The sequence below is a fragment of the Limanda limanda genome, chromosome 16 (assembly GCF_963576545.1).
Source record: "Limanda limanda chromosome 16, fLimLim1.1, whole genome shotgun sequence".
Classification (NCBI taxonomy): Eukaryota; Metazoa; Chordata; class Actinopteri; order Pleuronectiformes; family Pleuronectidae; genus Limanda; species Limanda limanda.
The window spans coordinates 11,265,970-11,376,326 of NC_083651.1; the positions used below are offsets into that span (position 1 = coordinate 11,265,970).

Consider the following 110,357-nt stretch of genomic DNA (forward strand, 5'->3'; position numbering starts at 1 on the left):
AAACACCAATTTCCACATGCTACCATAATGAAATCCAATGTTACTGTCCTTGAAATTAATGAAATGCAAATGTGCCAAAGATCTCTGTGTACTATGAAAATATTTCCCCTATTTTACTTTACTTAATTTAACATAAATATGTTTTTTGTATTTTTGTATTATATTTTCTATGTGTATGTTCTAAATAATGTAATAATACTAAGTGTTAATTCTGCATTATAGACATTGTTGAAGTCTTGATTAGTCAGTACATTTTCTACCGTAAAAAGCAAGAGGAAAAACATTTAACTAATGTCTGTTTATAAGCAGGCGGTGCTGAATCGGGGTTTCTGGGAAAGCTGTAATCACATCTGATGTGCTGCATGCACCAGAGGACTTGCATCTACCAAATGCCATAAATCCACCCATCCCCAAAATAGTAGCTTTGCCATTTATAACCTTCCATCGCTGAGGCAGTTGCCACTAAACCCCTGCAAGCTACCAAACCCTCACACTGCTGGTGGGTCACTGAAGTGGTCATGTTGTTTCCTGTAGAGGACTGTCAGGCCACCACATAGACAAACACTTGAAAAGATCATCCTTATATTAGTCACAGCAAAAGATATATTAAAATTAAAAAGCATCAGTAAAAGTTATATATTGTCAAACATGCACTATAAAAATACAGAAATCTAAAATTAGGAGCAATATAAATATAGAAATTCTTATTTTATAATCAATGTAATACGTATATATATATATATATATATATATATATATATATATATATATATATATATATATATGTTTGTATAGTTATAGAGATGGCAATTTTTCAAAATTGGATTTTTTTAATGTTGAATAGCCTGTCTACAATGCATTGTAGTGAAAAAATAAATGAAGGATTTTATGTGTGCACACCTCCACTAAACAAAGGTAAACAATCCTGTATGATTGTCTTTTTATCATAAGAGAAATGTAAAAAGTTGTCTGATAACCTAAAATAATTAAGTCAGAAAATATTATTGAAATCATGGATCTGCCCCTGAACCTAAATGTAATGGGTTCTTCTCAGGCCCAGATTCAATCCCTCTACAAGTTTGTTGGAAGCTGGTTAAGTTGTGAACAAATGAACAAAAGACAGAAATGGGTGATACGATACCTGCTGGAGGAAAATATGCTGTTGTACACAATCTGGATAGTTAAAGCATCACTCACTTGGCTGCAGTAGTCAGATGGTAAACAGTGATATTCATTTACTGATTCCTTTGTTAGTGTTTCATTGCTTTAACTTAATCTGCTCTGAGATGGGAAAATAATTTAGACAAAAATGACAGGACGTTTTGTTAATATAGAAAATTTTAAACATTATATGAAACTAAATAGCATTCATCATATTGTCAAGCAGAACAATTACAATTTCTTACGGATTAAAATAAACCATATCAATATTTTACATTCTGTTATTAATGAATGATAATATATTTAGTCATTGATTTGTAGTATTAGCAGCGTACGAATACACCACATTAAATTCCTGATATCTGGATGAGTTGATGGAAGGATGACACGTACATAATGGCATTAGAATATATAAACTTAAAGGCAAAGCTGAGAGTTGCAACAAATCTAATGCACATTTTGCAAAACAGAAGGCAGACAAACCCCAGTGCCAATACAACTCAGGTTCCACTGCTTTCAAGCACTGAGGTGTTACAGCCATCATACAGTCTCCATTGCAGCGGCCATCTCCTTGAACTGCTTGTGAAAGTTCTGCGATGGAGAAATCATATTTACATAAATAAACCTTATTATTTAATAAATCACACCAACCACATTATAATCACATCAATAAATACAGACCTGGAACTGTGGAACGGTCATTTCAAAAGACTTCAGACAGATTTGTCCCGAGGGCTCAGCGATCTTCAGCAGCAGACACACATATGGAGAGTTGAGAGATCGGCAGGTGTCGGAGCTCACCGCCATCCCAAGCTTCCACTGGATGTCCACTAGCTAGACAGATGCAGCGTAACACACAAAAATTGAAAACAACTCTGTGTTCAGGTCATCAGAAAATATTAGAAATGAGCAGCTGCTTTACTGTATTAAATCTGAATGTACCTGGCCGATGCTGAGCATGGCCTGGACCTCCTGCTGAGTGTGGACTGATGCACCATGTTCACTCCACAACCTGTGCAACACCTGCAGGGAAGCTTTGGACCACTTGTTGCTACTTTCCTCCAGCCTCGACACAAGGTCATCTCCTGACAGGTTGTTTCTCCCAGCTGACCTGGTGACATAAATGTTACTGTAACACCTTATAGTACAACTGTGTGCTTATGTTAGTGTGACTTTCACAGAAGAAATAAATGTGTACAATATGATAGACGACGTGTCCACCAGTTGTAAAATCAGAGGAAAGATACCTGAATGTTTGCAACAGGAAACGGATCATGTGCTGCTGGGCTTCATGGTCAAGTCTAACTCCAGCTCTCTAAAATGTCTGCTCAGAAGAAAAAAGTGAAATAAAAGAGGAACCTTGAAAAGCATGGGTGACTATGAGTTAAAAAATTTAAATCCAAGAAAATATACTCACATCAGACATTTGAGCTGAATCTAATCCTGTAGCTCGCCCTTGAAGATAAGTCAGAATGTGCTGACACTGTGGAGATTCGAAGATTAGTTATCAGAGGAACTGTAGAACCTCTGTGCCAACAATACCACATCCTTTGCGACTTGTGCAGAGCACGGTTGCTAATAGCGCTACAAAGAACAGTATTACATCGTATTTAACATCCTGTTGGTGCCTTATGCACAGCGCGTAGTTTGCGTTATGGGAGCGGCGTTATGGGATCCTCCCAGTGGAAGGTTTAATCCACGGTAACTTCATCCAGTAGCAAGTCTCAAAACTAGACAAGAAGAATGAATCACATGCTCATTGTAATCAAACCAACACGAGAGGCTAATAATACCAAGACATGTGACCTGTGTGGTGCTTCTCTCGTCTCTATTAATCACTTGGAAATTAATCAATATATGAATGTATTTATTAAATTGAAACTTGCTTTTAGCCTGCATTGGTAAACTATATATAAATATATACACAAACAATTTGAGGGAGCATATACTCACTGCTTCTTCTAACAGATCTGGAGAAAGCCGGCAGATGTTGTCCACACTTTTGTTGACGCCTGAAATACAGACGTGAAGCAACTCATTTATTCTGAGGTTTCCCATGATACAGTTGTGCTGCTATTAACACTGGTCTCAAGAGGATCAGTAATCACAAGCTGCTTTTACCGAGCCTGAACAGGGCGTCGTGGGAGGCTGACTATTGTAATTAATACATTACTTACTTGCCTTGAGAAGGCACTTACAATAAGATGTAGGATTTATACTATACATATATATTCATATATTATAAGTATGTATCTGTTTCCCATTTTAACTGAAGATAGCTCAGTAGAAATGTCTTTAAAAATGTTTTATATTTTAACTGTATTTAAATAAACAAAGTATATCAACTAATCGGGACAATAATGAGGTGAAATGTCAGAGTATAATAAGCAGGGCCAACAGATAAAGTATAAAATATAAAGAATCTACAGGCAGTTAGAGACATCAGGTCATTTACAGTTGACCTTAACTCCTGTGACATAAACACATGTATACATTAATAATACATGGAACATAGTGGAACATATGGGGGCTAAGGTAATATTGAGGCTGAGACTGAGGTGCCTGGTACTGGTCCAAGACAAATCCTGGATCCAGTTCTCATCTCATCAGAAGCCTGACTGGAGTTAGGGATGATGCAGCTTGGTTAACATTGAGGCGATGGGTTTGTTGTTCATAAGGCTAGATGCCCCGGCCAATGGAGTCGAACGTCACCACATGGCGGCCATCTTGCTGAGGGCGGCTCGCTCACCCATAACATTGTGTTGTAGTGGTGCGTACTTTTTAAATAACCATAACTTGCTCAATTTTCAACCGATTTTTAAACTGTTTGGTTTGTTATAAACGTCAGAGATCTAGCTATGACACTGCATACTTATGAATAATTATGTTATTTTTCTAAACAATTTAATAATTTATGCATTGTCATAACTACATTAGAAATACAATACTACAATAGAAATCTGCTGAGGCCTACCAAGGCCTCTTATGTATAATGCATCCACACAGACCATTTCAGCTTGAGGCTGTGTCCTACACTAGGTGTGCTACCTTGTAGACCAGTAGGGGAACATGATTTCTTTATGAGAGCCTACCGGGCAGAAAGGACATTCAGACAGAAAACAAGGCAAGGTGAGGTTTATTGAAGTATTCATGACAGTTCCTGTGTGAAGCCCTCATGTTGATAGTCTGAAAACAGTGATTTAAGCACTATTTAGTAGTCAGGACTCAGAGCACCTGTTCAAAAATAAAGACCCTTCACTGACCACAGCCAAGTGCATTACATTAGATATCGACAAAACGGCCTCCAATCTCTGATGATGGAGAATAAAGGCCAACATTCAGTTATGGCACTACAGAATAAGCTGAAGAACAAATAAAATCCATGTAATAATGAGTATAGAATTACAATCATTTTTTTAGTGTCAAGTTTTTACTACCAATATTTGGTATTTTCTTTCAAGCTTTTGTCTTAAACCTAAAGAAGGCTGAACAGGTGTAGTGACAAAAAAGGTTTTCGCATTTAACGTACAACACATCACGGCATTTTTGGGTGAAATCATCAATTTCTCAGTAATCCTTTCATTTTCGCAAAAGAACAACCACATCTTTGGTTCAATGGTTAATTTCTGTTAGGAACAAATACTCGTAGTAAGCAGAAGGAAGGTCGGAAAGCTGTCAGCAGGCGTGGGTCCCACGTAATCTTCAACTGATTTCAAGACGAGTCGTTTGATATGTTTCGCTCCCTGTAGCGTTGAGAGGATCCCTGCTGTTCGGAGGCCACCGTTTCTCCATTATTTATGAGAAGTTTGGAGCCAACTTTTTATATCATCACCTCAATAACAACATGAGCATTTCCCGCTGACGGGGGAACGTCAGGCCGCATTTATCAGCCCATCAAACTTTTGAGTCAATTAGCTCGCCCATCTTAGCAGAGAGTCGGCAAGTGCTGTGGGTATATATGCAAAAAAAACATGCGAGAACTGCTGAACACAAACATGTTGCATTGCACGGCAGAAGGAGTTGCAGGATAAAAGTTTTAGACATGAATGTGTCACCACAACTTGTCACCAAGGACAGGACGTCTGACAGACATTTTAAAAAAGTAAAAAAAAAAAAATCTTGACAGACATCACCTTGGATTTAATGTTCGGGGGTTTTATGAAAGCATGGGCCTGTATTGCTTTCAATCAAGACCTGGCAATGGTGAATCAGACACAGAGGTGGGATAAAACAAAAGTGAGACGAGAGCCAGGGACACTCTTTGAATTAATATAAACTGTCTGCTCCGACACTCAGCCAGTTCACTGCTCGTGTTGTGTGTATATGTGTGTGTGCGCGCAGAGTATCTGAAATGTATCAGAGCAAACTGTAATTGCTTCTATGTTCTTATTTGGTTTGCAGTTTTGTTTCTCAACTAAAACCCTTGAGTTTTACTGCAAGTTTTGTACATGTGACAGAAATCAATGCAACTGCTGATATGTGGTGTGTTCAAATCTCGAGTCAGGCAACTGCAGCTGCTCGTCGTCTCACATTCTGTAGGAGACCTGAGAGATGAGCAGAGAGATACTGCGGCCGAAGTTTTTAAAAAAAAAGAGAAAAATATGGAAGATGTGTGCCCAGGTGCTTCTGTGGAGAAACGCAGAATAGAATTGATTTTACAATGGTCTTTGGAGAGAAAATTACATTCACAAACATTTCAAGTGAATACAAAGGTTATAACACAGCCATGTGATTAGCCTGAGGCAGAGTTTCCATCTCACACACTGGTAATGGCTATACGTTGAACCTGAGGTCCAAATTGTTGACAGCAGGCACCTTCTGTTCCCTGCTCTGTGTTGCTACTGGTAGTAAATACATGAAGGCAGTAGTGAAAAGGGATTTGCAGAGGCAGACACACTGCTCACTTATGTCAATCACTTAGAAAATGTCCCTGTGATTACCAAGAGATGTGGGCAGGGAGGGATGTTGTGCATCTCACCTCCAAACTGGCAGTGAAAAATATGAGAGAGAGCAGCAGCCCTGATGGAACAATCTGTTCGCTAATGTGACTGAAGCCATCCTCCCACCACTCTTATTATCTGCTGACAAACATCACCTATACATTTTCCCATACAGGCTGCACGTCTCAAGTCAAGCCGTCGCACATTTACAAAACGCCACCGCCGCTGTTGTTCAGCAGCAGCAGCACTACAAGAGCTGTGGAGCCCAGCAGCCCTCCACTTAAAGCAGTCTCCATTTGTTCACTTCAGTCTTTCTTTTCTGAGCGTCTGCCCAGAGCAGCCAGCCAGCCCCCTGGTTGCCATCAGGGCTTCTTGGCTGCAGTTTTGGCTTTCCCGTTGGGTCCTGTTTTGATCTGGGTCATCTCCACATCTGTCAGGGTGTCGGGGGGAACGCACGAGCGCATGCGTTCTATGGTCTTCTGGTGGGCTGCCTTCTCCTGCTCCAGAGAGCGAATCATGTGCTTCATTTTGCTCTCCCGAGAAAGGAAGGTCTCCATGCTGGTCTCAAGGGTCTGGATCTTCTGCCGTGCAGCCTGGAGGACACACACCACATACCTCAGTAAATACAGAGGATGATACCAAGATTTCTAGCTCAGCAGCAACTAGCGACCAACACAAGTGTGACTTTGTTATTTGATCCTATTTCAAAATCTCGGTTATAGGGTAAATTATTGGCTTGTGTTGATAAAGAAACAAGTTCTAAACTCCAGGATTCTGTTTTTCTTTGTCACATCAGAAATCAACTCTGTCACCTTCATTAATATGCAGAAGGCTCACAGATTTAAATGTTACTGATCAAAGTGACATAAGAATATTTGGACATGTAAAGCAGTAAATTCCTTTGTCTTTCTCTCACTTTAAATGTGTTTTTAACTTGTGTTTTAGCTCCATCTATGGGCAGTCTGAGACACTACCAGTGTTGGAGATCTGTGTGTAAATTCACCAGTCCATCAGGACATTTACACAGAACATCTCTCAATGATGAAGCTTTGAAATAATAGATGTTAGTTATAATTTTGTTTAAAGAACATGCTGCTGTTTTCCCCAAATCACTGATGTGGCGGCAGATAAAAAGATACATTTTTCTCTTCTTTACCTGAAGTTTTTCTAAAAGGTCCATGTTCTGTTTCTTCAGCTGAGTGTTTGTCTTTTCAAGTTTCTCGAGCCGGTCAGAGTCATCGGGCAGCGGCCCGGCCTCGCTCATCTCATCCTGAAGGACGTGGTACTCCACCTCGTACGTATGAAGCTGCTTGGAGATGTCCATCTCCATTACCTGGTAAACAGAAGGGCACACGGGGAGACACAGATGACATCAGTTATATACCGCGTTCCACATTATGATGCAAATTACACTTTGCTCAGATTTTCCTAAATAGCAATGCACATCCAGTCAGTATAATTTTCAAGTCATCAACTGTTAGAGTATAATTCAAATTTTATTGAACAAACCTCCCAATGATAACAGTATTTTTTTCAAAAATAAAAAACTCAAAATGCAGTGTTCCAAATTATTATGCAGAGTTTCAAGATATTTTATAGGTTGTAAAGAACTACAAATTGTCATTTGTTGAATTTGCAGCATTAAGAGGTCATATTTACTAAAACCAAAAAAGTTTTAATCAGAAACATCTTAACAGGTCAAGTTACATGTTAACATAGGACCCCTTCTTTGATATCACCTTCACAATTCTTGCATCCATTGAACTTGTGAGTTCTTTGATAGTTTCTGCTTTAATGTCTTTGCAGGATACCATAATAGCCTCCTAGAGCACCTGCTTGGATGTGAACTGCCTTCCACCCACATAGATGTTTTGATTGATGATGCTCAAAAGGTTCTCAATAGGGTTAAGGTCAGGGGAAGATGGGGTCCACACCATGAGTTTCTCTCCTTTAATGCCCATAGCAGCCAATGCCCCAGAGGTATTATTTGCAGCATGAGATGGTGCATTATCTCAGCCTTGTTGGGACATGGTGGCCATTCACCAACCATCCTCTACTCCATCCATCAGGACCATCAAGGGTTGCACGGCACTCATCCGTAAACAAAACAGTTTGGAAGTTAGTCTTCATGCAGTCCTGAGCCCACTGCAACCTTTTTTGCTTGTGAGCTTGGTTTAGGGGTGGCCGAATAACAGGTTTAAGGACACTTGCAAACCTCTTGAGCATCCTACATCTTGAAGTTCGTGAGACTCCAGAGGCACCAGCGGCTTCAAACACCTGTTTGCTGCTATTCAATGGCATTTTAGTGGCTGCTCTCTTAACCCTACGCATTTGTTTGGCAGAATTCTTCCTTATTTTGCCTTTGTCTGAATGAACCCGCTTGTGCTGTGAATCAGTGACAAATTTCTTCACCGTCCTATGATCACGCGCAATTCTTTTGGAAATATCCAATGTTGTGATACCTTGACCAAGGTATTGCACTATTTGCTGCTTTTCAGCAGCAGAGGGATCCTTTTTCTTCCCCATTTTGCCTGAGACATGTAGCTTGCTTAATAATGTGGAAAATCCTTCTTAAGTAGTTTTCCTTTGATTGGGCTCACCTGGCAAATTAATTATCACAGGTGTCTGAGATTGATTTCAATCATCCAAATAGCCCTGAGACACAGTACCATCCATGAGTTTAATTAAAAAACTAAAAAATTAATGTTTATGACCCTTAAATCCAATTTGCATAATAATGTGGAACGCGGTGTATAAAGTTATAAGGTCAAAGGACATTTGGCTGTATAGAGAGAAAACTCATCTTGATAAAAACCCTGGAAAAGACCAAAACCTGGGCAAGGGATATGGATGCACTGGATGACATGGTGCTTCATTACCATGAACACACAAACTGTAGTTTATTTTGAGTCAATCACACATCGCACTGTTCTTCTGCTGCTGCAATATTTACTTATGCACTGTGTAAAGAGGTTGTCCTTAAAACTCAAGTGCTTGGGTGTCTTAGGTAATAAGCTTCTTTTCTTTTTTTTTAATACATATTTGTGAACAATTTTCAAATATTGAATTCTTCTCTACAAACAAATGTGTTTGGGGACGCTGAACTGACCAAACACTTTCATTTGATTTGTTGACAGAACAAAAACTGTACAATACAGTCAGCTTTTTATTAATTAATATGTTGGATAATATTTGTAGAATTTACTCACAAAGAAATTGGAAAAACTCAAAAATGAAAAAGCTTCTCCATTGTGTTTAAATGGGTTGAATTTGGTTAAATTTTGTTATGCCAGTGGCTGAACAAATACTACAATAACACTTTTGCTTTATCTGAGCCCGACTCTAACCCGACAGGCATGCTGTATTTTTCAATGAACATGTTAAAATGTGATGTCAGATTATAAGTAGACATAACCCAACCTAGCCCGACCTAAGCCCAAATAGAATTTTAGATTTCTTTCCCCCACAACTAACTGATCCTGACGGGCTCGGGTCGGGTATCCACACACAAGCAGAGCAATCTCTCTCCTATATACTGTGAAAGCAAATTACATTTAAATGCTGTTTATTAAGTTTTATTTGCATCAAATCTGAAAGTAAAAAGTCTTATATGTCGTTTAGATCTGCTCTCCTACTCAGTGGCTCAACAACACCATGTCTTTCCTAAAGCTGGAAAAGATCAGATATTCAGTGAAAGGTAGCTCTAACAAAATTTATAATAAGTGGCTTCCCTTTCTTACATTCTTCCACTCTCTCCAGTCCCTGCCCCCTGATTGATTTACTTATTCTTTTTTTTTTTTAATTTTAATTGATTTATACTGTGCAGCTTTAATACTTAATTATTACTTAATAGAATTCTCAGTTATTTATTTATCATTATTATTCTTATTTTCATTGAATTGTGTATTGTATTGTTCGCAGGACCACGTTCATGTGGTCCTTTAATTAAGAAAAACACCCAAGGAGGTTGACTGTATCATTGATTCTTGTTCTACTGTGCCTTACCTCCTAATAAAAATATTAAAAAAAAAAAAGATCTGCTCTCCTCTCCTCATTAGGCCACTGTGCAGTATGTGATATGACAGAGCCAATGAAGAGTATTGATTAAATAGGTTTATAGCTTTGTCTTGAAATTTATTCAGTTTAACTACACTATAAGAATATTATGAGTTGCATTTTCCACCGTCACAAGAAACGAGCAGCTTTTAACCGGTGGCCAATCATCCACTGAGGATTACCTTTACACGGCTCACTGGGCTTTGTTGTTTGTAAACCTGAGAGTGTTTTTCCTATTTACTTTGCACTTTGTACCTTTGCAATGGTCTGCTCCATCTGCGTCGGAGTGAGGTTGGGAAGTGTCGTTTTCAGATAGTCCACGATGCTCTCGAAGCCGTCGCACTCCACTATCTCCCCCTCATGGCTGCTCAGCAGACAGAGGGCCACTTTAAAGATCGCCTCAGTCCCCTGGGCAAACACAAAATCTGAAGAAAGACACACAAAAACACAAAAAAAAATTAAAAACTGAATATTTCACACATTTCACCTTAAAGTTGTAATCGTTACGAGGCTGTTTAAATATAAACCTCTTGTATTGTGCTGACAAGCATTTGTGTGTGCGTGAGTAAACACAGGAGCCATTGTTCTAAAAATATACCAAAGATGCGGGACACAAAGCCAAGGGGGAACTGTGAGGCGAAGAGGGTGAGGAACCACGGCGCGGCGTAGAGACTCGGGCAGATCTCGTGCTCCTCGAAGTGATTGTACAGCTCGCGGTGGTAGTCATGCAGCAGTCTGGAGAGCTGGTACATCTGAACCTGGGGGAACATGGACAGCGTTCACAGATATAAACCCTTAAAGAACTAAATAACACACATACAGGTCAAAACATGCTGGGCTACAACACACTGGTAAATCAGGATCTGCCGGGGAGAAAGAGTATAAAGGGCGATCTGAGTATTATACTTGCTGTCAGATGAACCTTTGCCCAGGCAGAGAGCTCGTGTTGTTTTAAAGTCTTGCTGAGACACGTCCCAAGGCCCCAAAGAATTTGATGAGTTATACGGACACTCTGACAACTGACAGTGATCAGGGAGCAGGGAAACGCTCAGCGAACACAAACCAGAAGTTAGGTAGAGGCAAAACAAGCCTGTTATCACTCTTACAGTTTCCTGACGGTTAAAAATATTTCGAGTAATACCTTCACGTCCTCAGCACAACTGCGACTGTGCTGAGAGAAGCAGGATCTGGCAGCGCGGCTAAATGCTTACCTGACGCAGATTAAACATTACCACGCCTGCCGAGGATTTCAGTCCAGTGAGGTGATGTTTAACAGAGGCTGACAGAGCAGGCAGGTGTGGTTTCAGAAAGAGGTGGAGACACTCGACTACTGTTTGCTGTGGACTACTAACAACCCACAGAGGTGAAGGGGGGGCTTTTTACAGCAGGCAGATTAGAGATAAAAACTCAATGTGCAGTAAGAGTCCGGTAAATAGGTTATAAACCTACATATACAACTGGAATGGCACTCCGTGGAGCCAGAGACCGATAGTAAATTCAAACAAGGCATATAAATAAGACAGTAAAGACACATTACATTATCTCAGCTACACATTGGTGGTAGTTACAGTTGTGTAGCCCCTTGAAAACCAGCATAAAACCCTATGAAACCACATTTAAATCTGCTAATTACATATTTTTATATGGATCTGCAACAACTTTGACACTAACAGATATCAAAATATATTTAAAAAAAAGTCTGGTCTCCACCACCTTGTTAGATAGTTTTGATGGAACACTGCTGACAAACTGACCAACAAACCAACGGACAAACTAAAAACATAACCTCCTTCAAAGAGGAACCATTCGAATCAGTCCCAGCACCTCCACCATACGACTCTGCAGCAGAGGCAACAGTGTAATCTTATTGGGCGACCTTTCGTTGAGCAAACATGTGTAATGTTGACAGACTCTTAGCAAAGACCCAAAATTTAATTTGAGCCTTTTATTGGCTAAAGAAGGACGTTCAGTGGTCTGTTGCTTTGAGGATTGTTGCAGTTGCCAAGTAAAAACAATAAAAAAAAGAATTCCCTTTAAATCACCATGTTCAGACTCTTTACATGATTATATAAATTGAATAATAATATATTACTCTGAACTCAAATGCTTCCTTAATTCTGCGCATATTTTTCAAAGAGAAGAATTACAAAACTGTTATTGTTTAATCTTGTTACGCTTTGGTCATAACTTTGCATCGCTGCATATCACAGCATCCTTCATATAATCCTAGTGGCTTCAATGTTGAGAGAATTTCTTTTTGCACGTGAACAAGATGACAGCTGTTAATACAATAGTCTATTTTTAAAAGTCTGTTGAAAACAATACATAAATCGTAAACCCTGAATTGTCTTGTAGGGAGTTTCGTTTCCAATGAGTAATTCATAAAAATCTAACAAAACATTAAAGAAGCCCATCCATCCACCGACCTGCAAAGAGACCATGTCGGGTCTGTACTGTCGCCGGATGCTGAGGTCGTACATCAGGAACTTCAACATGTCGAAGGCCTGCTCTTCACTCATGTGCAGCAGCAGGACTCCAGCCACAAAGCTGATTCCCTGGCAGTAGCCAACCTGTGCGGCACAGAGAAAACAGTTTTCATGACACACCCCACACTGTGGCCTTGCGGTGATTTACTGTGGGGAAGGAGATTAGAGTGTGTACCTCTGTGTCCAGCAGAGAGTAGGCTTTCAGGAGGTTGTAGAGGGAGAGCTGCCCTGCACCCAGCTGGGCGGAGAAGTACTGGTGGGTGGGGAAGGTCCTGCCTGAGGAGGGGGACACACAAGATATCCAGTAAATGATCGGTTTCTGTGAGATTTCAACGTGACAAGAAGAGGCACTGGGGAGGATTTTATAACGCGTTGTCAGTCAAGTTCACCCTCAACTGCAAAGGGGCGGAAACTTTCCGGTAAATTTCCGGAAACTTTCCATGGGAAGTAAAGCTCGGGAATTTTGGGAATTTTGAAAAGAAAAAAAAGAAAAAATACGCAAATTAAACGCTGAGCAATAAAAACATCATTCAAAACTCTATTTTAAAGATATATGGAATGCAGCACACGCTGCAAGTTGCATTTCAACCCTCCACTGTGCATTCTTCCATCACATGATAATTCATGATTAATAGCCCTGCTGTAGTAAGTGTGCAGGACTAGTCAGGTAAGTTTCGATGATATCACTGGGGAAAATATATAAGCATGCTGATTGAGGATTGTTCATCTGTTCATCTAGCCTATTTCCATACATTAATCCATCAATTGTAAAATATTTTTTCAGACGATTCCAATTGTTTGGCTAACTATTTATATCTCTGGCATTGCATTAGTGCTTTTTTACAAACTTTCTTCTCATCTTATTCTACAGAACATTGCCACGTGCACTATCTCATGTGTGGAGACATTTCACCCCGTCCAATGTAGATGGAAAGGCTGTGTACATTTGCAAATACTGTGCAAAGACCTATGTTAAGAATGACACAACGATGCAGAAGCATATAGTCAAGTGCCCAAAGTTTCCTCAGGGCTCAAATCAGCCTATGACCAAACAATATTTTTGTCTGTATATGACAAGGTTACAATTAGTATAAATTACCTACAACATTTCCAGTTTATTCCCGTTTATTCCCCTTATTCCCGTTAATTCCCTTTAAGTCCAATGGAAAGTTTCCAACTTTGAATATTCCTGGAATTTTGCAACCCTACCCTCAACTACAAGAAAGAATAATCCTATGACACTGACAACAGATAATCAGACTTTTTATTTATAGAGCTGAGGCTGAAGCTGTCCTAAAATTTCAAAATTTGTGTATAATCCTGTGCCCACCTAGATCCACCAGAATGGCGTGCTGCTGTGCGGTGAGCTGCTTCAGGAGATCCTGGTAAGGTGTGTCCGGGGCGTGGTGACGCTGGGGGAGTCTGTGACGGAGCCGGTGCTGGTGGGACAGGAGCAGCCAGACCTCCCCATGCCTGCTCTTTGGAATACCTGCACACAAATATGAAGATTACGTATGGTCAGTGGCGGATCAAGGATTTTTCGCAATAAGGAGCCAAAAAGCTTAGGATCAACAAATAGTAATATTTATTGGGACCGGGGAAACTCAGGGGCCAATCAGATGTCAGCTGGGGCCGGGAACCACCACATCATATGGTCATTCAAATCCCCACATGTGTGCACTGGATCAATAATCCTGCCTTCACTTCCCACTCCTCTGACTCTCCTGCACAGAACACACGTGCACACACATCGCTCACCTTGGCAGACGGCACGGTAAACCTCCTCTTGGTCTTGCAGGACCGTCGTTCGGCCGGGGGCTGTCAGTTTTCTCTCCCAATATGCCTGTGCATCTTTGGAGCACTGGCCCACTTCCTGGTAGTCCAGCTTCATCTTGCGGATGTGCAGCTCATCTCTGCTCGCTGCATCGCAACAGTCGCCCCGAAAAAGAGAAAAGGAGATGAAACAGATGAGAGGAACGTATTCAACGTCATTTCGTCAAATAAGATCCTCTTGTTGTCCCAGAAAATCAAGACCAGCAAAGAAGGCCGAACTAGAAAAAGCACACAACCCTTCTGTTTGTTTTTTCGCCTTTGTAGCTGATTAAATGACGAATAACAACACCTTATGTCACCAGTTTTCATGGGAAGACTACACAAGCCAAAATACCCACATTAACATCAGTATCTTTTATAAGTTGAAACCATGATGGAGAAGCTACATCAGTGGAGAGAGATACAACAAATTACCATAAAGCACGGTCGTCCCTGAACATGCCAACGAAATAAGCAGAATCGAATGAATTTAAAAACCGACACCAAGAGTCATGCAAAGCATCTGACCACCATCCCAAGGGCTCCTTCTTATTATCCCTTACCTTCTATTGAAAAGCAATATTCACTGTTAGGTTCTCAGACCAGCATTGGTGTCATAGTAGCAAACAAAAGGAAAGAGATGCGTTGGTAAAGAATCATAACGGCGACCAGCAGCTGCATCCTTAAAAACTCTTACTTTTCTCGGGGTCACTCCTACTTTTCTCGGGGTGAAAGAATGCTAGATGGAGTAACACTGCATTTGGATGATCAGGGGGTGGAGCCAGGATTTTTTATTTCACTCTCTTTAACAATGCGAAATAGGAAGTTTTTCAACATTTTTCTTAATTTCACAGGGTATAATCTTATAAATATCTTAATGGAAAAAACCTGCCACATTAATGGGACTGATATTAATATTTATGTTTAGTTTTTAAGAGGAATGCTGGGCCTTGACGGGAGTACGGTAGGTGCTCTGTCTTCTATCAGTTACAAAGTAGAGTTGTTTATTTCATAAGGCTACTTTAAAAATAAATCCTTTTCTAATATAAAAAGGTAGATAGTCAATCTTTAAATGTCCTCTTCTTCCTACTCCTGCTCTTGTTTTTAACTTGATGTTGAGTTGGGTTGGAATAGGAGTAGACCATTAATATCTTAGGCCAGTAGAGGGGAGTGTTTTTACAGAACCTGATATGTATCATGTTATTTATTGAAGTCTGAAATATTGTCACTGTTATGGTGGTTTTCCCATGAAGGATAATTAGTTTCATGCTCTTAAACTACTGACTGCATGGATGTTTGTGTAGCTGCATGTGTTCAAATGTGTGTCACTGTGCAACACCACAACACGTCGCTCTAAATATAACCGTGCTCTAGAATCCAAAACCAACATGGCAGCTTATGACTTCTGACCATAAACTGGAATTAAAAACTTAAAGAGTCGCCAGCGCTGTAGCTTCTGTCCCCGTCCACACTCATAAAGCCTCAGTTAGCAACAACAAGACTTTAAGTGTGAGAACGTGTCGTGATGAGTGAGTGTGAACTTTTTATGACTGTAATAAATATCTTCACAGGCAGATAAATCTCAACGGTAAGACACTGTGTGAGCAGCTGCAGCCTCCTGACACAGTATGAATTCCAGCAGTGGCCGCACACAAACAAATGCACTGAACATCAAATAATCGAATCACAACTGCAGACATCTTGTTCTTCCTGTTTGTTTTTCATGTGACCTCATGTTATTATGGTTATTATGTGCACAAGAGTGACTGATGCTTACCCTCCAGTCTCTGGTTCTCTTTCTCCATGCGCAGCAGAAGGATCTGCTGGTGGATGGCGGTCTTCCACAGCCCCTGGTAGTCGGCGGCCGTCTTCTTAGGCCGCTCCCCGGACAGCGGGTCGCCCGGAAACAAGAGCGGGCGCCCGAAGGCGTCCAGTCCGGAGACCGAGCTGCGGGGAGAGAGAGGCAGCAGCTCTCTGGCATCACAGTGATCTATAACACAACAAGTATAAAACATCAACAGAGAGTACACATGGAAAACACAGCTTCAACTCCACGATCATTAATAATGAAGCCTAATATAAAAGACCTTGTCTGTACTCTGGAATAAGTTCACAAAGAATAATCACCCAACCCTGCAACAGCACAAAAACTAGTTGGACCATTTAGCAGCTATAGAGCCAGATATTTTTCTCTGAAGTTCAGGGCTAAAGAAGATCACAACTTTGAATGTGACGTATTCTGCAATGTCTGAGGTCTTTTAATGAATATTTGTAGGAATCTGTTATGGGATATTTATAGGAATTTGCCTTTTATAAGTGAAATCCTCTCTTCTTCCTGCACTCCCAAATAAATAAATGAGTAAATAAATAAATAGTAAGGTGCACAAGGCTGTAAAAAACACTGCACGCTCAGAAACTCAAAAGCAACGAGCAAATGCACTCTCATTAAAAACAGGAACATTTATATTTGCAGAACAATGAGCTGTGTGACCTATGATCTTTGCAAAAACAGCACATCAAGAACACACCTCATTACTTTATCTTTTCACCGCTGCATCATGATATCAATATTTTGCCACATGCCATTCTGTTGGCATTATTATTTGCTTATTTTGTTATTAAAAAAACACTTTTTGGGTCCTATGTGGACTGGTCTGTACTATGATAGGGAAAAACTGTATTAGTTGTGTAAAGCTCTTTGGATACAGACAAATAAAATATGAGGACAGGAGCTTTACAAAAATAAAAATAGGTTGTTCAGATTCAGTTGATGTCACCAGATATTTTGCAGCATCATAACTTTAATTCTAATTTGTCTGAACCCAGTGCACAACGGCTCTGTTTAAGAGAGGAACATGTTCTATCAAAATTAAATCAGAAAACACAAGACTTATTGAATAATTGGTAAGCCAAGATGTTTTTAGATTAGATGATCTTAAATTTCTCTATAATTCCCTGGGTACGCCGAGAAAGCCTAATAAACTGGTCATGGGAACAGGGAGGAGGATCAGTTTCCTCCTTCATCAGGGTTTTCCTAAAAGGTTGAAGTGTAAAAATACTTCTTTTCTTTCTACCCTTCCTGATTTTCACATGTACTGTATGCATTTAAATATAAAGTCAGATATTTCAAAAAAACTAATTTCCCACAAAAACCAAGCGCTCCTTCTCCCTTGTACTCATCTTCTATGCACTTGTGGTTTATTCAGAGCGTATTCATTGTGCATCATCTTGTGTCTCGTCTGAGCTGTTGGATTGTGTTACCAGACCTGAGTGTTGCATGGATGCAGATGGCTTGTTCATAGGCGACGCGACCCTCAGGAAGATCTTCTGCCTCCAGGAGACCCTGCGTGGGGTCGGGGGGAGACCTGCGCTCACCGAGTCGCTGCTGCACCCGGACAAGGTCCTCTTCCTGCCCTCCCCATTGCTACGAGAGACCACAGCAGCGTCAGCAGGTGTCGGCTTACATCAACTCTCCTTCAGCACTTTCTTACAAATGCACACACACACGCACGCACACCTTTCAACACATGATCACACACACATCTAATCTCTGACACAGGAAACCTTACACAAGCTTCTCATCCAAGCAGATGAGAAGCGGTCGAGACGAAATCTTAAACATACTGATGAACAAAAAACATGTATTATTGACTGATTCCCAGTTTCCATGTTAATGAAGCAGCAGTTCACAGTTAGTGTGTAACACGACAACAGACATCAGCCACAGCTGAGGCACATGCAGGCGTTTTCCGTCGTCTGCATGAGAAGTTGTTTATGTTAGTAGAGAAGAAAACGTGGTGAAGAAGCTCGTGGGGTTACTGTTGCTGTGTGCAGAGCCTTTTAAAATGGGTTAAAAATAAATAGGATTAAGGAAAACACTTGGTCAGAGCTCAGGCGAATCTTAAAGGGCCAGTCCTGATGGTGCAACAGCCACAGTTAAGTGTTTGCTTACATGTGAGTCTCTGTGAAGTCAACCTGCTTTTTGCGTTAGCATACTACAAGTGTGCTGCTTTCAGTGAATGAGTCAGAAGGTTACATAAAATACTCCCCCACTATTATGCATATTAGCGTTATTTACATTTGTGGTATATTAAGAGTCTTGTACAATTTTTTGCAGCATGCAACTACCGACCATCTGTCCTGAATCAACAAAAGAGTTCAGTGACAATAAAAAAACATTACATTCTTTTTGCAATGACAAGACCTCTACTGCCACATGTGACACTTTAGATCAGAATTCAGTTGTCTGAAAAGTGAACCATATCAATGTTGTTCTGTTCCCTAGTCTCTTCCTCTCCTATTGTTTGTTTCCTTTATTTATACCAGTGCTCTTTGCAAGGACTCGTGAACATCAGTGAAATGAAATAACACATATTTGTTATATTATGCATTTGTATGAATAAACATGTTGAAGTGTTTGCCCTGAACATTTACATATATCATTTTGGTTGACTCAACACTCTGCATCACAAAAACAGAGCTTTAAACATTTTAAATAAAATCAAGAAATGTCTTTTAATTTTTTATATTTTCAATAATTTTCTTCTATTAAAGAAACAAGGTTTTTGTGTCCCTCACTGCAGTTAACTTGATAGTTACAGTAGATACGAAGCCAAGTCAGAACACAAGAGCCTGTCCGATCATGTGGAAAAACAGGAAGTGACCTCTCGTTGAGACAAATGTCACTGACACAACAATCTTTTTGCACAATTTTCCGTTCTGCACATTCACCACAGGCTCTCGAGCAGGTTTAATCCCTCACTTGAATTCTTGCATGACCACGTATTGTTTTTTCCTGTCAGTTAAGTCAGGAAGAAAGTCACCGGGCAAAATTTAAAGTGCAACAGAAAACAAACCTCGTTGCAAACATGCTGATATATTCAGAATGAAACACCCAGCAGGTCGAGGCTTTGCAACTTCTCCTCTTTAATACCTGCTTTTATTCATCTTCCCAGGAAACATGCACCGAAAAATAATTTCTGCTGCTTTATCGATCAAACAGCTCAGGCAACGCTGTGGTGCGGAAATAACATTTTACAATTGGTCGACTCCGCTGAACCTCATCTACAATGGAAATGTTGACCTTTACTTCCTGCCGTCCACACACCCAGACCCTGTGGAGGCAGAGTAAGGAGAGAAGATCTGAACCAGGCACACCACAGTATGTTTCCTGAACATACTACTGCAGCCCCTCACAGATGAATTGGTTTTGCCGTTTATGTTTGTCGATTTGTGCCTGTATTCATTTTCTTATTTTACAGAATACACAGATTTACATTTATTTACGTTTACGTTTATTTTCTTAATTCAAGTGCCACTCTTTTCATTTATAGTTGTTTATAATAAAGTTTATGGTTAAACTGTGAAATATCAAGCCTCAATTACATTTCTTTGTCATAAGGGTAAAATAAAGACATCGTAATATTCATTCCCATTTTTTTTTTATAAACTACATATATCAGCCAAAATATTGGTAATTGTTTAGTCCCTAATATTGGTACCAGACCTAAAAAAAAGCCATGTCAGTCGGGTTATAGATACTATATTAGTTGATTGATTATTGCAGCTGAACATTGATTGCACACTTTCAATATAAAAACATGACTGAAATGACTAAACGTGATGCTCTGTGTAGCAGCTCCACAGCACAGTGAATGCCACTGGTCAGGAAAAGTGATGGCAAAAGTGTGAAATGTCGATATTAGAGGCTGTAAATCCAGATTAAAAACAGTTTTGCCGTGCAAACAAAGATTCACATTCACATGCATTTGCAAAAGGGGCGGGGGGTTTATCAGCATCCCCTTCTACTTCTGAGTGAAGACGCAAGAGGGCAGGTCCGGCTGGAGAGGCGATGGAGAAAAACAAGCTGGAATAACGCGAGTAAAGTTGCTGGTGATAAGACAGGAAGAGAAGATACAGGGACAACAAAAAAAAAGCTGAGTGTTAAAATATTTGACAGCCAACATTCCACCAACGAATAGTCCGTCCCTCCCACCCATCTCATTCCCTCTCATTTCTCTGGCCGGTACACTTGAGTCTAAGTAGGGGGGGCTCGTCTGAGCGCCCCCTCTCACCTCTTAAGGCTCCCACTGTCTGCCAGGGAGCTTAGGGAGCCCAGCGAGCTCAGGGAGCCCAGCGAGCCCTGGTAAAAGCTTTTCAGGAAAGTGGGAGCGGAGAAGGAGGAGGGGAGGCCGAAGGACTCGCTCTCCGAAACGCTGCGAGTTCTCGAGACGGCCGGGGGACTGGGCGAGCCGAACATGAAAATGCGCACAAATGAAAAAACAAACATTACACAAAAGAAAAGAGCCTTCTGGGCACAGAGGAACCCGTGAGGGATCAAAACAGAGGCAGGAAACGTGTGATGCTATTGTTTTGAGGAGAGCGGAGCAGGAGGTAAAGAGATTGAGGACTGATCAAAGTGCTGCAGACGGATTACAACGTCTGTGTGTGCAGCAGAGGTCAAATAAATATTTAGTCGGAACTGACTGAAATAAAAGCCAACAGGTCCTGGTTTCTTCTGCAAAGTTAGCACTAGCCAATTCTTCAAACAAAACACAACAGCCCCTTCCTTGTGGAAAACTTTGAGCACAATTCACTCAGCAAAACATCAACTGCAGCAGCTTTTCTAAAGAGAAGCACATTCGGCATCCCTGACTCTCACACATGGAGAAATGCAGCGACGGATGCAAACTGTGTGATGCAAAGTGTCCGTTACCTGCTCTGCAGCAGCTCCGGGGCGACAGAGTTCTGCCTGCGGAGCGACGACTGTCTGCTCTGACAGGCCGGCGGCCCCTCGAAGGAGATGCGCTTCTTCACAGGTGGATGGCTGAAGGTGTGGGCGCGCCGGCGGAACTGCAGGCCGCCTTCCGGGTCCTCATCGGGGAAGGCGGGGGGGGAACCTGGAGGGGAGTGACCAGGAGACTCCTCATCCTGCTGAGGGAGAGAGAAAGATGTCAGCAAGACCTGTAAAAGCAATTTATTAATAACGTGTAATGTGATTAGATTATCTGACTGTGAGGTTGAGAAACACATCATCCAAATTCAGCTGAAGTACTCAGTTTAGCTCTGCAGGTCATAGCATTGATACGAGTTAAATTCAAAGACTTCAGATTGAATACATCCTGTGTGTCTAAATACAAACCACACAAAGCTAAACAACACACTCATGTTACAGGTCTGCACTCACCAAACCACTGAAACCCCACAGCCCGACTCATTCCAGGTTCAACTTTCCTCTCAACACTGTCGCCTCACGCCTGGCAGTAAACACCTCCCACATCTATTGTATTCTAATGGTGGACGTCCTGTGACTCAAGGTATCACATGCCATTGGTGGGGAGGCTCTCTGCAACTCAAACCCTCCAATCCCCTCCCATCATGCTTTTAGAGACGGCCCACTCCACTCCACATGACAAGAGGCACTCAGCGAATTATTGTATTTATATATATAAAGAGACAGAGAAATAAAAAAGTCGAATCATCACATTGCAGAAGGTCTGCTCATCTGTTGCACCGTCAGCTGAACGTCTTTGTTTTTGTGATTGCACGTTTGAGGAAGCTCTGATAAACAAAGTGGCTCAGACGCTCGTGCAGCGCGTTGCGTCCGATGACAGAGCGAAGAAGAGGAAGCCAGGACACACACACAGCTCAGCAGACGCACAACTGCACATCCTGACTTGAATTTCCTGCCTGGTGGACCATGGGCTTCCTGACACAAGTCCCCAGATGACAACTCACTCACTTAATTACAAGGCAGACAACCTTCTTCGGATTGTCAGGAATATAACACAGCAGGAGCACAGGTGAGCCTTGAAGGAGTCCGATTCTCTTTAAGAGCAGTTACACATACTGTGTAATGGAATAAGTGTTGATTCTGCATAGAAACAGCAAAAGGGGGACGTCTTCGAGCTAGACAGGCTGCGTATGAAATTAACACTATTTGCTCTTCCTGAGTGGGATTGTGTTTGTCAGGGTCTCAATGACTGAGTGATTGGACTTAAGTAAATCTGTAAAAGCCAGTGCTGTATCTGGTAAGAAGTGTAGCAGCTTCATTAAATCACACATCACTTCTAGCTGCCACTTGATGGCTCGAATTGTGAATTATTTCCCTCACTTGGCGGAAATCTGACATAACATGACAGATGCAAAGTAAAAGTCACGTGACAAGCTGGGAGTCTGTCTGTTTCATGTCTGAGTGAGTTTCTCGTCATCCTTAAAGGGAAACTCCACTGATTTTACACATCGAAGTCTGTTTACAGTCATTTTTTTCTCCTCTGGATGTAATCTCATTATGTGCGTATTTCTGAATGTCTTATCTCTCTTATATGTCGCGCTTTTTATCACTATTTTTACTAATTAAAGCAAAAAAATGTCTTTAAATCTGCAGCACTCAGTCCCGAAAAACATCGGGCCTGACATTTTTCATCAACATCCATGAATTGTTCTCTGTAAAATCGAGGAAAATGTTGACAACGCCCTTAAGAGATCTCGCAATGCTAAAGAAAGTGAAAAATAAATCCTGGATCCACCCTCTGGTCCAGATCAGGACCAAAATTAAATGGCTTCATTCCAGACCCAGACCTCAGCCTTCTAACATGTTTTCCATAATAAAAAAAGCAGAGCTCTGCAGCCTGCAGCTCATCTCTGCTTGAGGCTACATTAGCCGCTACTACAATCTGCTATCTGCTGCATTGATTTTGATCTTTTTCATTTAAAACCACGAGTCTCTCAACCCCATCATGACTGACGGGGAGTCGGTGGGACGACATCACACCTCCACTGCACATTCTGCACAGCAGTGACACGGAGGAACCAACAACCCCAAATGGTTCACTGACACTTCTGTAAACACACAAACCGCTTCATCAGGAAAACAGATCAGAATCATGCATCCGTGTGAGAACAGCTCTGTTGGCAGCCTCCCTCTGCTGACAATGCTATAAGTGAAAGAGTTGGATGTAACAGCTGGAGGATGACATGCTTTCAAAAGCCACTGAGTCAAAAGGTGAGAATTCCCAGAGTCCCCTGAACGAAGCTCCCAGAATTCTCTGGTTCCTCTTACTCTGTCGAAGCTGCCGATGCTTCCCATGCTCCCCAAGCGGCCTCGCATTCGGCTGGCACCCTGGTGACAAGAGGAGGTTACACAATATGAAACAAAGCAGATAATTCAAAACATGTATTATTAATAAAACGTTTGTAAACAACCACTTTCTTTCTGTCCATGACAATACGATTTGTTGGGATCAGCAATACAATAATAAAATCCTCAATGGCAAGAAATACAAAGGTCACATATATCCTGACATGATAACATTAAGTCTGTGAGACAATAACAGATGGCAGGAGAGGTCTCAGACTGCCTGGGTTCCTCTACTAGGTATTTATTCTGCTGTCCCACTGGCAGATATGGGTCACTCCAAATCCCCTGGATGACAGTGACACATTAACCGCGACTGATACAAAGACAGAGCAGGAGGACGCGTGAAGGTGCACGGCACTAGAAACTAGAAACGGAAACTAGAGTCTGTCTGGGCTGAAGAAATAAGAGACGAGGGGGGGGGAACTGAAGACGACAGCAGGGAATTAGATTAAGACAAAATGTGGGGTCGTAAAAGAAAATGGGTTTAAGAGAAATAAGACATACCCGGGCAAAGATATTCTCTAGGGAGCTGGTGAGGGAGGTGCGTGCTTTGTTCTTAAGAATGTCGAGTTTGAAGCGACTGCCTGAGGCTGCACCGTCGCCTGCCGCTGCGCTGTTCGCTGCATTCTGTCAGACGACAACAAAGCACAAGAGAGAAGAAACATCAGCGCACAAACAATTATTAATATGCGTGTACAATTAGTCAGTTCGCCCTGCAGCAGCAGACCACATGGCTAAGGCTGCTGGAAAGAGCCTGAGACTGTTGGTTGCTGCTGTTGGAGTTTTGCCAAGAGAGAGATAATATTTAACGTACAACGCCCCTCAGGCCAGATCACGATGAAGTAATAATCCACCAGACTGTATTTTAAATGTCAAGTTTGAAACATGAGACAGTGAGTCAATTCAGAACCTGCTCAGCTCTTTCCAGGAACATTATGAATCCAGTTTTTGGAAACTGTTTACGACGGCAACTAAAGCTGGAAAATTGAGCCAACAGGACAAGGAAATATGTTTTTTTCATTTTAAATACTCCAAGGAGGAAGAGAGACACATTAAAGTCTTTGTTAAATTATACGCTACAAAAACTCCATTCCTGTCGCATCTGAATTGACTTTTCAAATATTTCATGATTACTATAGGTCTTTTAAAACGCTTTTATTCTTTGGGAAGTTAAAGTAAAACTCCACGACTGAGAATCTGTCGAAGGCTCATCTCTGCTATTGCACCAGAGAAATCTAATTATAACCTTCGCTGAGGGAGTTATTGAAGTTGTTTGTTGGTTGGTTTTAATTTATTTGTTTGTTTCTAAGCAAGATTACACAGAAATTACAAGATGAATTTCCACAAAACTTGGTGTAACCATGTGATTAAGGTCGCGCAGAACCCATTCTATTTTGGTGCAGATACGGATCGGGGGCAGATTCAGGTTTTTGACATTTTCACTGTTTTCCCAGGCAATAATTCATGGATCTTGATGAAAATCAGGCACATTTAGGGGACTGATATCTATAGGTGTGTGTGATTTGGTGCAATTTGAATGAATTCAAGGGGAACGATGGGCCTTGGTGGAGGTGTGTCCTCTGCCGAGTTTCATGTTAGTACTTAAACAATTGTTTTAATCATCTACAGGAAACGTGTTTACCTGAGCAGCTTCTCCGATGTGGAGGTGGGTCTTTTGTTTGGTTCCACAGATCTGTCTCAGGTGGAGAATCACCAGCTCATTCTCCTCTTGGTCTGACACGGGCTTCAGTTTCTGTACACATGGACAAACAAACACTCAAAACTCAAGATCTAAAAATAGTTGTTTTTGGCAATCTATCGCCAAAAAACCTTTCACTAGTGCACTCTCTCTAAACTTTACCTGAACTCGCTCAAAGACCTCAACCTGCTCTTTGTCTGTCAGCTCGGACATAAATTTTTGGATGGCTAGCTTTGCTCTGGGTGGGTAGAGACCTGGAAACAGAAATAAAAAAATACTCTTTTATTTCGCTTGAACTCAGAGAATTTGACAAAGTTCTAAAATATGAATGAGTCAGGTCGGAGAGAGGTGTTGGAAGTGTGACTGGGTTCATGTGGCTTAACCTTCAATCCGCTCGCAGAGCTTGTGCAAGTCGTGCATGGGGCAGGCTTCACAGAGCTTGATCGGGGTTTTGTCGCTCTGCAGGGCCGCTGCAGTAGTGAAGGCCTGCTTCAGGGTCAGCATCACCTCGTCCACCTGACACACACACAATCAAACAGAGGACAAGACAAACACACACGCAGAACGGCAACACCGATATTTGAGTTGAGATTTAAGTAAAATATATGGCTATGACCTCATTCAGACGTCAGCCCTTAGTTCTCCAATCACAAGTAGTCAGAGGCAAGTTCAGGCCTGCTCTGACATCCTCCCACCTGCTACAGTTTGACAATGAATCAAACATAAGTTCCCTATTCTCAGCCTCCATACGTTGATTTACCGCCACGTTATCAACACTTTCCACTGTTGACCATCTCTCTCTCACTCACGCCAATAAACAGATACACACACACACAAATGGGAATTTACCTGTCTTTCAGTTTGAGAGCAGGACTAATTGAATTCACTTTTAGATTTTGGTAATGTTTTACTCCAAACTCTGTGCACGTGTAAAACGTCATATCTCAGATTTCTCCTCTGCACGACAAGATTCCCCAGCCAATAAAACGCCAGGTGTAGGGCTGACAGGTGAAATTGTTCGGCTCTTGTTGGAGCACTAAACTTAAAACTGTCGACATGTGAGCGGATCTCTTGGGAGAGATTGCTTAACCAGGTGTGATCGAGGGCCTGAGAGCAAACGCTGAAGTCATCATCATTTATGTCATCTGTGCGACTTACCAGGGACTCACTGGCACACTGGAAAACGTAGCACACATACTGACGGGACCCAGACTCCGACTGGTCCCTGCCAACCAATCCAAAATGGTCTGTCTGTTTGATACCCTGGGTCAAAGTCAAGAGAAACGGGAAAATGTATTTCAGCAAAGGACGGGCATACTTTTATACATTATACTGAAAAGAAGTGCACTGAAAACATAATGGCTTTTAACATTTTCCATTTTCCACTTTTGATTCAATTAATATAATGACTTCTCTGCTCACACTAGACTCTACATTATCATTATTCAGGGAGTGCATTTAAAATTGGGCCGGCATCAGACTCCATCACTGATAAAAGCATTATTTGCAAAAGTTAAACACACAATTAAAAGAGCTCTAATGCAGATTGGTGCATCCAGAAAAGAAATGCAAACATTTAGTCTGAGCTCATTGTCTGAGTAGAACTGCGGCAGAGACACAAGAGAAAAGCTGTGAATATAAAAATAAACCAACCTGACAGCAGGATGAGATATCTTTGAAGTTCTTCTCCAGCACCACTGTCTTGCTGTCTGGACTTATGAGGTTTACTTCAAAACGCCCCACCTGTGGTCACACACGTTCACGCAAGAGCTTAAAACACCTTCATACTGTCGTCAGATCATGGCTGTAACTTAGGGCAAAGCATATATCAAGTCAAGTATCTCATGACAAGGGCTGCGACTATTCTGAGACCCGTTCAATGACAGACGTAAACTCACACACTCCCAAAAATCAAAATCAAGGTCAACAAGTATGCAGCAACGATTTTTCCCATAATTGACTGCTATGTGGAGTATCATATTGAGTGTTGTGCTCCAGTTTTTAAAATTAGCTCCATGAGGAAATGGGCACGGCGTGCAAGCCTGCATGCTTTTTCATGAAGTGGCATCCTTATGGTTTCAGCAGTCGCACATTCAGCTCAGGAGTTACCGCCTCTTTAACTGCAGCAGTAACACGGGGCTGAGCGAGTCCGTACATAATGACTGCCAGCCACGTGCACATAAAAATGATTTGCAGCCAACGTGGAGCTCGCGGGCTGAACTGAGCACACGTGGGGAAGGGTTCAGAGCACCAATCTGAGCGCTGAGCTGAAAAGGCTTTTTGGTTTTCCTGGAGTGACAAACAGGATCAAGTTTCGAGACAATTTATGATTCAGGGAAAAACAAACACATCAATCTCGTAGATGGAGGAAAATATTTATAGTTCTGCCTATACTCCTGACATACAGTACAATCTTGGAGTAAATCCAAAGAGCATTACATTGTAAGTTATCCTCATTCCATTCAGTTCACTGCAAATCACTGGAATCAAATATAATAGATCCCCTTGTTGAGTCCGGGCACTTGAGAGCAAACTCAGCCACATGTTTTAATGAGAGAACATTGCTGTAATGATAAATCTCCTCCGAGTCGACGGACTGGAAATCTACAAACAGCAGGACTTAAAGAGAAGATCATCTTAATGAACCGCCACTTTTCTGTACTAAACCTTCTGTACCTGGAAGAGCATGGTGCGGTTCTTGTCCGCGTCAGACGGCTGAACGTGGTTTGGTTCGCTGGCGTGTCGGCGGCGGGTGGGGCCCAGGATGACGCCTTCCCCTGGCTTCCGCTGCAGACCCCCGGCCAAGCTGCTGCAGCGCGTTCGGAACTCCTGAGGCTCCTCGAACCCGGAGTCCTCCAGGATGCACTCGGGGAACGCTCCTCGCAGGCTGCTCTGACTGGCGCTGCCCGAGAGGCCTTTACCTGTGCATCAGACACAGACACATACTCTTTTTGTATATATACTCATATTTGTAACCTGTAAGACATTTGTAAGGGAAATATAACAGTTGACCATAATATAATCATGTTTATTTCCCCTTTGATTGATCATGATTGAATCTATTACAATGTAACCTTGATCATGCTGTTCCCTGAACTACTGAATGAATCTTGGCCTGATTGCTGTTAACTAGACATTGTTGTATTCATGTGATCAGAAGATCTCAACCTTTGACTTTAACACAACCCCAACCAGAGTGGGAGGGGTTAGCCAAATGTATAAAGACAAAGAACTGTTTCCTATCTTGGTGCATATTACAAACTAAACTTTGTTGTGTGCACTATGCTCGAGCATTAAAGGTGAGAATTCTGTAAGAGAAATTTGTGTCTTGTTTCCTCGTTGGTAGAGTGGGATTGTAGAACTTGCCACGACACATTGCTCATACTTGTACACTATAATCCATTTTGATGATACTTCTATTTGAACACTTCATTACCAACCAACGAGAATGAAGCCTCGTTGGTTGGCTCATAAACATAATTTCAAAGGGTAAATCTCCTTCAGTTTTGTTATTGTGCTCATTTGCATCAATTCCATGCAAAAACTTCTCCTAATTCACGATTTGAGTTCTTTACCTCCGGTCACATCCTCCTCTCCAGGAACTTCGGGGTCGTCCGTATTCTCGTTCAGAGCAGAGGAGAGCGGGTCTACATCGCCCCCAATGAGGAACTCCACGGGGGCGCTCTCCGTGGACCCCCGCTGGCCGTTGAGCAGCCGCAGGCGCTTGCGCTCGACCTCGTGCTGACGAAACTTATCGATGCAGTCGTCAATGAGGGTGGACGGAGGCTTTTTGTGCCCAATTGTCACCTGGAATTTATTTCAAAATCTATTAAAACAACCTTGTTAAATGCAAATGCATCATGTACTTGAACTTGTACTTGACGTACCTTGCCACAATAAAGCACTTCAAACTTCTGGGAGTTGTAAAAAGCCTCCTCTGCTTCCTGTTTGGGCTTGGCACCGTCCTTCAGGGCAGATTTGGACACCTGGCGAATGCTGCTGATCACCTCAGGGACCTGGAGGAAAGGCAGAGAGCAACGACAGGATGTGATGAATAGGAAAGACGTTGAAAAGGAAAACTTGTAACAAAAGAGAATGGGAAGGGAAATGGAACCAAATGCCAGGGGGAGGATTTCTCTGCAGCAGAATAACAAGAATCCCAGACACTCAACATAACTGATGTAGGCACATTAACAGCAAGAGCAATAATATGTTTCCCAAGAAAAGCTCAAATAAAAAACACCGTTGCAGCAACTGCACTAGAATGACATCTCTTTAATTCAATCAAGCTGCACCAAATTGCACAAATAAAATTACAATCGTAGATATCAGTTCCCTAAATGTGCCTGGTTTTATTTCATCAAGGTGCATGAATTACTCCTGTTGAAAAATGTGCTATCTTGCAAAGTTAAAGATATGCAACTGCCCTCTGATCTAGATCTACACCAACATTTATTGGGCTCTTCCCAAACCGCATCCTTCCACCAAGTTGGAAGGATGCTTACAAACAATAGACAAACCAACAAAAAAAACAAAGGACAGGGATAAAAACATAACCTCATGGTTAGGAATTAAAGCATAACCAAATAGTGCCATAATATCCATACAGACCACGATGTAGACTCAATCCACAAACATAAGTCACCACAGTACAAGAGAAAAATGTTCATATGACATAAATAAGTCACAGGGCCTGAATGTATTTTGCAGCTCATCATGAGATTTGAACTATCACAAGCTCGTCAAACAACAAACCAAACGCTGGAGTCAGAGGTCGACTGGCAGCCAAGGGAACCAGGGAACACCCACACCCTGCAGGACAAAAAAGGACAACAAAGACTTGAAGGTCACCGAGCCATGTGCGCTACTGGCCCTTGGTTCAACACCCGCAGGAAACAGTCAAAAGTCAGAGCACACTTCCTACTAACTCGCATCCAAACAAAACACAAACAAGTCAAGACAGAAAGTAAGTGAACTCTTAGGCAATTCTCAGAACTCAGTCCATCCTTCAGTCATGAGACACTTTTACAGTTGAGAGTAGAGAGGAAAAGTTCAGAGGACAGGGAACACTGAATCACTGCGGCGCTAAAGATATTTGGCAAGGCAGCTCTAGAAAGAAAAAAACTGCCTGGAACCAGGAGGCACAGCCAAGGTCGGCTAAACACAGTGCTTAAGACAACAATGAGCGCTGAAAACAAACAGTGCGCACATCTATTGTGTCAGATAAGTGCTGCACACTGGCCGCTGTGCAAATATGTATATTCATAATATGCACTAGGGAGGGATGTTATGTAACAGTAATTCAGAGGTGCGACCAGAACAGCAAAGAAGCGAGAGGCCAGGCACACAGTAAGGGATGGATTGTGGGAAAAACAATATCCCATGTAACAAAGTGTGTCTCCCTGCTGTTCACAGAGGTTCATGTGTGAGACACAGAGATTAAATGGTTGTCAGTCATACAGCTTCTGCTGTGGCTGCCGGGGCTATTTTAAAAGTCCCAGTTTTCCAAGTCCCGGCCTTCCCAAGGGTTTGAGGCGAGCACAGACAGAGGCCTGTATTGAGATGAGGAAGAGGGCGGGTGGAGGGGGCGGGCGGTAGTTAGCGATACACACTCAAGCCTCCTTTTCTTTCAAAACAAAACTCTGACCTGTGACATTGATTCTCTAACTGTAAGCTGATTTATTTTCTTATAAATCTCTTCTAGAGATATGATAAACTTATCACTGTTGGCATATAAACACAAACACCAATGAGTCAGTAAACGTAGACCATTCCCATGTGTTCTAGTTTTGTCCTCAACTTGAAAATCCTGGGCCACAATGTACCCTTGTCTTTTGCAGTGCAGCACTTGTAATATGGCAGAGATAACGTGTCGAGAGAGAAGACAGATATTTGTTGAAGTTCTTGTTGGCGGTCGGTAAAAAGGTCATTACGAAGAGATGGTACAAGGCCAGGGGCGGATCCAGCGGCAGGGCCAGGGGGGCACTGGCCCAAGCCCCTGATGTGTGTCTTTGCTCAGAGCTATAGAGCTAACAGCACACAAGGGATGACCTACATGTGCACCTCACTGTCAGCGTGCATGGAGGTTGTACATTTGTTTGTACCCTTTATGGCCCGTGATTTATGAGAATCCTAGATCTGTCACTGCACGAGGAAGAACCGCCAACACAGGATGGCAGGCTGAAAATTGTGAGTGAAATATATGGAAGTGTTAACTCATAGATTAAGAGCACAAGACGAACAATGTTGAGAAAGAGAACCACTTATAGGTTTTGTGGAAACAGGGCAATCCAGATCTTTCCATGTTTCTTTGTTTGTTGGTGTTTTTTGCGGGGTGGGGTTGATAGTTCTGTTTCAGAAAAGCAATTAAAAATAGTGTCATAAAACAACAATTACAACAAAATAACCTGAACTATGTCACCAGAAGGCACAGTGTGAACAGAACGTTCTTGTTTTGGAAAAACTCGTCGCTACTGCTACGAGGTCGTGGTAACTCCAAGGCCTTGCTGGCTCGGAAATCACAGCTGCACATTCTGGTCTGTCTGGCCCCGTGTCCCGAGCTGCTATCACTGAGGGGGGAACTGAGCGCCGTGTCAGGAACCGCTGGATTATACATGGGTAAGATGACGCCACGGCACCATTTGATCTGATTAATTATTTGTGCATCTCCCCAGTACAGAGCCGGTGAAGGTGTTCACTCCCTGGCAGGAGACAGGCACAGACAGGCAGGAAATCTATTCAAACAAATCCTCCCACCCAGACGTTTCTTCACGGTGCCTAATTTGCCTACTCTCCTTGCCAGGCTTTATGAAATGATATCAATGACACGAGGTCCAGAGCTCGTCTATATCAACACCAGCAGGCGGACACAGCTTTAAGAGCTTAGGGGGAAAGCAAACAGGAGGATTGTCCATGGCTCACGTCCTGTCAAACCTCCCTTTACCACAGGGCCCTAATAGGCTCGGGTGAGACGGTAGTTCTGCTGCTCTTATCGGCCACGTTGAGCCAAACAACAGGGAAACAGCGAGGTCCCACAGAAACTGCAATCAGGCCCAATTAGACCTCGCTTAGACACACAGGTTATCACTGTGTCAATACAAGATAAGGGTGAAAACAGACAGAGACAGAAGAAAGGGAGAAAACTCCGAATGTCGGGTCAGAAGCAATGAAGGATTGAACCCTTCTTAAGTTAAAAGTAATCGATGTACGTTCTAACGCAGCAAATTAAAGATACAAATTAAATTAAAATATGTTTTATGACATTGTATATGTTGTACTTGCTGCCTTGTGAAAGACTTTGTAATGTGGATTTTAAAAAGTGCTCTATAAATAAAGAGTATTACTCTTATCAAGGAGGTTATGTTTTCCTCAGCGTTTGTTTGTTGCAGGAAAACTTGGTGGAAGGATGCCACACGGATCAGGATAGACCCAATTAAAATGTGTGTAAATAAGTGAAGGTCAGAGGGTAGATTTTTCAAGATTTTACTTGATTTCTCAGAGAATAATTCATGACCTTGATTTTAAAAATATCAAGCATATTCATGAGTGTGTGAAATCTGGTGCAGATCCACACAACCTATTATGTTAATATCTAAATTTACAGCTGATCTTCATTTGAGAAAACTTCTTGTACAAAAAGTTTGTATCAATTAAAGTGAACAAGTGTTATGTATTCACATGAATGAATAGTGCTGCTTCCGACCACGTAAGTGCCTGCAGCTCTTTGAGGATTGTCTCTGAAGAAACGTCCTGCCGTCACATGTTTGTATGTGAACCTCACACCGAGCCTGTGCTTTTCCATGCGCCTGAGGACAAACTGGATGCCTCGGTTTGACGGACTTGTTGTGTCCCAGCTGAAAGCAAAGCAAGTCAAAAGCTCAGGTGTCGCATTAACACAGGATCAGAGCTCTCAGGTCATATAATCGAATGGGAAAAGAAAATTCACAGTGGGTCAATACAGCAGTGACACAAAGTGGCTTTTTATGCATGAATTAACATGTGATTTTTCATCGTGTGTAGGAAGAGCATTCAATTTGATCTGTTAATTGACCAAATGGTGTTAAACCAATGGGCTACAACTAAACTGCCAATAATGAGAAAACCAGGAAGTAAAACCAGGAAGTTTTTTCATGCAGAGTTATTATGTCCTTGTTTCCATGTGACTTGGACCAATGAACTGTTCCTGATGCCAGTTCTCTGTCAGAAATCGATCGCGACAACCAGGTAAACCTCTGTGGTCTCTCACGTCTTGTTTTGCAGAAACACATTCACGTTAACAGACAGTGACGCGGCCACATCACCTGCTCCGGCTAATGCATGTGAGCACAGGTGTGGCAAAGAACAGGCTGATCCAGAGAACAGAAGAAAAGGCATGCTTGGCTTTGTGTCCCATGATGACACAGAGATCTCGAGCAATGTTAGCAGATAGATAAAGAGGACTTTTACTTTGCCCCACCTTAGCTTTATGGCAAATAGTTGTTCCCCTAAAATTCAGCTTTTTGAAAGTCAAGTGCTCTCTGCTCATGAACGTGTCTCCCTGTCACAACGTGTCGCTGGAGGACGAGCAGCGCTGGTGAGTCAGCCGAGGGTCACCCCAGGGAGAGATTCCTCTGAGTTCCAGTTCCAAGTCTGGGCAGAGGTGGCAGCTCACACCATGCAGGACAACACTGTGTGTTATCGGCCTGATAATGGAACAAGTGAGCTGAGATGAGACGTTGTTGAATCTGTGCCTGCTGCCAGGAGGAGTCTCACAGGGGATGTGATTGAGTATCTCCGAGTCTGAGCTGCATTATAGGGGGTAATGAAACAATAAATCAAGGTGGATGGATAAATACCTCCACTAAGAATGTAACGTTTTCTTTGTGTGTTTATTTCTCGGTCTTTCTGCAGAACCTACTGACCCGATTTGTGGGTTTTTGTGTGGAGCAGATCTAAATAAACTGATGCAGGAATAGTTTTGTCACTTTCTTTAAAAGGGTGAGATGGTACCTCTCACCAGAGGTATGCACTCTCTTCGGCATTTGACACTATTCTGGCACAATATTCTGTATGTCCTGTTGCCATGGATACACTAATGAAGAGTCCAGAGATGGCCGAGCGGGCCTTTAATGGCTAAATGGCCGCACCTTATGCATAACCAATGACAGCTGGGTCAGAAATACAATATATACTGGGATTAAAGTCATATTCAAAGCTGAAGGAAACACACATTCAGTGTTTAAAGGCTTTGCTTTGTTACCGATTCTTTCTGTACCGTGTGTGTCATTTGTTTTAACCTTTCACATAGTGCCACACGTCTTCCCACAGGGTTTGTACAATGTCATGTCAACAGCCTAAAATAGATCCGAAAACAAGCCTGTCCTCCAGAAGTAAAGTTAGAATTTTATCATGTTTCCGTTGGCAGGAAGATCATTTCAGAAGCACACAGAGAACCTGTGTATTGATAACTGGCAAATAATCACATCATCAACACTGGTTGTGTGTCAGCAGTGGGCTGATAGAATAACCCATGCATTCTACATGGTCCACCAAGCACATGTGCCTTAGCTCTGCTGGCTGCCAAACCAGTTTGTGTTGCATAATAACGCAGGATGAGGAATGTTCAAGATGCCTTTCTGACTGCTGTATACAGGAGGATCCGTGGCAGGCGCCTCGAAAGAGCCTCTTCCTCGATCTCATTGCCTCTTCTGCTCTTGGTTGTGAATGTAGCGGCCGCGCTGTCTTGCAACCCCGCACATACCACAGGAAACATGATACAACGCAGGCATGTTTGAGTTTGATGCAAAAACGTGGCACACAACACATGGTGCTTGTGTGTGAAGAATAAAAGTGAGGCTTTCCTGGTTCAAACAAGTAGAACGTGAACACGTGTAAAACGGTGTAGGTTGAGTTACAGCAAGTTAAGGAGCATGTTGGCACAAACCCAGACCAAAGGATTTAATATGTTTCCATGAGACAACATGTATTAAGCATTTATACTAGTTAACTAAAACTCTCAGACACAAACATCAGTTTCATGCATTTGGAGAACATGACTGCACGTCTGATTTTTCCACACTGACTCCTGCGTCCCTGATTTTTGACTCTTTACCACATATTTCAGTTCATTACCAAAGACCTGCACGCTGATTGGCATGTAAATGTGCTGACACAATATTTTGCAATTTGACTTGTCGTCATCACACACCAAAGGCGGAGACGTCTGATCCCCTGCACAAGAGGGGGGGGATACTGAGATGGATTAACTTTGCCAAAATAAAAAATGCAGGGTGCTCATCCTCACTGACCGGTGACCTAAATACTTAATACCAAAGCAAACATGTTTGGTCTATTGACTTATCTATTGTGTTTTGAGATTAGAATGGCACATTTGTGACCTCAGGGACATATTTTTTCATTCAGGCTTTGTTTATTGTTGACACTGGAAAGAGGCAGGGCTCTCTGTGTGTGCATGGGTGGGCCTCCGTGTGACATCATGGGGATTTATAAGAGTTTCAAATTAAAAAGAACTCAGGAATGTGAGAAAACGTTACAGAAAGACACTGTAAACAAATAGTTCCCCCACTAATTCTGCACTATTTCCTCTGTGTGTTGTCCTGGTCTGCTCCTGGCTCAGCTGCTGCTCTGGAAGGGTCCCAGGGTTATTTCTGGGCACCGGAGCAGCCCGACCTACCTGGTTGGGGTCGCCGGCCTTGAAGACGTGACAGGACATGTCGGCCTCCGGGTTGTCCGGCTGGCCCCGCAGCAGGTAGGCGAAGTAGGTGAGGTCGTTGCTGTTGTGGATGAATCGAGAAATGAGCTGCGCCTTGTGCTCGAAGATGAACACCGACGAGTTGTTGCTGCTGCAGGGGACGCAGCGCACCAGGGGCGGGTGCAGGACCAGCTGGACCTCCCGGGGCTGCACCACCGGGCCGCAGTCCCCCCGCTCGCCCCTCCGCCGGATCTCGGCCACCAGCCACGGCAGCATGGGCAGGGTGGTGCGCCGGTCCAGCGAGGACCAGCCGACGTAAGTCAGCGTGAACCTCCCGTCCGCCTTGGGAGGACTGCTCTCCTTCTCATCCGGACCCTGCATGCTGCTGGTGGTCGTGGACGGGCTTCGTGATACTAAAAAACACTAGGGTTTGAAAAAGAGGACACGGATGGACCATTCCCTGAGAGATCACAGCCAGGCGCAGTTGGGTTTTTAGTTTGCAACAGTTTCCATGTCCGTGTCCACAGGGAAAGTTCACACAACACGAAGCACAACATGTGCTCGTCCCGATCAGCTGCAGATCTCCATGTTCTCCAAATCCAGATCCAGCCGAACCCTATGCGATGGGCACTTTCCCTGGCGAGGTTTGCAGTCTGCGCCCCGGCTCCGCTCCTCCACTATTTGCATGGGCAGGGAGTCAAACCCTGGACAACCCTGTACTGTACCTTCCCAGGCTCGCTTTGCTAAAACGTGGCTGTGGATGTGGCTCCTGTGTCAACACAAGCAGCCCGGAGGAAATCTGATTTCTTTACGCACAGCGACGCAATTTTTACGCAGCGCCTCCAAACCCAGTTGCGCGCAGAGCTCGGCTGGCACCAACACGCTTTTCCTTTCCTCTGGGAGTTCTTTTTAAAACACAAACACTGATGCTTGACGTTCGCCAGCCTCTCGAGTGTGATCCTTTCTTCCACAGCAGCGCCTCGGAGGAGGAGGAGGAGGAGGAGGAGGAGGAGGAGGAGGAGGAGGAGGAGGAGGAGGAGGAGGAGGAGGAGGAGCGGCTGTCTGCGCGCTGACGACCCGCCCAACCCGCCCATGTGCTGGAGGAGTGGGCAGGGCAGAGCCGCCGTGTGGAACGTGACAGGACGGAGGCCCCGCCTGTTCTCACCCCCAATAACACAGCAGAATAACTGGAAAGTCTGTTCCCATGGCCGTGTGGAAAGTGTCTGCAGCCCCCAGCAGGCCACATGGACCTCCAGGTCAACACCACCCCCACTTACCATCCACCAGGTAAAAGTAGGGCAGCAGGGTCCTGATGGAGGCAGGATGATCACAAGTTACACTTCCACCATCAAGAAAGTTCAAAATTACCTCAAAGTTTCAAATCATAATCCTTAGATTTATATTAAACACCAATTTCCACATGCTACCATAATGAAATCCACCGTTACTGTACTTGAAATGAAGGAAATGTAAATAGATAGATAGATAGATAGATAGAGTACTTTATTCATCCCCGAAGGAAAATTAAGTTGTCATAGCAGCCGGTATATTTGAATACAATAAAATACAATAGAATAGAATAGAATAAAATAAAAAATATTGATGTAGAAAGAATAAAAACAGAAACACAAGATAAATAGGTAGATAAGGTGCAGTGGCAAGATGATGGTAATAGTACTGATGATATGATGGTAATGTTATTGATACACAGTATATAAAAATAGTACAGTATATAATATAACATAATATATATATATATGATAGTAATTATACCAATATAATAGCAGTATATAGTAATAATGGCAGCAGCAACAGTATATATAATAATAATAGTAAATATAATAATAATAATAATAATAATAATAATAATAATAATACAAATGTGGCAAGATCTCTGTGTTCTATGAAAAATAATCTTATTCCCTTATTTTTATAATTTTTAATGTTTACCCTAAATTGTACTTTAATTAACTTAACTTAATGGGGGTTTTTAAAATCAATTTTTATGTATGCTCTAAATCATATAACAATACTGTTAATTCTGCTTTATAGACCTTTCTTAAGTGTTAATTACAGTCAGTAAATGTTCTACTGTAAAAAGCAAGAGGAAAAACATTTAACTAATGTCTGTTTATAAGCAGGCAGTGCTGAATCGGGGTTTCTGGGAAAGCTGTAATCACATCTGATGTGCTGCATGCACCAGAGGACTTGCATCTACCAAATGCCATAAATCCACCCATCCCCAAAATAGTAGCTTTGCCATTTATAACCTTCCATTGCTGAGGCAGTTGCCACTAAACCCCTGCAAGCTACCAAACCCTCACACTGCTGGTGGGTCACTGAAGTGGTCGTGTTGTTTCCTGTAGAGGACTGTCAGGCCACCACATAGACAAACATTTGAAAATATAGTCCTTATATTAGTCACTGCATCAAAACAGATTATATCAATAAAATCTGAAAAGTAATTTAATATTAAACATGAACTATGAACATATTGAGTTCTAAAATTAGGAGTTATATAAACATACAGAAATATAGAAATACTTATAATATAAACAATGAAATAGCAATATATATGTTTATATAGTTATTGAGATGGATTTGGATTTTGAATGTTGAATTGCCATGTCTACAATGCATTGTAGTGATAAAATAAATAAATGAATCTGTGTGCACACCTCCACTGAACAAGGGTAAATAATCCTAGATGATTGACTTTTTTTCATAAGAGATATTTTAGGAAGTGGTCTGATAACCTAAAATAGTTATTTGTCATAAAATAAAATTAAAGAAAGTTAAAAAAAAAAATCTTGGATCTGCCCCTGAACCTAAATTGAATGGGTTCTTCTCAGGCCCAGACCCAATCCCTCCACAAGTTTGGTTGAAGCTGGTTGTGTTGTTTTTGTGTAACCCTGTTGACAAGTGGACTAATGAACAAAAGACAGACATGGGTGATAAGATACTTGCTGGAGGAAAATACGCCGTTGTACACAATCTGGATAATTAATGCATCCCTCACTTTGCTGCAGACCCTCTGGACTCTCCACCAGAACACCAACAGATACTCAGACTTCACACTAGCATCTGTGAACTATTTCTACCATCTCTCTGTGGATCCTGCAGTGGTCAGATGGTCAATCAGTGATATTCATTTACTGATTCCTTTGTTAGTGTTTAAATGCTTTTACTTAATCTGCTCTGAGATTTGAAGTTGTGATCAAACAACCAAGCAATGAACATTTACATTTAATAAGTATTTAATACTTAAGGTGAAGATGGAACAAAAACAAAAAAAGGCAAACTCAGAATCACAATAAACATTATCAAGAAAAACAGAAAGAGCAAAATAATTTAGACAAAAAAATGACAGGACGGTTTGTTAATATGGACAATTTTAAACATTATATGAAGCTAAATAGCATTCATCATATTGTAAAGCAGAACAATCACAATCTCTTGCCCCTGATCTGAGACAACAAAACATTAGCAACTGTGCAAATGTATAATAAGTACAAAGCCAGAAGAAAACGGATTAAAATAAACCATATCAATATTCTACATTCTGTAATTAATGAACAATAATATTATTAGTCATGGATTTGTAGCATTAGCAGCGTACGTATACACCACATTAAATTCCTGATATCTGGATGAGTTGATGGAAGGATGACACGTATACTGCAATAATGGCATTCAAATATATAAACTTAAAAGGCAAAGCTGAGAGTTGAGAGTTGCAACAAATCAAATGCACATTTTGCAAAACAGCAAGCAGACAAACCCCATTGCCAATACAACTCTGGTTCCACTGCTTACAAGCACTGAGGTGTAACAGCCATCATACAGTCTCCATTGCAGCGGCCATCTCCTTGAACTGCTTGTGAAAGTGCTGCAAAGGACAAATCATATTTACATAAATAAACCTTATTATTTAATAAATCACACCAACAACATTATAATCACATCAATAAAGACAGACCTGGAACTGTGGAACGGTCATTTCAAAAGACTTCAGACAGATTTGTCCCGAGGGCTCGGCGATCTTCAGCAACAGACACACATATGGAGAGTTGAGAGATCGGCAGGTGTCGGAGCTCACCGCCATCCCAAGCTTCCACTGGATGTCCACTAGCTAGACAGATGCAGCATAACACACAAAAATTGAAAGAAACTCTGTGTTCAGGTCATCAGAAAATATTTGAAAATGACCGGCTGCTTTTCTTTTATTAAATCTGAATGTACCTGGCCGATGCTGAGCATTGCCTGGACCTCCTGCTGAGTGTGGACCGATGCACCATGTTCACTCCACAACCTGTGCAACACCTGCAGAGAAGCTTTGGACCACTTGTTGCTACTTTCCTCCAGCCTCGACACAAGGTCATCTCCTGACAGGTTGTTTTTCCCAGCTGACCTGGTGACACAAATGTTACAGTAACATCTTATAGTACAACTGTGTACTTATGTTAGTGTGACTTTCACAGAATAAATAAATGTGTACAATATGATAGAAGACGTGTCTACTTGTTGTAAAATCAGAGGAAAGATACCTGAATGTTAGCAACAGGAAACGGATCATGTGCTGCAGGGCTTCATGGTCAAGTCTAACTCCAGCTCTCTGAAATGTCTGCTCAGAAGAAAAAAGTGAAATGAAAGAGGAACCTTGGAAAGCATGGGTGACTATGAGTTAAAAAAACAAAAATTCAAGAAAAAATATACTCACATCAGACATTTGAGCTGAATCTACTCCTGTAGCTCGCCCTTGAAGATAAGTCAGAATGTGCTGACACTGTGGAGATTCGAAGATTAGTTATCAGAGGAACTGTAGAACCTCTGTGCCAACAATACCACATCCTTTGCGACTTGTGCAGATTGCTAATTGCGCTACAAAGAACAGTATTACATGGTATTTAACATCCTGTTGTGATAGCCCACTGGGAGGTTTAATCCACGGTAACTTCATCCAGTAGCAAGTCTCAAAACTAGACAAGAAGAATGAATCATGTGCTCATGGTAATCAAACCAATACTAGAGGCTAATAAAACAAAGACATGTGTCCTGTGTGGTGCTTCTCTTTTCTCTATTAATCACTTAGAAATTAATCAATATATGAATTAATTTATTAAATTGAAACTTGCTTTTAGCCTGCATGGCTTTATATAAATATATATATACACACAATTTGAGGGAGCATATACTCACTGCTTCTTCTAACAGATCTGGAGAAAGCCGGCAGATGTTGTCCACACTTTTGTTGACGTCTGAAATACAGACGTGAAGCAACTCATTTATTCTGAGGTTTCCCATAATACAGTTCTGCTCCTACTAACACTTGTCTCAAGAGGATCAGTAATCACAAGCTGCTTTTACCAAGCCTGTACAGGGCGTCGTGGGAGGCTGACTATTATAATTAATACATTACCAACTTGCCTTGAGAAGGCACTTACAATGAGATGTAGGATTTATATTATACATATATCATCATTATGTATTGTTTCCCATTTTAACTGAAGATGGCTCAGTAGAAATGTCTTGTATTTCAAACAAATAGACAAAATATATCACCTAATCCAGACACTAATGAGGTGAAATGTCAGAGTATAATAAGCAAGGCCAACAGATAAAGTATAAAATATGAAGAATCTACAGGCAGTTAGAGGCATCAGGTCATTTACAGTCGACCTTAACTCCTGTGATATAAACACATGTATACATTTATAAAACATGAGTGGAACATATAGGGGCTTAGATCATGTAGAGGCTGAGACCAGAGGGGCCTGTTAGTGGTCCAAGGTAAATCCTGGATCCAGTTCTCATCTCATCAGAAGCCTGACTGGAGTTAGGGATGATGCAGCTTGGTAAACATTGAGGTGATGGGTGTGTTGTTAGCCTCCTGCTAGCTACTCTGCGAAGCTAACAGGGAAGTTAGCATGTGTTCCCTGGGTGTGGTGGAGCTCTCCATGTGATGAACACAACTTAGTCAACTTTCTGGTAAAAAGCACAACATGCTGAAGACACCATGGAGCCACGTGTTGTGTGTTGAACCCACCACATGACACCTCTGCTGCGGCTGCTGGCATCTTCTTCTCTCCCGGAGCTGTCACCGCGATGTGAGCGACACCAGCTCAGCGAGCTTCTCCTTCGATTCGACACCTTCTAACACCTGGAGAGTCAATTCAAAACGTATATTCGAAGTGTTGGATTGTGGAAACAGACCGCAAACCAGCTACTCACCGATTAACCCACTTTTCACTGGACGACAGCGGCTAATAGTATTACATATACTCGTGGTTTATTATCAGTGTGTATTGTTATCGTTAAAGGCATACACCGCCACCTATTGTACCGGAGTGTGCACTACATGTAGGTTCTTCCTCCCAATATTCTCCATCAACATGAGGAGGAGTTTTATTTATTATTCATAAATGTCACCCTGCGAATCTCTACAAGCAGAAAATGAGAAAAAGAACATTAACACAAAATGCTCCTTTTCCAATGAGCATCCAGAAACTTGAAGGTGGTTTTGTTAACACCCCTATAATAATATATCTTTATTATATTATTAGGGCCTGAGCACTGATCAAAGGTCAGGTGAGGCCCTATTGAAATTGTAAGGATAATTATTATTATTATTCAGGCAAATGAATGGGCTTTTTTAGGGCTTTACCATGCTCAAATTCTTACCAAAATTTGCAGAAAGTTAGAAAGTGGTGAAAATGTACGTATTCTAAAGGAATTTTCAATTGGTGTCGCAAGATGGCTCAACGGTGCCCCCCGAGACCCCTGGAACGTGTTCACATTGACCGGTCTTCACAAAAATCAATATACAGGTGTATCATGACCAGACAAACAAAAAATTATTTAGGTGCAATTGGAAAAACACAACAGGAAGCCTGCTATTTTGCATTTAGTGGCCATTTTGGCCATATTCCACATTTTTACTTTAATTTAATACTTGAGAAAATGTTCTGGCTAACTTGTTACAAACTTTAATTTAGGAATGAAACAAATCATCTGTAAATAAGTTACTGATGTTCTGTGATAGCTCAACTATTGTAGCCGTAGTAGAAGTAGCAGTAGTTAAAAAAAATATTTTTTTAGATATATGTATATTTATATATTTATATTGGACAAGCAAACGTAATAATATTCTGGGAAAAAAACAACTACAGCTGCTGTGAATCTGTCTCTCTGAAACACGCCCATGACTTTGGAATGATCCACTGTCGGGCTCATATTGTGGCTACTACATTAAAATATATCCATATTGTTGATAAATAACCGTAGTCTGTCTATTCAGGATGTATAAAAATGCTCAATTAATATATTCACAATGTATGTTTGTGTCGTTGAGCTCTGGCTTTGTTGTATTTATAGTTTATGAATAACCGAACACCCCCGCGTTTCACCTGAATTTCAGAGTGCGCTCTCCAGACGCGGAAGTGATTTTCAGCTGTCAGACAGATTTCTGTAAATTCGAACCAGCTCTCACCCGGAAAGATTCTAAACCCTCGACCTCTCCTCACCATGGACTCTCCACGATGGCTGCCTCTGGAGTCCAACCCAGAAGTCAGTGCTGTTCATGTGTCTATTTATCGTTTGTTTCTAGCGAAGTCATTCATTGGCAGGCATGTGAGCGCCGCCGGCTAACTGATGCTAGCACCGAGAACAAAGCTACAGCCCGGCGCGGCGGCTCTGTTCTGCACTCACAGCAGTTTTACTCACTTTGTGTGTCCTTTGTGTGTTTTGTTTCTCTGGTCAGGTCATGACGAAGGTGAGTGGTTTCCTCTGAGTGACTCTGAGCCCTGATGCCACTGAACCATCGGCGGTGATGAGACGCACAGACTGGGGGCACAGGGCCTCCACAGCAGCGATGCTACCTCCAGTGTAACATCAAATATGGATGCAGTAATGTGCAGCTGTCTGGTTATAGCAGGAGTCACAGACCAGGGAGAGTTTGAGCTGGTTGCACTGGCAGGACACTGGGATTTCAAATGTCAGGAACTAGTAGATTGTAGTATTCTGCAAATTGTGTATAAAGCAGAAGAAGAAGAAAGTTTGCCTTCCAACATTCAGAAAAGTTATAACTTAAAAGGGCAGACATCTTTAAAAAGAAAAGATTCAGAACCTTATTGATGGAACGTTGCCTTACAGTGAAAGGAATCAGTGAATGGAACAATCTCAACAAAGAAACCAAATAATTTAAAACCATCATTTTATTTAATAAAAGAAACAACAATTAAAGCCAGTATGTTGAGGAGACACAAAGAAATCTGTTAATTAAGTTTTCATCGGTTTAATTTTTTGTGTCAGGTGAATCATCTTGTGAGCTTCTTTAAATGGTATAGAATTAAGTGTAACTTAGAAACTAATAGAGGTTGATTTGGCCTGCAGCTATTTAGATTTTTTAGTTTTACTTTGTTAATTAATATCTTGTGAAAGAGGGCCAGATTATATAAGATTATTATTCCTTCTGCTCAGGCGATTTCCTTTACGCTGTCAAAGGTTGCCCTGCTCCCTCTGTCAGTGTTTAATTGCAAGTGCAGCTTATCTGTCATAAACAACAAACACTGGGTAATAAATGTCAATGCAAAAGAAGGAAATAAACCAAGATGTTCTTGATGTAGAAAAGATAAGACTTTATTAGTGTGGCTAATGTATGGCAAAGGTAAAAGATTAAAAATACTAAAGTTCATATCGTAGTATTTGAGTTTTTTGGGGTGATTTATCAGTAATCATAAGTTACAACCTTACTCTATATTTAACTTGTCTGGATGATTTTGATAGGTTAACTTCATATCTTTGTATGCATACTAATTTACTCCGGCCTCTCATGCAGTTCGTTAACTGTCTGGGTATGAAGCCAACCTGGCAATTTGGAGACGTGTATGGATTAGATCCAGAGCTCCTCAGCATGGTGCCAAGACCTGTGTGTGCAGTGCTGCTCCTCTTCCCAGTGACAGAGAAGGTACTGTAAATGTATTCCTGCAACATGTTTTGGTGCATGGTTAACTGTAGATGTCTGTGCATGTGGTTGCACAGGGTTACGTTTTATGCCATATGAAACAATGTTCAGCAAACATTTCTCCTATCTCATGCATCTGTCCAGTACGAGGCCTTCAAGCAAGAAGAGGAAGAGAAACTGAAGGATCAGCGACAGGAGATCTCTCCCGATGTCTTCTTCATTAAGCAAACCATCGGGAACGCCTGTGGAACAATAGGGTTAATTCATGCAGTGGCAAACAACAAGCAACACCTGGAATTTGGTGGGTAGTTATTTTATTTGAGTCGCACAGGGTGGTAGAGATGAGATCTTGACAGCTGTGTGATTAGAGAGTTGATCGTGACTGTTGTTCTTTCTCCTCAGAGTCTGATTCTGCTCTTAAGAAGTTTTTTGAAAAAACCTCTACAATGACCCCGAAGGAAAGGGCTGCCTTCCTGGAAAAAGACGAGGTAGGAAAACGCTGAGGAACAAATATTTTCTCAAGGAGGGCACATTGAAGTGGTCAGAGAGACACATGAGTGAAAGACTATACTAAGTTTTGGGATTTTTTTGGTCACATAAGAGAATTAAGGGTTTGCTGTCCTGCAATATTTGTCAGTTACTAAGGGAACGGCACACACAATGGTTTAGAGAAGATGGAGAAAAGTTATCTAAGTTTCCAGTAACTCCCTTTTTTACGATGTTATGACACAAGGCCTCAAACATTATCCAACAGAAAAATAAGAACGTGTAACAGCTGCATAGACTTGTTTTCCTTTACTGCTGCAAACAAATTTGCCAGCTCAAATATTTTGGAGAAAATTGCCATAAAGCTAATGTTTTATTTTTCCTACTTCTTGTTTCAGAGTATACGTGTTACCCACGAGTCGAGTGCACAAGAGGGACAGACCGAGGTTTGTACGAGTTTGAGATTTTCTGTTTTTTCTCAGGTCGCTTCTCTCAGATGTTTTCTGTTGAACTTTATTACTTAATGTCAACGTTTTTGTTTTTGTCTGTTGTAGGCTCCAAGCTTAGATGAGAAAGTGAATCTGCATTTTATAGCTTTGGTGAATGTCGGAGGACAGTTGTATGAACTGGGTGAGTTCACCACGAGTGAAGTATTTGTTGTCTCTTGACATGTTTTTGACAGTTATTACTTTGTTTCAACATTTAAACTTTAAAACAATGAAAACTCTTGAAGAAGTGAAAGGTTGTGGGTTTTTTTATACCCAGATGGCCGGAAGCCTTTCCCCATTATCCACAGTAAAACTTCAGAAGACACTTTCCTCGAGGTACGACATCTCCAAATAAAACACACATGCCTACGTTAAAATATCTGTTTAATCATTACATCATCACTTTCCTCTTGTGTTCAATTGCACTGCAGGACGCTGTAGAGGTTTGTAAGGTCTTCATGGCTCGGGACCCGCAGGAGGTTCGTTTCACCATCATTGCCCTTTCCAAAGATTCTTACTGAGGAACCTTCCCTGTGACCGGAGAGAACAAAGAAAACATTACTGCCAAACATTCTCAAGTGCTTACTTTATTGGAAAATGCACTTCAGAAAGTGATGTGGGGAAAATGATAAAAATGTCAGGGATATCATTCTAAAGTTATATTGTTGTCAATAATTAGTTGCGCGTTAATCGTAACTGAAAGAGAATTTGGTCGTTCTTGCCAAGGTGAAAATCTCCACTGCTGAAACATTTCTAACTGCAATACAGACGACAGCTGCACTTAACTGACACTGCACTTAGTGTTTACTTGGCATGCTTGGCTCTCAATGGAAAACACAAACTGTAACACTTTTTTTTTTACTGTGGATTCCAACATACTTAATGTAGAGATTTGGTTGTGATCATAAATCGCACCACGTGTTCCAAAAACCCTGAAGAGTTGTATTTTGCAAGGCTTTAGTTTCAGTCATGGCTTAAAGCTGTTTTCTGTTTTTAACGGTCTTGTGAAATGTAAAAAAAACTGAAAGAATGACCCTGACATGTGTGGCTCACTCTAACTAACTGAAAAATGCGAACTGTACATCGGAGTTTTGGGTGCCTACATTTTTGTAATGAGAATTAGAAAGTCTGTCAAATAAAAGGCACATTTATTAAACGTTTCTTTCATTGACCTATTTATGTGACTCTTGGCTATTTTAAAATATCCATCTGTTTAAGTTGTTTGTGTGAATTAGATTTTGACAGGTTTATACTCGGATGTATGTAACTGGAATAGACAACCAGACCTATAAGAGCCTGACGAGAAATTAAAGAATATCTCGACACACTACATTGGGAATGAAAAGGCTGTATATTTTAATGTCCCAAGGAACCTGCTAAAATTAAAGACTGGTAAATATTGTTTTAGTTTTTTTGAATAAACAGCATTTACAGTTCTTTATGCTACCAGACTCAGGAGCCCAACATCATCATATAAGTACATGTATGATGTACAGGCAGCTTTAGTGCTGAGGTTTTCATTGTGATTATATATCTAGATTTGTGAATGACACACTTTAACAGATACCTGTACTCTTGTCTTTTCTATGTGTTGGGTTAAATTCTGACGAACAGGTTCTCAATAGTAATATAACAAAAGTGTTGTATATCAAATGTTAGTACAGTGTGCAATCACAGCGAGGAGCTGTAACAGAAATGATCTACTTAAGATTCCTAAAATGTTTTGCTGTTTATCGAGTGGTTGTCATTTTCTGCTCATGAAGAAGAGTTTAAAACCACAACCCTCACTCATTAGCAAAATTCTTGTCTTAAAAATTAAAAGAAATAATGTGATATTTATTGTAATAATCATTGGGACATATATGAAAATGTTATCTTGATCAAATCTTTGCCATATTGTCCTGCCTTATTTAGCTGAAAGCCTCCACGCCCTTTGGTTTATTAGTATACTATATAGAGTATTTTAAAGAAGTTTGATAAACAAATAAGTCAAATCTAATATTGCTGGTCAAGGCTGAACTCATTTTAACTACTAATATATCACTGAGGAATTTAAATCAATGCATGAAACCTTTTTTTGAGGTGGTCATAGGTTTGGGGTGGACAATTTCAGTCTGCAAAGTAACTACAACGGTCAAATAAATGTAGCACAGAAACAAGAACTCGCAGAAAGTACCGTAGCCTTGTTGAGTACATGTATTTTGTTACTTGCAATCCTCTTAATTGCATGACTCATACATGTCAGGTAGTTTTTCAGGCTCTCCAATGCACCCTGACCACCGCTGCGTGGCGCTATAGGAAAGATATTTGAGGAGCGAAGAGACTTGAAACTTTTTTCAGTATAGGAAAGTTTGTCCAGACTCTTGGAAAGTTTGTGGCATCCATGTGTTTAGTGGTCAGCAGACCTGAAGTAGTTTATAAGTCATTCTGAGGAGCTGTGTTGTAGTCTGAGGACATTATTTGTTGCTGCTTGTTGATCTGTGAATAGAATCCCACTGCTGAGCATCTCGCCTGTTGTTCGTGGAGGCGGTGAAGCACCTGGAATCGGATGAAATCCTCCAGGAGTGTTGGAAATAACAAGCCAGTGTTCAGCTGTGGGCCTGCGGGTGGTCCTCGGACCCCCCTTTGGGAAACCGTCCAACCCACCACAGCCTCCACCTCCTGCAGCTCTTACACCTCCACAAAGGAAGGAGGACATTTCCTGCCGGTGCAGCCGAGGTGAGTTGAGCCAGCCCCGGGTCCACTCCGACCACACCACCAGTGCGTAAAAGGTGGAGGACGGCCGAGCGCAGCGCAGGTGTGACGGGTGCAAGGAGCGGGTAGGTACGTGGGTGCCGCCCGGTGAAGAAGAGGAAGAAGAAGGGAGTGCATGACTGTAACCATCTTGTATTCATCCCTTTGATGAGCTGCTACAAAAGAACAATAGGAGACATATTTTCATGAATGAGGAGTGTGATGACTAAAAGTTCACCTGCGCTCTCTCCTGTGTCTGCGCTACAGAGGAGTAATTAAAGTGGCTTCATTAGTGTCCGCCTGTTTGAAACTCGCCCTCATTCATGTCATCGGGCCATTAGGAGCAGAATTGGCCCGACGGTGCAGCTCGGACAATACGTTTCTGTGATGGAGTGGCGTGAGCAGTCCTCGGTCGGCTGCGACGAAGCCTTCTCAGAGGCGCAGAGATGGATTGAGGTGAGTGGAAACACATTTAAAACAGCCTTTACGCACTTTTGTAGACATTTCAAAACCATGCAAGATGACCTAAAAATTAAATACAGCTGGTGATCACTGTAGGAATTCCGTTTTTGTGCTACTTTTGTGTTGATTCTTGATTTAGAGGCTTCAATTAAAGGGTAATGGTGAAAGCCCTGGTGTCACCCTTGAAGCAGTGTTTACCTTCAGTTCATCCCAGATTGAGTTATTTAAAGGTATGGCTGTAAACTGATAAGCATCCTCAGCTTCTTGCCCCCAGGCTCCAGATAATGGCAGCTTGCATGGACCTTTAGATGTATGGAGGCATGTCTGTCTCCTTTAACCTCTCCTCTTTTGGAGGTGGGGAGATCAGTCTTTTTTCCACTACTAGAAATCAGTTGGTGTCTCCTTCTTATCTTCTCTGGATCTCTCTTCGGATGACAGATTCCATTCATCATTACTGTTCATTGTCAGATCTTGCCTGGACCTGCTCATCACTATATGTCCCTGAGGCTTTCAGGCTCCAGTTGCAATAGCGAGGGAACATAGACCCAGCAATTAAGAAAAACTGCTTTGAATGACGCGTGATGCAACTGTAAGCACACATTCATAAAATGATGGGACTTTCACACGGTTTCTGAGGAAGAGATTAAACGTTTGTAAGTGCTGTTTAGGATGTCAGAGAAGAGCAGACAACTTAAGTAGACCCGCGCGATAGCGTACATGATGTTCCTGGAAAATGTGTCATTTGCTTGATAAAGGATTCAACAGGTGATTCATTGTCTGTGGCAAAATACTTTATTTTTATGGACGTCCTGTGCCCACTTCTCTAACACGGTAATCAAAATGAGAAATGGCAAGCAACTCACACAAAAAAGTGATTCACCAGCTCTTTCAATAACAGCCCCTTTTATTTCTCCAAAGTCAAATTATCCAAAGTTTCCATGCAGCCTTCAGCCAGACTCTCACTCTTTTCTTTTCTCTTTACAAGAGGGTACAAATTATGTTTCCTCATCTCACAAATTCTCTTCCCAGCAGGGCGGCGCGGAGCTGCTGCATGGCTGTAACTAAACAAATATTGTTCTAATTTCATGAGGGGTGAATCCGAATGCTTTCGATGTGACATCAGTGTCTCTGCACGCTCGCACACTGGCCCATTGTAGTGGCTCAGCTCTTGGACATGGGGGGGGGTGGGGGCCATAATCTCAGGCCCCGGGTGTGTGGCGATTATGGGAGAGTGAGGAGAGCTGAACAAGCTCAGCAGGTAAAGGTGTGGAGCTGCTGTATTTACAGGGAATGCATGAGAGGCCTGACGTGGAGGAAATACAGGGGCAGTCTGCTCTGGCACAGTTTCCCTTCAAAGACAGAGCTCTGTGGCTTTTTGTGGATTCTGTCACTGACTGATTAACAAGCCGCTCGGCCTCGCAGCACTTTAAACAGAGGCATGTGTGCGTGGTGAGGCTGCCGCTGTTAAAAGCTAAACGAAATGGTCTGGAGCCTGTCACATGGACACATTCCTGCATTAGCCGCCGCGGCCGTGAACGCTGCCCCCCCTCAGAGCCGATGGACTGCGCTCCGCCACCACAGAGCCTATAGTGGAATAATAGAGGTCCTTGTTAATGTAACACAGAGGCCTTAAGTGTGGCTGTTATGACAAGCAGGAACAAGTGGCAGTGGTAATGCCGCTCGCAGGTCACAGGATCAGATGGCGGCAGTCTGTCAACACAAACGTGGTGCGTTATGAGTGAAAACTAAATTAGTATGCCATCAGTGATCTAATGATTACAGAATGCTTGGTTGAGTGTGAGTGTGTTTCAGTGTCAACAAGCAAAGGCAACAGTGTCAGACACATCATACCAGTTCTCTCTGTTCTGCGATGGGCAAGACTTTGTTTTCTCTATTCATCGAGGTGTTGCCCTGAATACTTGGAATACCTCCTTTTAAAACAGGTTTATAAGGCAGAGCTTCATTCCAGCAATCGATCTGGTCTCAGGTTGTAATCTGTATTTAAGGTGTCAGCTCTAGTTTTGATTCCTGCTCCCCTGTCTTTGCTTGAAAGGGACCATATTGGGTTTCTTACATTCTCTGGAACAAAGCAGCCAATCCCAGGTAACACGATCCTGTGTATTTCTTTAGATTGTATAGTCATGTAGCACTGGAACAACTCCATGCTTCCTTAATGTGGTTTGCATGTGAATCCACACTTTGGTGTTTGTTTCTCTGGATGCTTCATACAAGGGCCTCGAGAGGCAACTAATGATTATGTCCAATACTGATGATAGATAGATAGATAGATAGATAGATAGATAGATAGATAGATAGATAGATAGATAGATAGATAGATAGATAGATAGATAGATAGATAGATAGATAGATAGATAGATAGATAGATAGATAGATAGATAGATAGATAGATAGATAGATAGATAGATAGATAGATAGATAGATAGATAGATAGATAGATAGATAGATAGATAGATAGATAGATAGATAGATAGATAGATAGATAGATAGATAGATAGATAGATAGATAGATAGATAGATAGATAGATAGATAGGTGTTGATTTTCATTTCCACAGGAACAAGGCAGTATGGGTACATTGGAATTCTAGTGTGTGGCACAAAGAATCTGCCTTGAATAAGAAAAACTAAGAATTTATAAACTTTAAAATTCAGCTGATGCTTATTTATAAAAAGAAACAGAGACCAAAGTGCTCCAAATTTACAGGTTAAATAATTTTTGAGAATATTTTCTCTTCAAATTTTCGATTTTACCAAGACAAACATTGATTAAACAGTCTACACTATAAACAGCGATGTATAAAGTATATGAACATTTATTTACACTCCTGTGGTACCAAAATTCTGTCCATTTCCATTTACTGGGTGGCAACAAATACAAAATGCCAGAGATGGATATCCATCTCAAAACCTCAAAATAAAACCATCTGCATGGACAGAGGCCACAAGAGGTGAGTTAGAAAAGGAAAAAGAAGCCAACACCAATAAATTTGCAGAACTTTCCATCCATAACCTCTCTCCTTTCATTTAATTTTCTACCCTTCCACTCTGGTCCTGCAGCCAGAAGCCATGAACTGCTTTCCACGACCCACGTCACAGGGTTCTTTCTTGTGCCAGGAGCTTCTGATAGGACAAAGAATTCATCACGTCACTGTGGCACTGCACATTCTGTGTTTTTATTTCAACTGTTTTCATAGGGAGCAATTAGAAACCAGGCCACATACATTCAGATACACACACACACACGAAGCAGGACCTCACACGAAAGGCCGAGTTACATGTCAGTGTAACTGTTATTTTGATATGCTGATTATTGTTTTTCTCCTACTAATGGCCTCCCCGGTGTTATATTTGTCTTGAGCGAGAACCCTGGAATAGTTGGATGACGTCCCTGTCGGCCTCCGACGACCCATGCTCCCCGTCCTCCGCAGAAGGAACAAAGAATTTTAGTAAACAATTATTAGGGGTGGGTTGTGGTGGTGGTTGTGTTGGAGGGGGGGGCTGCATCCGCACAAACCTTGAATACTGCTCTGCCTCAGTGCCCGGCATGAATAAACAATAGCTGTGGTCACGGACGCAGGGACCCTGTTGATTCCTCTGATTATTTGTGTTCCACCAAGTTACCTTTCTTGGTTCACTGCAAATATAATACTGGATTTCCCAGATGTATCAGAGCACTTGGAGAGCCAGCAATGAACTCTGAGGTCCCGCGTTTCGATCACTTAACGTGAGGGGGTGGGTCATCATGAGACTCCACACGTTCAGCCGCACATTCTTGAGGGGAGCCAGCGAGGGTGCTTTTTTTTTGCAGGAAGGCAATCTTGTTTTTTTGAAATCTCTGCCCCTGCCTTAAATCTCCCCTTCGGAGCAGCAGTGTGTTGCTGCAGATTAGAGTCGTTATTCCACATGGCAGATTCAACAGAGGGGAGAGAGAGGGCGAGAGAGGGCCGGGTCTGAGGGGGAGTTAATACCCCTAATGTCCAGGATGGAGACTAGAGACGTGTTCTGCTACAGCCAGCTTAGTGCCAGCTCGGGTCCCGCCTCACAAACTTGGACCAGGAGATAATATCTTAATTAACCCATTCATTCTGTTTGGGTGGTGTTGCTTCGACAAGAAAAAGACATAAAAGCAACAAACACCTTTTATAAGCGTCACTGAAAGAGGAAGTTACACTTATTGCTGTGCCCTTTCCATCTGTATTGTTTGTTTGCGTGCATGTGAATCCTAGCTGGTGCCCCCACATACATAGAACAGTAGGGGTCAGGATTTCATATGCCAACGGCAGCGACTGACTCACTGTACACCGCACTGTAAAGTTTGCTGTGTGAGTCTTAGTGTGTCTGTCTGTGTTGTTTGTGTCTGGTTTTATTTTTTACTTATCGAAGTAGAAGTTGGCGAAGACCTTTTGTGTGTTAAGTAAACAAAACAAAAAACAAGTATTTCCAAACAACAGCTTAATCACATTGTTCATTGTGTTGTAGCCGCAAACAGCCACTGTGTCAAAGCTTTAATCTCATTTGTGTATTACAACATGGTCTAATTCTCTTGGAATGATTGGTATTTGAGGCCTTGCCCATGTCGGGTTACCCAGGGTGTGTTCTCAGGTGTACGTTTCTTTCAAAAATAATAATAGTGTCTTCCCTTAATCTGTCCGATTGCTCCAGTTTCTCCTGTCCTCCTCAGCTGACAGCCTGTACTTAGCTGGGCAAACAAGTGCTCCAGTTTTTTGTCCTTTATCCTTAAAAGGAAAACGGGGACAAAAGGACAAAACACTTCATCCAAGGCACATTAGATCAATTTGGTTGGCACAACCAGTCCAACTTGTTTGGCTGTTTGTGCGTCTGCCTGTCTGTATGTACTTAAGCTGATGACAGATGTCTCACCTTACTATATTCCTGCAGTATAATCTGTGTGCTCATCTGTTTACTTGATTGTATAAATTATCCAATTCAGATATAAAACCAAAAACCATATAATAGTGTTTTTCGTATCATAGTTACTCATCTACTTATGCATACAACATCACTTTGTTTTGAGCATTATCAAAATAATACACATTAGAGCCTGACTTAGTTATCAGTTGGTCGATATGAGCCTCTCACAGATTTAGTACAAACGCTTATATTTGCTGATATGCGCCAATACAAAAACTTTAATTTTAGACAGTAAAGATTTCAGATGTGCATTAACGTTAACATTTTATATAAAATGTTTGTTTTCTTGTATATTTTTGTATTTGTCAATAGTCCACGGTAAACTGTAAAATATCAGGCCTCAATGACATCATCTTTGTCATGAAGGTTTGATAACAGCGTCCGAGGAATCATTTCAGTCTTTTTAATACATACATCAGCGGATATGTTCGTGTGGGAATTGCTCTACTCCCTAATGTAGGTCTCAGCATTGGCCCCCAAAAATCCATATATTGGTCAGGCTCTAATAAACATCCTCAGACAGCAACTAGTGCAGAACTTAATGCTGCAGCAAAACACGATTACGTAGTGGCTGCTTGTGTAGTCACAACTTTCTCAGCCCAGTTTGTTTGTTTGACTCTCGGTGCATAATTTAACCGATTTCAGAGAAATGTAGTTTGGCCACGGGCCAAGAAACAAGTTGTTTGTGTTTGGATGCAAAACCTTTTTCTAAACATTGCAAGATGGGGTTTTATGGAACTTATTTGATATTTACTCATGAAGTACAGCACTTACTATGCAGAAATTGTTTGAATCCATTTGTAATTATCTCTAACTATACACATCCAGATCCAGGACATTTTGTAATATTACAAAAAGAAAAGATTGTGCAGAACTTCTAGAAGTAGACTAACTTTGTACTTCATCTGTTTGTGTTGGATCAGACGCTCAGGTGCTGATTGGTGAAGCGGTTGATTGTGGAAACATTCTTAACCAAACAAAACAGGAAGCTCTGTTAAGGAGCGGCCATCAACACGAACATAATGGGCCAACCACCTGCAGTTTTACTTGAAAATGAAAATACGCAACTATTATTGTCTTTAAGTTGAAACACAGATTGTCGATATTAAATTGTACAGACAAGTGTTACGTCAACATTCGTGTACTGTACATACCCAGGTTTAAGTTTGTGTACCTGCACCTCATGCAGTGTGTGTGTACGTTTGCCTACATAGTGGCTCTAAGTGTTCCTGCAGTGGAGGTCTGAGATCATGGGAAAGGCATGAGGCTATAACCCAGCGTTCTGCTCCTCCAGATGCTGCCATAGCCTTGCGGCTTGGGCACACTGGCTCTAGCACAGTTCTAGCGCCGCTATTCCCGTTAACCAGTGGTTTTAGTGTTAAAGTGAGAAGAATCAAACCTCTGCAGGAATCCAGGAGAAATACCTGAAGGTCTGCGCCTTAACCCTGTTCCTGAGACTCTGTAGGAACGCAGGAGGAAATACCTCTTACTTCCTCTCCTACTGTTCTCAACATCCTACCTTTCTTCTCCAGCCTCCCTGCCACACCACACAAACACACACACACACACACACACACACACACACACACACACACACACACACACACACACACACACACACACACACACACACACACACACACACACACACAAACCCAAACCCCCGCCTCCTCTCCTCACCCAACCCTTCTTGCTGTTTTCCTCACTGTTTTTGTATCCGTTTTCTTTCCAGGCAGTAACCAAGAAAACATTTGGGAGCAACGACTTCCGATCCGCACTGGACAACGGAGTTCTGCTGTGTGAGTAAGTACTCTGCTTTTACCAGGCGCCTCTCCTAAGCCACTCATTCATATGGAAGCCCTCTGCTCTGCCCCAGGTCTGCGCTCCGACGTAAGTGTTACTGATATTTCCCAGGCAGACCCCTCGCCGGGCGCTGTTTGTTTGTCGGCCACATGAAGTGAGCCACTGTTTCGGCACAATAGAGGTTGTATTATGTAGTTATTTGATCTTGCCAGTGTCAGATCTGCCCTCTGTGGTCCTGTCTGAGAATATAAAGTGTGATCTATTTCAGGAGGAGCCTTGTTGTCTGTTTAGCAGATGTTACAGATCTGTGGACGGGCAGATTGCCACCCTTACTTTAATGAGAGCTGTGAAAAGCTGTGTCGTGAATGGGAAGCCTCTAGCCGAAAACCACATCGGAGAGCCGGGGCACCCTGCTTTCTCATTACCCATGGGTGCATCCAGAGTTTTGATGAGTTGGAGGAACAAATTTATCTCCGCAGAATTGGCTTTCACATTGATGCTCTTCTGAGAGTTGTGGAGTTGTGGCTTCTCTCAGATCGGGGATGTGTGAGAGCGAAGTTTAGCATCAATGTCCTTTTGTGCAGTTGTGTGTGTGGGCAGCGCTAGACGGACACAGTGATGGGATTTGCACGAATCAGCAGGAAGCTGTAATTGCCGGCTGGCCATGCAGAATCTTCCAAACCTCTATTGGCAGCGGCTCAAAGATGAAGCCCCCTCGTTCTGCTGATTTGAGCCTGGCTCCGCTGTTTGTTCCCTCTCAGAGAACAACAGAGACACTTTCGTTCACAGAGCTATCCATGTTTTCTCAGCGGGAGCAAGAGGAAGACGGCGATTAAATCACTTTCACAGAGGAAATCAGCCTCTGTTCCCATTGTGTTGTGGTTAACCTGTCACAACTACTTGGAAAGTAATGTTTAGTGGGGATCGCCCAGATGATTATGTCCTACTTGGCCACTTACCTCCTTACAGAGTGTGTTATTTGAGGAAATTATGATTTCTGTTGTGAATGACTCAAATACCTTGTGCATTCTGGCTTCATGTCCTCCCCTGTAAAGTTTTACATCCCCTGTTCCAACTGCTTCTACAAATTATTTCGCCTCACGTTGAACTTTTAAGTTTAAAAAAAAAAAAGCAAATGGTGCTAAAGTTTCACCTTTTTGTCTCGTTACAGGTTGTGATTTCACACACAAAACATAAATGATCAACCTATAGAATATATTGCTTTGTTACACAGTGGATTTAACCATTCAGCAGAATATGAAATAGTCCCTTTAACTTTGAGCAGCCACATATTTAGATACTTTTGGCACATTGGGGCATCTGCATGTTTATTACAATGTGTCAGGAGCCAATATGATAACATTTTATGACTTGAGTCAGAATTTAAACTATGAATCAAGAGAACATTCATCTAGAATCTATTTTGATAATAAATAAATAAATAAGTATAAGACTTATTATAAGCTTTTTGTATATATTGGACTATTTCAGCTATTGATCAGTTGTTTCTCCTATCATATTAAACTCTATTCAGTATTTGTAGGTCTTAAGCTCTGAAATATATTTTCACTGTTTTACATGTCATTAATCATTAAAATAATAATAATAAAGATAAAAAATAAATGCAGCCTTATTCTGAAGATATTTTGTTACTCATTATATGCCTTGTATTTGTAATTATGTAACTGCTATTACTTAAGTACAGTAGAAGGTTATGGACATTTTTACCACTTTAGCTTAACAAAACAAGTCCCATTTTGATCGCATTGCCCTTTAAAAAAACATCCCCACTCTTCTTCTGGGATGCTATGTGGTTATTCATTGTTTGTTTGGGGCCTTTTCAGTAGAAGAGGGTATGTAGGAGCAGAGGGACCCAGTGTGTTTACATCGCAGTGTGGCACAGACCATTTACTAAACTGGAGCCAGGTGGCCGCCATTAAACCCAGTCGTAAACACACAACACCAAGGTTTTGCAACATCTTTTTTTGTTCAGTCCTCGCTAGTTAGACCAGTCTAGCCAATGGCCAGTGGCTTTCACTTACAACCCCATTCCTCTCCGTAATGTTGTGTCTCCTTCTTCTGCTCACAGTCTGATCAACAAAATCCGGCCTGGTGTCGTCAAGAGGGTTAACAGGCTGCCCACGCCCATCGCTGGACTGGTAAGACTTTTGACATTTTTATTCAGTCTAAATTTGAGTCACGGGATGTTGCATACATTTATTTTAAAAGATATTTTTACACTTGTTTTCTTCATGCACAGTCCTGACTCCTGTTATTGGTGTTTTCCCATGTTCAGGTGATGTCTAACGTAGCGTGTTGAGATGTGATAGGAGGTGGTGAAAGATGCACCAGTTGAGCTGACTTGTGACAGGTCTGAGGCTCAGCTGCCAGTGAGCGAGTGGCGTCTGCCTCAGTGGCTCGTCGCTCTGCATATCCATCCGCACTAATAAGTTCAGTGAACGTGCGGCTTGAAAGGCCACCGCTGGCATTTCAGTGAACCCTAAACATGATGTCTGCCCCGCTCGAGGCTGCGTTCAATCATAACTACGGGAAGAAGAACTATAGAACCAGAAAGCAATCTTTGCACTGGTATGATAATTGAGTTCATGATTGACTGATGGAGGTTCAGAGTTGCCATTAGGTGTTATTGAATCAGCTTCCTCACCCTGGCTCTGTCTTGTGGCTCAGCCGGTTGTGGCCACGGTGACTCGGTTGAAATGTATGTTTTGGGAGTGTCAACGTACAAGTTCTGTGGAAGTAGAGGGTTGAGAATCGTACCTTTAACCCATCCCTCACAAGGCTCTCTCTCTGGTGGGAGTAATTGAGTCCAGCTGTCTGGAGGAATTATGGAGAACCCCAACCCGGCCAGTGTGTGTTGGTGGGATCAGTAACGCTCAACATGTTTGGCAGGACAATGACAGGCTGGCAGTGGAAGGGCCTGGCACTTGTAAACAGTAAACATAGTATTTCCAGCACCAAACGCTGCCACCAGCATATCTGTGTTATGACACAAATCATGTTTTCTGGCAGTTTGTTTTGGACGGCTGGAAATTCTAACAGACCGGGCACCTGCTGAGGTAATGAGGTAAAGTATCTCCTCCATCAGTAGCACTGGTGTGGTATTTCCGAGGCTTGGACATAAACCTTAAACCACTTGATCATAAATTCTCCCGCAAATGTGAAGGCTGCCGGTTGGCCCGGCGGCGATCAGTAACTGCCAACCACACGGAGAGCAGCAGAGCGTTCTCCAAACAAACATTACTCACTCTCGCTCCGCTGTGAGAATCAGCTTTTCTCCCAAAGTATTAAAGCTGTGTTGTTGTAGACTTCTCCGTCCTCTATCTCTCATCTCTGTAAATACAGATGAGAAGGGAAGTATTTAGCCGCACTGTCTCTCAAATTCCAAAGCAAATCAACCAGTTAATGAATATCTTCAGACATTTATCCCCACATAATGCGGGTTATTGCTATAGGGTTTGTCACAATGTACACGCTACCTGTCTCCACTGGGCTTTACCGGAGATTCTTGTATTCTAAGTTTCCAAAAAAGGCCCATGTAAGAAAAAGGACTGTTTCAGATTAGAGAGAATGACTGTAATCACCTTGTAAAACACCTTGTTTAACGATCAGATATGAATGTTTTTCATGCTCATAATAGTTTTTGAGAGATTTCAGTTCCCACATTGAGTTTCAGTTCGGTCGGGATAAAGGGCCCAGTGAGGGAAAGAGGAGAAAGAAACGGAAATCTCTGGTTTTGTGGAATATTTAGCAACACTGGCTCCAGACCCGGCCCTTTTCTTTGGCTTCACTTGCGTCCAAGAGAATGTTCCCCATGTCAGCAGACTTCTCTGCCTGTTGTTGATCACTCTGAGCTGTGGGTTTGAGTCATGGTTCGGGCCCGGTTCTGCTGGGCAGGAATCTGGCACATGTGTGGCGGCCTGGATTTGAGGAGCAACTGGGCTTCAGTCAGAGATGACTCCATCTGCCGCTGCGTGCCGTAAATAGACCGTAATGGAGATAGTGCTGGATGTTCCCACATATCAACTCCTCGTTGAGTTGAGGTGGCAGTAGGAGGAGATTAACCGTCTCAATGGCCCTGAGGGAGTTTACTGATTCAAGTGTGTAATCATCTGTGCAACGACAGGCATTTGACCATGTTTTGTTACTGTGTTGGCGTTGTAAGGTTGCGTGTTATGACTGGATCGGAACAGGATCCTTCTTTTGGGCCAGTTTCAGAAGTATTCTGTGTCCTCTCTTGTTTATTGTGACAAGATTGGAAAATGTGTAGCCTGATATCTTAACCATAGCTTTGCTTGGTGCAAGGGGGTCAGCTGAGGGTAATTGTAGAGCGTGCACATCTTGGAGAAACAATGCAGTTGAAGAAATAGAGTGACCACAATGGAAACCAGTGGGATCGACTTTTTTTTTTCCAACCAAACACCTTTTAGAGTCTGATTCTGTTTCTTAGTGTGACGTGCTTAAATCAGGGAGTCCTCAAGTCTGCATGAGAGGATTAGAGGCTGCTGGATGGTAACAGCATATTTAGCAGGATTATGTTCAGGCACAAGTCAGCATAACATTCTTTCAACATCATTATCTCTGCATGTTCTGGGACTGACTGTTGGGCTTTTGGTTTGATAGTAATGAGGATAATTAACATTTGTACTCAAGGTTCTAATCATATCTAACGCGCCGATGATTTTTAAGTTACTGTTGTGTTGTTTCTGTCACAGTCTGAGGTGAAGAGACACATTTCAGACTGTACATGCTGCATGCGTTGAATAGCAAGGCCCAAGTGATCTATGTTACATGCACAAGTGACGAGAGAGGTCTCACTTATGATCAAAATATCTTCAGATGACGCAAGAGAAGAGAAAATCTATACAGTGACATAACGAAAAAAACAGTGACCCCTGCTCCTCGGCACAGAGGAGGAGGGTGGGTTTGATCCTTGACCTCTAGGGGCCCAGTGGTGACCTGCAGGGCCCGTTAAAGAGCCGTTGAAGGACAAGCAAAGCTGTGAGCAGGAGGTGCCTGCAGCGAGAGGTCAGCGCTCCTACCATTTGCTAATAAGCATGTTTGCCATTTAAATATAGAACGAGCTACCCCTTTATTATTGTAGCCCACGATGAAACCATGTGTCATTACATGAAACCCTGTTTAAGCACTAAGGCCCGATGGGAAGTGCAGACTTATAAACAAAGACAGCCGGGATCACGAGTGAAGGAGTCATAACCCCAGAAAGGAATGGTGCTTTACTGGTTCAGATATGTATGAAGTGTATGAGTATTTATGGAGAAACGATGTGTTTTCACTGTGCTCACACATCTGTGCCAAGCATGTGCCCTCATACAAAACGTACGCAACATAAAATGAATCATATGCAGTCACGAAACGAGGAGGAGAAACCGTCCTTCCACTCCCATGTCCTCACGATTTGCTTCAGGGGAAATATTTGTCAGTTTCTATCACCCGGGCTTCATGTTTCATAGCAACCGAATGTCTCCAAAATACTCCACCTACCCGCAGATTCCACAGGTATTCGAGTAAAGGGCTTGGCCGGGGGAAGGGAGGGGACAGTTTCAGGGTGTGAGAATAAAGGAGACGACGGCATGGCAGTGTGCTGCCTGTGTCTGTCATTTTTGCACTCGCATGGCCGGTTGGGTGGGACTTCCACAGAGCTCTGACGTCATCCTTCCTGGTTTTGGCTCCGTCCCCACCCAACTGCCCAGCCCACAGGTAGCCTTGCTGCTGTCACTCAGCTCCTGTCACGCAGCCTCTCCCCCCCCCCTTAACCCCCCCTCTCTGCATGTGTGTGTTTGTGTGTTCTGCACTGGGTCACTTCTTATTTGCTGCTACACATGCTCCTCCCCATCCGTCTCTCTGCTCTCTGGATATGAACTTTGGAAGCAATGAGTTGCAGGCGGTGTCCCTGCCATCCCTGCTAGAGAACTCTTCAGTGATTATTCTTTTGCTCCTGAGGGTGGACAACCTCCTCATCCCTACTTTGTTCCTTTTGTCCAGGACAACCTCAACGTCTTCCTCCGGGCCTGCGGCAAGCTTGGACTAAAAGAGGCACAGCTCTTCCACCCCGGAGATCTTCAGGACTTATCCACGAGAGTTACAGTCAAGTAAGTTACTCTCTGATACGCATCATTGTCGTTCACAGAGATGAGATCTGTCTTTTAAACTGACTCCAATTCGTGATTTTGACTCTTCTGTTATTGATCTAGCTTTTGAAGTTTCTGGTAATTCATGATTTTGACTCTTCTATCAGTAATCTAGCTTTTGAAGTTTCTGGTAACACTGATCTGTGTTTTTTTCCGCTTTCGTCAGAATCAACTCTTTCAAATCAGGCCACGGTCATACACCCATCATCCACAGTTACTTGTATTAATCTTGTGGCTGATCGATGTATGCATCCATTCTTCTGCACTGCTGGGATGAATGTTTACATGTGTCACACCATCCCCACACACACACTCACAGTATTCCAAACCACATGTCTCCGCGTGTGAGCCTTGATTCAAGCAGAGGTGTTAAAAAAGGTCAGCGCTATTTTCAGTTTGCGTGTACAGTATTCCTGTAGTAGCCCGCACCTGTTGAGGCACGGCGCTGCTTTGTGTGCGTCTTTGAAACACGATGGAGATGTCGAGGTGTGAAAACACACAAGTCGGTGGAACAGAGGATGTGAAGAATGAAATAATCTCTGATCAGATTGAAAGAAAGCTGATTAAATTCACTTGTTTTGTTGCGTGTTTAGCGAATCAGCTTAAAATGAGATGCGAGAGTAGATAGCTGTTACATGCAGGTTATGTTTAAAGAGAAAGAAGTTGAGCTTAGATGATGCACAACTTCGCATGCGGGATGGTGATTTCACGATACTTCTGTAGTGTTTGTTATTTTCTCGTTTTAGAGAGTTGTTATTGTGTCAACAGTGTGCCAGGCAGACAGGGATGTCGTATGTAGAACAACCTGTTCAGCCTTTACACCGGTGTGTTCAGGAAGCAGATCACAGTTCATCCCCACTCTCTGTGGCTTTACAACACTGTGGAGGTTAAGTGCTTCATCAGCAGGTTGTTAAACGTAAGCAGTCCCTGGCAAATACAATGTTTTAGTTTTGGAAAATAATGCAACATGTTGTAATGAAGTTGTGATCCTGCTGTATCTGTCAACTGTGTGTCACTTGGCATCGCACGCAGTTGTGCAATTAAGGTCAGATCGGATGTTTCTTTGAAAAGTTACCACAGCCTCAAGTAACGTTTCTCCCACGATCCAGAATGTCAGTAATCTCTATTTGACTATATTCATGCTGAGGCCACACACAGGGGCAGATGTACTGTACATGCACTGGTACTAAAGGAACAAACTGCCTGTTGTTTATTGAGCCTCACCCTCTCCCAGCAGTATCATTATTGCTTTATTGGGCAAATGCTAAATGTCAGCTCCTGTGTCATAAATACAAAGATTAACTTGTATAAACCTCATGTTCCGGGTTCATTATCAAACGTTCACTCCATTGCGTAATCCTGTACTGGGATATTGGCGGCAAATAGTTTCAAAATTAAATTAATGTTGAAAGCAATTCTAAATATTTATTCTGAGATGAAGAATTACAACTAGACTTTGTGACATAAGAATATGACTCTACTTCATCTTGCATTTGGGAAATTGGTGTTTCTACATCAAATTCTTTGAATGAGCAACACAAAAAACACTTTTCTGAGTGTCCTGCAGCCCGGCTCGGTCTGCCTGCGGGGGGGGGGGGGTCAGACGGGGGCTCAAAGTCCTATTTTTAGGAGCCGGGAGTCACTTTGACTGGCAGGATTGATTGGAATGGTATCGGGACTCGTGGTTGAGGAGCTTTTAATAGATTGTTGTCTCCCTCTAGTACACTCTCTCTCACTTGTGTATTTGTGTGTGTGCATGTGAAAGTTTGAGTGTGGTTACTGGTATAGCTAGTGGTGTTTGAACAAATGAAGTGGCGTGAAATCAAACGTCTTCAGAGTGTCATGGGGGCCGGAAATAGAAAGAAAGCAAGTCAACACTTGCAGATACAGTATGTTTATAACACTTTAGATAACACACTCAGCAGCAGAAAGAAATGTTTTGGCCCAAGGCTCTCAGAAAAACAGGGTTGTGACTGGAGTACAGGTCGAATGTTACCTGTAATCAAGTACTTTTCAACTGTAGCGTTTCTGTTTCTGAACTTCTGGAGTGAATAATCTATGTAAATACCAGGTTTTAAGAGTTAAGACAAATGTCAACAGGAAAAACAACAAACAATCTAAAGATCAAGAACGACTGCATGTTTTCATGAAACACAAGACAAGGACAGATCCTCATTTGAGCCCAGAGGATACACGGTGTGTAAATAGTGTGTTGTTTCGGAAGTTTCCTTTCCTAATCTACTCCCCACAGAAGGAGCCTTACTGCCTCAAAACCCACCAACCCAAAACCCGGGTGGCTGAGGGTCACACCCACATGTGTCTGGGGCTGAACTGTGTTTGTTTGTTTTTGTTGCTGTGAATTAGCTTTTTTGTAAGTGTTGTTTGCTTTATTTATTATTCCTGTGGTGACTCTGTCATGTGGGGTTTGTCAAGGATACCAATCATTCGCAAGAGAAGACATACACAACATACTTTGTGTGTCTTTGATTGCCTCTGCAGACATTAATGCTCACCTCAAATATGCTCGAGAGTAGCAGGTTCTCATTTTTCACATGAACCTCCTCCAGCTGCTTTGTTCATGAGTCAGTCGTGATGAATTATGAGGAGGAAATGTCTCCTGCCGCTCTCTCGGCCTGTTTTCATTGGCCCCGCAGTTTTTCTTTCGCTAAAAACTTTACACAAGATGAAAAATGTGGAGGTGTTTGTGATTGTGGGCCCAATTATGTGGTTCTCGAGCTGCAGTATTTATAACAGGAGATAGTACACGGAGAGTAACACGAGGAGATAATCCCAAACATGGCCGCAGCCAGTGGAAGTTTTTCACTGTTACTTATCAGAGAGTATAGGCAAATGAACAGAGAAAGAGAGAGAGAGAGAGAGAGAGAAAGTAGTTTCTATCAGCTGTCTTTGCCCCTGGTGTGTATCCAACTGCCACTCCCTTAAACCCTGTCTGACAGGTGCTTCGCTCAGCTTCCCTGTTCTCTCATTCAGCAGCAGTGAGGGAGGGGGGGGGTTGCTTTTCACTGTTACGCTTCTATTATTAGCTTTTCTTGGCAAAAGCCTTATAATGCAACAATCTGACATTTAATTTCCGTCATTAACTATCTGCAGCAACTTGAATAAACACTATGAAAGTCGTTTTTTTGCAATAAATGTCCAATAGTGTTATAGTTCCGGCTCCACGAATGTGAATATTTGCTAGTTTTCTTTTACTTCTATGATAATGGATAAAAAACGATAATAAAGAAGTTTAGGGAAATTGTGACTTTTTATGGACCTTAAGATTAATGGAGAAACTACTTCACAAATTAGTCAGAGTCAGATCAATTAATGAAAATCTGCCAATACGAGCCTTTCAGAGAGACATTTTAAATATGTTATTTGCATTTACAGTACATTTTAGATTAAAAAAATATTTTCTTATACAAGTTATATATTTTGTTGTATTTGTGTCTTATTTTTACTTATAACTACTTCTAATGAAGTTTATCCAATGATATATTGGTATCAGACTTTTTATAATTTGTTTTCTCCCTTACATCTGTATCGGGCCCTCAAAAATACTTATTAGTCTGGCTCTAATATTAATCAGTAGAAAATAAGAAGCGGATTCAACTGTATTTCCACTGAAAACTACTTTCATTGATTTAGAATTGATTGGTTTTATGAACTAAGCCCACATGAGGTGGTTTGAAGTAGTTGCTAACAGCTACGTGTGCTGAGAACACGACTCAATACATAAAAGCTTGTGTTATTTCAACAGCCATAAAAGATTATTGAATGTCAGCTCTGACCTTTGAGCCGTGCAGTTGTATTGAACTTAACCACCATCTGCAGTGCATACTCCCTCTATTGCTTTGTGTTGTGAAACCTTCTCTCCGATAAAGAGGTTTATCAGTCACGAGAACGTTTAATATCAGATTTGTCGTGTCGCATGACGGACAGTTGTGATATACATTGCTTCCCCCCACATCACCCACTGACCAGACTGAATCTGAATCATCATTGGAGGCTTTGACTCACCGGATGCATTAGGCCAACTCTGTCCATTTGTAACGACTGCTCAGGAAATGACGCATCTTAAAGGCCTCAATTTAATTTGATCAACTTCCTTAAGACCCTAAAAATGCGACTCAGCAGCCTAGACTCCAGGTCGGAGAAGGACCACGGATCCAAGGACACGCTGGCTTGTCCCTAATGACGTTAAATGTCAGCGGATTACTTTACACTTGACCTCTATAAATGTTTCAACAAGAGCCATTTGTCACAGAGCTAACTGTTAAATGGGACATCTGGCTCCACAGGCGGAAATTACAGAGCGTGGAGCCGAGGATGCACGCGTCATTATCCTGCACTGTTCCACATTACACTGTCAAACTGTTGCTAAGGAGCTCTAATGCTTATTCAGCCTGTTTCAGCGTCTACATGTAAGCTACATGAAGCTCCAACTTATCTTTGTCATACTTACAGTACATTGCAGTGGGTGTGGGAGGAGTTACAGCATCATATCAGGCAATAAAGGGTTTATATACTGTAGCTGTTGTTAAACTAGATGCCTTAGATGGTAAACTTTGAGCAGTGGTGGAAATGAATTAAAACCATTCAAGCTTCACCAAATTACACACACTCACAGATATCATTCCTCTTAATGGGCCGGATTTTTTTCATCCACCAAGAATTTTTCTCTGGGAAAAGGGTGAAATATTGAAAAAACGTTGTGTCAAAGAGATGAAAAAAAGTCCCTGGATCTGTACGGTAAATCAGATCCACACCAATATTTTATTGGTTTTACCCAGACCCATACCACATCCTTCCACAAACCACACAAACACACACACACACACACACACACACACACACACACACACACACACACACACACACACACACACTCACACATCACACAACGTGTAAAACAAGTCGTCTTATAAAATATGATTTTAAGCTTACAACCCATCAGCATATAAAGGAGGTAAAAAAAATAGCTCCACCGAAATCAGGGAAAAAGTGTCAATGTGGATAATAGTAATAATGTTTTGCAATTATGCAGCAATAATCAATATTTCTCAATTATGAAACAGTTTGAAAAAAGTTCCTAGTGATGAATTATCACCTGGATCTGCAGCTTCACTTTGCATTATAGTGAGTTTCAGCTCATTGTAGATGCTTAGCCCACAACTTCACTGTTCTGGTTCATTCTCTCTCAGACTGTTATTATTGGTGACTAACTGGTGAACACAGCGGAGCATTTATCAGCTGAAGGGCCAAATATTCCCCTGAGGAGTTGGTAGAACCCAAAAACAGAGCAAAGGAGAAAGGGAACTTTCCGTTCACATGATCCCAATGAGCAACAGGACTCCAAAGGAACGATGATGTCTTTCTTCATAACTTCTGGATGTTCCAATAAGTTTGATAACACATTCCCCATATCGGCTTAAAAGGGTGTTGATATGTCAATATTTTGCTCACAACAATGATACAAAATTATATATTTAATATAAGAGTACATTTGAATCGGAACCTTTACTTGTAATCTAGTTTTACACAGTAATTTTACTGTGTTGTTTTTTTATTTGAAGTAAAGAATTTATGTACTCCCCTCTGTGACCTCCACTTACTGACAGAACAAATCCCCCGCAGAGACGGGTCCAAAGTCTCACTCGTCGTGATTTAGCAAATTATTGACATGGGACTCGACTACTCACCAAAAACGAAACTGCCCAACAGAGGCATGTGGATCAAAAAATGTCCTTCTCCTATGAGGAATGTCAGTGAACCTCTGTGCACAATAGAGAAAGAGGAGTGGTTATGTGGGGCGATTACATGATGTGGATTATGTAATCGCATCCTTGGCTGCGGATCAAACCAAATGTTTGAACTACCTGAAGGAATGTGCCGTTTCTCAGGCAAATTTGGACGCACTACACAGCCTCTTATCAGAATTTATTCAACATCAAGAGATATTGCACCTTGTACATATTGTAGCGCTGTTGAATCAACGCAAAGAGGACGAGCGAAGTGCACTGTGTGTTGGCGTTCTGGGTGTGGCTCACTGAGCTGGCACTGCTCTGGTTTCACATTTTAATATGTGGCACCGCTGTCGCTCCTCATTGCAGTGTTTCGTAAACTCTGTACAGATTATTCAATGACGGGGCACGGCCAAATAAAGTTTCTACACCGCGGACCAGGCCACAGCTGTATAAATACAAAAAGGCCAATACAAGGGTTATAGTTGTGCTCTGTGGATGAGCTGGAGAGAGAAATGCCAGCCTCACCCTGTGTCCTGACTCACAGAGGCTGTAGTGTCTGTGACGCGTGTGACACAATGATGCCCGACACTGTCTCACCCGCAGCTGATCCCACTGTTCAGAACACGTCTATTTTTACAAGACTCATAAGAGCTTAGGTATTTTTATGATAATGCGAGAATAGATAAAAGGATTTTACATCCGCTGTTACTGCAGGCACGAGAGAAAGGGATCTACATTGCAGAGGTATGATTCAGATCGTAAACACAGGCTTAGATCTTTGTCTGTTGTTGCCGCGGTGTTTTTAGTGGAAATAAATACATTATGTCATCTTGCTTCTTTAGTGCAGATTTATTTTCTTGCTGTAGATCTTATCATATTTTTTGGCTCTGTGGCGTCAAAGGAAGGTGATTGATATGGAAGAAAATGTCATTAACAAGTTGTTTGTCTAACATTTGAATGGTGGCTTGTGTTTCATATCTTTCTCTTCATCTCTGGTTTGCGTTGGCAGAACACGCAGTTTCACTGAGAGATCTAATATTTCAAGTTTGGCAAAATGGCTTCAAGTGATGACAAGCCTGTTACGTTAGAAAAGCATACTTGTTATGATATGTTTGTAACAGTATAAAAGGAATTTTGATCATTTCTCAACAGCTTGTTGTCTGAAATTTTACAAACGTTTGACATTGTGCGGTTGATGGTTGTGTAGCAGCAGATGTTGACTTCCAGTTGTTGACTTGCACTTGTGTGTCTGCGGATCTTTTGGATTTTACTGGAGGTCAAATGAAGAGTCGCTGTCTGGAGATAGATTTGTCCTCTCTCACCCTTTGACCTCTGCAAGAGTGTGAAGATGTGAATGTCAGAGGTTGAGGATAAATCCTGAGATAAATGTCTTGTGGACGTCCCGTTCATTTGTCAAGCCGGAGGGTTTCCCTCTCAGAACTCTGGATACCTACTCTACCACATTGTCTCAGGGCTCAGCCATTATGAGGACTCTGAACTACATTGTTTCCCTTACTTAACGTCAGTTGCACATTTTTTGTTCTATCTATTTGACGTCTTTCTTGCTAACTCAGGTGAACTGTGGTATTCACAAATGTCAGACAAGCATCTGCTCAGCATAGTTCAAAGACAGTTTAAATGTCAAAGTGATTCATTTTGATGTGACTTCTTCAGAGACCTGTACTCTCTGTAAAGAGCTTGTCTGGTGACGTGTTGTGCTCAGTCATATGAGTGCTCAGCTGATTCCAACAGACTACAGTTATGTCCGGAGGCCCTTAAGGCCTGAAAATAGCCCTTTTATTTTCTCCTCTATTCAGCTATTAACCCGAACCATAAAGGAGCATTAAGAGAGATGTGGTGGTAGTTTTGGTACACTGCAGCTCAGCTTATTTCCAGGACCTGGCTGCCACTTCTATAATCTTAAAACGTCGTGACCGTGTTCCAAGCCACACAAGAGAGGGCATTTTTTTTTTCCTGCTGCTGCTTTTATTGGGTCCATAAATTTGTAATATGCCAAATTGGTAAACGCCCATTTCAGTTTTGGACCGCTGGGGAATAAGAATGTTGGAAACCCCTTGTGTGAGATGACGCATGCTGGTGGGAAAGTTGAGCTGCTTCCCATCCAGTTAAATAGTGTCAGCGGTGTAAGAAGTGCTCAGAAACGAAAGAATAATGTAAAAATACTGTAAAACAAGTAAAGGTTCTGCATTCAAAACAAACAGTGTCAACAAATAGCTAAAAATACTATTTTGATAAGAACATTGTAGCAAAAACACATTTTGATGGTTTAGAAATGTTTTCTTGTGGTGATTAACCAACAGAGAAGTATCCGTCCCCTTGGCTTTACAAAGATTTGTTGCATGGTTCACTTTCACTTTTCTCATATGCATTGAATTTGGTTGCAGTTGGCAGCTGTTTTCAGTGAAATATAAAAGTCTGAAATATCGCTGTGCAGCACCAGCTCAGCACCAAACCACAGACAGAAGCAGTTAGCAGCTAGCTGTTAAAGACAGTGCAGTATTTATCATTTAGGGACCAAGAACACGGTTGAAAAAATACCTTTGTCAAAGGAATGATAGAGTTGCTAGGTAACAGGTGTGTATTTGTATACTGCGTATGATGACAAGTTTACTACCAATATGGAAATATCAGTGTTTGGTTAATAAATACCGTAAAATTGCCAAATAATCAGTTACTAGTATTAAAGTACTAAAGTAAGAGAACCTAAAAAATGGCCCCTTTGAGTGTTTTACATAATTACATTGTGTATTACTGATGCAAGACGCATTATACAGTCTATTATCGACGCACATGCAGCATGTTAGTGACGTAGGATACTTCCAGTTGGGTCATGAGATAGAGCTGTGGAATAGGGAGATGATAGCTGGCATTGGGAAGAAGAAAATAGAGTTGTACTACATCCATCATGGTTGATGGAATGTATGTATCATTTGACCAGTTACTCATATAAATCCATCTGGTAAATGATCGCCCCTAAACTCTTCAGGCAGTCATATTTATTATGTTTTATATTAAGTTAACTCGTTTAACTCAGGAAAAAAATCTCAGAAGTCAGTTTAGGATTGTTATGAACCCTTGCTTGTTTCCTTCACCTGAAGCAACCGACTTGAACCCATTTGATTGACAGGCGGTCATATAAGGGGCACCTACATGCATCACACTCTCAGCAGGATCTCCGGCGGCTCTGCCTGAGGTGACTGGCCTGTAAGAAACCAAGTGTTCATGGGTAGAACTATCCATTACAACACGAGAGCAGGAAGGATGTGAAGCAGACTATATATCCCTCTCACTGTCACTGCTGTGGTGACTTTATGTGCTGTAGCTGTTTATCACAGTTTGTAGGCCTCGTTAAATAGACACTACCTAGTCGACCTAGGGGACAGGTTCTCAGTGTGCACACAGCAGAAAGGTAATATCAGGCCCGCAGGTTGAGACTGGGGCCGTTGTTTGGTTTCGCAGGAGCAAGAGCGAGCAGACATGTTTGTGGGAAAGTGATTTCCTGACTGAAAGTCTGTGAGACCCTGCGTCTCTGCTCAAAGCTCTGCTTCTCCGACAGTGGAGCCTTGTTCGAAGTCGTATTTTCAGTCATTACTTTTATCATCTGTTTGGGCTCCTTTAATGACCCTAAACTTGAAAGACTAAAGGTTCCTGCAATTGCTTGATTTTGCGATTATTAGAAAATTATGCACACAGATGTCGTTCAATCCCACCTTTTTAAAAAATTTTAACAGAAAAGTGTAGTTGTTATTGCCCTATGCTGTTGTTTCTGCTGTGTGAGAGTGAGTGAAGGGCTGACAGTCGTCTGGATTGTGCTTTCACTTTCCAGCTCTTTCACTGCCTCTAACACACAGACCCCCCCCCCCCCCTTTTATTGTCATTTCCTCTCATACACATACACCTCTCTTTTCTGCTCTGTCTCTCGCAGGGATCAAGAGACCAACCGGAGGCTGAAAAATGTGAGTGAGCAAATATCAACCATGTCTTCTGTTTGTCTCTTTTCCAGATGTTTGAGTTGTGGACCTGTTTGAATCCTTCAACATAATTTATCTCCAGAGGCTGTCGTATTCAGGAGAGAGAACAGATTATTTGTCCCTACCACATTTTGTGCCTCTGTAATGAGCAAATTCATCACATGTACAATCGTGCACTTACATGAACTTTTAGATGTCCAACATGAAACTTTCAGTGAACCATCAAAATATCGGATACTTTATTGCTCACACTTATGGCACACATTTTCTAAATATGTAAAGTTAGTGTAAAGGGTTAATAAAACAAAGATTTTCCTCCAGATTCTATGTGAGTGTCACACTAAGAGATCACATGGACGCCTTGCACAACGTGCACGCTGAATCCAAAGGGTAATGTGATGAAATTAGACAACCACAATTCCAACCAGGCTCAATATGTCAAAAGACAAACAGAAATCTTGTAAAAGTAAATAATTGATCTGTGTTATTTACATTACATTAGTCATATGAGTTTATGGAATGAAACAGACGACCTTCACCTGCACTCAATACCAGATCAGGTGCCTGGGAAAGTAACTACAATGTGTTTTTGTCCACAAAACAAATTAAGAAAAAAACTTTTTTTAAAAAGACAAAAACGTTCGATCTGTTTTCATCTTGGTGAAATGTCTTCTTCCTTCATTTGGTTTGGTTTTAAGGTCTCTCCTGTAAGTTGTCAGTTGTAAGGACAGAGACGTGAGAATGAAGATGTTGATTCAACAAAGCTCATATTCTCTGAGATATTTTTTCCCTTCTGGTGATATTAGTCAATTTATTAGTAATACTTGTGATATTTCAAGTATCATTTGCAAGTGACGTCATTGCAGGAAATAGGGTTGGACAATTAAATTATATTGAGATAAACATTTTCATGTCAGTAGATAATTATCTCGATAAATGTCACTTTATTATTTAATATTTGCTTCTGAGTGACGGTTGTAGTTTTAAACTCTTGGGATAATTATTAATGTTGTTTATTTGCTCAGCCCGAGTTGAAAACACTACGTCTGTCATCGCAGCCTCGTCGCTGTTCTCCTGCGTGTTCCTGCTGTGCGCTCCAACTGCAACAATAATCATTTACTTTGAACTTGCATGGCATAAACCCAAAGAGCTGACATGTCGGTCTGAATGGTTTCATGTGTGATGGGGGACCAGCAGAATTGATGTAGTGCGTTGCATGTCCCCGTCCCACCGAATAATACACACACACAAACAGCAGCAGAGCAGAGTTTTCTGGATGAGCCTGGAAACAAGAGGGTGATGTGACCCCAGCTCATAACAATCACCTGCTTTAGCAGCGCACACAACATCCACCAGTGAGGAGGGTATAAAGGTTTCACTATAATCCGATTGTGTGTTGATAAGAACTGGATTTCGCTTACATGTCTGATTTCCTCTCTCCAGGTGTTGATCACCATTTTCTGGCTCGGCAGAAGAGCTCAGTGCGACAGAGTCTACGATGGACCTCACCTGAACTTCAAGGCGTTCGAGGGATTATTGGGCACAGCACTGTACAAGGTAAACTCCCTGTGCACTTTGAGCTAGCTTATCCCTGCTGTCATGAAACAAAAAGCTTAATTTTTCCTCCTTGAAACCAGGAATAGCATGAATGAAATCCTCTTTTACAACCACTGCACAGTCCATTTCTATATCCTCCCCGGTATGTGGACTATGCTGCAGAGGAATGAGCGTGATAGGCCGAGGCGGCCGCTGATCGCCGGCCTCGAGGGGGAAACCAAAGTTAGGTTAAGTCACAAATGACCTGATCCCTCGACTCAGCTATTCTAATCTTGTTTACAGCGCAGTGCACAGTTCATGCGAAATGTTACCACGTTCTTTTCCCGAGGAAGCACGTTTCCTCACCCTCCCCGGCTCATGCCAGTGTTGAATTTGACACTTTGCTTGCTCATAGATTTATCGGCGGCTGGCGTGCAAGGCCCCCGTAATTCAACTCACTACAGGAGTTTTTCAGTTACTGTACGCCTTGTACATTCAGCCGTGGTAATCCCAGTTCAGTGGCACGGGCTCAGGCTGGGTTTAGTTTGTGGATTTGTATTGTCTGGGAGGCTTCTGGGTGGATTAAAGATCTGAAAATCATTTTCTTTTAATGTGGTTGACAAGTTTTTGCTTGTTTATAGCCGTGCTGGGTAAGTGTTTATGGTGTTTGTGTGCAATGACATTCTTCTCATGCAGTAAACACAGTCATCAAGGGTGCATGGATCACAGCTCTGGTTGTTGAATAGGAAACAATGAGGTTATTCTATTTAAATAGCAGCGTGCTATTTCCCCGTATAGGCCGTATGGAAATATATATTTACAATAGCTGAGTCTGCAAGAATGAGAAGAGGAGACAACTCAGAGTTCACACTCTACCTGGGAGAGCTCCCATGCACACAACACATCGCAGAGCTAAATATTGTAATTGGCACGCCATTATCTGACTGTGCGTGTTTGTGTGTGTGTGAAAGGCTCTGCAGGAGTCGTCCAGTCAGAAAGGCAGCAGCGTCAGAGACAGTGGTTTTGGAGATAGCTGGTACTCCGAGCGAGAGGAGCTCTACCAACTGAGAGAAGGAGGAAGAGGAGGAGGAAGCAGCGGCAGCGGCGGACACAGGAGAGACGACTCCCTGGACAGTTTGGACTCTTTGGGATCCCGACCTCACAGCATCTCCTCCGACACCACCCTTAAAGGCAGCAGCGAGGGTAAGGAGATGTGTTGTCATTTGCATTCATAAACAAACAGGAGCACATGCATTACGTATATAGACAGTCTCGTGCCAAACTTAAGAACTTCTTCTACTTTTCCCCCCCAATTTAACTTGTATTTATGGCATTTAAGAAGACGCAGCATTGTTTTTGCGCCAGTAGATTCTCATCAAAGAGCTCTGCCGTTTTCTCAAATTGTATTTGCGAATTAATATTTTTGATCCAGTTCATCTGTCTTAAACTTCAAATATTTGAACAGGGGAGATATATGCTCCAGCAGAGCCAGCGTGTTGTCTCCCATTTATGAAAATAAATGCATATCGCCCTCTAGTGGTGCGCTTTTGACAGGGAATATTTTCAGTAAAAAATTCACCCAGGTTCAGCAGGAGATGGATAACAACACTGAGACCTGTCTGGTTTCATGACAGACTTATAGTTCCCTGTAAGAGAGTGAAGTTCTGGTCAGTGAACGGAGGGGAGCAGTCCGACCTCCCCTTCGTAAAGAGAGAGAGCAGTGAGACATTCCACAGTCATCCACACCAGCTTGTAAATGAGGAGGCCTCCGTTCCCCACCCTGCACCCCTCTGTTACTCCTTCAAAGTCCTGCCAGAACACACAGCACACTCCCCTCACTCTTTCCTCTGTTCTCACCTTGTTTGTCCTCTTCGCTCTACCTCCTCACCTCCAACAGACATCTGCCTTCTCCTCCTCTGCCTCGCAATCATAACCTGTCTTCTTCCCCATGTTTATCCCTCGCTCCTGCGTCCTCTTCACTTGCTCCAGGTTGTTGCAGTGACACCGAGGCCGACTCCGTCTTCAGGATGGCTGACAACAAGGACGGTCTCAGTTACCGCCGGTCAGTCCACATCACGCCCAAGACCACCACCCAGTTCAACCAGTTTCTGCCCAGTAAGGACAAAACTTCGGGTTATGTGCCCGCTCCTCTGAGGAAGAAACGGGCAGAGCGCCACGAGGACAACAGGCGTAGCTGGGCCAGTCCCGTATACACGGATGAAGACGGCAAACTCACCAGGTACAACACACACGACAGTACAGTGTTTGAAGGTGCCGTTTATAATCTTTAACTTTGTTTCCCTCTTAAAAGCATCGTAACAGAAAGTGATAGGTTCAATTTTACATCGTGGCTGTTTTTGTCTCCGTCTTCCTGTCACTCTCTGTGTTTGTGCTGTCTCCAAATGGTCAATGGTGTTGTTTTTAATTTTGCTCTCGCACGAAAACGGCGATTTCCTGCGACTGCTTTGGAAAAAGTCAAGCGTCCCAGAGTTCCTCGCCCGACGCTCAGCTACAGTGGGCGTACGAGTACGAGAGCGGCAGTGAGTCAGACGTAGACCGGCCGGACCCGGATCTGGTTCTGGACGATCTGGCCAGCAGGCGCTTCCATAGCCCCTCCCCAGCTCCCCCCACCAACTTCGCCGTGCCCATCAGTCCCCAGGCAGGAGGGAGGGCAGCTGAAGGTGGGAGGGGCTCCTTGCCCAAGGTCACTATGGCTCCCACTGTGGCCGCTCAACAGAATGTGGCCTGCCTCAGGTCAGAGAACACGAAGCTGCGGTGTGACTTTGATTTGCCTGCGTGATGACATCATTGCTTCTCTCACCCTCAGTTTGCATGGTTGCATCTAACAGCTCTGAGGTCCTCGGTTTGTTGGTTTCCGTTTGACTTGTGTTGAGTTTTAGCCGCAGCACGTCCTCATTTGCTCCTTCTGCATTCTACCAGCTTGGAGGAGGGATTTGAGTCGGCAACATATTTCCTCAAATCATTTTTTGGCTCCTTCACAGTTTGGGTTTTTGAGCTTGCGTTGGTTTGCCATTTCTTGCGTCATCTTATTTTGAAGTGCTCGTGGAATGTGCTCCTCTCTGCGTGACTGTTCGTGCAGTGAACACAATTTTGACACGTGTCGGTTGGCCTTCTCCCTCGAGCAGCGGTGGCGGCATCGACGGCGGGCCGCCCCCCCACAGCTCCGTGAGGGTGGACCACGGCCCAGCCGTCAGGACTGACAGCCTGTTCGGGGAAATTTACGACGACTCTGAGGATGAGGACGACGATGTGGGCTATGCCGATCCCGTCCAAGATGATCTCTACACCCGCAAGATGGGTGTCAAACCGGAGCCTGTGGGTTACGTCTCTTATGACAAGTTCTTACCCAAGTTCTGGACGCCGGAGGAAGACGTTCACTTACAGAAGATCAAACTGGGCTCTCAGACCAGGCCCTGGTATAAGAAGATGCAAGGCTTCAGGTGTGTGAGGGCGTTGTAACACAGCTCATACTGCACATTCACACCTAGGCTTTAACTTCACAATAGTAATTTATTTTCTGCTTCTTGCATTACCTTTTTCCAACTTGACACACTTAATTCTGCCATCCTTACTTGCATGCCAGGTTCACCTGTACACTGTCCGATTGGAAATGTGGTCTGCTCAATCAATTCTTCTTTTTCTTTCTCCTTCCCTCTCTTCCTATTGCCTCCTCTCTTTCCCTCTCTTCCTATTGCCTCCTCTCTTTCCCTCTCTTCCTATTGCCTCCTCTCTTTCCCTCTCTTCCTGTTGCCTACCTCTGTCCCCTTCTCCTTCGTCAACCCTGCTGTAGCCCTAAGAAGTCGACTTCTTCGTCAGACGACTCGGACTGTGACACCAGTCCTCGGCTCTTCTCCGCCCCCCCTCCCTGCGGCCCCTCTCCCTCTCACTCCCACACACACAAGGCCTCGGCTCACACCGCCCTCGTTGTGGGGAAAAGGTCGATACAGCTGCGCGATTGTGACAATGAAGGAATGTTTTAGCGCATTCAGATTTAATTGGAGTAATATAATCGGCTGCATTTCTGATGAGCTGCTTCCTAATATACTAATGATATAATACACAGAAGAGCTATTGCAGTTTCCCTAACATGCATCAATAAATAGATGGCCTCTTTGCAGTATCATATCTTAATTACTGCCTATTCTAGAGAAGATTTAAAGCAATTATATTCAGATTCCTATTCCATAGCAGTGTGATTGTAAAATCCTGATTTGGTCGATATCTTTTGCATCAAATACCACCGCTTTTGCTGCTTATTGTATCTTTTCCTCCTTTTCTTGCTCTTTCATCCAGTTCACATGCATGCACTCATCACCTCTCTGTCCTTTTTCTCCTCCTGCCCACCCTGCAGTCCTCACATCCCACCACACACTCCCCCACAGCTCCCCGAGACACAGCCCCCTCTGTTACAGCCTCCCCCTCTGGTGTTCCCCCCAGTGGACCCCACCTCAGGTCCCAGGCTGGTCAAATGCGCAAAGTGGCCTCTCCTGGGGCGCCACGACCCCCGGGAGCCGCCAGACCCTTTTGATTATGAGGGCATGTGCCCCGACCTGGAGAACGACGACATGTTTGCCAGGCGGACCTTGGCCTTCCAGTCCAACACGGACCTGGCCATGATAAAGTCTCAGCTGCCCCACAAACGCCGTCTCTACACATCTGAGCCGCAACTCAATATCATCACCCAGCAACACGGCCGCGGCGGCACAGAGGAGAGCGACTTCCCTGACATCGAGCAGGACGATGTGGTGTATCGTAAGGAGAAAACCCAGCAGACTCAGAGACCACTCTCGGGAGCCCCTGACAACTACGCCCCCATGTCCATCCCGGAGCCGTGGGCTCTGCCTCCCAACCTCAAGGCCAGACTCCTCTGCCCGCCGTGCCCTCTGACCCAGAAGGCGGCAACAGATAAAGAGGATCAGGTTGAGATGGAGCCACGTCCTAAAACGGATGACATGCTGATTCGTAAACTCGGAGCTTGTATTGATCAGAGCCAATCAGCCAATCAGATGACTCCCTCAGTGCCTTCCTCCTGTAGCGAAGGTGACCTGCAGAGGTGGCAGGCCATCAGGGAGGCCAGCCGGCTGAGATATAAGAAGAGGCTCATGGTGGAGAGGCTAGCTGCTCTGAAGCTGTAGAAACATGTCGATGCAACTGTAGCTTCTCTTTACTTTGTAGGTGTTGTCTTCCATTTTTTTCCTTTTCAGTCTTTAGATCTCCTGTCTGATGCTGAGTGGGTCTGGACAGCATGTTTTTAAGGCCTTCGCTGTTAGAGATGAGAGTTGTACCAGATTAAACTCTTTTATCTGAAAACTACTATGCAATGTTTGCATTCACTGGATCCGTTTTGTGTGTTTCAACAGAAAATGGAGGTAGACTGAAGTAGTAACCCTGAAATACTACATGGTTTTCATGCAGAGTGAATATATGATATATTGTAAGTGCAAGTTTTGGATGTCCAGGTTTCACTTTAAACCCACAACTGTTGTGTATTTTGAAGTGTGATTTATGAGCAAAACAGCATCAACCCATTCAAGTTGTTTGATTAATGATGAGTTTTTATAAAGAGACTCAAATTCGACATTTTATTTTTTGGTTTGCTTTTCCCATCGGACCGAGTTTGCCTGTGATTGAAAACAATAAAGAAGAGAAGACAATTGATGAAGTTGTGATGCGTTGCATTGAACTGGCCGTTCGTTGAACTCTCATAACTTCCTCAGAAACGTGGCTCTGAGTTGTTTTCCTCCACACAGGGAACTTCACACTGACATGTAAGGCTGAAAGTTCAGTAGCATGAGCGTGTGGAGGAGCCTCGGGTCATATCCAGACATAACCTCCCGAAGACTCTGACTTTAAGCGGCGCAGTTAAACGTAGCCTTGTCCTTGGAGTCGACACAAAAACCTATAGAAATTCCCCACGGCTTTGAACGAAGGTGCAACTTGCGGACTCCATAGTAACCCGGACACAAATCTGCGCTGCACTGTTTGCACACGCACAGACACACACAAGCATTCACAAAGCAACCATTTAACCCCAGTCCAGCCCATCTGGATTTACTTCACATCCATGTGTAAAAAACCACAGTTCCAGTGACATCATGTTGAAGTCTCCAGAAAGGAAGCATTGTTTCGGGGGGGGGGGGGGGGGGGGTTACGTGTCAACGCACCTCTCCAGTCAAATGTCAGGGAACGGAAAAGTGATACTGCACAGTAAGGATACTACTTTTATACACAGTGGCGGGGAGAGTACAATAAACAAACAAAAATGTACTCAAGGAAAAGTATCACATAAACTTTTCTTAAGTAAAAGTAAGTATCTGCTTTTAAATATGCTTAAAGTATTAAAGGCAAAAGTACTTGCCGTGTGTAGCCTATTCTCAAATTCAACAATAAATGTCATCATTCCTGCTGAGTCACGGCAGTGGACTTTCTGTACACATGTTATTTCTTTGAAATATATAAATATCAAATAACACAAAATGCACTTTTTTGGAAAAATGAACTGGAGTAGAATGTACAGATATTTTCTATATATCAAGAAGAATAGAAGTGGAAAGTAACTCCAAATCAATCTATAAAGTAAAGGAGATCTATGAATAATATGTTAAAATATATTTTAATACTTAAGTTCTGTTATGAAGTAGATACACTTAGTTACATCCCACCACTGGTTATATACACACATTTAAATGTATATATATTCTTCTTCTCCAGGCATTTAATAGAGTTAGGTTATGACACTAGCTCCCAGTGATAGCAAGCACCTGCTGACAGTGGGTGAGGAAAAACCTCCTATTAACACACAGAGCTGGACTCATGGTGTCGACTGGTCGTGTTGACAGGAGAGAAATGAGGGAGAGAGAGAGAACAGGAATAGATCTTTATTATACAACGATATTCAATCACTATCAGACTGGAGGATGAGCAGGGTTTAAGAGTCACACATTGGCCCTCTGCTCTCAACCAGTCCTTTCTCCATCCACTGGGTCCAAGGCCACTCTGCAGAAAAGTGATTCTGTTTGTCTGTGGTTCTGTCTGGTTTCCTAGAGAGCACCAGACGCCAGAGAGTATCGACGGGTGAGTTGATCCGGGCTCGCAGGAATGTGGCACGTTTGCATTTGCTCTGGTCTCTTACAGTCGCGCACCCACCCACCCCCCAACCCCACCCCCCCCGCTGCCTCCTGTGCTTTTGTGCTGCTCTCCTCCCTCTCTCTGGCTGCTAAACGCTGACACACAGCAAAGTGTATTGCATGGTAGAGGGCCAAGTTCAGGGTTTTGGGGGCGGAGGGGGGGGGTGGAGGGTGCAGCTCCACAAAGCTCTACAGACAAAGAAACAAAGCAAAAAAAAAATAGAAGGATGCGTACAATAGCAATACGCTAGGTCATCCATCCACCTAAACTGCAGTGTGTCCCAGAGAGAGAGAGAGAGTCGTGACTGAGCAGGGGTCCTAACACTTGGGTTGAAATATGAGATGTGTGTAAATCTAAGCAGGTGAGTGATGTTGTCCGTAGGGTGGTGAGCTTTGACTGACGTTGCATGATAGGAAAGGCTGTGACATGTCTCCACTAACCCTCTCACCACTGTTGTGTGTGGTCGACCCGTGTGCTGTGTTTGCAAAACTAACGCTTGGTTACAGGACAGGTTGGTTGGGAGGTATAAAGTGGATTATATTCTCATAATGTTTTCTGCAGCTTAACTGGAGGAGATGGGTGCATGGAAACACGTGAAATGATGATTGGCCTTTGAAAGAAATTAACCCTTCTTTCTCTTTTTCTCCCCACAGGAGCAAATCAACAAGTGATATCCAGGACGACTCCGCCATCCTCCGGCAGATTCGCTACGAAGAGCTGCAGAAGCACCGCGAGCAGATAAAGGATACTGAGGACAAGTGGCAGGATGTGAGTTTTAACGGATACGTGCGTGTGTACCGCTCCAGGACATCTGTTCGCTTTCCACCATTCTTGGTGTACAAATCAAAGACAAGAGGACTCTGGCAGAAAGATGACAGAAATAGAGTTGTGATTTCCAACACAGATAAGGTTGAATTGAAAGGTGAGTGCACAGATCTGTGTGGCGAACCAGGGGAGCAGGTGTTGTGACGCAGTGAAGCGGCCACAGGCTGAAATGAGAGGGGTTGAGACAGAAGCCAGACACGGAGGAAGTCGCTGATTGGTGCAGCTCTGCCCTATGGCTACGGACTGTCCTCATTTCCAAATCACAGTGTCAAAGACAGGAAATACTGTCAGTACAAGTTATAGACTTAATATGAAATGATGTTGTGATGTTCTGATGCGAGGTAATCAGTTTATAATTTGCTTATTCCTGGAAAATCGGCTGCAGGGCGGCGTTATTATAGACAAATGCTCCATTACAAGTGCTGGAGTGAAGAATAATATATAGTTATCTACATGTGCATGTGTGGCTGTGCCTCACCAGGCGTATCAGCAGTGCGATTGGTGTCACGGCAAAATAATAGAGTCTCAAAACAGCATTTAGGTCACACAGTCCCCTAATGCACAGGGGAGGTGAGCCGGGAGGAGCCTGTGGAGCTCACAAGTAGAACACCTTCAAATGTTACCCTCTCTCCTTTTCTGTCTGTCTCCTTCTCAACTTCACTGCGCAGTTAGCCATGCAAAGCAGCCGCTCTGTTTTTATCTAGATCCAGGTGTAGAGTTAGGGTTAGAACTTAGAATCGGCCCGAAAACGATGCAACAGGTGACTTGAGCTTTCTTTTACTCCAGGACCTGAGCAAATGGAAGAACCGGCGCAGGAGCGTCAACTCTGACATCGTGAAGAAGAAAGAGGAGCGTGAGAAGGTGGAGGAGATTTCCTTCGGTAACAGGAGGTCCAAGACCTTCAAGGAGATGCAAGAGGAGAGGTGAGGAGGAATAGATTGTTTTTGTATAATGCTTGATGATAGATCCTGGTTTTTTACTTGGAAAAAAAACAAGGCTCACTGAGTTTCTTCCTCTTTTACGTCCTGTCTACCCGCGGAGGTGGATTCTTCGCTGAGGTAAACCTAAGAGAAGGTGTGAATGAGATGTTTTGCAGATTGGAGCACAGAGAGTCTCTCAGTCATTGTGGAAATGTAATTTAATCAAGGCTCACAACCTGCCAACATGCCCCTCTCACCTTCCTCTGCCCGCTGCTATTCAACTGTGCTCCTCCTCATCTCGCACTGCCCTCCCCATTTCATCTCCCTGTGCCCACCTTCGTCTTTAATCCTATGCATCACTTTTGTCCCCTTTCAATCTCATCACCTTTCTTCTCCTCTGTCCGGTCCACAGAGACAATACAGGAAAAAAAAGCATCGGCAGTCGTCTCGGATCTCTGGCTTACCTGGACGACGAGGAGGACGTGTTTGAGAGACCCGTCGCCACCCCTCGTACCCGAACCCTCCCCCCCAGGAGCTTCACTATTGACACTCCTTACAATTCTTTCGAGCCCTCTGTGCCTTCTCTGAAAGAGGACGACCCCCCCGCTGCCTCCCCAGCCACGGGCAGGGCCGCTTCCCCTCCCCTTCCAAGATCACGGGGAGTGGAAGTTGTGGACCGTTCTGCAGGCAGAGACACCACGACCACCATCACTTCCAGCCTCCCTCCCTTCAGCCGAGGCTCTCTCCACGACTCTGCTGCAGGTGCACCTTTACAGAGGAGCGCCTTCTCAGAACGCAGCAGAACCACCAAGACAGAGGAGAAACCCACGCCTGTCCTCTCAGAACGCAGCAGAGCCACCAAGACGGAGGAGAAAACCACGACCGTCGTCTCCTCCTCCTCCGCCCTACAAAAGGTGGCAGAGCCAAGACGCCCATTGTCACGCGTACAAACGGAGGTGGAGGCCCCCTCCCCTGGTTTTCTGTACAAACAACAACCGCAGCCCAGCCTGATGGAACCCAAACCTCCCGGAGTGTCTCATGTTTCCGCCTCCCTCCCCAGGAGCTACCAGAAACCGGATAGCACACGTCTGACTTCAGTTGTCACGGCGAAGCCCTTCAGGCCCCCAGCCTCCCGCATCAACTCACTTCCACGAGTCTTCGCAGTAAGTACTAGATGATTTTACAACCAAACACAAACTACCGGTGTTGCACAACGAAGGGCATCTAGAGGATGTTAAGTGTTGGTTAGAAATGTTTGCCTCTTTGATCAGGTGACCTTTTATTTGTCCTGAGTGCATCAGTGTTACCCCACGATCTGATTACTGTATGAATAATGGATGAGGTCAGTGTTTTTATAACGCTCACTACTAGAGCAGCTATTTTCAGCCTTCTCACATTCATTACAGTTACGGCAAATGCAATAGAGTGTTTCAAACACGTTTAAAGAGCTGATCCACTAATTTCGTAATCATCAGCCATTTGTTGTTCAATAAAGTTTTACATTCCTACGGCCCGATCATTCATTATAACTCTGCATTCATCCGTGACAGATGGGCGACCCTAACAAGCGCGTCAATGGCGACGCCTCTAGCAAGTCATCGGTGCCGAGCCGCTATCACGAGTTCATGACCCCCGAGGAAGAGGCTCACTCCAGCTCGGCCCACAGCAGTGAAGATGAGGAGGAAGAGGAGGAGGAGGCAGATGCGACATGGGGCAAGACCGCGCCGAAGAGTGTCACCTTGACTCAGAGCATCTCATCCGCCCCTGCTCCTCCAGTCAGGAGAGAAGTTCCGGTCAGTCCTGCTCCAGTCAGTCCTGCTCCAGTCAGTCCTGCTCCATTCAGTCCTGCTCCAGCCAAAGAAAGCAGCCAGGTATTTAATTACCTGCTGTTGACACAACAGATCAGCTGTTTTCTTTTCTCCTGCATTGAAGGCATTAAAAAATAATGCGGCTTTGTTAACATGAATTGTATTTAAGACTCACTCTGACGGGGAATTCACATAATTTGGCGTGTAACCTAATGCATCATAAACTATTTTATTTTATTTTATGTATTATTGCTGTGCTGTTGAAATTAAAGAATAGCAACAGGTTCATTGACAGTAATAAATGATTAATACAAGGCTGCGTATTTACAGAAACATAACCTGACATTCTCTCCTCTCTCCTGGGTGGTGGAAAGTCAGCTACAAGTTTGTTATGCTTGTAAGAGTGTTGTCGTTCATCTCCACTCACCTGTGCTGGTGTTTGGTTTGTAGGAGAACTACTGCGACATGCGGATCAACCTGAACCAGAAGCCCAACAGCAGCAGAGACTTTGGCTTCCAGGCAGCCTGGGACTCAACCGGAGCTCGCGTCACGACCATCGCACCAGGTAACAGACGACCTTCAGAGAAAAGGATTTTAATAGTGTAGGAATAACTTTATTCAAAGGCAATCGGGCAACGTTAAACGTCAACATCCCCAGTGGTTAAACTTTAGACTGACAACGGTTATATCTCACTCTGGGCTCAAAGATTCTTGTTTCTCACATTGGGAGCTTTTGTACTCTACAGCTGGGCTCTGCTGGTTAGTCGTCAGCAGGTTTTTCAGTCCACTTCAGCGGCAGTGCCAGACTTAAATAGGGCAACATCTATCTGGGTCAGATCTGCTGGGCCTGAGCCTCTTTTCACTGATTCTCCACCTCCACATGACTAAATGACTGTACTTTTCCATCACATACGTATTTGCTCTGGATCTCTGTCACACCAGCATCAGTGTTCAGTGTGTTAAAGCCTGTTGTAGGTTTATTCCATCACGTCATGTCGTATGTTACCTTTCTTTTTTATTTCATGTCTTTACGTATAAGAACAATAACATTTCTATAAATGTGCCAGTGTGAGCCAGCGGGCAGATCTTGATTTCCACTGAAGTTCTTTGGCAAAATGGGGTTATAGCTATGAAGGACCAGGTTAAGAAACATGAGACAGAAAGATGCAGAATGAGACCCGAGATGGCGCACTATTCAGTGTCAAGGTTATTGGTTTGTCATTACATATTCATGTAAAAATCCACATGCAGCAGAATGAGATATTGTTCCTCACAGGACCAGGTAATTAGTAATAGAATCAAGCATGCAAAGAAAAATAAAGTGTCCTTGGGCTGCAAATTACGCTTTTCTAGTCTTGATGACCACTCAAAGCACTTTACAGTCATCCACATCCACGCTCACATTCATGCAGTGCATTCATGGGCAGCACTTTTTCTATGAGGGCTGACCAAGGACACTTTGGCAGGCTGATGGGGAAGACTGGGATCAAACCACCGACTTTCTGTGGTTTCCGACATTTTCTCTTTGATGTTAATCAACAGTATTTATCTATGAATTAATAAGTGGGACATTAATATAGATAAAAAGCACCTTCCCATTCAAATGTGTAAAGTGCTTTGTTATTGGGTAGATTTTGTAGAAGACCCTATGTCTTATGTGTTCTTGCATTGAGGTTATAACTTTACAATGTCGATCTCAGTGAATTAAACTGTTACCACAATAACAACGTGATAATCTATGTCAGATATTCAGCATCTTAAGAACCACGGTGTGATAAACGTATCCCTCTGTGTGACGCAGGCAGCCCGGCTGAGATGTGCCAGCTCCAGGCCGGAGACGAGGTGCTGACAGTGAACAGCCAGAAGGTGGCAAAGATGAGCTACACAGACTGGAAGTCCTGCATGGAGGAGGCGCTGCAGGACGGCAGTCTGGTCATGGATGTTCGCCGTCACGGCAAAAACAGTGAGTCATCCAACCACCGTGCGCTTGTGTGCGTGAGGTTGACTTGAACCCCTTTGAGGGTCACATTCCTGGACTGACAGTCCCACTTATGCAGCGTGCGTTGCTAAACAGTTTTGACACTTTAAATTGGTGCGTAAACTGTTGTGAAATCATCCATGAATGATTTCATGACAGTGAAACGGTGAAGGACCCGTGAGGCTTTTTCTCCTCGTCTAATGAAGAGGAACTGTTATTGTGGGGACCTCTGGGGCTGTTAGTCCTCCCTGGAGTCTTTTTCTCACCCTATGTTTCCATAGTCTTCTGGTCATTTCTTCTTTGTGTTGCCTTTTGTGTCTCGTTCCTCTCTGTTCCCCTGTTGAGAACAAACCCAGCTCAGGTCCACGGTTCTGTGAGTGTGCTGTTTTCACAGTGTTAGTGCCAGAGGCTTCTTCTGCGTCAGTGTCACCTCACAAACGTGATAAACCACCCGCAATAGCTCACCTGCACTAACACACAGTTCTGGGTATAGTTGTGTGGTTGTGTCCGGTGGTTGTGAGTCTGTTGTGAACACTGTGTGGGTTTATGGAAACTTCATTAAGCTGCATGGCTGGGGAAGGTGGGTTCTCTGTCACTCCCTGCTGCTCTCTATAACAACACCATCACACAAACCTTGTCCCCGGCTTTTTAGTCTTCTTCATGCAAGTAGACACCTCCAAGTCAAATGCTGTATTTCACATATACACACAAACACTCACGCACAAAATCCTTTTTTTTGTGTTTGTGCATACACACATTGTGTGTTTGTGCCATTGCATTGTCTGCGTGCAGACTGGGACAGAGACCAACCTTCCCTGCCATTTAAAAGCCATAAGACCATCAATCTGACCAGTACGGATCATCCGATACTTCTAGGTTCCCCCGACTCAAACTCCAGCCTGGATTTCACCTCGCGCATGACCTCGGAAACCCTGCTGCCCAAAGAGCTCACCGCCAACCCACTAGTCGTAAGTTACCCAGAATAACTCAGGTTGACTCATGTTTGGCCGATTTTAACCTGTCATTGTTCCCGGCCCTGGGATTTTCTTCTTTGTTCAAAAATATGTGGACATTATGTCTCTCTGCAGGATTTGGCTTCAAATGGAGTTAATGGAAGTTTCCACCAGAAGCCGGTGACCATGAGGAACAAAGGTAAAGAACAGAGGGCAAAATCAGAAATCCGTTTCTGTACTGAATATAAAAATACACAAATTAGGTGCAATTTTGTTGATGTGGGAGAACATGGCACTCAGCCGAGCACATACCTTCGCTAAGTCCAACAATCCCCTTAATTTAAATCAAGATCCACCATATTTCACACAGTCATAGCAATCAGTTCCCTAAATGATCCTGATTGATTTTGTTTTCAATCAAAAACCATGAATTTTTCTCTGAGAAAACAGGGAAATATTGAAAAACGCGTTGTTGATCCACATCCTGATTTGGATCCACACCAAAATTGATATAGTGCATCCTTCCAGGGCTGAAAAGAACTACTGTGGATAATATTAATCTTTATTGTCTGATACATTTTAAGCAACATGTACTCTGTATGAAATTCCTGTTAAAGCGATATCTTATTTTTCTCCTCTGGTTAAATGTTTTTCTCTCCTCACTTTATCCTGTTCTCCATTTCTCATGTAGAGTCAGAACCCATATCTTTGAAAAACTTAAAACGGCGATCAGAGTTTTTTGAACAAGGTAAAAAGAAAAAAAGAACAAGCACTGACCAAAGAGGGGTGGGCTTGTCTTTATATTCATATAACGTCTGTGTAATCTGTTGGCTGGGTTCTCTGTGCCTCTGTGTCATTTCTGCGTCTCTGCTGAAGTTCTCAGCTTTCCAAGGTTTTTTTGCATGTTCTTGTCCGCCTCATGTTAAATGCATAAGGAACCCGTTATAAATTGATAATCATTTCAGGACTGAAATCCTCCATGGCTCTTTCTTGGGACTTTTCCTTTTTTGTGACAGTCTTGTCTGGTGCCAAAGCTTTAACCCTTGTGCCCCTTCCCTCCTTCAGGCGGCTCAAGGTCCAGTGTCAGTCCGCTGGTCTACCTCTGTGGTAAACTGGGTTGAATGTGCAGTGATCTAATCACCTTCACTTGGTACAGCCTGGGACACTGACATCCTGTTTAAGAAACTATTTTAATAATTCATTTTGGAAAAAAAGATCTAAAGAAATACAAAAAATGAGAAGAGAATATTAAAAAGTCTGCATATTCGGCTGTAGAAGAATGAACAGAATGTCAGACACAGTGTCAGCGTACCAACCCACAAATACAAATCTGAAACTCCTGTTGTGTTTGTGGTGTTTCTGAGTGGTGTCCAGGTTTAATGCATGGTTACGCAGTTTGCTGAGCATGAACTTAAAAGTCTTCCTGTTGCTTTCTTGGAATGAGTTGAAGCGTTTGTCGTTTACTGTCAGAACCGCTACGCTGGACTTTTGCTGCCTCTTTTGCTGCTGATGCATGTATTTCCCTTTCCGTTTGTTTAGTTTCACTTATTGATTTTCATGTTCAGAACTATTGGGCTGGCAATGTAAATGTCAACAAGTGGGTGATCTTTGAATTGAGAGAGTCAATCAACAAAGTGAAATTTGACCTTTGCTGCCTTGAGGCCGATGAAAAACATCAATTAACTTGGGTTTTAAATGTCATTTGCAATCATAAATTGATGCTTGACTTTAAAACCTAATTGAAACTTTAATAAGCCGCTCTACTTTGTGTTGTGACGGCCTCAGGGTTAACTTGGATATTCACATTTAGTTTCATTGGTCTGTCTCTGCACGCTACCAGTACTGACTTGGTGATTTTCTTTGTGTTTAAGGAGGATCAGAGTCTGTGATGCCAGATGTGAGTAAAATTACCGGTGCATCAAAGCTGTTTTTTTTTGTAATTTCAGCATGACAAAATATTTGAAAGCAAATACCACGAAGCCTTGATCCATTATTATGCATTTGACATGCTAGTTCACTTCAGAGGCAGGTTCACTCAGCTTCACCTTGTTATTCCACTGACTGCAGGAAACCTCAATTTGATTATGAATCATTTAATATATAAAAAGTATATATGAAGCTGTATATATGAACCGAACATACTCAGGATTGAGGGTTATTATATCTATCGTAATTTTGGGCTATAACGATAAAATTGACTTGATAATAACACATTATCTACTGATAACTGCAATGATGCGTTTGCCTTATATTACAAATCTAATAGTAGAGTAACAGATGTGGACAGATGTTTAATGGCTGTTTCAAGCAAAAACACAAGAGGCAGTCGGAGGTGTCAGGGTTAAATAAGCCAGGTGTTCAAGCCGTCTGATTTGTTTGCCGGCTTTCTTTCAGATACCTGTTCCCTCAATCACTCCCTCCTCCAGTCGCTGGTCCTGGGACCCAGAGGAGGAGCGAAGGAGACAAGAGAAATGGCAGAAGGAACAGGAGCGCCTCCTACAGGTATGTAAAGGCACGCGCATGTAACAGGGATGTTACGCTACACCGCCAGCCTATACTAAAGGAGTCTGGTAAAACAGTCCTGCGATAAATCCTTCCCACGTGAAGATTATAATGTTCAGGCTTTGTTGGAACCGAGAGCAGCAGTTTGTGTTCCGTTACATTGAGAGGTTTTTAGATGGTGAACTTATTAATCTGGACAGTAAATTCCACTGTTGCACCTTTAAGTCATAAATATCATAAAAACAGGAATGAAGTCTCAAAACAAAGAATAAGGACACTCAAACTGAAACTGGACATGGAGTTTATAGCTCATTTAAAACAATGAAAAAATACCAAATGATGCAACCTCAAACTTTATTTGACCTGATAAGCAAATGTAAATCAGTTCTGTGTCCCATGTCCCAATGAGACGAGAGAACCATGAAGCAGTGTCTGCTCCTAATAAGCTGAAAACAGAAAACCTCAGACAGGGCTCAGACAGCTGAAGGTAAAGCATCTGTCGAGTAGCCAATTTAAATGTAGTGGAATCCTGTCAAAACATTTTTCTGCGGGTGTTATTTCTGGATGGAGATCAGAGGTGTCCGAGCAGAGTGTTACTCCTCCAGTCTTTCTCCCTGTTGGATAAACGGCCTGATTTCATGATGTGCCCGGGAGACTTCCTGCCCAGGGCAAGCTACTCTAGGTTGTTATCGACTTTCAGGATGGTTAGGTAACGTGTATGTGAGCTTGGTAGTATATGAAAATAATAGAAGCATCTTTTTATTCCCCCTTTCATTACTTTGACCCCCAGTTTTTGCACAAGCCAGAAAATAATGTTCCTGAGATAAAAACTGACTATGATTCTTTTTTTTTTGTTGTAGTATTTTTTGTATGGGAAACACTTTGGAGCCATAACCACAAGTGTGAATCATGTGTCAGCAGCAGTTTGTTGTAGTGATGCAGATCCTCAAATGCTTTACACAGACAGAATGTGGAGACTTACAGCTTTTAGATTTGTCAAGATTGGGTAAAGATTGAGTCCATAACAAACCTAACATTGCGTGAAATGCTTTCAGCCACATCTGTAGCAGTGTAGGTTCGTAGTTTGTGTGTGCGTGTGTGTGTGCGTGTGCACCTTACCCCCAGCCACTTTGAGAGTGAATGTGGGACAGTCATTTTACCATTGCCACACATGCATCATCGTCATCATCTTTAACATCTGACCTATGACCTCCAATCTCTCAACCTATATTTTTCATCCAGGAGAAATATAAGCGTGACCATGAGAAGCTGCAGGAGGAGTGGCTGAGGGCTCAGGAGGAGATCGACAACACCGTGGACCAACCAGATTTTGCAAAGGTATTTTAAATTTACAGGGAGGAACTTCTGTCTCCCCCTTCTGGTAATGGCAGTTAACTCCAAATTGTTTGCATATGACAACCTGTCTGTGGGTAGAGAGCCACCATCCGAGTCTACCCTCAGCTCATCCCAATCAGCTCCTAAAGGCCTCAACCATGTTTTTTCTAAATGCAGGGTTTCTTTATTTATCTGTAGCTTAGACATTTGTCTTGAACACTTCTCAGGTTCTCCCGTTAAACTCTTGGCTTTCAAGCCTGCTCAGTCTCCGTTATTATGTTGTTTGTTCTGCTCTTCATCTCCTGCAAACCAATCTTTACTGCTGGTTTTAAAACTAATTGCAACTGGTGCAATGTGCAGGATTATCTCCACAGATACCAGATTTAAAACGCATTAAGAACTAAATACTCTGTGGTGTACAGAGAGATTGGCTTTATCAGTATTAGTAGTATCAGAATTATTTTGGTGGGACTCGAGTGTAATTTTCATTTATATATTTCTACACAGCTTTAATGTGTCTAAATGAATACCTAAATACCTGAAACATCAATTGGTGCCATCACAAGGTAGCAATAAGCTCTGAATCATGACATTACATTGGATGAATCAATCCAAAGGGATTTGATTATGCAGCAGTTGCCTATGCAGATTCTGGCTTTAAAAGAACTGTTACATTTCAAATCAGAAACAGAGTGATAGCAAAGCTAATCAACTGCAGTCATGTGGATATTCACACAGGAGACTCAGCATGGGTGGGTATATCCTCTCTGTAATGCCAGCCCATGTTTTGAAATAAAAAAAACTCCACAATTTCAAAACATTTACAGATTTTGGTCACCACAGGGAATTTTTCCATTTTTGTTTCAGTTCCTCCTGGAGGGTTAATGAGTGTGAGACCGGTTGAGGCTCTCATGTGCTCCAACGCTTTCTCTTTTTCTTTCATCTGTCTGTGCAGCCCGGCAGCCTGGAGGGGAACAGCCACAGCGTCAGCCCACACTCGCCACTCTTTTCTGTCAACCAGCCCACTTCTTCTCAGCGGGAAGAGGAAGAGAGAAAGAGGAAGGAGGAGCAGGAGCGCCGAAGGCAGGAGGAGGAGAAGAGGAAGCGGGAGGAGGAGGAGCGAGAGCTGCTGCGTCTGCGGGAGGAGAGGGAGAGGAAGGAGAGGCAGGCGGAGGAGGAGAGGAAGAGGAGGGAGGAGGAGAGGAAGAGGAGGGAGGAACAGGAGAGGCAGGCGGAGGAGGAGAAGAAGAGGAGGGATGAGGAGGAGAGGGAGAAGAGGAGGAGGGAGGAGGTGGAGAGGCAGAGTAGGGAGGAGGAACTGAGGAGGAGAGAGGAGCAGAGGGAGGAGGAGCGGAGGTGGCAGGAATCTCTGGAGCAGCAGCGCAGGGAGCGGGAGCGAGCCTTCCAGCAGCAGCAGCAGCAGCTGCAGCAGATGCAGCAGCAGCAGCAGCAGTTGCAGCAGCAGCGGTCAGTAGAGACGCTGCTTCCTCCTGTTCTCTGCACAACACTCACATGTCTTTTGTCCGTCATGCACATATGAACACACTCCCATGTCAAACATTCCACGCTTTATCATCTGTGCATGAACATAACTGCAACTAACGTGTTTGCATGTGCTTTGTCATCAACCTCTGTGCTGTCACCCATCTCTCTGCACACCGCTCATCACCCCAGGGCCGCTGGCTCCGATGGCTTTAACATGCATCCTCCACTGTCCTATACTGACAGGTCAGTACAGGATCTGTGGTTAATAAACTGCACCTGAAGCCTGGAAATAAGGTTTCTTTTTATATTCAGCTAATCAGCCAAAGTCGCTGATAAAACCGCATACCTTTTATTCCATGCATGTTTACTTTATTACCTGTTTTGATAAAAAGTAACAACAATGCCTTAATTGATCCAAATTTAATATTTCAATATAATTGCTTTAAAAAGTTGTATTAATAAAAACTTTACGACAGATCTCAAATGTATATCGCGTATCTATATGCTGTACAATGGCATATAGAATGGAAATTGAAAGACCCAACAGTCTTTCTTTAAATTCAATCAAAATGCACACATTAATAATTCAAATCAGTTCCCTAAATATGCCTATTTGTTTTGGGAAAATAGTGGAAATGTCCAAAATAGTCAGTGTCAAAGAATAAAAAATAAATCCAACATTCCTTCCACCATGTTTAAAGAAAATCAGTTTAGTCGCTTTTCTTGAGACCCAACCAGTAATGAGAACAGACCCTTGGCAGAGGTAACAATCACTAAATTATTTAAAAATTCACTATATTGCAGTTTTGAGTGTTAATTAATGTATTTGTTAACAACTGTAGCTCCTCCTGTGGACATGCATGTGGAGGCTGCTGTATAAAGAACAAAAAGATGGTATCATACAGTTGTCATGACATAAAAAATGTCTTCATATGTGAAGTTATAGTTTATAAATGCTAAATGGGAGGGACAGTGAAGGGAATTTTGTTAGTTTCTCTGCAACATCTTGGTGACACAGTTTGTCTGAATTGTACCAAAGCTGCCAAAACAGCGTATGTTCCTGCCAAAACATCCACGCCAGTTTTTAAAGAAACAAAGAATTTCTCAATCATTCGTGATTAACCTAAAAATAACAACAGAAAGCAGAGAGAAACTGAAAGAATTACAGTAGAGACATAATTCAGCATTATATATGTCATATGAGTCATTATTTTTCTACACTTTTCCTGCACAGAAGAAAATGGTCTGAGTAGCTGATGTTGTCCAGTAGATGTTTTACATATGCATTTGAACAAAATCCCTCAAATAGGAGGTCATGCAGTTAAAAGTCCTCCAGCAAGCGGGTTAGGTCTCCAGCTGGGATCGAAATTACCTGAGATTTGTCTGTAATCAGCAGTTTCCCTTTATGGACAAATACAATCAGCAGTTTCCCTTTATGGACAAGTACTATGTTATTGTGTCAAATCAAGGAACACTGTTGTGTAACAAAAGTGAGATATTCTTTATTATTGAGTCGGTCGTACTCCTGGTCACAAAAAAAGTCAAATGAATTTCTAGATTAGTATATATAGTTTATCACTGATTACTGTAATTTTTTTAATTACATGTTTTCTTTTGTTTGACAGGGTAAAATCCCAATCGTCTCCTCAGCTCGACGAAGAGGAAAAACCTCAGAGGAGAGGTCAGTTTTCTATATTCATTCTGCATTAATTAAGTTTTAATATAAAAGTACACGTAGTGGTAACTTTGTTGTAGGTGCAACATTGACATCAGGCTGATATCAGGTTCTTATTGGCCTGTTTTTCGCCTCTTTGTGGTTGTTCAATGAAAGACTATGTACACATGTTGCACATGCACCTGACTGTAGGTGTGAACGTGCAGCCGGGGGGCATGGCCCACTGGCTGCTGGAGGAGCAGTTGAGGAGTGAGCGTGACAAGCAGGCCCGGGGTCAGAGGGCAGCGTCAGAGCTGGAGATGGAGCGCAGAAACATCCTCAACGCCATGAGATACAGAGAGCCGGAGAGAGGTTGGCTCGGCCCTCCAAGCTCCGCCCTCTCAGTTTTAATCAACCAAAAAAATCAGTTTTTAATTTGAATTTTTTGTTCAGCTGATCAATCACTTGTGATATTTAACCTAATCAAGATGTAGCTTCTTGATTATGGCCAGAAAATTACACGGAAAAAATGTACTGATTGATTATAATGGGATGGATTTAATGCTTTTTGCAGCCGTGATTTCAAAATGTATAAAGAAATCGTCTGTTCTTATGCTGCTGCTCGTTCATTCATAATAATGATTATTTCCAATTTCTCTTCCCCTCTCAAGTTGTGATCTTATTTCATGAAAGCTTCTGATTTTATCCAGTGTAATGTTTGGTTCCTCTCTGTGGGTGCAGTGACAGGTGGAGGTGGACTAGATGAGAGGAAGGGACTGCAGCCCCTGACGCCTGCTGAGCTGGAGCGGCAGCAGATCCTGGACGAGATGAAGAAGAAAGCACCGCTGCTGACGGACAACAGCTGGATCCGCCAGCGCAACGCTGCCACGGCCGCCAACAAGGAGAGTGACCTGCCACCCATGCGCAGGTAAAGTCCACCCAGCAAGTAATCCCATCTCTGTTGTGTGATGAAGGCTTTTGGCTTTTTAAACCCACTAAAAATTCAGTTAAAGGTTCAGTGTGTAGAATTTAGTGACATCTAGTGGTGAAGTTGCATGTTGCAGCTGAACAACCCTCACCTCACCCCTCCCTTCCAAACATGATAGAGAACCTGTGGTAGCCTTCAGTTGTCTTAAAAACCTAAAAGGTGTTAGTTTGTCTAGTTTGGGCTACTGTAAAAAAAAACATAAAAACATGTCTCCCTTCTACCTAAATCTTACACACTGAAGCTTTAATTTTAAAAGAAAACATTTATTCGTCTGGCTGCCACTCTGACCCTGCCCTGGCTAAATGGGTTGCACCTTGAGTGAGTAGATATCAAATGAAACTGCTGCCGCAGGTTGCAGATGGTAGCCAGACGCCTTAAATGGCTCTACTAACCGGCTTACTTGGGCGTGGCGTGGATTGGCTTTGCAGGGGCGACTCTCTTGACAACTTGGACTCCTACAACTCATGGCGCTCGTCATGGACACCCAGGAGCAACTCTTACGTCCAAAATTACGCCCGGCCTCACTCTGCCCTCTCCGGCAGCTCTTCTGTTTACGGTGGCGGACAGGTGCCCCAGAGGCCCACTTCCTCCACCCTGCCCTCCTCCTACTCCATGGGCTCCCTTCGAGGCGGGGCAGGAACCCCCTCGACCCCCTGGTCCCGGCAGACCCCTTCTCCCACGCCCTCCTCTCAGTCCCCCACCACCTCTCCGGAGCCCATGTCCGAGGCCGGTGCCCTTCAGCAGCAGAGCAGGTAAAATGGCTGCTTCGCCTAACACTCCCAACAAGCTGCGTCATCCTATCACTGGTATACTGGGTTTTAAAGCATAGTCAAAGTGGTGGTGTTGTTGTTAAACCATAACTCTGTTGAGGGGGGGAGCGGTGAACGGGTTTCTTGAATCTTCATCTTTCTTAATATGTGTTAAGTGTTGTAAAATAAGTTGTTGCATTTGATATTGAATTATGTGACATGATCTATACCCTCACCCTTTATTCCAGATATACACATCCAGCATGTATATATATATACTGTGTGTGTGTGTGTGTGTGTGCGTGTGCGTGTGAGAAAAGACACATCATTTTTGGCAATGTTTTAAAATGATTACCTCAAATCTTTTTCAGAGCTAAATATACATATATATTCTTCATTAAAACAATATTAAAGAAATATTGTCATTATACAAGTAATTCACCAGTTTACCCATTGTATACCAGTGTGCTATGTGTATGTGTTAACATTAATACATGAGTCTTGCACTCGTGCTCGGCTCTGGAATCACAGCTGTACGTTCTGTAACCCAGGTCAGTGAGTGGCAAGAAAATCTGTACGTTCTGTGACAGCCCTCTGGGGAAGGGAGCGGCCATGATCATCGAGTCCCTCGGGCTCTGTTATCATTTGACCTGCTTCAAGGTGAGAGCTGGGCTCCCGGCCGCCTCGGAGCACATCTGCAGCACGACTCTTCACCAATCCTCCAAAAACTATCCTGATCACCTCCAGACTTTCTTTGTTTCCCTCTTGTTTCCAACCTGTTGCATCTGGAGGTCCTGATCCCTAACAGTAGATCTTCTGTGCCGAAGCCTGACAAACTAATCAACCCCTCACGTTGTTTATTTCTGTGAAAGACGACTCGAATGTTTTTTGTCTGTTGACTTTGATCCTCTTCTTCCCTCACTTTTTCCTCTTCCTGTACATACATTTAAGGTACTTCTCTCTCTCTCTGTCCTCATCCCTCCGCCTGTGGACTCAGACACTTCTTTGCAGCTTTAACTGAGCTGAGCAGGTCTCTAACTCTCCCCTCTGCTAAACCTCCGCAGTGTATCGACTGTACGGCTAACCTCGGAGGATCGGAAGCCGGCGCTGAAGTCAGGATACGAAACAAGCAGCTCTTCTGTAACTCTTGCTACATGCGATTCAAAAGTGAGTCTTTGAGGAACCCCACCAACACCAAGACGTGATGTGTTTTTATTGAAGTCTAATGTTCCTGCTCGTTTCCTTTCAGCCGGCCTGCCAACCTCTATGTGACGTCCTCCAGCAGATTGATGAAGAGACTACTTGTGACAACAACCCATGAACATCGGAGCCGTCGCAAACAGCTGGAAACACTTGGCTCGTTCCCACTTCCATTACCGACTCTAGAAAACTCCCTTTTGTCTCATTGAGCAGAATCATGTTTTGTGTTTTTACAGTGTGCGATTGAGAGGGTGTAAGCTTGCAAAGACGTTATCTACTTTAACACGTTTATATCGTATTAAGTATTACAGCTGTGCAAAGTGTAAGGGTTGTGCATGCACTAGAGATTTTTTTCAATGTTTTAGCCGCGAAACTAGCCGAGCAATAAACAGACTTTAAGATCCCACAGGCGGGGGGCTGTCATATGAGACAGATTTTCAAGATATCGAGAGAGACCCCTGCAGGATCGTCCTCTTCCTTCTCGTTTTCACGCTTTTGTTTTGTTTTCTGCTGAATCTCGTGGTTATAACATGTCTTTCAGCCAAGGTGTTCTCGTCATGTGTATGTGCCTTTTTCATTGGTAACAGGGAGAAGTGATTAAGATTAACAGAATTATTTCAAAATATATTTAAAAAGAGAAACTTCTGCTCGTATAGCACTTGTCTGGAGTTATCGCTGATAGATGGAGGATTGTACACAGAAGCAGGTTTCCATGTGAAGATTATATATATCCTATTGAATGGCATTGAGGCAAAATGGCAACATTTGTAAATAAAACGACTAAATCCTCACCCCGTGCTTTTGTTTTTGTTGGGATTGTGTAATCCTTTTGTGGTGATATTCAGGTATAGCCTATGATGCAAGGCTTTTCCTGCCTCTGTGATCAGAAATCATTATACTCATCTTTCTCTGTCCGTCCCTCTCATTCTCCGTCTCTCGGTAGCGCTCATTCGAAATGAAAGGAATTTCAATGAGCCTTTGTGCGAAGGTTCAGAGGACCTGCCTGCTTTGTGCTATCCAAAGCCAATTTGTCATGCATATTTCATTCAGTGTGCATGCATTACATTTGATTACACATTGATAGGCTATCTCCTTAATGCATTCTGTCTTTCGAGCTCCTATTGCATATTCATACGAGTAGAAGAGCACATAGTCTGCAGCCCCCTCAATGTGTTTGGGCAGCAAAGGTACGGAATTGTCCTCATTTACCACAAATGGGAGCAAGCTCAACTGAAGCAATAAATGGAAATAAGCTGGACCCGAGCATAAATTGGCTCCGTATTGTGAAGCACAAACAGCCCCCGGAGGCAGACCTCTCAAATTCCCCGATTCCATTTTTAGATTTTTCTTGGTGCTCCTGTTGAGGAGAGGAGAGACAGAGATCTTAATCCTCGTGCTTGGGGAAACAGGAACGGCCTGAATGGCACCGAGCAGAGCCGACTGGCTGGGAAATATAAAACCTTTCGGGATAAGTATCCCTGTCTTTTCCTTCCAAAGCCGAGGCCGCAACCAGCCTGTATGGAAAGGCTTTGACGTGGAGAATCAAACAGCTTCTCTGTGTGTGTCTGTGGGCTTACAGAGAAACTATGCTCGGCTGCTCAGAAGAATAACGTCCACAAAAAGATGGAACACAGATGGAAGGTCCCAGATAAGAAAGCATGCTCTGCCCTCCATCCTCTTTTTTCTTTGTGCCGCCCGCTCACTTGGAGAAAGATTACCCGCTTCTCAGGTGATTTTTCAAGCGGGCCCACGAAGATTCAACTCATTTTCACCTCACAATCAACACACAAGAACGAGTCATGCTCCATTTCCACGACAAAGAATCTGTTGGAGATTTGTTGGGCTTGGACCAACCAATAGGGGGCACTGTGATCTAGGCTTAAAATGATCTTCATTAAGCTGCAGCTGGATGAAAACGTTGCACTTCAATGCATTGTCATTTAGCATTAAAGACTTTATAAGGAGGAGAGACAATGCGTCGTCATGAATGCGAATTTGACGACAGTAATTTAAAAACATGATTTTGTGTCTTAGTTTGTGAATGTATCATAAATGAGACCAAAATAACTCGGAAAGCGTCAATCTGTGGTTTTGCTCCTCTGTGCCACAGTCTCAACTGGAGCCATCGTGTTCATCAGGTTTTATGTCCATCTTCTGCCTTGTAAACCTTGTATCTCAAAAAACACTGTGAGGCAATTTCATCAAATTTGGTGCAAATGTTCACATGGATTTAATGATGAATTCGTTAGACTGCATCGAGTCACTCTGAACTTAAATTTTCCCAAACATGATCCATCAGAAATTTCCGCCATAAAATTGGCATTAGAATTTAATAGTCTAACATCAAGGTTAATGTCACCTATAGGTATAAGTATCTTTTTCAACATTATAACACAATATCGCATATTCCTTGATTCCTTGACTCAAATTTGGCAGGAAAAATGGCTAAAGAATGAGCTGATGAGACACTTAATTACTGGTGGTGGTAAATGACCAGTCTAGCATTGGAAGGTAAATCTTAAATTTCCCATCATCAGTCCATCATTTGGAAGAGCTGCTGTTGTTTTGGCAGAATAGAAAGGCTTCTTTTAAAAACTCCACTTTATCCAGTTGAGTCTAGTCTGTAATCGAACATGATTAACATTGAGTCTCATCTCTATATAACAGTGTCCGTGACAGTAACAGCATCTCTATGATTCAGTTCCACCGGTTGGGACAAGATGAAATTAATTTGATTTACATTTGCTGACGATCCACTTGGACTTTTCCTGTCGCAGCCTCGGACGAATACATAGTATTTAATTTGGTTTTAAAGTTGTGGCTGATCTGTGTGACTGACCTGACACAGCCAGGGTCACAGGGACAGTAACCATAAAAGAGGCAGACATTTCCACATGTCACGGTATGACAGCTAATGTAATCAGCAGCATTAACGTTATTGTGCTCAGGCCTCTGATCTTGTGCCTGCTGCATAATGAACCCTACTGGCCTGGACAATGTTGGGCCGATTCAGCACAAAAAACTGCAGATTCATATTGATCTCCTCAATGCAGCGTGTGGATGTAAGTTCAGCATCTTTGCCCCATCTATGCGGCAGCAGTCTGATTCCTCAATTTGAGATGCTTCTCTTTCATTTATGTGCTCTTCTAAACACGGTTTTCTGATGGTGAATCATCCTTCCGATCTTTTGTGGTTTTATTGCTGATGATAAATATTCTTTGTGAGCAGTTTTCTACATGCCCGGGCCTGCCGTCATGAAAGCGGTAGTCATGACAGCAGGGGGGTTTAATCAAAGTTCAAATATTATTTCGACTTTTAACTCACGTACGACCTAAGTCGACAGTATTTTCTTTACCGGCGTCTTAAATAAGCTGCACCTCCTGCTATTAGAAGGATGCTTTTTGCAATTAAGAGGAGCCATCAGGCACTTATTCACCTGCAGATAAACTGAAGCTATAATTAGTCGTGTAATTGCAGATACCGTCTCTCTAGATCTGTTGCCATGGCTTGCAGGCGTCATGCATGCAGCTCCAAGCTTTGTCATGACTTCAATTAACCGCAGGGATTATAGGAAAATGGAGTGTGTGCAAACCTGTAAATTCCCAACACATGAGGGGGACTCTGTTATTCTCATTCATAGAAGCAGAGCACAACTTGTTTTTCGCAGATGATCATTAAAGTAAACCAAATGCAGGAGGAAAAGGAAACAAAAGTAAGTGTTTCTGTCTTCGTCCCCCCTCTGCATGCAAGAGGACTCCATGCAGCCATGTAGGAAAGTTAACATCTGCGATTTCCCTTTAGTGACCTTAAAGAGCGCTCTGATTTATTTTTGTTCCTCTATTTAGCGGCTGAGGAGGGAACAAGCATCACTGGCGATGAAATGCATTGGAGTCGCTTTTGCAGTTGGCGGGGGAAGAGAAAACGAGAAGTGAAAGTGTTACATGACTCTGGAATGATAAGACTGCACGGTCACAGCTGGGACACCCTGCTTGAGACTTCATTATGCCCGAGGTGACGTGGGACCAACTTTTCTGTCCTCATATTAATTCATCCTGCTCCAGTCCCATACTGGCGAGGATGAGTGGGAATACTGATTCTGGCTAAAAGCGTTCTCCACTTTCTAGCGGGTGTTGCGGAGTGTTCACATCAGGGGAAGATCAACAGAGGAGAGAAACCATTTGCTGAGACTGAATAATATCCAATGTATCAATGTGCCAAATATTACCCTGTTAATTTTTCTATTTGGAGTCTGGATACTGTTGCACTGAACATGAAAGCTGCTTCCCGGCCTGCTCCATCTGTTCCGCCATCATCCATGCATCTTTGGGTGCATGTCATCTTTTCAACACAGTCAAATTGATAAAAGTAGTAGTTTTTTCTTCTGTAAGAGTTACAGCAGCAGCCATGATGGTTCACCACGAGTCCACGACCACAGTGCCTGTCTGTCACAATCTGACCGTGACGTCGTACCACAGCCCGGCACAGAGAGGTCATCTGTTACCCCGTTAATTAGAATTTCCTCACGGGGAAACTTAAAAGAGAGGATGCCACACTCGCAAACCTGCCCTTCATTTGATATCGGGAGATTCTGCTCCGCACGCATCACTACAAAGTCAGGTGGCATGATGGATGTCCTGTTTGTGCTCGTTTCCCACAACATCCAGCACCACAGTCCCTGACACAGAAATGTCTCCAACTAGTTTCCCAGAGTATTAATTGTCATGTTGGCAACAGTTGCATCCGATAAACTGAAAACTTTTTATCAGAGTTAACACAAAAAAACCTGTATCCACAGAGGACCCAAGAAAAATGCAGTATAGATAATAAGTAATAATAGTTAATGTTCCTTATGGGTTTTAAAGCTCTATTGTGATTCATACAGGAAGGAAATCACATATTGCACTTTAACTTCCAAACCTATACTAAAGCTAGAAAAAGAAAACCATTTAATATTGACCACCACACTGCAGCCAGGTTAATATGGTTATTTCAAAAACTGACAGAGAGGAATGTTTTCCTAACTGACTTGAGGTGAATTCAAGAAATATGATTGTTAACATTTGTTGTGTGTCAGAGTTAGATTTAGATATGAAGGACTTTTAATCTAAAAGTGCAGCTCCGGGAGCCATTAATCCTACAATAGGTGTCACAAGCCAAGGGCAAATAACAGTGTGTTAGTCTGTGTGTGTGTCTGTGGTGATGCAGCGGGGGCAGCATTGACAAAAGAGGAGCAGCGCCGTTAAATTCATCTGTGCCAGGACACTGTCACACACACTTCGTGCCTCAGGGAGCTGTGGAGAGTGTTTGTGACTGTGCATGAACGCCGCTCATTCACCGCTGGATGTAACGATGCTTTGTTCCACGCTCTCTCTCTCTCTCTCTGTCTGTGTCTCTGAGTAGCCATATGGGCGACTCAATAATCCTCTGGATCGTCTGAGGCCAACCTGAGGCCGAAACAGCTCTATGACAAACAGATTGACGGCAAAACCATTTACTGTCCTTGTTTCAGATGATGATGAAACAAATGACAATCACTCAGCTGCACAGTGTTGAATGTGCTCTTTGTTTTATACACTTTACTTTTCCCAACCTGAGAGATTCTGAGTATCTAAAAAACACAACTAGTAAAGCTTTCTCCCAACAGTTCATTAGTGGATTCATTGCTTTGTAATAATCCTTCTTTTTATTTCAGACTAAAATAGGATATTTCAGTGGAACTCCCACCACTTTAGACAGAACAGTGTATTGTGCAGATTACATAATGGTAAATGTGGAGTCCAGTTACTTTGGTTGCCAGCTTTGGAGATAATGCACTAGCTCATATTTTACATATCTAAATACCAAACCACTTTCATGCTGATATACACAAGTACAAGTATGTGCAGACATGGGCTGAGTGAGCGGGATTTTCAAGGTCCAAATAGCTATAATGAATATTTCTTACAACAATAAATCATATTTGAACATGACAGTGTGAATACAGATGACCCTACAGAGGATATTTACCTGAACCTCCCCTCTGCTTCCCAGAGCAATTTTTAGCTCTGACCCACAAGTTTGCTGTTATGACTCTGGCGCAGCGCCGGCCCGAGGCATAAACAAACTAAGCAGCCGCTCAGGGTCTCGTAGCCATCAGGGGCCCCCATATAAATTGAAAATGTAAACTCTTGCTGGGTTTGTTCAGTTTAATTGTCATTTTAATATTTTACAGCCCCACTGATCAATATTTAAATATTAAAATTCGGTCAAAGAACCCTGTGTGACATTCTTATAGTGATGAACCCACAGAGAATCCCAACACTGAGAATTTACACCAAAACAATAACTCCAACTATGTTGTATAGTCTGCTATATTAGTTATTAGTTGCACTTTGTTTTTTGTGTGTGTTAAAATTTTGGGGGTAAAACCATTTAGAAAGACTTGAAAAACCCGAGCTTTTGGTGTCTGAGACTGGATCAAAATAATTATATCTTAGTTTGGAGAAATTACCTAAACCGTAACATAACAAAAAAATCGATTAATCTGTGTTGTAACCAGTGATTTTTAGTGTGTTATCAGCTGCTTTGGTGCATTTTAGCTTATTTTAGCTCCTTGCTTCTCTTGCACTGTGTGCTCACTCCACTCTCGTCAACACAGTTTCCAGCAGCTGCAAAAAAACTAAAATATTCCATAAGTTTACTGCTCTGGCTAAAAGTAGTTAAGTAGTTTTTGACCAGTATCAACTTTATTGGTTGGGTGGGTCCACGATATGTTCTTGTGCACACAATTTAGGATGTATACCACTCTGCTCAACTTGCTATTTTCCTGTCCAGTTCGAGTATAAGCACTGACATTATATGTAACTGTACATATTTGCACACTCCATTGCCAGTCTTTGTTATCAAGACTGATTTTAAATGCTTTAAGTAGTAGTCATTTGTTGTGTTTTAAATTTGGTGTGGGCCCACAAAGGGCTTAGTCATTCACACAAGCAGAACCAAAAGCGTCACTGTTTTAGTAGAAGAATATCAAAAGGAGTTTGCTGCCCACTCAACCTAGAAAGAGAAGTCTCCGTCATGAGTCAGATGCCTTTCTCCAACAGCTCAGCTCTTTCTTGGACTTGCTCTCAGGATAATCCCTGCAGCCACACTCAGCGAAAGATAAAGCAGGAAATAGATCTGATAGTGTTTCTTCCTCTCTCTGGCCTGATAAGCTCTTAAACCAAATTAACACTGTTGTGTCAGTATGATTGATCTTTTTTTTCTTTCGTTCCTTTAATGATGTGTAAAGACAACGTTGATGAGGACAAATCAGGATAAAGCATCTTTTTTTCAGTGCATCTGAGACATCAAGTGAATCTGTTGCCTGACTATTATTCAAACAAATACGTGTACGTTTTTAGAAACACATGTTTTTGTCTGCACTACTCCAATTAGTCAGGATGCAGCTTTGACTAATATCTGGCTTCTGGCTCTTCACCTCATACATTTTTGACAGGTATTGATTCTCTCAGAGAGAATGAACGACCATTGATTGGTCTTGCTGTTTGTCATTTTTACCTTTTAGAGCTCCAGACGCTGCCGTCTTCCTCAGGCAAAGAGAGCTCTGACAAACAACTGTTGCTTCTTTTTGGCGGTGGAAAAATCCAACCACCAAGAACAATAAACATCCTTCAATTCATTTTCCATTACACATCCTTCTATTAGAATCTCCATTTACCCTGACCTTAATGTGCATGTCTTTGGACTGTGGAAGGAATCCAGAGTACACGGAGGAAACTCCACTCTGACATGGGGAGAACATGCAAACTTCAGACAGAAAGAACAGGGATTCAAAATGGAAATATTCATGCACAACTAAATTCTTGCAAGAACCAATTATGATTCTCTTTTGTTTTGGTTGTGTTGTCCTCCTGTGATTGGTCTTGAGTCAGGGATTCATGATCAGCTTTAATTATAACTAATCAAAAGGTAGAGAAAGTAATTCTGACTATAAATGAGTATGCCAGCAAATGACTAAACCACAAGGCTGGAACAATACTCAAATTCCGGAAAAAATATCACACTGGATATAAAACCATTGTGCATTTACAGCGGCTCATACAATCTCCTGCCTGAGTCTACCTCTCACTGACTCCGTGTCTCCATGACAAAACACAAGACTGTGCGGTGAATAGATTCCTGAAAAGGCAGCGGGCAAGAAGACGAGACTTCGCCACAAGCCGGCAATATTTTATCTGAAAAGCGCCGCTGGAACACAAAGCTGTCAGTCCAGCCTTTTGTTTGTGGTCTATTCAACATCATTATCTCCCTCGCGGAGCTGTAATCACTGTATGGTGAATAGCTTTCCACAACCCGTTATTTCCTGCCCTGAACGCTCCTTGTTCTGTTTGTGCTGCGGCGGAGGAGCTCAGCCGCTGTCAATATATTGATATTAACGGTTTTGATGGAAACACTGGAGCAGGTTTTGTCCCCTTGCCATGTATATACAAAGAATGGAAATGGACGTCAATAAGGAATTTGAGGATGAAATGGTCCTGACGTATTGAATACTTGACTTGAGCTGCATTTACTGAGGAGAAAAGAGCCGTGATAGCAGCAGCAAGCTGTTCAACCGTTCAGGATGAGGTTTCTGAAAGAACACATTGTTCAGATTTTCTACTGTCAGCCACAAAGCGGTGCAATTTGGACTTTAAGGCTACACAGTTCAACTTTTTAGTGCTGTTGCCCTGAAGTCCCAGGCGAAAAGGACACAGCTACGCCAGCTGCTATCTTCTTCATACTTGACTGCAGGCCCGGGGGGATGAAGCTGGAGCTGGAACAGGGACCTCCCTCTGGGATTCCTCCACAGCCCTCGCTCCTACATCACTGTTTGACAATTTGTTTGCTATGGATGAATGCTCGTCATTCATATTCACATTGTGAGGGCTGTCCGTGCAGAGGGAAATAACATTTTAATAACTTTGCTTCTTATATCATTGTAAATTCAAAGGAGAAAACAAAAGCTTTGCCATTGCTCCAGTGTGCACAAAGCTGAATAAAAGACATTCCAGCTCAGGGGCCAAAGGGGAAAACCCTCTGCACTCTGTTGTATTTTATTAGTCGCCATGTCCCGTCTCTCCTTCCTCAAAGTCTGGTTTGCAAACTATAATCTCGCTTGAATCAACATCCCTGAGAACATGTTGTTTTAACTAACCCAGGTTCCCTCATTACGCTGACCTGCTGATAGATATGACTTCAAATTCCACGGTTGGAAAACAAAGTGATACTCAGACCACCAGCTGTCCCGGTCATGTCCTCCCCCTTCTTTATTGTCAGTCATTACCTCTGTTCATCATTAAACCCTGTAAGTGCTCCAGAGTCATGCAAAGAGCAAAGGAGCAAAGCTGGGCTTATTACAGTGTTTGACTTATTAACTTACTAATGGCCTGGGTGTTTGCTCTAGGTTATCATGAAAACATCACTTAAGTCCCTTTGTCTCTAAACTCAATTTCATGCTCTCCTGAGCTGATGCTTAATGTCCTAAGGACGAAGAGATATGAAGCGGGTGGATCATTCCTGTGCCACGCTGCAAACATGTGCCGTTACTCTGACTGTGAAGGAAAAACACGCTCAGGCGGAAAAACTGGACCGATGGAAATGTCAGTGTCAGGGGTTTTAAGCCTGTTGATCTTTAAGAGATCTGCTGCTGAGGTACAAACTTCCCCTCATCCACTTATTCCTTAACCACTCAAACTGAAAATACTAGTACATTGAAATATTAGGAAAGGCGGCAGAGTTGTGCACATCATGTGCTGTCCTATCTAGTTCATGTCCACTTCAATCAATCAGACTTTATTTGTATAGCTCTTTTCATACAAATAATATAACAAAGGGCCTCACTGAACAATAGCAATGAAAACATTATCACTCATCCCTCCAACCATGCACACAGTAAAACAATAATTATGGTAGCTGAGGAAACATGATTGTGTTTCTCATTTATTTGAAATGAGAAAACACAGAAGGAAGGTGAACAAATATAGATAACACAACAAAAGAGATGAGAAATAGATAAAATAATCAAACGCTTAAAGAGGGGATTAAAAAGTGAGGTATTAAAGTGAAAACAATTCAGAGAAAGTAAATTCATTAGACAGTATTCAATAACAAATAGACAAAAAAATTATAAACATATAAAATAAGTCGAAATTGGATTACAAAACCAATTAAATATGTCTTGAGTTTGCATTTAAATTAAAATGCAGTTCAAAGCATAATTTCAATAAAGTTTTATAGCTTTCATTTATATTTTGTATTGAGTGTGAAGAGGAAAGTTTACTCTTGTTTGTACATTTGTTTCAATAACATGTTTGTTTATTTAACAACTAACTACCAATGTAGTCTCAGTTAAAAAGGAAAGTACTTATTGACATTGACGTGTCAGAGATTAAAAAAGAATTATAAAATTTTCGTATCGACGGATTTTTAACGAAACATCTACAATTATGCACAAATGCACACAAGTTAAGTATTGTCATTTTTCCAAAAGTTGTGCAAAAATATGATGAATGTTGTTTCTCATTTAAACTGTGCAAAACTTTAATTGTCCGTTAAATTCCAATGTCTTTACATTTACAATCCTTTATACACGATATATTTCCTTTTTGCTTTGTAAATAATACTATTAATATACAGGACTGTCTCAGAAAATTAGAATATTGTGATAAAGTTCTTTATTTTCTGTAATGCAATTAAAAAAACAAAAATGTCATGCATTCTGGATTCATTACAAATCAACTGAAATATTGCAAGCCTTTTATTCTTTTAATATTGCTGATTATGGCTTACAGCTTAAGAAAACTCAAATATCCTATCTCTAAATATTAGAATATCATGAAAAAGTATACTAGTAGGGTATTCAACTAATCACTTGAATCGTCTAATTAACTCGAAACACCTGCAAGGGTTTCCTGAGCCTTGAAAAACACTCAGCTTGGTTCAGTAAACTAAATCACAAGTATGGGGAAGACTGCTGATCTGACTGCTGTCCAGAGGACCATCATTGACACCCTCCATCAGGAGGGTAAGACACAAAAAGAAATTTCTCAAAGAGCAAGCTGTTCACAGAGTGCAGGTTCAAAGCACATCCACAAAAAGTCTGTTGGAAGGGGGAAATGTGGCAGGAAACGCTACACAACCAAGAGAGATGACCGCAGCCTTAACCGCATTGTGAAGAAGGGTCGCTTCCAGAATTTGGGGGAGCTTCAAAGACAGTGGACTGAAGCTGGAGTCCAGGTATCAAAAGCCACTGTTCACAGACGTGTCCGGGAAATGGGCTACAATAGCCGTATTCCCATGGTCAAGCCACTTCTGAACTCAAGACAACGGAAGAAGCGTCTGACTTGGGCTATGGAAAAGAAGCACTGGGCAGTTGCAGAGTGGTCCAAAGTCCTCTTTTCAGACGAAAGCAAGTGTTGTATTTCATTTGGAAGTCAAGGCGCCAGAGTCTGGAGAAAGGCTGGAGAGGAGCAAAATCCAAGTTGCTTGAAATCCAGTGTGAAGTTCCCACAGTCAGTGATGGTTTGGGGAGCCATGTCAGCTGCTGGTGTTGGTCCACTGTGTTTCATCAAGTCCAGAGTAAATGCAGCTGTGTACCAAGAGATTTTAGAGCACTACATGCTTCCGTCTGCTGAAAAGCTCTATGGAGATGAGGATTTCATTTTCCAGCATGATCTGGCACCTGCCCACAGTGCCAAAACCACCAGTAACTGGTGTACTGACCATGGCATTACTGTCCTCGATTGGCCTGCCAATTCCCCTGACCTGAACCCCATAGAGAATTTGTGGGGTATTATGAAGAAGAAGCTGAAAGACACCAGACCCAACAATGCAAATGAGCTAAAGGCCGCTGTTGAAGCATCCTGGGCATCCATAAACCCTAAGCAATGCCACAGGCTGATTGCCTCCATGCCCCGCCGCATTGATGCAGTAATCCGTGCAAAAGGATTCCCAACCAAGTACTGAGTGCATTAATGGACATTTTCAAATGTTTGATTTTGTTTTGCTGTTATAAATCTTTTTTTTACTTGGTCTGAGGAAATATTCTAATTTTTTGAGATAGGATTTTTGAGTTTTCTTAAGCTGTAAGCCATAATCAGCAATATTAAAAGAATAAAAGGCTTGCAATATTTCAGTTGATTTGTAATGAATCCAGAATGCATGACATTTTTGTTTTTTTAATTGCATTACAGAAAATAAAGAACTTTATCACAATATTCTAATTTTCTGAGACAGTCCTGTATTTCTATCAATGTATATTGCACGTTTACTTATTATTTATCTACTATTATGTTACTTTTGGTTTAGTTTATAGGAAGTAATGATAATCATATGTATTTTTATAATATAATAATTTTATAACTATAATCTAATTTCCACCACATTAGATCTTGTTAGCTGGGTCACTTGTTGTTGCCACAGTTACCACAGCATTAAAGTGTGAGGAGCCTTGTTGATTTTCTGTCTTTAGTATATGATATTAACAGGTTTTCTACTTCCTGGCGCCCGTCAACTCTCCACTATCACCATCTATTCACATCATCATCTGTCTGACCATCGGCAAAACCAAAACAACTCCCGGCTACTGAAATATTTTCTGGTGGTTTTACTTTCTGCAGTGGCTCTTTTCTTCTCCCGGCTCTGTTAGAATTATTTTGGAGAATAATCCCTTTTCTAATTAACAACACCACTAAGCCAGGCAGTTTTTTCTTATATAAACTCCTGCATCGAATTATAATGGAAGCTACTTTAGGAAGTTATTCAGAGCATGTTTCTCTAAACCACAGATTGATTTTCAAGATCATTTCAGATCTCACTGATGGTGGAAATACATAGTTATATTTCCACCGAGCTTCTGTTGTATTTAAAAACACAAAAAGACAGAACTCCTAATCAGAAACAAAAGTATTTTTCTGTTTTAATTTGAAACAACTTTGAGCCCTTTTAAAATGATTGTTCAGGATTTTTGGAAACATTTTGCTGTGTGTAGCGCCGTAACCCCCAGATGGGGTAGGGGGGGGCTTTCTAGAACTGAAAACTTTAAAACAAAAAGCAATACTGAAGAAACAGGAGTAGATGAAAGAAATTTGGATTCATTTGACAAAAAGGTAGTACAACAGACAGATACAAATAAATCTAAGTCATACTAAGACATCTTCTGCAGCCTCACTCACTCACTGCCATTTTCCTTTATAGCCTCACCTGCCTGGAACCTACCACCTGTGCTGGTAAGTACAAGGTGAGCTAAACAGAAAGACATAGAGAAACCACACTCAAGACAAGACCAAGTTTGGACTCTGGGCGATCGCTGACCTATCAGTTCAACCTATCGGCAAAAATACAGCAGATCAATACAATAGGTTGACTAAAATGTAATCTAATGCATCAAACTTCACCCATTCTCTGTCACTTTGACTCTGCCCACACCCTCCTTTCTCACCTGTTGTCACTCTCCCTGATGGACCTGCAGATCTGA

General features: G+C 42.5%; 5 protein-coding genes and 1 long non-coding RNA gene across 14 annotated transcripts; 4 read left to right on the forward strand and 2 right to left on the reverse strand.

Moving 5' to 3' along the window:
* Nucleotides 1–4,280: 4,280 nt before the first annotated feature.
* On the reverse strand, nt 4,281–36,893 carry LOC133021684 (TBC1 domain family member 4-like). 4 transcript variants are annotated; one of them, XM_061088637.1, is made up of 23 exons: nt 35,966–36,893; nt 29,181–29,309; nt 28,869–29,100; nt 27,970–28,214; nt 26,947–27,036; nt 26,452–26,556; nt 25,677–25,809; nt 25,456–25,547; nt 25,237–25,347; nt 24,099–24,221; nt 23,517–23,576; nt 21,171–21,388; nt 20,530–20,697; nt 17,722–17,879; nt 16,233–16,445; nt 14,402–14,563; nt 13,974–14,132; nt 12,819–12,919; nt 12,584–12,727; nt 10,756–10,915; nt 10,413–10,582; nt 7,258–7,434; nt 4,281–6,694 (listed from the first exon to the last, which is right to left on the reverse strand). In XM_061088637.1, the coding sequence occupies exons 1-23, from the start codon at nt 36,362–36,364 to the stop codon at nt 6,464–6,466; spliced, it is 3,780 nt and encodes a 1,259-aa protein (XP_060944620.1). In that variant the 5' UTR covers nt 36,365–36,893; the 3' UTR covers nt 4,281–6,463. The 4 variants fall into 4 exon arrangements, with proteins under 4 accessions (XP_060944620.1, XP_060944621.1, XP_060944623.1 ...); XM_061088638.1 differs by lacking the exons at nt 12,584–12,727; nt 12,819–12,919; nt 13,974–14,132; ... (14 more) ...; nt 29,181–29,309; nt 35,966–36,893 and adding an exon at nt 11,369–11,579; XM_061088640.1 differs by lacking the exons at nt 12,584–12,727; nt 12,819–12,919; nt 13,974–14,132; ... (14 more) ...; nt 29,181–29,309; nt 35,966–36,893 and adding an exon at nt 11,299–11,579.
* Nucleotides 36,894–39,222: 2,329 nt separating this feature from the next.
* commd6 (COMM domain containing 6) lies at nt 39,223–42,282 on the reverse strand. 2 transcript variants are annotated; one of them, XM_061088468.1, is made up of 8 exons: nt 42,215–42,282; nt 42,030–42,143; nt 41,183–41,241; nt 40,704–40,769; nt 40,531–40,607; nt 40,226–40,394; nt 39,963–40,115; nt 39,223–39,872 (listed from the first exon to the last, which is right to left on the reverse strand). In XM_061088468.1, exons 2-8 carry the CDS (start codon nt 42,058–42,060, stop codon nt 39,822–39,824), a joined length of 606 nt encoding a protein of 201 aa, XP_060944451.1. In that variant the 5' UTR covers nt 42,061–42,143; nt 42,215–42,282; the 3' UTR covers nt 39,223–39,821. The 2 variants fall into 2 exon arrangements, with proteins under 2 accessions (XP_060944451.1, XP_060944452.1); XM_061088469.1 differs by lacking the exon at nt 42,215–42,282 and having other exon boundaries at nt 42,030–42,203.
* Nucleotides 42,283–43,425: 1,143 nt separating this feature from the next.
* On the forward strand, nt 43,426–47,079 carry uchl3 (ubiquitin carboxyl-terminal esterase L3 (ubiquitin thiolesterase)). The gene is made up of 9 exons (XM_061088350.1): nt 43,426–43,549; nt 43,743–43,754; nt 44,820–44,948; nt 45,090–45,246; nt 45,348–45,433; nt 45,830–45,877; nt 45,986–46,061; nt 46,197–46,255; nt 46,351–47,079. Exons 1-9 carry the CDS (start codon nt 43,508–43,510, stop codon nt 46,438–46,440), a joined length of 699 nt encoding a protein of 232 aa, XP_060944333.1. The 5' UTR covers nt 43,426–43,507; the 3' UTR covers nt 46,441–47,079.
* A 1,893-nt stretch (nt 47,080–48,972) lies between these two features.
* LOC133022153 (uncharacterized) lies at nt 48,973–57,993 on the forward strand. The gene is made up of 3 exons (XR_009682997.1): nt 48,973–49,108; nt 55,798–55,868; nt 57,958–57,993. It is a non-coding gene; the product is annotated as an uncharacterized LOC133022153 (long non-coding RNA).
* Nucleotides 57,994–61,793: 3,800 nt separating this feature from the next.
* lmo7a (LIM domain 7a) lies at nt 61,794–97,653 on the forward strand. Of its 5 annotated transcripts, none has more exons than XM_061089176.1 (27): nt 61,794–61,999; nt 71,735–71,765; nt 73,224–73,337; nt 74,288–74,519; nt 75,306–75,555; nt 80,382–80,411; nt 81,119–81,233; nt 82,077–82,213; nt 82,623–83,373; nt 83,761–84,081; nt 84,469–84,583; nt 85,820–85,981; nt 86,789–86,964; nt 87,085–87,148; nt 87,641–87,697; nt 88,821–88,846; nt 89,344–89,451; nt 90,694–90,789; nt 91,742–92,253; nt 92,461–92,514; nt 93,897–93,952; nt 94,139–94,297; nt 94,667–94,853; nt 95,342–95,665; nt 96,214–96,322; nt 96,727–96,829; nt 96,912–97,653. In XM_061089176.1, the coding sequence occupies exons 5-27, from the start codon at nt 75,344–75,346 to the stop codon at nt 96,932–96,934; spliced, it is 3,897 nt and encodes a 1,298-aa protein (XP_060945159.1). In that variant the 5' UTR covers nt 61,794–61,999; nt 71,735–71,765; nt 73,224–73,337; nt 74,288–74,519; nt 75,306–75,343; the 3' UTR covers nt 96,935–97,653. The 5 variants fall into 5 exon arrangements, with proteins under 5 accessions (XP_060945159.1, XP_060945163.1, XP_060945164.1 ...); XM_061089180.1 differs by having other exon boundaries at nt 86,873–86,964; XM_061089181.1 differs by lacking the exon at nt 94,139–94,297.
* On the forward strand, nt 76,798–79,451 carry LOC133022152 (LIM domain only protein 7-like). The gene has a single exon (XM_061089182.1). The coding sequence runs from the start codon at nt 77,636–77,638 to the stop codon at nt 78,470–78,472; it is 837 nt and encodes a 278-aa protein (XP_060945165.1). The 5' UTR covers nt 76,798–77,635; the 3' UTR covers nt 78,473–79,451.
* Nucleotides 97,654–110,357: the final 12,704 nt, after the last annotated feature.

What these genes read in the sequence shown, in the direction of transcription:
- LOC133021684 (XM_061088637.1), bottom strand. Translation starts at nt 36,364, where the DNA reads ATGCAGGGTCCGGATGAGAAGGAGAGCAGTCCTCCCAAGGCGGACGGG. An exon ending in AGAGAACCAGAGACTGGAGG is followed by an intron (nt 14,564 to 16,232) that starts GTAAGCATCAGT and finishes GTTGCGATGCAG; the next exon opens with CGAGCAGAGATGAGCTGCAC. An exon ending in CGCCATTCTGGTGGATCTAG is followed by an intron (nt 12,920 to 13,973) that starts GTGGGCACAGGA and finishes CCCCCTCCTCAG; the next exon opens with GCAGGACCTTCCCCACCCAC.
- commd6 (XM_061088468.1), bottom strand. Translation starts at nt 42,060, where the DNA reads ATGCCAGCAGCCGCAGCAGAGGTGTCATGTG. An exon ending in CAGATCTGTTAGAAGAAGCA is followed by an intron (nt 40,770 to 41,182) that starts GTGAGTATATGC and finishes GAATCTCCACAG; the next exon opens with TGTCAGCACATTCTGACTTA. An exon ending in CAATGCTCAGCATCGGCCAG is followed by an intron (nt 40,116 to 40,225) that starts GTACATTCAGAT and finishes GCATCTGTCTAG; the next exon opens with CTAGTGGACATCCAGTGGAA.
- uchl3 (XM_061088350.1), top strand. Translation starts at nt 43,508, where the DNA reads ATGGACTCTCCACGATGGCTGCCTCTGGAGTCCAACCCAGAA. An exon ending in CAAGCAACACCTGGAATTTG is followed by an intron (nt 45,247 to 45,347) that starts GTGGGTAGTTAT and finishes CTTTCTCCTCAG; the next exon opens with AGTCTGATTCTGCTCTTAAG. An exon ending in CAGAAGACACTTTCCTCGAG is followed by an intron (nt 46,256 to 46,350) that starts GTACGACATCTC and finishes ATTGCACTGCAG; the next exon opens with GACGCTGTAGAGGTTTGTAA.
- lmo7a (XM_061089176.1), top strand. Translation starts at nt 75,344, where the DNA reads ATGGCTGACAACAAGGACGGTCTCAGTTACCGCCGGTCAGTCCACATC. An exon ending in AAGGAGATGCAAGAGGAGAG is followed by an intron (nt 82,214 to 82,622) that starts GTGAGGAGGAAT and finishes TCCGGTCCACAG; the next exon opens with AGACAATACAGGAAAAAAAA. An exon ending in GGTGACCATGAGGAACAAAG is followed by an intron (nt 87,149 to 87,640) that starts GTAAAGAACAGA and finishes TTTCTCATGTAG; the next exon opens with AGTCAGAACCCATATCTTTG.
- LOC133022152 (XM_061089182.1), top strand. Translation starts at nt 77,636, where the DNA reads ATGCATGCACTCATCACCTCTCTGTCCTTTTTCTCCTCCTGCCCACCC.